The sequence below is a fragment of the Toxorhynchites rutilus genome, chromosome 3, assembly GCF_029784135.1.
Source record: "Toxorhynchites rutilus septentrionalis strain SRP chromosome 3, ASM2978413v1, whole genome shotgun sequence".
NCBI classification, from domain to species: Eukaryota; Metazoa; Arthropoda; class Insecta; order Diptera; family Culicidae; genus Toxorhynchites; species Toxorhynchites rutilus.
The window spans coordinates 47,010,194-47,154,372 of NC_073746.1; the positions used below are offsets into that span (position 1 = coordinate 47,010,194).

Sequence of the window (144,179 nt, forward strand, 5' to 3'; positions counted from 1 at the left end):
ATTTGGGCGCTTACAAAATAAAATTCGTAGCACTTTTGTTATTCAGTATCTAAAATACAGAACGATTACAGATGACTGAGGGTTAACTAATATACGTACTGACGTAGTTGTTATCTTAAATTTTAAGAGCACGGTCAAGATAAATCCATTCTCGCTTAGGGGGTGCGTATTACATACTTCTATAGTGGTTGAGGTGAAAAAAAACAAAATAAAAAATTGCGCAAGTATCATATCCATTGTTGTTTACCATTGACTTGTAGCATGCAGCATGAATAGATGGAATGCCGCCTTTAGTGAGAATCCATTTGACCTTCTAATGTGACTGCCACGAACAGAAACATTTTTTCAATGCTTCTAGCCGTAAGTCTTCAAACATAGACCAGATGAAAAACTATGGTGTGTGGTTACAATCAATATTTCTTCTTTTATTTGTTATTCACAGTAGTCTCATCCATCGGATATGAGTTTTTTGTTCTCCTCAGTAGTGGAAATATAACTGTTGGTTGACAATGGTTACCGGCAGCCGCTGCGGAAATCTATACAAAGACTTTATTTTTATATTTACAATACCCGGCAGCGATTGTTAATTGAGAAGAAGAGCAACAGATTTTTGTTTTTGTCTCGCTGCCTTTTCCAACAATGATGTTCATTGCTTCTCTATTCTTTATGATATCGCATGATTATGCGATTCAATGCACTGTTACACGTGGTAAACAACCAAGAAGTATCGAACGGAAATGCTAGAACATTAAAACATTTAACAAATACTAACTTTGATTCCTTTCTCATTACCTTTGTCGTTAGTAATGCAATATGTTCTTATTTACGATAATTATTAGTCTTTTAGTGTTTTATGTTGTCAACTTATGTTATTTTTTACAGCACTCTTCTTGAAACTGCACGTGTCACCGAGTTGTTCCATCTTGGCGCTCCATTGGCGTCGAAATACGTACGCCTGTGGACGCCCATCACGTAATGGAATTTATCTTCCCATTAAATCTGAGCCCGGTGCCGTTTCCGGTATGCCATTCAACGCGAGTCGCCTGGTCGCGGCCCATCACCGAATGCATTTATCAATTATACGAGGATGTCTGTGTTTTATTTTTCTCTGTTCCAGGGTGGCACGCAAAAACTGAAATTGTATGCACCGGTTCTTACTGTTACTTTGTGGCACCTTCGACGGGGTACGACTGCGGTCTTCTATAACTAGCGGATGTGGGATTGTGGTGGTAGAGGAATACAACCAGTGCTCACCGCGCGTTGCATATTTACATCGAGCATACAATTTTATTTTCAAATTGGCTATTTTCAAACGATTCTGGTGTGGAATACAGTTTTAAATTTCGGATTTTTTGGAGGAATGACGTCAAATAATTAGTGGCCTTCTTCGTAGTAATGATTTTCATATTTAAAAAAAAAACAGTTCAGTTTAAATACTGTCCGCCACTTTACTGGAAATTAAACATACGAAACTGGAACCAGCAGCAGCAACATCAACAACATCGGCACGGAATGCGGTGGTAACGATGGTTTTGTTATTGCCACCGTTGGAGCAGTTGGTGGTGTTGTTGACGGTAGCGGTTACGGCGACGATGGCAGCATTGACGACAGGCTACTCTCAGGAACAGGACGACTTTGGGAAAATGCTGATTGTGCTCAGTTGTAGTAGTCCACCGGTGGCAGTGGTTCGCCTCATCCACCTCCCGATGACACGGGATTCGAGCAGCAGTGGCTGGATTGTGAACGCCATTTGCATAATAACACTTGCCGGTAGAAGCAATAGAATTGGTAGCAGAAGTTGCCTGGTCAGTGCCCACCGTGTGCTGCTGGAGCTGGCGGCTGACGATGACATGTCTGGCGCGTGGGAGAGAGAGATGAGAGAAAAGAAGAATGATTAATGTCGCATCGGACAGCCCAACACATCGGATGTGTCTGCTTGCTGGGCACGACTGGCTTACAGCTGCCATGAGGCCAGAAGAAGCCGAATAACGATGATAGCTTTCGAAATGAGTGAGAATTGTTGGGTACGAATGTATACCGATATGTGTGTGTGTATACTATAGTCCCGATCCAGCTGTATCCCTTAAATATGCACGTTTCGTAAATGGAATCACAGCCAGAAGCGACATTCCTTCAGGTTGTTAGAAGAATGGGATGCTGGATCAATGCTGGATTGTTGATGTAACCCAAAAGCGGCAGGATGGACTAAAAGTAAGGAATAATTTGGGTCAACCAGTACTGGTGGCGGTGTTGTATAAAAAGGTATGTTATTTAGACACCGTTTTTTGCGAGTTGAATTCGAGTTTACTATGCATATTTTGCTAGTGTTTTGACAGAGACGTATTATACATTGGATTTTTCGTATCAACCTTTTCAAATAGTTGTTTAATGTTTAAGTTTGGAATCGAGAATTAGGTCAACACGCTGAGCCCCGATTGTTCTTGCTGCGTTTTCCGTTCAACCCGCATCAAGAGCGTTTGCCCGATATCAGTATCGGTCCCAGCTCTCGAAGATACTTATTGTATAAAATAGTCAGAAATTCGACTAGAAAGTAGCACAATTTTAAAAAACATCCGAAAACAAACCATATATATTTTTATTTTTTATTTTGTGATTGTCAGTCCTAGTCAGTCAGCGTTTTCCTACCAAAAAGCTCAACGTAGGCCCCTAGACACCGCCGCGGGACTCAACATGTTAATCAGAAAAAAATGGAAAATAAATTTCAATATCAATAATTTAAATAGAGATTGAACTATTGAATAGAACTACGAACTTTCATATAACTACATTGAAAGTATGTAGGAGAGGACGGGGTATGACGGCCTAAGCATGGGGTACAATCAAACACAATGTATACAAAATTGAAGCATTTCATTGTGTCAGCATCGATCTTTAGGATGTTTTCCACAGTCACCTTGGTTTTCAGAAGGTTTCATAATGTTATATGATAAATAAAAAAAGGTATTAAAATAGTTATACTGAAATCATGCGGGGTAACGTTGACCATCACTAGGGGTATGAAGGTCACATGATTCTAGCCATATAGAGAATTATTGTTTCCGGCAAAATTGTACTACAGCTCAAAGCCATTGTACTATAGACAGTGTTTTCCGATTGATCCTTTCACTGAACAAATTGCTTTCGTTCGTGCAAATATGATCTTACAGAAATCATTTCCGCCAGTGGCTTTCTTTTGTTCTTACGTGCTACAAATCACGACACAAAAGAAAACGAGACAACTCTGCTTCGGTTCGTATTTCATGATAAACCAGCACGCAAGTAAAACCGTCATGTACGCTTTCGGTGCAGAAAGTTTATTTTCTTCTTCGCCTTTAACATATAGGGGAAATGAGATTAAAATTAACAGGGTTGGTAAAATGAACCGGTGCTCAAATTCCGGTAATTCAACTAAAAACCAATCGATTCTTCTTGATTATTCTAGTCTTAACGGGTGTTAAATAAACAATGAGAATTTTTTCAATCACATATAAAAAAAATATTTTTTTTATCGATTTCAGTATTTTTTATTAATAACATAATGTATTTTCTTCAAAAAAATGTCAGTGAATGTTTCAGTAAGGGCCGTGGTCTGCTGTTCGACGCAACTTTGTCACGATGCTCTCACAAGAACGTTGTACGGCACTTACGTTCATTTCCCGGATACAATTCCGGATTCTTGTAGTCAGTTGCTTCGTGGCCTTGGCCCTCCAATTGTTTTTATACACTAGGGCACTGAGTGAGCCAAAGAAATCCTCTATGGGGCGGCACTGGGGCAAGTTTGTTGGGTTACGATCTTTCGGCACGAACGGTATCTTTTTCTCCTCAAGATACGCCAGCGTCTTCTTGGCATAATGGGAAGACGCCTTGTCCGGCCAGAAGACGTACTTCCCATCCGCGTGATCCTCGTTCAGGAACGGCAACAGGGTTTTATCGAGGCACTCTTCTCGATAGATTTGTTGGTTGATTGCCAGACCGCTCGGCTTAAACCAAGGCTTTGAAATGTCCAGGTCGGAAATGGCGATGTACAACATAACCTTTTTTTCAAACTTGTACTTGAACTTGTATTTCACTTCAGGCGGTGTGGATGACTTGTCGCTGAAGTAGTAATTATCATTTCCTGGAATATGCGTTTTGGACAGCGGAAAATAGCTTTCGTCGTCCAGAACGAAAGACGTCCCGCGGTATTTTTTGGTCATCCACCGACACTGTGATTTAACCGTCTCAATCTGCTCCTCCGTGTACTCCGGCCACCTCGTCTTCTTCCTGCAGACGATTCCTTCCATCTTGAGGGTCCGATGGATCAATACGTGGGAGCAGCCATATTTCCGACCGGCGTCACGCAGGCCGTTAGAACATATGAAGCTATTGAAGACACCCTGTTATGCATGAAACTGTCAAATTAAAAAAAAAAACAGAAATTTCTCTCATGGTAGCTATTCTGATGTAATTTTGCGCGCATCGTATTTAAGGAATTTTCCGAGAAAATTTAAGTTATTCGACTTGATATCTTCGAATTTCGGACACCAAGATGATGCCAGAAAAACATAAATTCACGTAATACAACAAAACCGAATGTTTATTTCAGTAAAATAGACTTATATCTAAAACAAGGAAAGCTTACTTTGATGTTAATTACGTTGTCTGTAAAATCCACGAACTTTCTTGGGAACATCTGCCATTAGGTTCCGTACAGTATCCTCAGATATGCTGGCGGTGGCGCTTTTCCATCTCCTCTTCGAATAGTTTTCGCTTAATCAGAGCCCAGTACTTTTCCACTGGGCGATGTTCTGGATAGTTCAGTGGATTTGCTGTTTTTGGCACATATTTGACCTCATGTGCATTATACAATTCCAGAATGGATTTTGCATAGTGACAAGAGGCCAAATCTGGCCAAAACAACGCTGGGGAATCGTGGCTTCTCATGAATGAAAGCAACCGCTTCTGGAGACATTCCTTCTCGTGGATATCTTTGTTAATAGTGCCGGTAGAGACGAAAGATTTGGATTTTCGGCCACAACTGCATATGGATTGCCAAACCAAGTATTTAGACTGCTTCTTGGTCCGGAAACACTCGACTACGGCATTCCTTCGCATTGCAAGAATAAAAAGCGAGACCCGGAAGCTGTATGAAGTCTTCGAGAACATACGTTTCATCGTCCATTATGGTGCATGAACATTTTTGCAAAAACTGGGTGCTTTTTGCAGTGAAATTTTGCTTATCATCACGATTGGGCACCTTTTTCACTTTGTACGCCTTCAGTCTAAGCCTCAGCTTCACTTTTTGTACGTATGATTTTGATTTCCCAACCTTTCGAGCCACATTTCTAACTGAAAGGTTGGGATGTTTCTCAATAATCAATCTCAATAATGGCTACCACCTTTCGGTTCATCTGTCGGGAGCATACTTTTCGATTTGTTCCGCTTCCAACTTTCCGATCCACAGTTGAGCGCTGGTCGTTTTCGGCAGTTTTAGCTTTTTGGCGAGATCGCGTACCGACAGTGTTGGATTTTGCTGCCGTTCGCGTTAAATGCGTTTGCGTACTTCCACTTGATTCGACGCCATTTTACCAAACCGAAGAAGAATGCAAACATGTTGGACATCGAAATAAAGAGGAAATTTTTAGCTGTCGTGTAAGTGAAATATTTCATAAATTACACTGAAAGAAAAGTGTCCGAAATTCAACGTGGACAGGCTTTACCCCGTTTTTGTACGTATGAGAAAATTCTAATTAGTACTCTAGGTAAATAGGCCCAGGTTATTTCATGGATATACCTACTTTCTCTATAATGATTCAAACAAATTTGGACCTGAAACAACGTATAAATCTAACCCATTCAACGTGATGGGTATATTCCTTAGGGTGTTAATTTTAACCGCATTTCCCCTACATGTCGAACCTCTCCATGCATCATGAAAAAGCAGGATTATACGGGCTACGCAAAGCAAATGATTCATATTCAACTAATGTAGCGGATCCTGTTTCTGAAGTCTCAGAGAGTGCAAACTGTTAAGTTAGCAACTCTATTGCAACCGACCAATACATTGCTAAAGGCAACCTACCTAGTTAGACGTATCGCTTTGATTTTTCCCCCAAAACTCTGTCTCTTTTCACGCTAGTCATCGTTCAATAAAGACGCGTTTATTTATTGCCCAGCGGAGTAACGAAAGAAAAGTCCGAAACCTTTTTTTCTCTCCAAAGTAGTAAACGCGGAAAAGGGTGACGAAAAATTGTGGCTGTTCGATGAAACGAATTTCGGAAACTGGAAATTCCGAATTGAGTTTCTGATGGAGGGCAAAAATTTGCTGGATTGTCTGGAGAAGGCCATCGATGACGAGGAGTACGTGAGGGAGCTTCCGGAGGAGACCGTGGCTGCCAAGGCAGAGAAGAAGAAGAAACTCGACGATCGTATATCCAGGGATAAGAAGTGCGAAAATTTGCTCATCCACCGAATAGCAGAGGATCAATTGGACTACGTAAAGGTAAAACGGACGGCGAAAGAAGCGTGGGACGCTTTGAAGAACGCGTTCGAGCGTGTCGGGATCGCAGGTAAATTATTCCTGAAGAAGCAGGAATTGCGGTTAAAAGAAGGCGAAAATGTTAAGACGTATCCGCTGCAGTCGGAAAAAGTGCTGCGAGAGATGAAGGCTGAGTATGTTGTTTGCCAGCTTTTTCTATCGCTACCGAAGTCATTCGATGTGTTAATCACGGCCATGGAAACCATTCAACCGGATTCCCCCTTAGTGGGGAACGTGGTCATTAGAAGGCGGGAATTTTGAATTTTGCGGGATTTTTTACACATTTACTTCGCTTTGAAGATGACTATTATTAGCAAAAATTGCCACAAAAACTTTTCGGGATGCGCTAAAATTTGTGATCATCGGCAAACATTTCCGAATCTGAAATGTAATTTTCAATTGAACAACTTCACGATGTTTGAAAGACTTTCGTCAGTAAATGATGATGGAATTTTTCTTAACTTTTTACAACAAGTTACGCTTGAAACAAATTTTCATTATATCAAAGAACAAGATTTGGTCATGGTTTGAAATCCCTTCCGACTGGCAGTGACGAAAGTTTCGGATCAAATTCAGAACAAGCTCATCGATCTATAAATGATCGATTCTTATCCTGATTTGCGGAATAAGCTTCACGAGTGTTGTTGTCTCTTGCGTAGTATTTATGTAAATCTGGATTTCCTATAATGCTGCTGATGGAAACAAAACATCATAACAGAGTGGATATCGAAGATGATATGAGGTGTGCTTTTCGACAACGTTCTCAAGAATTACGATTTTGGCGGAAATCGTTCAGACGCAGGTGCCATACTGACTCGAGAGACTTTATATATCTTTTTTTTTTAATCATACACAAGTATAAAATTAAATTTGTTGCGAACATATTTTGAGAACCATTTGTATTCTTTTATTATTTTACTGATATGCTACAGACTTCTTACTGATAGAGGGGAAGCACTCGGATTAATTTTTGTTACGGGGGAAATGGATCAAAAAAGGTTGCAAACCACTGCGATAGAGGCTCAGAGAAGGGTAGTCAGATTATATTTTCCATTTTTAACGCTGCTATCCCTTGACATATATGTATTCAAATAGACCGCATAGTTTTAACTAGCAACACCGCTCCAGTGAAAAACAAAAACTCTTTCGTTTTAGCTTTTTTACCCAAACGCTGCTCTCCCCAGATGGTGACCGATTGAAAACGTAATTGTTCTTGTGTATCATTTCTCGCTCTGCACTTGTCTGTGCAGTGTAGAATGGGACGATGTATGCGTTTCAAACTTGTATGCAGGCTTCAAAAATGGTGTGCGATGTTTGGTACAGTTCGGATGTGCAATCAACAGTCTTCGTTCCTCTCTTTGTTTAATCATTTAGTGTAACACAAGTGATTACTGTCATTCATACAAGAATCTGAATGATCCACTCATGTTTGGGTATATGTTTGTGAGAGGTTACTTGCATGACACATTGTGTATCATTCTAGGTTGATCAATATCCAAACACTGACTATAAATCAAGTGTGACAAGAGTGGGAGGTGTTATTTTTCCTGAATTACTTATAACGTGCTTAATGCGCAACCCTTATCATAACAAAACATTATTAAATGTAGCATCTGAAAACAAATCAAATTTATCATGAATGCGCCTTGAGTTATGCAACCAACAATACAAGAAGTGAGATTTCTTAAAGTAGTATCCTAATCTAGAAATTTGGAAAAAAACCAAAAAAAATTTCCTTCATTTTTCTCTAGCTTAGACATTTAAGAATATACCCTAGAAAGGAGTTATCGAGAATCCTATTATTTACCGAGTTAGAGCCATATTAGTGATGCGGTATCTAACCTGGTACGGCCATAACAATAAACTTCAAACTAGCGTACACGATATCTCAAGTTTTACTGAACCAATTCATATCGTATTCATATGGATACAATCTGCAGCTATCTCTTTATCGCATGAACCTCTAAAAAATTATATTTTTTTAAATTTTACTATTTTTAAAAAAATCGGGAAATGTAAGAAAAAATTTTTAAAACCGCATTTAGTTTTTCAAACGGCCGTCATTTTGTAGAAAAATATGTTTTTGAATTGTCCGAGGTTCATGTGATAGTGGAATCTTTACTGATTCAGAATCTGTTGGATTTTTTTTTCAGATAACTAGAAGGGCTGGAATCGTGTACGCCATGGCACAACTTCTTTTGGAACCCCCACATTTCATCAGCTCTCAACTAGTCTCGTTATGAATATTTTTCTCCGTTCAATTTTAGTTTTATTGTTGAAAGATAGATGAACAAATAATCATATAATGGATAGTAAAAATGTTCTTCGCTTTATTTTTACGGAGCTCGAAAAAACGTCCGAAATTCGTGTCTCTGCACTAGAAAACCCCCTTAATGAATTCGTCAATTTCGTGCGTTCAAATGATAACTTTTATGGCAAATCACATCTCTTACAATAATGGCCGTCTTAACCCAGGTATGAGTCGAGTAAAAGTGCCTCAATAATTCTATGAAATGCTAAAGACATACCGTTATCTCCTGTTTACACTTCCGATTTCAATACGGTTAACGTGCAGTGCGTGTGTTGAAAATATGCTGTTTTTTGGCCGTGTTTCATCTGCCTCATGGATTCCTGCGACAGGTGAGGCTGTAATTTGGTTCGTTCTATTTCGATCAATCTTTCGGTGTTTTGTCGAAAATGACAAAAACGAAGAACTTTCCCGAGTGCTGGAAACTCATTAAATTACATCAAAAACAGGGTATCGCTCGATTTTTATCTTATTTGACAGTCTACCCATGTAGCAACGTGCTACAGTGTCTTTGAATTTATAAAAAAATATATAAAAGGTGCTAGGTCCACCAAACCATTCTGAAGTTCAGACCAATTGATCTACCATTTCATTCACGACTGGCACAATGTTCATAGCAAGCAAACTTTCCCAAAATAGTTCATAGAGCCCGCGTGCTGGCTTTGATTTTGTATAAACATCAGATGATATAGATCCTCCAAATTATTCTCATGTTCAGAAGGTCATAGAGTAAATGAGCCCCATTCAATTGATATTAATAGAAACCCACATAATCATGCTTACGTTTGTATCAATTGGATTTTAGTTTCTCATGGTCACTCAAAGAATTTTTAGTTCTAAATAGCATTAATTTTACGTATAATCTAAACTCTCCTAAAGAGCTAATGTATACTTTGCATAAAATTCATGTGCACCATAGTGTTTATTTTGCAAGTATGCATACTATGCATATTTTTTCAAAATAATTTCTCGAACAGGAGGAAATAACTAAGGATGCCTCATTTTCATCTTGATACCAAAATTTGGTTTGGAAAAGCCTGATATAAGAAGTAAAATACCAATGAATAATACAAAAAAATGAAAGAAATAGAAAATCTCAATACCAAAACTTGATAATTTAAACACCAAAGTAATATTTGAGCATTGTTGTTTTAGCATTGAATGTGCTTATTTGTGTATTGGAATAATATTGTGGGTGGATGGTTCTGGTATTCTAACTCGTAACCAAATGTTAGGTACCTCATATTGATTTATTGACTTCTTTTATTCTATATTCTTCGTGAGTGTGAAAAATATAACAACCAAAATGGTCAAAACAAACACTATTAGAAATGTCAAAATCCGCGTTAAAAGACAGAAGATTGAAGTTAGATACGATGCAGTGATCTATAACCAGAAAATTGTTCCTATGTACCTCAATGATTCACATTATCGAGCAGTTTTGCGACGATCATCTATCACCGATTTTATGGATATGAAGCAATAAATACGAGATTTTGCAAGTTTTACTTAAATAAAACCGTATGGAAAAGTTCCTCATATGCCATTTGACCTGCTCGAATGATATGACTACTGTACGAAACATCAAAGGAAATTCTATGCCTCAATCATTGGAAAAATCATTTTAGACGAATCATAGCCGATCTTATTAAAATAAAACGGTTTTACAGGATCCAAAAGAACTCATGCGTCTCGATTGATTCAATGGCTGCCATTATGGAGACGCATGGATTTTAAAATTTAAAATAAAAAATATAAAAACCACGAGAAACAAACATATTTAAAGCTGTCGGCTGAAAGTACAGTGATGCTTCTGAATCCGGACGCTTTTTAATCCGGACACTTTTTCATTACATTCAATATCATGCCAAAACCATGACATTTTTTGCATGTTGAATTAATGTAATTGATAGTTACTATTGTTTCAATTCAGTTTAGTGTCAAATATAGTACCTGGCTGTTAACAAAAAAAATGTCAAAAATAAAAAATCAATGTGAATTTCACGAACCCGTGTCCGGAATAAAAAGCACATTCAGAAAATGATTTTAAATCCGGACGGTCAAAAGTTGACGATTAAATTTCTCACTGTAGGAGTTGCATAAGGGTATGTTAGAAGCCATAGTATGGAGTGTGGAGCAAAACATTTTCGATCCGGGAAACCGTAAAACTCTTCGATATACAGGACGGGGTCGATTATATGACCCGTTTGTATGTACGTGGGTAACTTTGTAACTTTGTCTGTAGCGCTGTCACACATTAATAGAAATTTAACCCGCTTCCCCCTTGAAATTTGGAACACACCTTTATCTCTGCAGTCAAATAAAACTGCGTATTTCATGATCTTGAAAATCCAAAATGGTGGCCACTACAAAATGGCGTATTTCATATTTTCTCTAAACCCCATCAATATGGGTATCAAACGAAGGGGCTTGACTAGTAGAACACAGTTATTTATTAAAAAAAATATCCAAACCGTATCAATATGGGTATCAAATAAAAGGGCTTGATTAGTAGAATACAATTATTGATGAAAAATACAAATCCAAAATGGCCGCCACCACAAGATTGCGTCATATATATTTTTTTCACAACCCAATATTGGTATCAAATGAAAGTGCTTGACTAGTAGAATACAATTATTAATGAAAAATATAAATCCAAGATGGCGGTCGGTACAAAATGGTGGATTACATATTTTCTCAGAACCCAATCAATACGAGTATCAAATGGAAAGGCTTGATTAGTAGAATACAATTATTGATGGAAAATGTAAATCCAAGATGGCGGCCGCTACAAAATGGTGGAATACATATTTTTCAGAACTCCATCAATATGGGTATCAAACGAAAGGGATTGACTATAAGAACACATTTATTTATGAAAAATGCAAATCCAAAATGGGCCACGTCAGATTTCCATTATCTACAGTTAGTTGTTTCATTACATGCTCCACGATTTTATTTAAGTCTTATCAATGCCCTAGATAAATGAAGAAAGGGGTGGGATAACTACTAACTGCTACTTGCCTAATTATTTTCTAGCTTTTAGTACATCATCTATAATAATAATCATAATGCAACTGTTGAACTTAAAAAGTGTTTTTTACTTATTTTATTTTTTAGTTTTTAGTTTAAAATTTCTTTTTATACAATAAATATCTTGGGGCGGGAACCGACATTGATATTATGCGAAAACACTTAATGCGGGCTGAATGGAAAGCGTAGCAAGAATAATTCGGGGCTCAACGTGTTAAAAAAAAGATGCTCGAAAAACATGTTGAAGATTAGATTTTTCGTTGGCATAAATATACAATATTATAAATCTTTTTTTGTCATTAAATTAAAAAAAAAAATAATTACAAAACTTGCCCAAAAGTTCAATTTTATCTAGCTTTGCAAACAATCATCATCAGCGCTGGAGAGTCGGGGATTTGGCGTATGTATTTCCTAGAAACGTATAATACACGTAATGTATCATTGGTGTTATGACTTGGTGCTTGTGTACGGAGTTTGTGAAAATGATTGTCTGTGATTGTCTCCCAATTAAGTTTGGACGCAAAACCGACCCACCTCCCCCTACCCACAACAACTTACCTAACTGCGTCATGAAAGCGTCGCTGTTTTGATTATCGAAATCACCTCCCCCACCCGCGTCGTGGTGATGATAAGAAGATGCCGGAAGCTGGTCATAAAGTGAGTGTATATAGTTCGCACTTAATCCCACCGGCGATGCAGATGCTGAGGCCAGCATATTCGGTCGTTCGTCTTCCAAATACATCTCGGATCGCTGCTCGTAAACGTTATGAATCCTGGCGACACAAGTGAACTGTTGTTGCGGAGAGAAGGAACATTTTACTGTTCGAAAATGGATGTGTCATTCGTTTGGGGCACTTACTTTTAACTTTCCTCGTCCCGCGTAATGGTGTGTAATTTGGAAGAATATTCCCAGCGTGGACGTTTCCAAACCATTTTCCGGATCTTTGCTTATCGGATAGGGCACTATCTGTTTCGGTGCAACCTGAAAGTGATTGCCTCATGTAGTAGTACTCGTAGCACACAAAAGTTTAATTCCACGAAAAATTAGTTTCGTAAGCTACACAATTCATGGTTTTGATGAACGACGGATGCCGGTATACCCTCATTGAATCTGCTGCATGTAGCTTGGTTTAATTACACCAGAGTAAACTGATTGACAACCCACACTCTGGCTTCGCGCATCTGGATTGTGCAGAATACCAACTAATATTAAATGTGCATCCCTCTGGTCTTACCTCATTACTGTTGACGAACCACGTCAGGTTGGCCGCTGGTTTTGAGTTGTAGGATGTGCAGTTGCCAATCAGAAGGTCCCCTATCTGATAGTACGGTTTCAGTCCCGTGATGTGGGGTCTGCTCATTGGAATGTCTGCAAGAATAATAATCATCACTATGCGCGTTGCGTTGGTTGGAATGCCTGCTGTATGACGTTGAGCATGATTTCCGCGTCGTTAGTTGCGGCATCATCTGCTCGGAACGTGAAGCAACCCAACTCCGGGAAGCTCCTCGGGCAGCTATTATTTTCGCTATTTGGTGGTTCTATTAGTACAAACAAAAATGAATGCCTGCGGTGGTCGATGACCGAGTTTGTGCCATTCTACGATTCGTGAGATTTTTCCAAGCAAGACTGAATAAGTAGCTGGTTGAATATGTCATGTGTAGCGAACATACACCCGCTTTTTGGCAGTAATGATTTAATTTCAGATTTCGTAGGGAAATTTCCCAACCATATCATACATGTGATGAAGCAGATTAGAACCACATCAGCGACTTGTTCCTGACTTCGAAAGCAACATTTGCTAAATAGCAAAACTGCTCACGAAGCCATCGTTAGCTTCCACTATTTACCGTCCACTGCTTCACTAAACACGTATTCCGTTTAACGGTCGATGTTCTGAACTTCAACTACCCGAAGAGTGCAAATATAAACAATCATTGCTTCCGGCAGGCATATGAGTACACATACATACACACATACTTGCTTACCTACAACCTCCATCTCGCTAGACACGATCATCGTATGAAATGAGGGCGCATCTGCGGACACTTCGCAGCTGTATTTGCCGGACATCGTTGGTTCGACCGCAGTCAGCGTCAAGTGGCTTCCGTTCGAGTGAGAGCGCTGTGGGAGGGAAGGATGGTAAGAATCGTATAAAATGGGGGGAGAAAGTCATATGTGTATTTTTATTGGATTTATGCATCGTTGGATACATGGTTAGGGATGGTCGCTTATGACCCATTCCATGAAGTTATGCACCAGGGAACCAATGTTTTTTTTTCTTTCTACGTAATAGATATTTTCAACGATATTGGTTTGAAGACATACTTTGAATGAAAGAATATATGGAAAACTAGTCTATCATTGCAAAGCATTCACAAAGCATTGTTTTCAAACTCTTTTCGAGTTCTTTTTCCATAATTTTGATATCCGTCCAAAGAAAATCTGGATCACTTTCTGCTTTTTGCACACTCCTTGGAACCAATTAGATGTTTTATATGAAGATTATGCTTCTGATTGATGCTGCTGATTAGTTTCTGTTTAAATAATTAAATCAAACCTCATGTCCCGTATATCAAATTACACGGGAATGGGAGGGATAAGAGGATTAAACTTCAGAATCCCATATGGGAGTAGCTCAGATTATACGGATCGTGAGGTGGACAAATTCGGGTTTGTTCTGAGATATAGAAGATATTATTATTCATCAAAATTGTAGAAATGGTTCTTACAAAATGATTCTAGCCTTGACCTATACTAAATACTTCTCACTATTCAAACGAGTAAGACAGAACTAAGAACAACAGTATGCGAGATGTCGATATCTCTAGAGTAATTTATGGAATGAGAACAACTACATTATTCACGAGCAACCAAGTATTCCTCCTCATCTTTAGACCAGTATTTGATTCAGAAAACTGACGCACCAAGCAAATGAATCTTGTCATACTAGAACATACGCTTAATCAAATGGAATATTATATCAAACACTGTATTAATTTAACCTACATAACGTTCAAACGCCCGAAATTATGCAACCGACATGTGTGTTATAAATGGGAATGAACTCTTTCAGTTCACGGAGTTTATTTTTACACGCAACTGTCCGTGACAATGGCCCTGATTCTCGAATACACTTCACGGTGGAAACGAAATGAACGGCACGCCATTGAAATACGTTTTACGAGTTAGTGAAGTGTCGAAGATAATGATGAGTTTTCAGGCAGAATGAGCACTTTTCAAATAAAAAATCATTAATGAGAATTAACTTCGTATCAAACTGGTATTCAATGTGAGTGGAAAACTTTGTTTCCTTCATGTGGTATAATAATCTCATACAAAAATTTCATCTGAAGATAATTTGATATTATAATGATAAGTTTAGTGGGAAACTAATCTCGTATCCAGATGTCGACACCGTACCGTTGGCATCGCGAATACGTTTCATTCCGTTTCCACCGTGAAGTGTATTCGATAATCAGGCCCAATGATGCTAGACACAAAAAGTGAAGGGAATTAAGTGAAGTTTAAGTGACGTGAACGCGTATTTGGCAGCGATGTTCGTGATCAGGCCCAATACACATTTTGTTGTCACGTCACGAAAATGATCTTTTTTGACGTAGGACTACGTCTTTCATTTCTATACTGGTATGTAAGTTCAAAGTTTCGAATACGAAAACGTTACGCCGGAGAATGATATTTTGAGCGTTTACAGATTACAGAAAGATAAAATATCTACGCGTTATATGCTTGTTACTTTTTGACCCAAAACTTGTTTCAATAGCCCTAAAATTGCTTTCAAACCAGGCTATTGAAATCACACCTATCGGTATATAAGCGAGTGCCGCTCGGAAATCCACTCAGTTACAATTGCGCAACGATTGAGGTACGATCGCTGGAATGGATGGATGTTTCTTTAACACAGACTTCAAAACCATGGAGCCAGAGGAAATTGGCATAGCAAATTAGATTCAAGCAGCGGGTACTTTTGTACTTGTTGCGTTTTTGCAAATTGGAATGTTTCCCTAACACAGATTTTAAAAACATAGAGCCTGGGGAAATTTGGATTGCAAAATAAATGCAAACTACGGGTACTTTTGTACTCGCTTGCATTTTTGCAAACCGGAATGTGTTTTCCCAATACAGATTCCGAAACCAAGAAGTTGGGAAAATCGGCATTGCAGATACATTCAAGTCGGCAATACTTTCATACCGCCATGCATTTCGTTTTGCTAACATGGTGTACAAAAGCGGGTACAAATACAACACTTTGGCTCAATTATTCAATACTGCATTGGACGATATCTCTTCATGTCGCCAGCTCACTGAACTTCTACGCATACCGTTTGATGATAAGGCAAAATGTTGATAACTATTTGCTGCGATAACTGCTACCATAATGCATGAATTGACCTAAATTGGGATTTGTTTGCAATTGAATTCGTAAATGGTTTCATTCATTCACTAGTTTAATCAATATACACAAAAGATAGCTATGCACAGCGGCGATGTCGGACCCAATGAGGAACATCCGATGTGGGATTATTGCTAATTGAAGAAATACACTGGATTACTAAGCCAACGGCAGTCCTACGTCAACCTTGCGATTATATCATAGGTATGACCCATCCATAGTTTTTTAGTTTGTCAGATGAACTTGAGTTTGAAAAATTTTATGCTTGGGTTTCTCTTAGCAACGATGTGTGTCAACAAACCACAAAATTTTGTTGAGATCGGTCCTCGAATAGAGAAGTATAAACTGTCTTATGAAGCTGTTTTCACGTCACAACAAGTATACGATCCGTTCCAGCGTGACGTGACAACATTATGACTCACTACAAACTTTTGACATAGGATTATGTCTTTGATTTCTATATAGAAATATATAACGATTCATTGAGAGTTTTCAATCGCATATTACTCAAAATATGTTGTGTTATATACCATTAGACAGAAACATGAACAGAGAATATAGTAAAAAAACGTTAACAATTTGACGATTAAAGTGGGTATATTTTCTGTCAATTCCACCTCTCCGACGCAACGAGCAATCTATTTTCCTAAATTCGGGCGTTAGCTCACAATGTGAGTTGATGCGTATAATGAATTATTCTCCATTTACCGATATCACAGACATTTATCAGTTATTGTATTGTATTTTGCCCAATCAATTCGTGGGCAATTCACGTTTTTATCGTGTATGTCTTGCTACTAAAAATTTATGTAACTGTGGTCCAGGGTGTCATAATATCGAGCATGTAGTTTGGTTATGTAAAAAATGCAATTACACCCAGGTTTTTTTTATGCGGCGGATACGCACCTCAAGAAAAACCGCGTAAAAAATCCGCGTTATTTGGAAAATCCACGTAAAAAAAACCTCGTAAAAAACGCGTAGAAAACCAGGGTGTTATGAATTTAATTGGCTGCTGATTTAGAAGATCGAAAGGGTATACTCACACATCAAACACAAAAATTACAGACCCTGGGCTCTGACCCATCCACTTTTTTTCCGCGTTTCCTATCAGAATCATCAGTTGTAGAACATATTGGGCCTGATCATGAACATCACTGTCACATACGGTTTCACGTCACTTACACTTCACTCAATCTTTTTGTGTCTATCATTATTGTCACGGACTGCTGCGCGTAAAAATAAACTCCGTAAAGTGAAAGAGTTCATTCCCGTTTATAAGAGACATGTCGGTTGTATAATTTCGGGCGTTTGAACGTTATATCGGTTGCATAATTTCGGACGTTTGAACGTTATGTAGGTAAAATTAACACGTTGAGTACCATGTCAGTCATCGGTGACTGACACCGAGCTTTCCGTTCCGGTCGTGTCAGTCACCGGTGTGTAATAAAGCTCGGTGTTAGTCACCGATGATGGACATGGCACTCAAGTCACCGATGACTGACATGGCACTCAACGTGTTAATACAGTGTATGAGATAATATTCCATTTAATTAGATGTTGTTGTTGAACATATGGGAATGTAATATTATTTTCTCTGTAATTATTTTCTTCTGTAATATTTCTTAGTTTTGGCAGGAGTACCCCCGCTTACTCTTCGGTTCACAGAATTATCCTACAGATTTCTCATCCGTTGCAAGATCATGAATTCATTGGTGATTGATAACTTCGAAAATCTATTCCAACTGACTCCTCAGTCAAGTTTTATGTCTATATACCATGAGTACCTTACCCACGACGTGCACCCTTCACCAGGCATCTCCAACCAAGTTTGCTTCCCATACTTCTGCAATTCCTCTGTCATTTTTGATCTGTCCATGCGACAAAAAATCCATGGAATCCCAGATCACCTACGCTCCGATTCTATTCCGCCGATATTTTCGGCAGAATATGGGAAAGTTAGATCTGATAAAATGTTCTTTACTGACGGTTCATTCATAAACGGGTCCACTGGCTTCGGCATCTTCAATGAAAATTCCAGTGCCTCTTTCAAACTCAAAGATCCTTGTTCCGTGTATGTCGCTGAACTGGGTGCGATATATTACGCATTAGGGATCATTGAAACATTGCCCATCGACCACTATTTTATTTTTTCAGACAGTCTCAGCTCAATAGAGGCAATCCGCTCAATGAAAGTTAATAAACGCTCATCTTATTTCCTAACAAGAATAAGACAACTATTGAGTGTTTTGGTCGACAAATTATTCAAAATTACCTTAGCATGGGTTCCCTCTCATTGCTCGATTCCGGGGAATGAGAAAGCGGACTCGCTAGCTAAGATAGGCGCTTTAGAAGGCACACTTTTTGAAAGGCAAATTGCTTATAATGAATTTTTCCACATTCCTCGTCAGTATACGCTCGTAAGTTGGCAGCGCATGTGGAGTGGTGATGAGTTCGGTCGTTGGTTACACACGATTATCCCTAAGGTCTCGACGAGTGCATGGTTCAAGGGATTGAATGTAGGTCGTGATTTCATTCGCGTGATATCTCGGCTTATGTCCAATCACTACAACCTAAACGCGCATCTCTATCGCATTGGGCTCGCAGCAAACAATCTTTGTGATTGTGGCGATGGCAACCACGACATCGAGCATGTTGTCTGGTCGTGTATCCGGTTCCATGCTGCTCGCTCTCAGCTCTCTAGAGCACTGAGAGCACAAGGCAGACAATCGGATATCCCCGTCCGGGATATCTTAGGTAGCCGGGATCCTGATCTTCTGCTTCATCTATACCTGTTCCTCAGAAACGCCGATGTCAACGTTTAATGATGTTTCCTTCGTTGTGTCCCCGTTTCATATCCCTCCTATCCGATCGATAAACTTTTACTTAGTCGCGGCAATACATACACACACTCTTTACAGATGCACGGGCCGAAGGTTGCGCAGTCCACTGATTATTCAACAAGAGTCAAAGGTTGTACCGCTCATGACAACTCTACACGAGCTGATGATTGCGCCGGCTAGTGACCATTCTATCCTGGATTCCTCGAGTCGAGAAAGACGCACCACGCTAGATATGGGGTACAGACAAGGGGGGCGTTGCTGATTAATGGTCAGCTGCATACCAATAGGAAGTATCCCGTGTCGGGCACACGTACAGAGCATCGAAGACTGCGACATACCAATTATGAGAACACTTGTAATACTAACCTCGAGTCAACCGCGAGTAATCGGTTACATATTACTAACATAGTCTAAGCAAACATTGTCAAAATATTGAACTCCCGGCCCCGTTAGGCTGACGCCATATGAGCCTTAATAAAATATATATTTTGGATAAAAAAAAAAAAATTATTTTCTCTTTCTATAAATTACTGTAGAGGTAAAACATAACTATTGTGTATAATAATGAACATCTCGCATATTCTTTTTCTTAGATCTGTCTTACTCGTTTGAATAGTGAGAAGCATATAGTATAGGTCAAGGCTAGAATCATTTTGCAAGAAACATTTCTACAATTTTGTTGAATAATAATACCTTCTTTAACTCATGGAAAACCCGAATTTATCCAGCCACGATCAGTATAATCTGAGCTACTTCCATATGGAACTCTGAATTTCAATCCTTTTATTCTTCTTATTCTCGTGTAATTTGATATACAGGACACGAGATGTGATTTAATTATTTAAACAGAAACTGGTGAACAGCATCGGTCAGAAACATAATCTGTATATAAAACATCTGATGGATTTCAAGGAATTTTCTAAAAGGAGAAGGAGACACAGATTGTCTATAGACAGATATCAAAATTATGAAAAAAAGAATTTCAAAACAGTATCTTGTGAATGCTTTGCAATGATAGACTCATTGTTTCCTTGTTTGAAACTTATCAGTTCTGTTCAGTTATTTGTTTTTAAGAAAACTTTGGAACGGCCGAATATTAAAAAAGTGATAATAGATTTCTATTATCACTTTTTTAATATTCGGCCGTTCCATGCCAAACCTATATATGGTTCTCAGATTTTCGTGAAAATTGGTAGTTTTGTTCTTCATCGCAAAACATTTGACCCGTATTTTTTTCATTTTTTCATTAGGGTGACCCCGTTCAACCATTTTAGGGTTGTCCGTGACAACCATTTTAGGGTTGTCCGAAAAGGAAAAAGCATTTTCCTCAACAAATTGCCAAATATTCCAAAGTAATCCTCATTATTATGCGTTATCAGCAACATCGCCTTATTTTGCATTGAGTGAAGGATTTAAACTCATGAAAAGCAAGCTATACTCTGCAACATAGGTTTGAAGAGCTTTGACTGTGTCGATCTCTGGGCTTGAAGAGTATTGTTTGATTGTTGGATACTTGGACTTCTTCGATAGTCCTTAAAAACTACCAAGTACCCACATCGTACGAAATCGGTTGAACCGGCAGTTTGCTATGGACGGAGGATGATGTTTTGTGTTTGTTGGGATCAGAAGGCTTTGACCTGGTGATATCGTTTATACTGAACGCTACCGACAACAAATGACCAATTTGAATCGAGCTTTGGATAAAAAAACGTCCAGGATACCGAAAAAACAACACAATGCACTACATTGTCATCATTTTTTTAACTGTTTCAAAAGTTTTTTTTTTATCAAAGATAATGTGTTCTTCCTCATGTGAGGATTATGTTCCTTGAGTTATGAGTTTGGGTCGATTCCTTGTCTAGTTTCCACAGCCTTATACAACGTTAAGCCAGGGTTGCTAGGTGTATTGAACAAAAATCTGGATGTTGGAAAAGCAAAAGTATGGATTTGTCTGGAATTTTTTCGACGAGTAATGACAATGAAGTGTCTTTCTCAAGGCGGGTGAAGAAGGAGTTTGGATTGTGTTTGTTCACAAGGGCCCTTCTCAGGACTAGAACTGCAAAAGTTTTAAGTCTCTAAAGTTCAACACAATCAACATATTTACGTCTGATGTGTAAATCATGGTTTAACAGATATTTCTTCTTATCACATATCTACGCATATTTAAACTTGATTGTTGCAGACATGTGCACCAAATCACATTCTTCGGTGTTCAGTAAATTTTTGGAATAAATTTTCTTTATTATGGAAATGCCATTTCACCACCACGGTTAGTTGTGGCTCGAACTTTACCTAAAAACATGATTATATTGGTTCGTTAATCCGGAGAATAGTCTGAAAAATCAACATTGCGAAGCTCTCTGAATTCCTTATTAATTGGCTTAATAATTTCTTTGGGAATCAGATTAGGAAAATCTTCAGTAAGCGGTAAAATGGTTCTTGTGTTTTCTTCTGATGCCATTGAACGGTTCTGCATGGTCAGATTTATCATAACCGAGATGTTGAAGTTGAAGTTGAACAGCAAAATTGCCATCTTTTACGTACTTCCTAATGAGTAGTTCAGCTGTTGTCCTAACCTAGACACTTCCCAAGCTCTCGTAATTTTGTTGACAAACGCAACATTATTCAGATCTTTTGCGTTTGCATGAAATCATTTGTGAAACATTTCAAAACCGTGAGGAAAAGTCGTGATTAATATGTTTCACAAATTTAAAGTAGATTCGAAGTGGTTCATATCTGTCAAGCACTCTTTGCACCACTGCTACCAGTGAAAGTCATCTAGTCGCGCATGGATGCAGCAATTTCAACGGTTTCAATTCAAGAATTTCCTGCATCTCATCACACTTACTAGTCCGCAAGGGACTACAAGGGCTATTGGTTTGCTTAATTCCATCTGGAATATGCTTACACGCCTAATGCAGAACAATAGCAAATACACTTCATAATGAAAAGTGGTGAACAATCTCTTTCTAGCAAAGCGCCAAATTAGTTGCTTGGCGAAGTCATGGTCCTTACTCCATCAGCCCCATAGCCAATCAAATAAATTTGGTATGCAATTTTGTTCCTCTTGAACAACGAAACCATCTCGTCATACAGCATTGTAGAATCCATTTTGGTAACCTGTATACCATTTTTAATAACTGTTACAATAAAACTAGCACAAGCTGGCTTTCCAACCAACTCAATAAAGTCATCGCCTTTAACCTTTTTGACCAGCTTCAAACGTGTTTCAAACCGGTCGCAGATGGCACGAGAATCACGACCTTGAACTGGGCCAAAGCAGACATCTTTTGCTCGTTTACCTACGACAGCATGTGTGACCGTACGAAGTGATTGAAAAGGGCTTAGATCTGGTGAACTAGGAAGCATTCATGTTTGCCCAAAAAGCCGGTTGAAACACCTAATGATCATTCCTGTAAATTATTCCACGCTTGACTTTACGACATTAAAACATTCGTTTTCTAATATAGAGCGGTAAAATTAACGCATCCCTCAATAATAACAAGTGGTAGTTTGCCGCGTCTGCAAATATCTTCCCAAAAATGTCGTTAACCTTATCCTTCCAAAATGCTGTATTAATCTTTTATCTTGGAGGATGTTTGAAGTCTGTCTTGACGTAGGCTCCGTCGCTCAGCACCTCGAAATCGGAATTAATCTGCATTGTCGAGTACAGTTTCCGGGATCGTGTTTTGGTCGTTTCGTTCTGTTCATCGACGCAGCTGGAAAGGCTACCTTCCCATAAGTCGACAGTCTGGCATGTTTTTCAGCCCGATGCACGGTTGTAGGCAACACTCCCAGCTTATTTACGACATCTTGGAAGGAAAGTTTGTGGTTCCACTTGAAGGCGCTGGTCACTTTTTTTTCGTCGCTGTCACTTTCGGCTTTTTTCTCTCTGGCCCAGGCTTCCTGGGTGTCGACGCACGTTCCCCGAACACATTCAGTGCGCTTGCGAGTAAAATTCTGATGCGTTGATGCTTGATGATAACTGAAAAGCAAATGGCAAAATTGAAATAAAGACATCATTCTGCACGAACACCAACATACACAAATGAGGAGTGTTTTGGTTTTCAAATGCACGATTGAAAGAAATGCGTCAAGCTCAACCCCTCACGACTAAGGGTTACTCGAATTTGGATCAAATGTGGTGGAACAGGAGGAACAATTGACATTTGAAACGGCTTCAAGGTCAACATGTTTAATGTTTAGAATTTTACACCATCAGATTCAAACAGTTGTCTAGTTATGTACATATGTTTGTCTGATTCTGTGGTAGATATTACTATGTCACATTTGTCACGTTGTGTTTCATCACAAGATTCACAAATCTGTACTGATATAACGATATAAACTGAAATATTTCAATATTTCTTTCAAGAGATTTCAGTGTAGAGTAAAGTGACCAGATGGTCAGAGGTCTAACGCGGGACACAAAGAACAAAACGTTATGTATATACGTTATGTGAACATAAACCATAGATTAGTACTTACAATATCATCTCTTTGCCACTCCTTAAGCCGGGAGATCGAAGCAACCGGCCAAACGGTGGAGAAGAATCTGGCCAAAATGGACATTTTGATGCGGAAGCGTTAGACGAGACCGGCCGTATCTGAGCAGCAGGAATTCACCCAGAAGGAGTAGCTTGAGGTGCTGGTGAAAAACTTTTTTCCGGCGAAAGAAGTGAAAAACTTCTTTTCGTACTCATAATGAAAGACTAGACGTACTTGATGCTAGAATTCAAAGAATGGCAGGGGACCGGGTACTTTACGTTCCCCAGGTAAGCGATGACGTCAAATATATTATTCACATCAACTTCTGGAAGAAAATCCTTCTCTGACAGACGTGAAGGGAATGTCCATGCCGCTCTTCTTTCGAGTCATATAGTGTACGGGGAAATATATAGTACGAAGTGCTTGCCGGAGTTGAGAAGGTGATATGGTCTTTATGCCGAACCTGGGATCAGCCCATTATGCCAAAAGATCACTGGAGGATGGATCGGCTGGAGATAAACATTGTCGCGAAGACCACCAACCTTCCCAAAATTCCCCAGTTGCGCCTGATAGAAAACTTTTGGGCGAATGGCCAAAATAGAGATACAGACGACCACCAAAGCCACGAAAAGGTAAGGTAACACGCCGATATACATCTTTTCATCGGCCATGGTTCAGGTTCCGGCCAACTTCCGTTAGACCGCCCAGCGCTTTATTTACGATACTTCATCAAACAACTCTGCCTCTTCCTGTCGAGTATACACTAGTTCTTCCGGCTCATTTTAAACGTTAAGCCCTGACCGAGCTAGGGGACTAAAGATGAACTGTTCGTCTGACTCACGTTGGTCCCTGCGGATCAATAGGGAACTTAAATAAAAATCATTTTCCAATTTTGTTGCTGTCGCTTCCAGTTGACACTCTCTTAACAATAAGCCCAATGTCGATGCGATGAAAACAGCTCAACGTATTAATCTTTGGATTAATCTTTTGAACAGTCTGCCAAATAAAAGTTTTTTTTGAGATTCATCCATTTAAGAAAATCAACAAGATCAAATTGTGATATTGAAATATATTGATATCGCGGGACATTTTCGTTTCTTTTGCCAAATGCCGGACGTTTCGCGGGACATTTTCATGAAATGCGGGAATGTAATGCGTAACGCGGGACGTCTGATCAGTTTAGTGTTGAGCCTTTATGTGGGGCAAGAAACACATATCATAAACTGCTTTTTATTTACTTGATTTCAATCATTTCAGGCATCCCCAATCAACTTTTTCTCAACAGCCGCATTAGCAAAGTCTAGGCACAACGATGATGGTGATGATGATGATAATAATAAACAACATCCCGGACGATGGAGGCAGCTGGGCGAAAAGGGTTCCGAATCGATGGTCACTGTCCGACATCCGAGGGATGATGAGAAGCAGGAACATGTGGCATATGACTTTCGCTTGTTTATCTAGTCCAGCGAGGAAATGCTTGCCGCGATGCCACCCACAAAGGCGCCAGCAGCAGCGATACCATCGCAGTACAGCTTCTTACGGTCTCATCGAGCGCAGTCGAGCGTTCGAGGGGCTAGAGATAGGAGGATGCGAGGGGTTAGTAAACTTGCTTCTACATTGCAGCTCTCTGAAATGAGAGGCTGTCGAGTTGGAAAAATATTTGAAAGAAGCGTGTTTCCGAGTGCACTTGCATTCAATCACAATATTCCCAACGATAGATAACAGTTGGAGGGACTATCAAGCCGTAACGGCGGTCAGATTCAGAGATGTTTGAAAAGGGTCGACAAAATTTAATATATTTTCATTCACACTGTGACATGTTGGCCAAAGTAATATGATATTTATTGAAATGGTCGAATTATTAAAAACTTGCTTTCACTCATACCGCAGGATAAATTTAGACGAATAAACGAATAAATGCACAGAAATATCCTGAAATCATGTATATGTCAGAAGTCCAGTGTTTGAAATTGTTGGAATCTTTGCAAATATGCACCGTTACTGTACAGAGCTAGCAAATTCTGCTCCCAGCAGAGTGTTAGGTGCCTGTGAACGACCAATGGAAGTTAAACGGAAAAGTTCTCTAAAAGCCAAGTACGTATGGGAAAACTCGCATACAGAGAAAAAAAAACCTTACAGCTCGTTTTGCATTGGTTTTGCGTTAGGTTTTCAGCCCTGAAACGGTCCGGTGCGGTCAAGTGTTGGGTGTCAGTTTTGAGAACTTCTGCAAAAAGCACAAGCCCATGTTTCTGTATCGGAGCGGCTGCTGCCATAACTTGTTTGGCTGTAAAGGGCTCCCCTTTCGAAAGGATGAACAAAAAAAAAAACGATGCGATATCATATGTTGCAAACGATCTGGCATTCAGTGGTGTCCTCGGCCCGAGAAGAGTGGCGAATTGTTGGGTAGAATCTGGCAATACCTGTTGGTATGGTGGGGCTATAAACGAAATGGAGATACGTTTTTCTGGGTTGACCAAATAGTGGTGCCATTCTGATGAAAGCAGCGGTCGCACTGATTTGATTTCTAGGCGGTTGACGAGCCCAAAATGAAATGTTGATCTAGGATGAAAGAGCTCCATGGCATCTATTAAATTCTTCCCCCAAAAGACTATCGAAATGTTTAAGGGCAATTTGAAACAACGCACGTTATTATTATTGAATGGCGTTAACGTTCCCTATGAAACTTTTGCCGTCTCAACGTATGCATTAACGTCATTTATTAATACATAGTTGAGATTTCTTAAGCCAAATAACACGCTTTGAATGTATTCCGAGGGGCAAGCTCTAAAATACGCGTGACCACAGTGCAAGTCGAAGGAAATTTCTTTGACGAAAAATCCCCCGGGCAGAACCCGAACACCCGGCATGATAATGTGAGACGCTAACCACTCGGCCACGGGTGCATGCAAACGCACGTGGAAGAGGTAATACTTCCCCCGTGAAAATAATTACTCTCACCTCGACTGTGATTCCGGGCAGCGGGAATACCATGAGCTCTGGGTTTCCTTTGGGTGTGTAACGGAAGAACTCCCGTTTGCCTTTGTACCACTTGACAGAGTATAACGCGGCTCCTTCCATGTCGTAATGACAGATCAAATTTGCATTACCACCTCGGCGAATGGCTGCCGGAACGCTCACACGGACGTCCTTCAGGGTGATCACGAAATCTGGAAAACGTAAGGAGTGGAGAAAATGTCAGGTTAGAGGAGGAAATTCTTATTAACATCTTCTGGCGCGAGTCAGTAATTAAAATGTGTGCACGAGATAAATGTTTAATCGTTGAGCGAAAATTTGATCCTTCATGACTCTAACCATCCTTTATGTATTTCTGTTTTCTAATTGTTGTGTTTTCATACATGGTTTTTCCTTCACGACAAATTTACTACAATGGTATCGTGAGGCGACGTGTCCTTGAAGTCAGATTATTCTCCCGTCGCCCTGCGAAGAAACTCTTGAATTTACAGGATGAAAAATCAGGTAAAGGGACTTTCGTTTGCTCAACCGGGTATTACCTGGGATGTGAAAAAATGGCGAACGATCTTATTTAGTGCTGAGCCAAAGTTCTATTTACTTGGAAGCGATGGAATTCTCCGTCTACGTCGACCAATTTCTTATGGAAAACAATCACACTAGCTGACCCGGCAAACTTCGTCCCGCCCAAAATTTGGTTTTTGTTATCAATACCTTCAAACATTTACGTTTTCTTACTATGAGCAAGTTGATGGGCCCAATCGCAAAACTGTTCATTGATTGATCTTCTATTCGACCCCGTTGAATTTACCTTTTACTATAAAATTCCTAATATTTCTAACAAAACTCATCATTATAATATCAGATTATTTTCAGACACAATTCTCGTTCAAGATTTTTCAATAACATGCAAATAACATGTTTCTCCGTTACATGGAATAGATGTTTTATACAGAAAATATGATAGAATAAAGACAGCCCTAAATCGGACGAGTTCCTCGAGTTCTGCTCTTATCAACATATCCGGCGAACCCTTTTTTGGTATAGATAGAAGAAGATATACAAGTGCGTTTCATCACATTAAAATCCATTGCCAGCTTCGAACAAAGATCAATTACGCTAGCACAAACAACAAATGGCAATTGTCACTAACAGCACTTGTCACTATGTAATTGTAGAACATATAGGAATTTAATTTTCCGAATTTTCCCTTTTTCCTTCAGAGTTTTCCGAAAATTTTCAATTGTCATGTTTGGAATGGTTGGATGGAATGGAATGGATGGTTGTATTCACCATAGAAACGTTTCGTTTGTATTCACCATAGAAACGTGTATTCACCATAGAAACGTTTCGTGCCCCGTAAAACCTTCATATGCCAAATTTGGCTCCATTTTCTTGATTAGTTTTCGAGTTATGCAGAAACTTGTGTTTCATTTGTATGACAGCCCACCCTTAGAAAGCAGGAGGAGTGTCTAACCACCAAAGAAACATTTATTGCATCCTAAAACCTCCACATATCAAATTTGGTTTCGTTTACTTGATTAATTCTCGAGTAATGCAGAAATGTGTGTTTCATTTGTATGGCAGCCCCCCTTAGAAAGAGGGGTGAAGAGTCTAATCATCTTAGAAACATTTATTACACCCTAGAACCTCAATATGCCCAATTTAGTTTCATTCGCTTGATTAATTTTCGAGTAATGCAGAAATTTGTGTTTCATTTGTATGGCAGACACCCCCCTCCCCCCATTAGAGACGAGAGTGGAGAGTCTAACCATCATAGAAAAATTTATTGCATCCTAAAACCTCCACATGCCAAATTTGTTTTCATTTTCTTGAGTGATTCTCGAGTAATGCAGAAATTTGTTTTTCTTTTGTATGGTAGCCTACCTAAAGAGAGGGGGTGGAGAGTCTAACCATCATAGAAACACTTATTGCACTCTAAAACCTCCATATACAAAATTTGATTTCATTCACTTGAATAATTGTCGAGTAATGTAGAAATTTTTGTTTCATTTGTATGGCAGCCCCCCCCCCCCTTAGAGAGGGGGGTGTGGGAAATATGATGAATCTGTTTAAATTCTATGATTTTCAATAATTAGGTTCGACAATTTCATTTCAAATTTCTTTCGGTTTTCTGTTGGGATGATTAAAGGTATGGATGAAATAACACTACAAATTTATAAATATAAATGACAGTGTAGAGAAATGCAAAATCTTATGCGATTGACAAACACAAGTTGTCGCGTGTGCTGGCATGCAAGAGAGTGATGCATGCAAAAGAGAGAAAGAATCCGACAGGGGTTGCAAACAAAAGAGAGAGCAAATTTGAATGCGTTCCGCGAAGGATGTTGATCTCTCGCATCATTCAGTATTCTATCTTCGGTGCAGTAACATGTGAAGCAAGGAAAAAATATTGGCAAACGAGGAATACGACAGGGGGGTGGAGAGTATAATCATCATAGAAACATTTATTGCACCCTAAAACCTCCATTTGCCTAATTTGGTTCCATTTGCTTGATTGGTTCTCGAGTTATGCAGAAATTTGTGTTGCATTTCTATGGCAGCCTCCCTCAGAAAGGTGGGAGGAGTGGTGAGCCACCTTAGAAATGTTTTTTGCCCCCTAAACCTCCACATGCCAAATTTGGTTCAATTTGCTTGATTAGTTCTAGAATTAAGCAGAAATGTATGCTTCATTTGTATGGCGGTTCCCTCCACCTCCAGAGAGAGAGGGGAGGAGTGTCTATTGACCATGGAAACGATTCGTGTCCCCTAAAACATTCGCATGACAAATTTGGTTCCATTTGCTTGATTAGTTTTCAAATTATGCAGAAATGTGTCTTTCATTTGTATGACAGCTCCCCCTTAGAGAGAGGGGTGGAGTGTCATTTACTGCACCCTAAAATTTCAATATGCCTAATTTGGTTTCATTTGCTTTATTAATTCGTGTAATGCAGAAATTTGTTTTTCATTTGTAAGGCAGCACCTCCTCCCCCATCCCCTTAGAGAGGGGGGTGGAGAGTCTAATCACCATAGAAACATTTATTGCAACCCCAATATACCTAATTTGGTTTCATTTTCTTGAATAATTCTCGAGTAATGCAGAAATTTGTGTTTCATTTGTATGGCAGTCCCCCCTTAGAGAGGAGGGAGGGGTCTCAAACTATCACGAAAACCGTCCCCGACCCCAAACACCCTTACATACCAATTTTCATGTTGATCGGTTCAGTAGTTTCGGAGTCCATAAGAATCGGAAAGGCAGACAGACAGATATATATATATATATATATATATATATATATATATATATATATATATATATATATATATATATTAGGCTGTCAAAAAAGTCCTGCGGTATTTCCGCGAGGTGTCGTTGTAAGCGCGTAGTTCTAGTTGTATTCATTGTATCGAGTCATACTATAGCTTGTTGGAAAGGTATTATAATATAGTTATAATATAGTCATTGGCAGTGTTTTGTTTGGTTAAGTCGTTCGTCAGTTATAGTGTCGCAAATATGGAGCAAAATAAAGAGAAAATCCGACATATTTTACAGTACTACTATGACAAAGGCAAAAATGCATCTCAAGCTGCCAATAAAATTTGTGCAGTTTATGGACCCGATACAGTTTCCATTTCCACCGCACAACTATGGTTTCAACGTTTTCGTTCTGGTGTAGAGGTCGTCGAAGATGCGCCACGCTCCGGGAGGCCTGTCGTCGAAAATTGCGACAAAATCGCTGAATTAGCCGAGAAAGACCGGCATAGAAGCAGCCGTAGCATCGGCCAAGAGCTGGGGATAAGTCATCAAACCGTTATTAACCAAAAAAAACATCTTTGACCGTATCGACGCATGTGAATCGCTGCTGAATCGCAACAAAATCGACCCGTTTCTGAAGCGGATGGTGACTGGCGATGAAAAGTGGGTCACTTACGACAACGTGAAGCGCAAACAGTCGTGGAAGCCCGCTGAAGCGGCTCAGACGGTGGCCAAGCCCTCATTAACGGCCAGGAAGATTTTGCTGTGTGTTTGGTGGGATTGTCAAGGAATAATCTATTATGAGCTGCTTCCCTATGGCCAAACGCTCAATTCGGACCTGTACTGCCAACAACTGGACCGCTTGAAGGTAGCACTCATGAAGAAGAGGCCATCTTTGATAAACAGAGGCCGCATTGTCTTCCATCAGGACAGAGACGAATGAACTCTCAGAGTTTAAAGTCTCTCTAATTCAATACCTTCCTTCCTTCCTTCCATCAGGACAACGCCAGGCCACACACTTCTTTGGTGACGCGCCAGAAGCTCCGGGAGCTCGGATGGGAGGTTCTTTTGCATCCGCCGTATAGTCCGGACCTTGCACCAAGTAACTACCACCTGTTTTTGTCCATGGCGAACGAGCTAGGTAGTCAGAAGTTAGCCACAAAAGAGGCCTGTGAAAATTGGCTATCCGAGTTTTTTGCCAATAAGGAAGCGAGCTTCTATAACAGGGGTATTATGAAGTTGGCATTTATGAACAAATGAAAATTAAAAAAAAATACCGCAGGGCTTTTTTGACAGCCTAATATATACCGCGAATTTGTGTTTTTAAAGAAACTTCTTTATTTATTATCAAAATATATATTAATACCTCCAAAATAGGCCCATTCTGAAGAAATGTACTTTTTACAACAATTAGCCATTCCATTCCAAACCAGAACCGATGGTTCTCAGTATTTCATGAAAAGTGGTAGCTTTGTTTCTTATCGCAAATATTAGACCCATATTTGAACATTTCGATTTTAGGGTGGTCCGAAAAATCTCTTTTTTCTATTTATTTTCCAAAAATGACGTTTTTCACATATCAAATTAAAGCCAATTAGCTAATCTTATTTGCAAAAAAAATACTACAGTTGCAGGAAATTTGTACTTTGTTTTCGTTATTATTCATTGTATTACTTTTTTATAGTTTTCATGGTCTCGGGACCAAAGGCGCTATATTTTTTATATTTTTTTCCTGAAAACTTTGAAAGTTACATAAGTCATATAAAATATCTCAGAAAAATATAGATGGACAAAACGTTCGCGAACGGTACGAATGAACTAGTTCGCCAAAAAGATTGAACTTTTTGTGATAACATTTACTGGATTGTTTGTGAAAATTGAAAAATGGCGCGAATTACATAGTTTCACATACAATTTGCGACTTTTAAGAAGACACTCCTTTTCTTTCCCCAGTAATTAAGAAATAAATTTCATAAGAATTAGAGATGGTTCTATCGAATCTAAGATATCATTGCCAGGACAAAGCTATATTGAATAAACGAAAGAAACAAGATGACCGATCGAATAGTATTTCTGTAGGGACGTTTTATTAATGAAGATTTTTTTTTATACATTTATGAACATCGATGTAAGAAAACCAGAGAATGTCAAGTTTTTTTGTGTTAATGTTGGAATATCTATTTAGATTTTTTCCTCAATAATTTTTTTATCCTATCTGTTTATTTTATTAGGCTCATATAGCCGAATTAATTCGTGTACATTTTTATCTAACGATAATTGTGTATATTACACAGTAGCCATTTTTGGCGTAAGAGTATTCTTATCTCATCGATATACATTTTTCTCTATTACACAGTAGCCATTACGGCGTAAGAGTATTCCTATTCTATCGATACACATGTCGCCTTTTCTCGGCATGAGAATATTCCTGTTGTTCGAATTTTCGCGGTTTGGACCATACACAGCGGCACTGTTGATATGAGGCTTCCATTGTTGTGTTATTAATAGTATCGTGATGGAGTTTGCTTACTTGAAGCGGGAGTGAGCTTCTCCATATTTAAATCGATGTACCAAGCAGGACTCGGCAAAGTCATATTGAACTGAGGATCGTCAGGGGACTATGAAGTCATCGGGCTTCGCGTTCAATTGGAAATGAGTTTTTGCTTCTTCCAGTAGTTTCTCTGTCAATATAAATCAAAATCATTCGGCCGCTTTCGTTGCTATCAGCTTTACGATGGTTCTTGTTCATTTCATTTTTCAATGTCAAATGAACTTCACGGCATATTGAAAAGGGCGTTAAAATATGTACGCGGGCAACGAGGTACATGCCTGGGTGGAGTAGCAGTGGTGAAGTGGAGTCAGATTGAATGGAGAGACATATTTATATTCATTCGTTACGTTTATAAGAACAGCCATTTGCTTCTACTAGAAATGAATTGACTAGCATCAAGGGCGAGGATAACTGATGATCGGGTCATGTTTGATGGCGAATGCGTTCATTGTGTAGCAAGTAGTAAGAGAGAGGCGAACGTTCAGGAAGTAGTCCTGCTCGAAGCAGAGCGACTGAGAGGAGAGTCGATTTTTATGCTTCGTCTTCGAAAATGTTGAACCCTGGTAACAAGCGATAACACTCTGAGAAACGTCTTAGCACAACTGTTTAATTCAGTTCCACAGTTGGTATTCTCTCGGCCATAGTACTCGTTATCATACAGTGGAGAGTTAAAGTTCAAGACTATTTTTCTATGTGGATAAACCATTAGGATTAAAATAGTAAATGATCCTTTCATTTTCAATTCTGTAAGGGTAGGTAGAAACAGACTCTTTTCAAGAACCGCGCTCCAACATTATCGAACAGGCATGCGGGAAAATTGAACTCGCAAATAGATGTGCAAAGCACGTGCCAAAATTTCGAAGCACGATGTAATTATAGATATTATTCTTGGTCACCATAAGACAGTTTCTGGGGTTGTGTCCCATTCACCCGTATTTCATTCACCCGAAACACGTTTATCCGAAGCACATTTACCCGAATGTAATGCATACGCGAATGACATTCACCCGAATGTAACAAATACCCGAATGTAAAATATATCCGAATGGACATTTACCCGAATGAACATTTACCCGAACGGGATGTTTACCCGAATGAAGAAGGAAAAATTCCGACTAATCAGTTTATGAGTTTTGTCGAATCTGCTGTTAGGAAGTTACGAAGTAAACTGAGAAATTGTAATGAGGAAATTCGAAAAAGATGTTGAAGGCTTCGCTGTGTCATTTTTAGAAATAAGTGTAGGCACAATTGACATGCTGTCTTCTGTTCTTTCAGTATTGGTCTTTAAGACCAAGCGATCATTCAGAAATGAGCATGGGTTATGAAATATTCCAAAAATTAAACAGGTAACTTTAACATAATTTTTTTAAATGAAATTGTGAAAAGAATAGATAAGAAAAAATGGTACTTACATATTTGCCGCCGCAGCGCAATTTTTATCATGAGTTTATTATTTCGTGATGAAATTTTTTTGAGATCAACGTAATGGGGGCGAAGTCCCCATTTAACGAGGAGAAGGAATCGAGACGGCACCAAGCCGCCGAGGTGACGCAATCCGAGTAGGCCGCCGACCCGCCGTCGGAAGCGGCGGCCTCTTGCAAGCAAACCTGTGTTCCACCGATTGCCCGGTTTGTTGAAACATAGGAGACGATCCTTTAGTCAGGTCCGACCGAGCGTTAGCGAGCGTCGGACTGCATACGTTTATCTGGTGCATTACATTTGTCCGGTTAATTATGCATGTCATGCATTTTGATTGCCTGGTTGCAAACGTGATGCACCAGATAAACGTATGGCGTCCGACACTCGTAAACGGGCTGCGTCATCCATAAGAATGGATGGACTTAATAATACGTTATAAAACTGCATTATTTCATTTTTCATTATTTTGAAAATGATTTTATTCAATGCCAGTATTTCTCGAATTGTACTTCCCACGAAAAATACTTCTTGAATGGAAATGAAAGTATGAGAAAAATATGATCTTTATAAAACAATGATCAGAATTAAATATACAAATACAAATACAAATATAGTAAAATTTGTGTATTATTTGAATATATCCTTCTTTTGAGTAAGTGTCGCTTTCGGGTAGATGTTACATTCGGGTAATTGTTACATTAGGGTAACTGTCGCATACGGGTAAATGTTACATTCGGGTAATTGTTGCATTCGGGTAAATGTCGCATTCATGTGAGTGTTACATTCGGGTAGCTGTCGCTTTCGGGTATTTGTTACATTCGGGTGAGTGGAATTCGGGTGAATGTCTTTCGGGTAACTGTCATTCGGGTGAGTGGGTTTCGGGTAAATGTGACACAATCGTATCTGGTGTCTGTATCTTAATCACTGAATCTTGATTTCGATTGAGATTTCTTTGGTTTCTTCATAGTCCACATTTCGTAGTGTACTATGAATAATTTGGGAACCTCAATTTATCTTCTGTTCGAAGAATTATGTATTCTTCTGTGGTGTGGAAAAAACAATATTTGATTATGCAGGAGGTTTTGACATTATGGTGGTTTCATTGATAAATATTAGGCTGTCAAAAAAGTCCTGCGGTATTTTTTTTGTTCATAAAATTAGTTACAATCATCTGTTTTAAGTCAAATATGCGCCGTTTTGTTCGATGACTTGTTCCCAACGAGATGCCAACTTCATAATACCCCTGTTATAGAAGCTCGCTTCCTTATTGGCAAAAAACTCGGATAGCCAATTTTCACAGGCCTCTTTTGTGGCTAACTTCTGACTACCTAGCTCGTTCGCCATGGACAAAAACAGGTGGTAGTTACTTGGTGCAAGGTCCGGACTATACGGCGGATGCAAAAGAACCTCCCATCCGAGCTCCCGGAGCTTCTGGCGCGTCACCAAAGAAGTGTGTGGCCTGGCGTTGTCCTGATGGAAGACAATGCGGCCTCTGTTTATCAAAGATGGCCTCTTCTTCATGAGTGCTACCTCCAAGCGGTCCAGTTGTTGGCAGTACAGGTCCGAATTGAGCGTTTGGCCATAGGGAAACAGCTCATAATAGATTATTCCTTGACAATCCCACCAAACACACAGCAAAACCTTCCTGGCCGTTAATGAGGGCTTGGCCACCGTTTGAGCCGCTTCAGCGGGCTTCGACCACGACTGTTTGCGCTTCACGTTGTCGTAAGTAACCCACTTTTCATCGCCAGTCACCATCCGCTTCAGAAACGGGTCGATTTTGTTGCGATTCAGCAGCGATTAACATGCGTCGATACGGTCAAAGATGTTTTTTTGCGTCAACGTGTGTGGCACCCATACATCGAGCTTCTTTGTGAATCCAAGCTTCTTCAAATGGTTAATAACGGTTTGATGACTTATCCCCAGCTCTTGGCCGATGCTACGGCTGCTACCAATTTACAAGAAAGAGCTCAAAAATCTAGCAGAAAATTACAGACCAATTTCAATTCTCCCTGCCTTCTCGAAGCTTTTTGAAAAGGTTATACACAACAGATTAGCAAGCTTCTTTACAACTAATAATCTTATAAATAAGAATCAATTTGGTTTTCAACCTCGATCAAATACTTCTAGTGCGGTGGTTAGCCTAATGAACAATGTCCAATCAAGTATTGATCAAAGAAGATCATATTAGTTGAGATGTTCAAGGAATTTGACTGTGTTCAACACGATATTCTGCTATTGAAACTCAACAGATACGGAGTACGAGGGAATGCGCAAAATCTAATACAGTCATATCTGTGTAATAGAAAGCAAATTGTTGAAATCAACGGTCACAAAAATGAATGAGTCCACAGGATTTGGAGTGTTCAACAAATTTTTTAGCACCTCACACAGTCTTCAGTATCCTTGCTCAGTGTATATTGCTGAATTGGCAGCAATACACTGGGCGCTGGACAGCGTCGCCTCACGACCTGTTGAACACTATTACATTGTAACGGATAGTCTGAGCTCTGTCGAAGCTATCCGTTCAGTGAGGCCGGAAAAGCACTCGCCGTACTTCCTTGAGAGAATACGAGAAATTTTGAGTGCTTTATCCAGACGCTGTTATGTCATTACCTTTGTCTGGGTACCTTCACATTGCTCAATTCCGGGTAATGAGAGGGCTGACTCATTAGCAAAGGTAGGTGCAATTGAAGGCGATATTTATCAGCGTCAAATCGCCTTCAATGAATTTTATTCTTTAGTTCGTAGAAATACCATCGTTAACTGGCATCGCAAATGGAACGAAGATGAATTGGGCCGGAGGCTCCACTCGATTATCCCTAAGGTTAGTCTCAATCCGTGGTTCAAAAGTCTGGACTTGAGTCGGGACTTTATTCGCACCTTCTCCCGACTCATGTCCAATCACTATTCGTTAGACGCGCTGCTTTTTCGTTTTAATCTTGCCGACAGTAATCTCTGCGGTTGTGGCCAAGGTTACCACGACATCGAACACGTTGTTTGGTCGTGCGAGTTGTATCTTGTCGCCAGATCGAATTTAGAAAACTCCCTTCGGGCTGGAGGAAAGCAGTCCAATGTGCCAGTGAGAGATGTGTTGGCTCGGTTAGACTTTGATTACATGTCCCAAATATATGTTTTCCTTAAAGCTATCGATCTTCGAGTGTGATTGTTCATACATCCTTTTCCCCTCCTTTTCGTCCTTCGCGAGCTATCGGTTCCCTTCCTACTAACATTAGAATAAGTTAAATTGTAAATACATATTAGATGTAAGGATAGTTTTAAGAATTGAGTGTGAAGTGTCAGTGTGAATGAGAATGTGAATGTGAATGTGAGTGCGAGTGTAAACACACATCTCCTTACATCCCATCCTTTTCCTAATGAAAATGTGACACCCTTCTAAACTCGAGTCGACCGCGAGTAATCGGTTTCCTATTTCATTAACCATAGAATTAAGGAAACAACATGTTGATATATGCTAGTTGAAATATAGTTAAGAGTTTGGCTCCATTAAACTTATGTAACTGAGCCTGTAAAAATAAACGGATTAATAAAAAAAAACCGTCACAAAAGTCTAGAAAGTAGTGTTCAATATGGTGTGCCTCAGGGCTCCGTATTAGGACCTCTATTGTTTAATGTTTCCATAAATGATATCTTTGATTTACCATTGCGAGGAATACTACAATTATATGCGGATGATGCAGTTCTTGTTTACAGAACTGATGATACAGACCAAATTTTTAGAGATATGCAATACGAGTTGAACCTAATCAATAGTTGGTTCTTCCATAACGGATTAACCGTTAATGCCTCTATAACTAAATTCATGATTCTTTCAAGTACTGATCGTTCCAGCAACAAAGATGTGAATTGAAATTAGGAAATGATCATATAGAGAGAGTAAATTCTATCACTTATTTGGGTTTAACAATACAGCAGAATCTAAAATGGAATATTCACGTTAAAAAGATCCACGGGAAAATAACTAAATTTCTTGGAATGCTTAGAAGATGTAGTTTTATGCTGCCATTTAGGCAAAGGAAGTATCTTTACTATGCTCATGTTCATTCGCAGATCACGTATCTGAATATCATTTGGCAGAATGCACCTGCTTATGTCATTAACAAAATAGCTATAACAATCAATAAATTCATGCGAATTATTTTTTGGGAACAATACAGTAACCTAGATTCAAGCACTATAGATTTGTACATATTGAATTTTAATCCGATAAAATATTTTGAAACAGCTCTTTTTGTCTATAAGTCAAAAAATAATATACTTATAAGCAGTGTAAGTTTGCAAAGCAGAAGCAAAATTCACAGATATGAAACACGATCAATTGACCATCTTAGAGTGTCAGTCCCGAGAACAAATTATCTCAGACTGGGCTGTATCTACATTGCAATAACAAATTACAATAATCTGCCAGTAAATATAAAAAACATCCATCCACTTCCAAGATTTAAAAAAGCTTTGAAGTTGTTCGCTTTTCATAACATTCCATGACATTTGTGATTCATAATATTGCAAATATTTGTTTTCCACAATTATGTAATAACATATTATTCTAAATTCTAATTCGATTGGATTCTTGAGTGCAAAAATGAAAATAAAAGAAGGACCTCAGTATCAGTCATTTTGACTGCCGAAGGTCTATTATTTTGAAAGCTTATATTGCATATATAAGGGAACTGAAGATATACAAGCATGTTGTAAAAATAGTTTAAGAAGAATATTATACCGATTATATGCAGGGTTTTTATGCCTAAGATTTAATATTCTTCTTCTTCTTGAATGGCGTTAACGTTCCCTGTGGAACTTTTGCCGTCTCAACGTATGTATTAACTAGCGTCATTTATTAATACTTAGTTGAGATTTCTTAAGCCAAATAACACGCCTTGAATGTATTCCGAGGGGCAAGCTCTAGGATACGCGTGACCACAGTGCAAGTCGGAGGAAATTTCTCTGACGAAAAATCCCCCGGCCAGAACGGGAATCGAACCCGAACACCCGGCATGATAATGTGAGACGCTAACCACTCGGCCACGTATGCACTTAACATTTAATATGGATAATATATTTCCTCTGTGGCTTTTCCCCTTTTGAAAAGATGCAATTAAATAAATAGTCAAATAAAAAAAAATTACGTAGTTATAATATTTTCAAATTGTTTAAAAATGTACTGCTTGATGTTGGCACTTTATCCACTTGTGCCTAATTAAATAAATAAAGGAAAATAAGATAGAAACATCGAGACACATTTATCAAATGTTGCTTCGAAGGCAAATTAAGATTGTTTAGCCCCATGTACCATAAATATAAATGTATAAATGAATATATGAATATATAAATTTTCTCTGAGATAATGATATTCTCCTTTTATACTCCGAGAATGATGAACACGATTTCTCTTGGTAGACGGCGCCAGTGGTTGTATGGTTAGCGTAACAGCCTCACAATCCGATCGGCCTGGGTTCAATCCCAGCTGGCGTCGTTGGGATTTTCTGAGGCGAAAAATCTCTGGTTACGTCTTCCTTCGGAGCGGAAGTAAAAGAAGTTGGCCCGGCTCATGAGTTGTTGAGTCTGATAGGTAGGAACAGGTGGAGTCGCCTCCCTGATGTCGGTGATTGGCACTAAAGTGGCGGAAATAGGCCGACGAAAAATAAGCGAAGATAAAAAAAAAAAAAAAAATTTCTCTTGGTTTAAAAAAAATGGATTGCCAGATCCAATCTTGGAACATAGTTAGACAATTAACGAAGGGAATTTTAAAAATCTTCAAAACGCCCTGTAGAAAGTTAAAATTCAGAGATGCTCTGTCTGTTATTATGTTTACGAAGTTTTGCAAAGTAGTATGTTATAAATTTTATGGTAAGCAATAACAAATCTACATGACAATTATTATGGAAATGCAAATATGTATACAATCAATTTCCTATAGTATACGCATTTGAAAATTATGTCGATAGTAAGAATTTATCGAGATGAATCCTGTTCTGGTAGCTTTTGCCAGCGCTAGAAAGCTGGAAATTAATTCAGACGGTTCCCTTGGCAATATGACGGTGACCTGCATTCGTATTTCGCACTCGGGTCGTACGAGCCATACTGAAGCCCAGTCATTAGAGCGATGCACCAAAGCCATAATGCAACTAATAAAAAAGAGAACCAGTAACTGTACAATGTAGGGCTCATTTGAAAGGGCGTAACGTGCAATAACCTGCTTACGGCCGCGATGACACTTGGCGCGCAATTTATGGGGGTTTTCAATGGGAAACGTATGACTTGCTGACTTCCAACAGAAAAGCGGCAGAACAGCGGCAGTGCAATTAAAAGCCCAACCGACACTGTCAAATAGACGCTGCAAATAGTTTTCCGCAGTGGGAGAAAGAGCATACAATGTACCATAATAATTGATTGTTGCAACGAAATAAATTAAGCTTGTTTGGAAAAATCCAATATTGTACCTGGAACGTATTGCTCTCAAACAAATCCCAGATCTGGAGATAAGCTCTCTGGTTTGTCAACAGATGCTGTATAAATAACTCGGTTGTTTAGGACCACTGCAAAAAGCTTAGCCATATTGGTGCGTTCAGCAATGTTTGCAGTCATTCGAACAGACGTCCATGTGAGGTAGAAAATTGTTTTCCACGAATCGATATCGGTACGATCGCAACCATCCGTTCGGTGAAGCTGCTCCAAGCTTCATCGTATCGTCGATAGTGTAGGAGTTTGGCGTGGTGAAAAACACCATCCACGTACCAACCAACCATCGGGGAGTTTATCGACGGTAGTACTTTAGTAGTGAACTAGCTGTCAGCTTGAAAAACTGTATCCATTCTATGTATGAACTGAACGACGGCAGTGGGAAGAGCAAAACTGTGAAAAACTTCGCCACATCACTGAGCAATCATTTATGCAACATCAAACGAGCATCGACTTGGGCTATGTTTTTGCTACTGTATATGGGGGTGTGTGTGTGTGTGTGAGTGGTATTGGTATGTGTATGTATGCCTGCAAGCAAGAATAAGAGGAAAGTGGTTCAGAAACTTCAGCTGTTTGATCGACTAACAGCTTTGATAGGATAGAAATTTGTTGTGGGTGATTTTGCTTTTGTAATATTCGCTTTGATGCAAATAAATTGCGCCAAATCGTTCTCGTCAATATTATCCTGTTAGGGGCGGGTTGAAACGAACCAATTTCTGACAAACAATATCACTGCTGTCAAACTGCAGTCCACGTGCACAGAAACATTGGAAGGCAGTGCAGGTGAATACAGATTAAGTGGAAGGTTATTGCTAGAAACATACATACATTTCGAGGGATTTGCAAGAGCTGAAGCTGATGTAGAGTGTCATCATTTCCTTCCATGAATGATTACGTGCCATTTCGCTGAAGCTTAAACAGACCACTATCGTATGTTCTAACCATGGCTATCATTGTATTCACAAGAATTGTTCCAATTCTTGTTTTGATTTTGAGAAAAGTGCATTTGATGAACATCGATTGCTATACGTGAAATGTGAAGAACATGTTTCAACACCAGCGAAAAAGAACGCGAAGGATTAGTGATTAGCCGTTTGAATACGGGGGAGCGCGATAGCGCTCCTCTTGTTGTATGCGAAAAGTGACTTAGCACCTCTTAACGTAGGATTTCGTCTTTCGGGGACATTTTTTGAAGAGGACTTCACGCGCTTTTTGCAGCGAACCATAATTTTGAATGAAATTGTTTAAATATTATTTTTTATTATTTAAAAAAAAATATTTATGTATAGATAAGGAAGTTTATGTTAGTAAATTTTATAAACCTTACTTTTTATGTGTTTTTTTCCTATTAATACAACTTTTGTGACCTAATCAGATATCTAAGCTCTTTAGTATTTTTTTAAAATATACCCAAACTCATCCGCATTTTTTGCATATACTAACAAAATTTGCTCCGCACTCAAACGGTTAAGCTATGAGAGTAATATAACTATGCTTTTCACTAACCTCATGAGGAGCTTACTGAAATCTTGGACCTCGTCAAGCGATTTCTATGAAGGGTATGGCAAAAACAAATAGGTATGGGTTCAGGATAAAAACTCAAGTCAAGAGACGACAAATGCCGTTTTTCACGTATAAACATTATTATAAACCGAGTGCAGAAAATGCTCGTATCAGCCTGGTCACCCGTCAACTTCATCGGCTAAATAGAATATCCTACATTTAGGGGGTTCAGCTCAAAGTGATCTATTATGAGCATAACGGAATCATCATTGGAGAAAGTTTTTACCAATAGTGGCCCAATTGAGCCGAGCGTTGATACTCAAATGCCAATTTGCTAAAAGACATGGCAAAATTATATCTCTGCACAACGCTCGGCCACATGCTGTAAAAATAATTCAAATACATTTTAGATTGCTTCAAGGGCTAGGAATTATTACGAGGAATCCGTATGCTGCTGAAAAGATGGGAAGTCATAGCTAGCGATGGATAATACTGCATTGCATTGTATCAATCTTCACTCTCTATCTATATCTGCTTTTGACTCTCCTACCAACATTAAATTTGTAAATAAATCTAGTTTTTACTTGTCATATCTTCAAACAAGAAGCTGTCATTTAAATCTATAAATTTTAATATATTGACTACTGAAATTTTTATAATTTTCTATTTTGCAATAGATTGTTAGGATGTGTCGAAATCGATTGATGCCAACATTTTGTAATTCCATCATGAAATGACAGAGCAATAAGCACCCAAAATTGATTGGGCTAAAAAAATATTGGGTATACTGTAGCCAAATATGTAAATGATCGTAATGTCGAATGACGACAGTGACGAAATTTGCTTTTTCATACATTTCACATAAGTTGTCATTCAAAGCTCGAACGAACTCGATTTTCTACAGACTCGAAAAAAAGTTCAATAACTCTATCATTTTTGAAATTCGGTCATATTTTTAGAAGGATTTTTGTTCTCAAATATGATTTTCTATTACCTCTTGAAGGATTCCGGATATACCGTATGCGTCATAATGTTTGCCCCATTGAACAATGTCAAAACACAAACTTCCAGAACGCAGATCCTAATAATGAAGCCAGGATCCCTTTCTCTCCAGGCATAGGTCAGATTTTGCCTGAGGCTTGACATACTCGGATGGCGTTTACAACAGGCCTTAGCCTTCTTGACGCGCCATATTGAGTAATTCAGCGGATTAGAATCGAGGCTGGATGGCGGTTAGAAATATTCACCCAGAACGGTGGATGTTCCTCAGGTACGCGTTTCTATGCCCATTGGCCACGTCTTATACTGGAAGAGAACTAGTAAAGCAATCGGTAAACATGCTCTTTTCGCTGAACAGGATTACCCGATTTTTTCGCTTGAGGAAGCTCAAAATTTTCTTACATCGCTCGACTCGTAGCTACCGGATGCCGTTGGTAATCATGTGAGTTTTTTTTCCGTGCCTTCGACTTCGTCCCGCAATCTTCCTTGCCGTAAAGTCACTGTTCACGTGTTCACGTATTGCTTCGCCATTTTCCTCATAGAACGCACTGGATTCGCCTGAATCTTCCTTTTGATGGCAGCGATAACCCTCGGAATCCAAACTGACTTCAAAAGACCTGTGGATACTTTCGTGGATAGTTTTCCTTTCTTTTCTCGGACTAAGACCCTTTTCACGGTCCATCGGGACACTCCTACGGCGATTGTAATGTCTTTCTGCGATATTTGCGCGTGTGTCAAATCACTTCGTCATGGTGCAACTGTCAAACTAAGGGAATCGGCTTCTTTTACTCGCAGCCTATTATGATATGAATTATAGCTATAGTGCATGCAAAGAAAACCAAAGCATTGAATGCACAGGTGAAGTGGGAACTTTTTTTTTTCTTTCTTTCTTTATCAAAGAGATTTTCAGCCAAAGGCTGGTTCATCTCTAATTAAGTGGGAACTTTATTTGTACGATGGTGCAAACATTCGGTTTTATTCCCGTTTCCACTTCACTGTGAAAACGGAATGAAGTGTATCCGCGATGACAACGGTCGTCGACATCTGGATACAAGATTAGTTTTCCACTAAAACATATCATTACAATATAAAATTATCTTCAGATACAATTTTCGTAAGAGATTATTTTATCACTTGAAGAAAATAAAGTTTTCCATTCATATTTTCATTCATAACTTCTATTTTGAACGTTTTCATTCTGCCTGAAAACCCATTATTATATGTGACGCTTCACTAACTCGTAAAATGTAGTTCAATGAAGTGCTGTTCATTTCCTTTTCGCCGTGAAGTGGAAACGGAAATAAAGCCGATTATCACGCATACGATATGTGATTGTTTATGTGAGAAATGTGTTTTTTTACTTTGAAGAGATGCATCAAAAATAGAACTCTTCTTTTATTTTCAAAAAAAAAACAAAAAAAGTATTTGCATATAAAACAATTTGTTTGCGCCGAAAGAGGATTTTGAGCATCCCGAGCAAACGTAATCCACGCTGCAGTGTGATAGCTTACAGAGAGAAGAGTTTATGAATTTAACATTGGAGACTGTATACAATAGAGTGCGTCTTGTGATAATAAGAGCGGTTGACTGAAGATAATCACGCATTAAAAAATTGGTTATTTTTTTAATGTTTACGATATTTCAGTACGCAACAGTGAAGGATCCTCATGGGCAACCTATGAAGATAATCGACTGCAGTAAAATGTCGACGCACTTTTTTGAAGGTTTTCCACGCTCTTAGTTTTTCGCAGAAAAATCAACATTTTTAATTTTTTTTAACCACAGCGAATTTCCAAGAGCATGTACACCGTTCGACAAACATTCAATGCGATCCGGCAACAGTTTTGTTCAAACGGTAGCGTAAAGTCATTCACAACGGACTAGTCTTGTTAAAATACAACATTTAGCTTTGGGCCGTACTGCTTGATCCACGGAAGAACATATTCGCTTAAAATCACGATGTAGATCTCCGTGTTTACTTTGTCGTTTTCTGGGATGAATACCGGGTTAATTTTTTTGCCATCGGAAGCTGCTAATCCAAACATCACAAGCTAGCAGGATGCTTGGTCAGATACGACGTTATTTGACATATAGGGTACATGATGTTGGATTGTCCGATTTAGGGTGTATTCACGAAGCTAGTAAAAGCAAATCGATTTTTCTTCATTAAAATCACATATAATCAAGATGAGTTTGGGTTTGTTGAAAAGCCTCAAGGCTCTAGTTGTTAATAATACCATAAGTCGTTCAAAATATCTAATTTTTAATGTTTTTTAACGATTTTCTCCAAAGAGAATGGTTTGTTCGGTTTTAGAAATCACTATTCTTGAATGAATAAATTCAAGTTTTCAAGTAGATGTTGCATTTATCATTGCTTGAGTTTACTGTCATCGTATTGATCCATTCATAATTTAGGCTTTCTTCAGAATATTGCTTTTCGTTTCGACATTCTGATGCAAACGTATGCGTTATCGTTTTGTGTAACAATAAATAAATACCACTGTTTATTATTATTATATGAAGTGCGCTCATACTGTCATGAAAATTTATTTACTAAGAAAGTTTTTTAGGGAATTAACATATCTAAAAGAAGATACTTTTTGACGCAGGATTACGTTTTCAGGTACATATGGGGAATACGCATAAAAAAAGGATATCGGTCGCGTCACGAAAATTGTCCAGACATATTCCATGATAGATTTATGATGTTTTAGCATCAATCGATTTGGACACTCCCTGACAATATATTGCAATCTATATATATGAAAATCTCGTGTCACGGTGTTTGTTAGCGAACTCCTCCAAAACGGCTCGACCGATTTGAGAATAGGATGGAGAATAGGATGTAAACTATATACGATACCGCTAGGATACCGATTACTATATTGTTAATGCCGATCAGAGTGATCATATGCAGAAAAAAAAAATTTGAATATTTTTTTTTCTTAAATTTGGCTTTAAACAATTCATATAACCACAAATTTAAACCCCCATACGCTATTTTTAATCGTGATTTTAGTATTTTTGTATAAACAAAATTCAAATAATTTAACCGCCATTCGTTTTTCAAACAGAACGAATTTATTTATGTTTTTAAATGACAAATGGCGCTACGCCCGCTACATCGAACTTTCATTCACACATTCGCAAGTAACCTTACATCATCTAAAGTCAGGCGTATTGCCTGCGAGCTGGAAGTATTTTTGAATGAGCACAACGAATTATTGAAATGATTCAAATCACACTTGCTTTATAATCACGCTGTTGTCAGCAATAAAACATCAAATACATTTGCAAGTCCGTGAATTCGTTCTGTTTTGTTGATCACATTCGATTAATTTCATAGATCGTTGAAACGTTCAAACACGCTTACAATACATTACATATGTTTCATTTAACACCCAAAAAATTCACTAGAAAGAATTCATATGGCAGAACAGCGTTTACCAGGTCAGCTAGTACAATTATAAAATTTACTATATATTTGTGTAAACCGCTAGGCGTTTCCCTAATACGGAATAGAAAATCGGTCTAGTTCGTATTAGAAAAAAACATTGCGATCTAGACAATCATAGTCATTGTTCAAAATTCGACACGATTTTTCGGGTTATGCTGAAATGGTCTAACAAGTTCGAATGAAATTTTTCAACTAACTTTTTTATTGGCGCGCCAGTTCAATTTATAGCTATACTTAATCTACAAAGACATTCAAATCTATTGTTTCGATACACCGCGGTTAACAATTTCCAATGGATTCGATACAGCAACAAAGACGACGATGATGACACCTAACAATGTAGCGATGATGATGATGATGCCTGGTTGTGTTCTATTCGGTACTATTGTTTCGTCACTGTTGTTTCGTCGCTGTTGTTTCGACATTGTTGCTTTGATACTGTTGTTTCGGCACTGCTGTTTCGACACTATTGTTTCGAGACTAATCTGCGTACGCTGATCGACACAAGGTAGAGTAGCTCGTTACTGCCATCAACGATGGAAATTAATTTTCTCGAACATCCTCCGTCCGTTGAAAGGTACAGCTTTCTAAACTTTGATCAGGATCGATTGGGAGGAAACACAATTTCGAAACTGCTCGCTTCATGATTCCATTTTGAGTTTTGATGTTAACGACAATTTTTACAGCAACTTTCTTGTGCCACTTGAATCTTTCCTGTAGCGAAGATATATACTCTAGTTGAAACCGTGACCAAAAATGCTGAAGGATGGCGGTGATGTGATCGAAACGTGACCTTGGATGGTTTTGACCTTTGATTTCGGGCCGAGCGACAGCAGTTAACGGTCTGAAAATCAAAAAATGACCCGGCGTTAGAGGTTCCAGATCTTCGGGATCATCGGACAGTTGTGTTATAGGACGTGAATTGAGAACAGCTTCTATACGGGCCAGGACAGTCGACATCTCTTCGAAACTGAGTGCTGCTCCTCCGGTCTGCTTTACGAGAAGCGCCTTAGTCTGCCGAATATTAGCCTCCCATATACCGCCAAAGTGTGGTGCCTCTGGTGGATTGAATCGCCATTCTATGCTGTTACCTTGGGAGTGCTGAATCTCGTTTTGATTTTCTTGACGATTAAAAAATTTCTCCCATTCTCGAAACAGATTTGCGGTGCCGACAAAATTTGTGCCGTTGTCTGTCCACACGGTTGTTGGCTTGCCTCGTCGACTGACAAACCGATCGAAAGCGGTCAAAAAGGCTGCTGTGGACATCTCGCTAACAAGCTCGAGATGAATCGCTTTTGTGGCTAGACAAATAAATAATGCGATCCAAGCCTTGTGCTCCACAGTCGATCGTTTATTTCACTGTTTCACGAAAACTGGCCCACAGAAGTCGATGCCAATTTGAAGAAACGGGTACTCTCCTTCTAAGCGGCAAGCTGGCAGGTCACCTATGTATTGGCTAATCAGTTTAGGTGCACTACGAAAACAGGTGATACAATCTCGAATTTCTTTTTTGACGGTGCTTCTCCCACGGATAAGCCAGAATTCGAACGGCACACAGAGTCGTGTGTACACCAGCGTGTAAATTGATCTTATGCCCAGCGCGAATAACGGCAGTAGTAAGCGGGTGTCTCGCGGGCAGGATCATCTGGTGCTTTGTGTCGAATGAGCAACATGATTTTGATAGATGACCTCCAACCCTGATGACGCCTCTGTTGTCTACAAATGGGGGAAAGCGTCCGCAGTGATTGATTCCTTGTCGTTACTTGATTCTTCAATTCTTTGAAATCCTCCGGAAAACATTCTCGTTGGGCGAGACGCACGAGTACCAGCTTGGCTTGAGGAATTTCTTCAGCCGAAAATATTCCATTTCGTCGAAATTCTGCATTATAATTCTGGAACATACGCTTAATGCGTGCGACAACTCGGACCATGATGTAGTACTCGCTGCAGTCGTCGAACAGCCGGAATCTTTCCACCACCCGTTGTGAAACGATCCTCGTCAGAAGCAATTTTCAAGAGTGGCTGTATCAGTTTTTGGAACCGTGTAAATTAATTTAATTATTTTTAAAATCAATCAACGAATAGGTTAGGCAATAATGTACTCAAACCATTCATAAATCGGAAGTAGTAATTTTTAAAAGATTTGTATCTTACGCTACTGGACAATAAACAAACAAACAAACAGGCATGGCGGTAATGGCCATCAACTCTGGGACAAACTCCTCGGGAACTAATTTTACGCCTTCTGACTAGGTGTCTTCCGGTTTTTTTGAGGAATGATGGTCCACGCCACCATAAATCGACTCCTTCCAGCTCATATGGCATGACCCCACGCGACACCATGTCAGCAGGGTTATCTTGGGTGCTAACATGTGACCAACAGGCAGCATCGGTGGCATTACGAATTTTGGAAACACGATTCGAAACAAAAATCTCAAGTTTACTGGGACACGTATTGATCCAGCTCAAAACAATAGTGGAATCCGACCACAGCCTAATTTGATCGAATTGGATTGATAACGATGATTTAACTTGTTCCACTAGTTAGGCGAGCATAAGTGCGCCACATAATTCCAAGCGCGGTATAGTGGTTCTATTTTTTTTGGAAGGTGCAACACGTGATTTCGAACACAGCAATTGTATAAAGATTTCACCTTCCTCGTTTCTTGACCTAACATATAGACAGGCCCCATAGCCTTTCTGTGACGCATCAGAGAATCCTATCAACTGGATCCAGTTTGTTTTAGCCAACGGAAGTACGCAGCGATCGATACGAATACAATTCATTTGTTCAAGCTGATGTCGATACTCGTTCCACGAATCTACCAATTCAGGCTCCAGCTCATCGTCCCACTTGTGTTCCATTTTCCAAAGGGTCTGCATGAATAATTTTCCCGTCATTACAACTGGACCAGCGAGGCCAAGGGGGTCAAAAAGCCTTGAGAGGTCGGATAAAACCTTTCGCTTGGTCGGAACTCCATCACTAAAGGCTTTCGGCGATACTGCAAAGGAGAAAACGTCTTGGTCGGGAAGCCATGTTATCCATGTTATAAGGGTTTTGGTTCGACCTTCTTCGCTGAATAGAACCTTTTGTTCTAATTTGACTGTGGGAAGACCAGCCAACACATTCACTCGATTCGAGCACCATTTATGTAAATCAAAACCAGCCTTTCCAAGCATTCCAATTAGTTGTTCTCTCAGTTCAAGCACCTCTTGTTCTGTTTCGGCTCCAAGCAATGCGTCATCAACATAGAACCAACCTTTCCCGAATTTAGCAGCTAGAGGGAAATTCTCGCTTTCCTCCTCACAAATTTGGAAAAGTGTACATGTAGCCAAAAATGGAGCGCAAGCAGTTCCATAAGTTACAGTAGTAAGCTGGTAAATACCAATTTCCTCGTCAATGGCACTCCTCCAGAGAATTTGTTGGTATTGACGATCATCTTCACGAACAATAATTTGACGGAACATTTTCGAAACATCACACGTAACTGCCACTTTGTAGGTTCGAAACGAGAGCAGAGTGTCAATCAAACGCGGTTGTAGAGTTGGGCCTACTTATGGGCCATTCAGCGACTGTCCATTACTCGTTTTCGCAGAGGCATCGAAAACTATCCTTACTTTCGTTGTACTGCTTTCCGGCCGAACGACAGCATGATGGGGCATAAAATAGCAAGCTTCTGGTACTGGATCTGCTGGATTGTAGGTGCCAACACGTTTCATATGGCCCATGTTCATGTACTCCTGCATAAATTCTTTATAATCGTTGTACAATTGTTGTTCTTTGACGAGACGAGCTTCGAGCCTTAGAAATCTACGATGTGCGATATGACTGGAATCTCCCAATTCTACGTCTGGATTTTTAAACGGCAATGACACGATGTAACGACCATGATTGTCGCGGCGATGAGTGGACACGAAATGATCTTCAGCGGCTAACTCTTCAGACGACCAAACTTGTTCAGAACTGTAATTTTCAAGATGCCAAAATATCGAAAGCTGTTCGTCAAGTTGTTCATTCGTCACTGGTAATGCCTGCAACACTGGGTAGCTGCCGCGTTGAGATACTTGGCCGCCGGCACCCATCCAAAGACAGTTTGTCTCAAAGTAGGCAGCCCATCTCCAACCTTGTATGTTTTGCTTAGAACCATTTTGTCCCACTCAAGTATGCCAAAGAGAATGTCTATTTTAGCAGGTTGATTGAACTGTGGGTCAGCAAAATCTATCCACTCCGGAATGTTCCAATTTGCGATGTCGAACATCTGTAGTGGTAGCTTACTGGTTATGTTGGGGATCACTAAAAATTCAGCAAAGGAATTGAAGTATGATGACTTCGATTTGACTTGAGCTACAGTAGCTTCCAGAATTTTTTTTCCTGTTCCACCAAATCCAATAATTGATACGTTTGACGAGAATGTTTTGAGTCGCAATCTACGTGCACAAGCAGTTGTCATGAAGTTTGACATAGCACAGGAATCTAGAACCGCACGACATTTCTGAAGTTCACCGTTGGATCCACGAATGTACACAACTGCAGTATGTAACAAGGCTTGATTAGTAACAGACATCAGTTTTACTCGTTTTGATTTTTGGGTAGTAAAACTTTCGTTCGGCAGCTGAAGCCGCTCTGGCCCGTTCGCTTCCATCGAGACTGAAACTTGAGAGATATTCGATACTACTGGTTTTGTTATCGCACACAATTCGACACGGCTTCGACCTGGCATTGATTCGTTACATTGTTTTGGAACAACCACTCGAGCACTAGAGCTTGTTGACGGACCACTGCTTGGTTTGGGGTCGAAATGTAGCAACGTATTGTGTCGTTGGTTGCACTGTTTACACGAACCACTAGTGTAATTCACAACCAGGTGACGATTACTGAAGCAATTCACGCACAGTTTGAGCTCCTTCACTCGATTGAACCGCTGAGCTGATATATAGTGTTTTCCATTTCCATTTTCCAGGATTCGACAACGGTTCTGCAGGAATTCAACCATTTCCTGCCACTTCACGAGACTCGTTCCGACCAAATGAGATTCGAAAGCCTTGTGTGTTTCTTTGTCCAAGCGAGAAGCAACCACGTGGATCATCATTGCTTCGGAGAGAGGTTCGAGTGTCAGTTTCAACGACGCCAGAGCACGAAGATTTCTTTGAACCTCGATTGAAGCGCTGAGCTGATGACTTGGCTAAGAAATCCCGACACTCATTGATATAGTGATTTCCCGAACAGTGGAAGCAGCTAAAACGTTTTTTGTTCTCAGCTTCACGACTAGAGCTGACAAGTACCCTTTGTGTTGCTTTACTCGGTACTACTTTATGACCACCACGAGAAAATGATTTGTGATCTTGTTCCAAATTTTCCAAGAATTCGACAACGGTTCTGCAGGAATTCAACCATTTCCTGCCACTTCACGAGACTGGTTCCGACCAAATGAGATTCGAAAGCCTTGTGTGTTTCTTTGTCCAAGCGAGAAGCAACCACGTGGATCATCATTGCATCGGAGAGAGGTTCGAGTGTCAGTTTCAACGACGCCAGAGCACGAAGATTTCTTTGCACGATATTCACAACCTCCTGAAGGGCATGCGATGATTCATTAACAATAGGTTTTAGCTGAAATATTTCCGCAAGATGTCGATCCACCAACCAGCGACGATTTTCATATCGTGATTCCAGCGCCCTCCACAAGGATGAAAAGGATTCTTCCGGGGTTTCTATAAATGCAGCTTCACCAAATAAACAAGATCGAAGATAGTGCAGCCATTGTTGCTCATTTAAGGATTCATTGCGACGAATTAGGTTGTTAAATTGACCTCTGAAATACAACCATTCTTCATACTGGCCAGAAAAACGTGGCAACTGAATATCGGGAAGCTTAATTTGAGAACCATGACACGGAGTGATTTGAGCGTTGCTTGTATCGAGTGTGGATTTTGGCTCCGATTGAATCGACAAGGAATTAATTTTTCGTTTAATCTCGAACATAATTTCCTCCAAGAGGTCTTGGAACTCTTCTCCTGCCGTTTCAACAGCGGCAACTTCATCCTCTTTCACGAGACCAAAAAGCTTGCCTTGCATTTCGAAATACGATTCTCGCAGCTAATTTAGACCTTCTTTACGAATTTCAAGAAGTAGAACATCATCCTCTTCGTCTCCTTTAACGGTGTTCACAAAGGACAAAATCTTTGTAAGTGTCTTGAGCGTTCGATAGAGAGATACAGTAGAGGTTTTTATTTTGGGAACCATTGTGGGTTGATGTACCATGAACTTTTGAGTTCTCGAACGGCGGCGACACAATAGAGAATAACCCTTGGTAAACGATGCAATGGCTCTCACGAATTCACTTTCTGTTCTTAACAGTTTTTGTTATCACAACATAAACTAGAGAGATTTAACTACAAACGAAACCAAAAAATTGAACAAAGTTTGAACCATTTGAACGAATTGATGACCAAACCTATTTTACTGTTTATTGAACTACGCTTTGCTATTGATTGTTAAATTAAACAAAGCAAACTGCAACACCCGAATTTACTCATATTAGTTCGGAAACCAGAACATTTTATTCTATTCTCTGGAGCAATACAGGGTAACTTCGATATAACGTATATTTTGCTTTAAAAACTGTACGTTATATCGAAGCATAATAAAGAACTCAGAAACGTAGCTTATATTACTTTATTGTATTGTTATTTGAGTAAGGTTAATGAAAAAAATCAACTAGAAGACGAAGCCAACCTTTCTCTTGATGTTTTCTTTCGTACTGTTGATTGAAGTTTGATTCATTCAGAACCCGGAATCACAAAACAGTTTTACTTCGGAACTGGTTAAAGGTACGAAACAAGCTTTAGTATCAAAATACAGATAAATTGTTGTTCTTGCAGAAAAGAAATATACAAGAAATCATTCCTTTGGACTATGAAAAAGTGTACGTTATATCGAGTGACGTTATATCGAGGGCACGTTATATCGAAGTTCCCCTGTATATGCCAAAAATAATACAGATATCTAAAAATCTATGTCTGTAGAAATTGAAACTACTGAACAGGGCAAGAAGAAGACAATAGCTTCGAGGACCATCTGTTGAATCATCAAATGATTGAACGACGAAAAATTGAATAAAAATTGAAATTTAAATAACATACCCAAGCAATTTATTTAGAATTAAAATTCCTGTCCTGTTTGTATCCTAAGCATTAGCTTTATACTAAACTTATGTTTCCTTTTCAAGCGTTGACAGTTTTCTATTTTTTTAATTATTGCATTATTTTGCAATAATAACAATAAATTTTTTTTTTAATTTTCATTACAACCATTTCATTTTTTCGGGTACCTGAACTATATTATAATGGAGGTATTTATGTTGTGCGATGTAAACAACAATAATAACTATGTTAATCAATGCACTATGGTCCAGGAGGTGCATTTAAGTTGAAATTAGCATCTAGAGCTCGACAGTGATTCTCTAGACAAAAACTGTCTTCGACAAAGTTGTTACATATAATAGAGCGCTCATTTTTATGTTATCAAAAATAGGGTGACCAAAATTTTCGATGGAATAAAAAATCTAACTTTCTTATCTTTATAGATAGAGGTAAACATAGTTCGACAATATTGTAGCTCTGGTTATGTTAAGTAACTTTGTGGAACAATATTTCTTTCTATCTCTTCAAATAACCGATATAGCGCTTTTTCTATAGGTTGAGTTAGGGTTACCATGAAAAAAAGGGTTTTTATGCTCTAACTTTTATATGTAAAATTCTACATCAAAACTGTCTTTGAATGATCTTTAGAGCTTTCCAATCCACGCATTTTACGGTGCATAACTTGTATGTATCTTAATGCTACTCAAAGTTATTGATGTTTTTTCCCCGAAAACACGACCTTTTCATTTGCTTGTCATTCTTTTTGGGGCAAACATAATAAAAAATTATTGATAGCATTTTAAAGAGGACATTTGACTGTACATAAGGTGTAACTTTCAAAAGAGTGTTATTTTTTGTATTTGAGTAAATTAAATTTGAATTTATGAGTTTTTGCATATAAATGAACAAGTTGCAATTTTTAAATGCATATAGTAAGCGTAGACTTTAAAGCAGCATCACTTCAGTTCAGTCTTATAGCCACTCAACATGGAGGTTCAAAGAAGACACATTGTTGATTTCCTTTTTCGGAGGACGAAATATTGAAGATGTTATACAATTATTACGAGAAAAATTTCTGACTATTTTCTTTTTCTACAATAACATATATTTATTGTATAAAAAGAAAAGCGGGGACCGACAAATTATCAAATGCTTCCTGAATAGAAACCGTATGAAGAACAACTCGGGGCTCGACGTGTTATTTTTTAGTAATATATTGACATATTTTACTGGCGATGAGTTGATTGATCACATTATTTTACCAAACTTTTGTTGTTCCTATTGTTTTATTCAAATATATTTTTATAATCTTCCGTATGTACATATTAACCTGTTTTAGTTGTTATAATGGAAATTAAATTCATAGTAATAAATAAAAATCATACAAATAAAAAACTACAAAATCAAATGCTTAGCATTTTCCGGAATCAGAAGATCGGAATACTCTGGTGTTTGCCTATTACTAAGAGATAATACTGGATCCGAAGCTATTGTGAAGCCCAGTTCTTCAGCAGAAAATTTTTCTGTAATCTCCCGAACACGGTTACGCTTCATCCTTTGACTCAGCATTTGGCTTTTCAGGCACTTTCTGGCACTCAAAACACATATATCTTGGCATTTTTCTCGTAATAATTGTATAACGTCTTCTATATTTCGTCCACCGAAAACAAAAACAAATATGTGTCTTCTTTGAACCTCCATGTTGAGTGGCTATAAGACTGAACGGAAGTGATGCTGCTTTAAAGTTTACGCTTACTATATGCATTTAAAAATTGCAACTTGTTCATTTATATGCAAAAACTAATAATTTTAAATTTAATTTACTCAAATACAAAAAATAACACTCTTTTGGAAATTGCACCTTATGTAGAATCAAATGTGCTCTTTAAAATGCCATCAATAATTTTTTATTATGTTTGCCCCAAAAAGAACGACTAGCAAATGAAAAGGTCGTGTTTTCGGGGAAAAACATCAATAACTTTGAGTAGAATTAAGATACATACAAGTTATGCACCGTAAAATGCGTGGATTGAAAAGCTCTAAAGATCATTCAAAGACAGTTTTGATGTAGAATTTTACATATAAAAATTAGAGCAAAAAAACCTTTTTTTTCATGGTAACCCTAACTCAACCTAGAGAAAAAGCGCTATATCGGTTATTTGAAGAGATAGAAAGAAATATTGTTCCACAAAGTTACTTAAAATAACCAGGGCTACAATATTGTCGAGCTATGTTTACCTCTATCTATAAAGATAAGAAAGTTAGATTTTTCATTTCATCGAAAATTTTGGTCACCCTATTTTTGATAACATAAAAATGAGCGCTCTATTATATGTAACAACTTTGTCGAAGACAGTTTTTGACTAGAGAATCACTGTCGAGCTCTAGATGCTAATTTCCACTTAAATGCACCTCCTGGACCATAGTGCAATGATACCAAAGCTAGAATTATGCTTCAAAATTTAATACAGATTTTTAGAAAAAAAACAAAGATAAATAGTTGTTAGCCAATCCACTTTTCAAACATAGCGATAACAAAGGTTGACTATTATTATTTAACTCTTTCGGTAGCCCATACTATAGTTCAGGGTGTGGCAGGTATTTCACTGGCTATGGACATGGTAATGATATTACTTTTTTTTTCAAATGAACCCTATCGGTTGATGGGTAGAAATTGTGAACATTGAACATTCATCGTTATTCAGATAATAGATAAGTCAGAAGAAGGAGCACACCACCCACAAGATTGAACCATCAAAACGTGACTAATAAAGATTTCACAAAACTTCGCAAACGAAAACAGTATCTAGCAGATTCAGAAACTCAGCCCTTTGAAATGAGTTTTATAAGTAGCCTCCAATCTCACTGATTAAACGGAAAGTTCGGCTGCGATACCAAGACTGATAAATTTAACCGAGTTTTTACTACTTTGAACATGATATCGCCTTATTACCCAGTATTATAACCTGCCGCTCCAGAATTCCATTCGGAAAAGTTATGCACGGCGCGTTATCGACCTCCCGCTTCTAAATGTCACAATGTTGTTCTCACCTACCTATCGCTGTGAGCAGCGTCAGCACCAGAACAGCTCGTAAATCCAACATGTTCGACAGCACCATTCTATTTTCCACTTATTTATTGCTCCTTTACTCCCACGCCAACGGTCTGTGACGAGCGGTAGACGTTTGATTTTCTGTTTTTTGTTTTGCACTGTTTGGATTCTGCCTCTGCACATAAACGTAAATGAAAAACCGCCCGCACAACATAAGAACAACTTTTCCCAGGATCACTTTTCATTGATTTTGCTTGCTCGATTCAAATGCTCTGACGGAAAAAAAAACTATGTTTCACGGCGGGCCAAGGGTTTATTTGTTTCCTATTTCTTCCATTTCGAAAACAATCGCCCTCAGGGATCACAACTTTGCCTACAAACACATCAATTCACATGATTTTCATTTGTTGTTCCGTACCAAAGTCCTTCCCCATCAATACTCCAGATCTGAACGGAATGGTTCACTTTTATTACACTGCAGACAATAGTGCCGGCGACTATCGGAGAAAACTGCTCCCAACTTTCCTTCCTGGCAGCATTTTCGTTGGATTTTATGGCACACCGATCCGATATGAAAAGGGATCTAGCCCGATTATGGTATGGTTGGGGCCCGAGGATTTTTATTTATCGCAAAGTTTTTATGACCGCTTCATTGAGTCCAAATCAATTTCGGAATGTGTCGGTTCCTATTTCTGTAGAAATTTATCACCTGTGCTCAGAGGCTCACAAACTAGACCCCCAACTTGTTGGGGGAGAATATTGCATATCCCGTCGCATACGGCGATGGAGGGCAGAGAAGAAAAAATCATACGCTTCGTCGGAACGATACGACAACTCTCCGGGGAGTAGATAAGCACTTTGTATCACACATTATCCTTCCTCGCTTTCACATCCGCTCAAACCTTTTTCTACACATTCACCTAGCAGATGGTGTGCCAGAGGTAGCATTCAGGTCAGTGGGCGAATAGCTTTGATTGGGTTTCGATAGCCACATTCGACTACACTTCATCACCCTCCGGAAATATGGTTTAGCCAAGCGATAACACTTTATTTACAAACGCAACATCCTTGATACAACTTGTTATGATGGGAGAAGAAAAAAAAATCCACAACTGATAACCACAATCCCTCCAAGTCTCTACGTTTTGGGCAATTGCAACGTGACTTCCAACGGGCACTGAATTCAAATTGATTCGCGATGCTCTCGGTTTGACGAATGATTATCAACTAAACGGTTGCACTGCTAGAACCGAACTGATTCGACTTGGATGGATCTCCGGGGGCACATTTTACTGGCTCGGAGTTCACTTCGGCCAGAAGCTGTGTCACGTGCATTCCGAAGGACGATGAACTCCCGGATGGTTCAACACGTGGCCGTTCGGGTTTCCTGTTTACATCGGCAACAGGTGTCTGCGAGAATACAGAACGTGGACACTCACAGGCATGAACGATGATGTTTGGGTTCATGCGCAATCTCGTTGACACCACTCGCCGTGAGTGCCGCCGGATCAGTTGGTCCACAATTTAATGTTTCCTCTCAGCAATTGTTTGGATTGCATTTTCTTTTTGAGTAACATTTCTGGTATTCGGTATTTTCAAGCATCGGAGAAAAAGTAATGAATCAAGTTCGCTTCCACGAAATTTCATCCTTCGATAAGCTTGAAATTCACTTTCCAAACGCTGAGAACAACTGATAACTGTGATGGACTGCTGAACTCTTTAAATTAATTGAACCGAACCTATCGAAAACCGAATTATAGACAATTCAATCAGAGGAGAAGCTTATGTTTTCATTTTGAAAGGATTTCATCGTTATTAGCCTTCATCAGCTCTGGATTCTGCGAAGCGGCAGATGCCAGAGGGATAGGAGGCTTTTACTAAGCGGTGTGCTGCATCCCATCGTAAGATAAATTGCTCGTTTCTGTGTGATTGGTTGTAGCGCTTGTAGCTTAGTTTGTAGTTTGGAATTAGCGCGGTGATATTTATAGGTTGGAGGTATTTGTCATCTTCCACAGAGATACTTGTTAGGGACATCTGAAGCTTGTTATCGTTCACAAGCTTAGGATGTATCTAATTCGAAAGGTAAAAGTTTGTACAAAGTACACTGCGTTTAATTTGTTTCGGTTTTTCCAGGACCGCTCGTAGGAATTCTTTACTGGAAAACGTCTAACGGACTTCCACACAGTAGTACTCTAATATTAAAATATTGTTACCTGTTTTATGAGTCTCTATTATGGAATCTCTTTCTTTAACTTCCAGTTTTGTTTTGAATTTGGATAAGCACGCATAGGAAGCATATCATGATAAGGTATCCGAAAGGTGAACAATCCGATTCGGATCGAGCTTATTTTGACCATTGTTTCGCGACAAGGCGAACGAATTTAAGAGTGTGAAAGTCGATTTCGATCGAATTGTAAAATCCGATCACTCATATGCATATATGAATATTGAGTTCTACAAATCGGTGAAGAGTAATAAAAACATCCATGAATAAAGGAAGCAATATGGCTGTGTTTCAAACTTAGATTACCGATGTGAATACTCCTCGATTGAATGACAACGATAAAATAACGCGATTCCAAACAGGCGGATTAATCAGCTCTATTGAAGTTAGCTGGCGTATCGCTGTTTTCCAATTTATGAATGAGACCAAGCTGTTATAAACTAAGCCATGTTGAAAATCACATGCACGTATTTTCTAACAAGGAGACAGCAATAAATATTGATTTTCTATATTTAATTTTTTCTACTTTACGACAAACTTATATTACTTTTTTCAGTTGACGTTTAACTTTTAAGAGATCAAACATGTCAGTTACGTTAATGAAATACACCAAGAAACATCATATAACCTTTCGTTCAAATCATTTAATTCGTTTTTTTATCGGTCACATTCGATTTTTTTTAAAGATCGTTAAAATATTCAAACACACTTACAATACATTAGTGTGTTTTATTCAACACCCAAAATATTCACTAGAAATAATTTATTTGGCAGAACAACGTTTGCCTGGTCAGCTAGTAATATATAATATAATAATAATATATAATAATATAGGGCCCTATTCCAGAAGACGAGCGCTCGTTTCGTTTGTTTTCATATTCCAGAAGCCGAGAAACAGAGGAGTAGCTCGTCTGGCCTGACGACCGTTTGGTCGCGCTCGCCGATGAATCAGTCGAGTCGCCTAGTTTGTTTGATGTGTTTGTTCACCTTGTTAGTTTAAAGCATCGTTATTTTACTGTTACTCCTTTATCTCCAAAAATTGTTTCATGGTTAAACTAGTATTGCATAAGCAATGTATGTCAACTGCAATCATAAAATCAATTCAGTAATTGCAAAATTTTGCAGATTTCCAAATGAACCTTTTCCAAACAACACAACCAAATGTGAACATTAAACTCATATCCAGGGATGCCGGATAACAGTGTTGAATATATTAACACGGCACGGAAAGTCTCTTCACATCATATTAAACGAAAATGAATGATTCAAAATTCAATTTTGTGCATTTTCGATAAGCCAATGCTTTTTCTACTAATTAACATGTTACATTAATGCGTACCTTCATCGTACCTAAATGTTTCGAAGTTTATCGCTATTAATGTAAAAAAAACTAGATTACTTCACTGTATAACTGTTAATGGGAACACATGCATAAAGATTTAAAACTTTTTTTGATGGCCCCATAAGTCCATAATAACAAAACATCTGAGTGATGAAGCCATATGCTACAAGAAAAAAATTAATAAAACCAAAAGATATACGAAACTTATTCCTTTTTGTTATGATTTTGGTATTTTGGCACTAAAAAAAAGTATCGATTGATCAATTTTAAAAATGTTTGTAGTTTCTCGAAATAAAAACATGTCCTCACATCTGACATCACTGATCATACCGAGAAAATGTGACAGAAGTCTCTCCAGTCTACCAAATAAAACAATTCAATGAAACTGGAATAGGATATTTTACTCGTCTCGACAGTGACTAAAACCGAGACGAGACGAGACGAATTGCTCGCCTCGTTTTCTGGAACTACAGCATCGAGAAAAAAAGGTGCAAAATGCGCTTGAAAAATAAATTTTATTGACTTCGCATGACCCAGGTTTTAACTACAGATTTAATAAATTTCTTCGAACAATGCAAATAAATGATCATAAATGGTTTGAGGCACTGGATTGGATAATTTTTTTTCAAACTTTTGTCTTTTTCTTTTTTTGTTTGAGCAGTGGTTTTAATGATTTCTCCGACACTGTATATCTGAATATTTTAATTCAACAATGTTATATTTTGCAATTCAAGTTGATGTACTAAATAAGTGGAGGACTTCAAGTAGGCCCTCAGAATAATTGAAAAAAAAATGCTTGACTAAGATCATCTAAAGGGTACAGGTACAAGTTTTGAATACCACTAGGCCAGCCTTCTGAGTTGGTTTATTGAAAGAATGCTGAAACTGAAAACTGTCGAAAGTGGCCCCAGCTCTGGTGAAAAATTGAAATTTTTAGGGTGCCGTATGAGTGTTGTGCTTGGAATGTTGAAACTCAAAGCAGGTGTGTTAACGGGGTCCCTCCCTCAAAAGCTTTTACAGCCTCTTCTATCCGATGGTTCGTTCATAAGTTCCGGTAGCTCTTGCAAACGCAATTGCTGGGAATCTGTAAAAATAAAGATAAAGGAGCAGATAATCAATTTGTTTTCAAAACAAAATGTTGTTTCAAAGGTATTGATATACTGTATTGCAAGTTCATACATCATTAAAATCTATATATATATATAAAAATGGATTTCTGTCTGTCTGTCTATCTGTCTGATTCTTATGGACTCGGAAACTACTGAACTGATCGACATGAAATTGGTATGTAGGAGTTTTTGGGGCCGGGGAAGGTTTTTGTGATAGTTTCAGACACCTCCCCCCCTCTAAGGGGGGCTGCCATACAAATGAAACACAAATTTCTACATTAAGCGAGAATTAATCAAGCAAATGAAACAAAATTAGGCATATGGAGGTTTTAAGGTGCAATAAACGTTTCTATGGGGGTTAGATACTCCTCCCCCTTCTCTTAAGGGGGGCTGCCATACAAATGAGAAACAAATTTCTGCATAACTCGAAAACTATTCAAGCAAATGGAGCCAAATTTGGAATGTGAAGATTTTAGGGGGCACGAAACGTTTCTATGGTGAATGGACACTCCTCCCCCTCTCTAAGGGGAGAAGAGGGGAGGGTTCTGTCTTTATTCTATCATATTTTCTGTGTCAAACATTTATTCCATGTAACGGAGAAACATGTTATTTGCAAGTGGTTCAAAAATCTTGAACGAGAATTGTGTCTGAAAATAATCTGATATTATACTGATGAGTTTTGGTAGAAGTACTAGGAATTTTTTAGTAAAAGGTAAATTCAACGGGGTCGATTAGAAGGTCAATCAATGAACAGTTCTGCGATTGGACTCATGAACTTGCGCTTAGTAAGAAAGCGTGAATGTTTTAAGGTATTGATAACGAAAAACAAATTTTGGGCGAGACGAAGTTTGCCGGGTCAGCTAGTGACAGATAAAATGACAAAAAAAAACACTCTTAAATTGTCATGTGGTATCATTCAAAATGCACTTAACACTTTAGTTTCATCAAAAACAGTTTTTCAAAAACGGGTATTTTTGCGTATTAAATTTCATACGCTGGGAACTAATGCGTTAAGCGAAATCAAATAATGTTTTTCGGTTGTACATTCTTTCATGAAATTGCTTTAGAGCTTTAGAGCAAAATAAGAACTCGAACTAATGACCCACTGATGGGCCCTATTATAGAAATCGAGGCGATAAGAATTTTGCTCGTTAGCTCTATTTTACTATTATAGAAATCGAGCAATTCGATAGCACCGAGCGAGTGATAACTATCGATGCATGTGTCAGAACTTTTCGAGTTGTTTGGTTCACTTGTTGCATATCTTCAGAGAATTATTTTGTTTTGGCTAGCATCCCTTTGGGAAACATTTCAGAAACGCTTCAATATATGCAATTTGCAACACATGTTCGTTTGTTTTGATCAGCATTTGTTTTGCGGTGCTGCCAGAATAGTCTATACAAGGTAAGTGTTCAATCCAGCATTATTTACATTAATCATGTTATAACTTACAATGCAGAATTTATTTCCAGCGCATATTTCAGTGGCCACCAGTTTGAACGGCTCCTTGAAACAATGGAAGCGAACGTAGACATTGCTCGAGATCTTTGTGGAGGCAGTTCTAATATAATCCCGGTGTAGGAAAAGTTGGAGGAATCCAGAGAAAAACTTAATGCACTGAGACCACCAATGCATCTAGGTTCAGAATGGCAGAAAGTAAGTATTTCTTTTACGATGCACATAACTTTCATAAGTAAATTTTATCATACTCTTTGAATTTCTTTCAACCGAATTTCCTACCTAAAAATAGCTTACTTCTACTAGCATACATTAGTACGTTATTTTTTGGCAGCAATTTTCTTTTTTATTGCTATACTATGCCAAACTATACCACTTTCACTACAATAAATCAAACTAATGGTCGGAGTGGTATAATGCTCTATACCATATGCTAAAGCTATCCTATAAAACAATAATGATTTTATTCAAATTACAGATTTGGATTGATATGAGGGGAAAGGTAAAGAAAACACTAGCACACAACAAGCGAGAATTTAGAGCAACAGGTGGTGGCCCCAATACAATAAAGCTATCGACTCCGCTACAACAAGAAATCGACGCTAAAAGAGAATTACATGTTGCATTACATGAATAACAAAAATTGTTTTGCTAAAAGAAAAGTGAAATTCATGCATGACTCTTCACGGAATTCCATAGATTTTCTAATAATTATATTTTCTGTACAGCAAATTGTTCCACGCTGTCGTTTTTATTACACATGCAAGCGTGCCTTACGCCTATTAGGCTTTATTCTTTGAGGGAATATCAATTTACTCCAAAACATAACCATATTAACACTTTTGGAAATACATTTTCATAGCAGATGCCTCAAAAAAAAAAAAAAGATTTGGCATCCTTTTTATAGTGCTTCATGAAACATTTCAAACTTGTTTCAAAATATTTCATCACAACCGCTGATATTCGAGCTTGCTAACGAATCGAGCAGTTTTCCTCGATTTCTATAATTCCCAGCCTGAGGGCATCCGTATACTAGCACATAGGATTTGACAGCGTCAAACATGTCCGGGTCGCAAATGCAATTTGCGACCACTGTCACTCGCGAGAACTGCCAAACTCTCAAGCTGGTGTAAAACAAGGCACTTAACATACTACCAGGTGGGTCAAAACGTGAAGTGGTTTTCTGCAGCCATTTAAAAAATACACAAAAGTAAATTAAGACGATTGAGCACAATTTGTGGAATATACTGATACTTTATGAAATACTCATTGCTATATTCATTATATTCATTACGTTTTACGCTGCAAGCGTTTCATTTATTGTCTTTGCGTTGAAGGCACCATAATGATTTGCGCCATTTGGAAAACGAAATTAACACACTTCTAGAACAAAAAATAATGAATGAAAATTTACTTTTCTGTATTCAATATGTATTCTATGTAATAGAGTAATACGTTTCCTCGAAAATTGTGAAATAATATGAAACTGAAATTGTGTTTGATGCTGATTTTATATTATAATGGTGAGTTTTTGTGATTATTGTGTTGTAAAATATTTGGAAATATACAACCAAATGGCTAAGTAAGCGTCAGGACTACGTGTTTTAAGTAATCGAATAACTTAAAAATCTACATACTATTTATAAGATTTCAAAACTACCTTCTTTAAATTTTCACGAATTCAACGATTGTTTCGAGTTAAATATGACGTTTACGTTTACGTGCGTTTTAAGCCAGATGTAAAGAAGGTATTTTAGTGCGGTGATAGCTGTGTTCTTCGGCTGAAAAGTAAAGCTAAAAATTTGTTTCGTTTCGAGTGATGTCGTCACACAACTGATCCGGTTCGAATTTTCGATTGTCATTCTGTGAATGGTGCTGCATAGTATAAATTGTGGATTAGATTTTTACGGAAATGACGTTTGATGATGAGCGTTGGAGATGTTATTTTGCAAAGATATACTAAAAAAACTAATCAAATATTCAATAATTCGTTTAATATGAGAAAATTAGTTTCAAAAAATTATTTCTTTTTATTTTTGATTTGCGTATATTATATTATCATTCAGACCCTTGTGATCATCATGATCATTACATTTCACATAAATTTTTTTTTCAAAAAACAATTCTTTTTTTAGTTAGCGAATGGGCGCACCTTGTTCCATAGATTTGCCTTGAGTTCGCCGAGTAATTTGATAGGTTTGGCAATGACAGCTAAATTTGTAGCACATCTTGACTCGCGGATCATATCCCCTTGCCCGGGGCTTGATAATTCCAGATTTTACTCGGTGTGTTAGTGATAGTGATTGTATCGAATCCTCGATTCGATTTCTATAATAGGGCCCGATATCTCTCGGATGAATAGAGCAGTTCATGATTCTAAAATAAAAAAAATCCTCATCCAAAGAGCTTTATATGCTGTCAATAAAACTGATATCATTACTGATAATGATAAAAGTATTAACAATATTTCTACATACTAGAATATGTTAGTATAATCCATTATATGCTGTAATTACAATTGATAATATGCATACAAATAATTTTTTGTTAAATTTATTCATCGGCACCTTCTTCCTCCTCGTCAAACTCTCCTTCCTCATCGGCGGTTGCCTCCTGGTACTGCTGGTACTCCGACACCAAATCGTTCATGTTGCTCTCTGCCTCTGTAAACTCCATTTCATCCATACCCTCGCCGGTATACCAGTGCAGGAAAGCCTTGCGCCGAAACATCGCAGTAAATTGCTCGGCAATACGCTTGAAGATTTCCTGAATGGCAGTTGAATTACCAATGAAAGTTGCCGACATTTTAAGACCACGTGGTGGAATATCACAAACGGCGGTTTTCACATTGTTCGGAATCCATTCCACAAAGTAACTGCTGTTCTTGCTCTGCACGTTCAGCATCTGCTCGTCAACTTCCTTCATTGACATGCGGCCACGGAAGATCGCCGCAACGGTGAGATATCGCCCATGACGTGGATCACAGGCGGCCATCATGTTCTTCGCGTCGAACATTTGCTGCGTTAACTCGGGGACGGTGAGAGCGCGATACTGTTGCGAGCCTCTCGATGTCAAAGGGGCAAAACCGGTCATGAAAAAGTGCAGCCGAGGAAATGGGACCATGTTGACGGCTAATTTGCGAAGGTCCGCATTCAATTGCCCCGGGAAACGCAAGCAGGTGGTAACACCAGACATCGTCGCTGAAACTAGATGGTTCAGGTCACCATAGGTGGGCGTGGTGAGTTTCAGTGTTCGAAAGCATATGTCGTACAGGGCTTCATTGTCGATGCAGAAAGACTCATCGGTGTTCTCAACAAGCTGGTGAACACTGAGTGTAGCATTGTACGGTTCAACTACGGTGTCCGAAACCTTCGGCGAGGGAACAACTGAGAACGTGGTCATGATGCGGTCAGGATACTCCTCTCGAATCTTCGAAATGAGAAGCGTTCCCATACCTTTCGTTTGTAAAATACTATAGTAAGTATTCGATAAATATGTTTTATTAGATAAGATTACCTGATCCGGTTCCACCACCCAGCGAGTGGGTTAGTTGAAATCCCTGTAGGCAGTCGCACCCTTCGGACTCTTTGCGAACCACGTCCAGCACGGAGTCAACCAGCTCGGCTCCTTCGGTATAGTGTCCCTTTGCCCAGTTGTTTCCGGCCCCAGATTGTCCGAAAACATAATTATCCGGTCGGAACAACTGTCCAAATGGTCCAGCCCGAACGGAATCCATCGTGCCCGGTTCCAAATCCACAAGAACAGCTCTCGGCACATACTTCCCACCCGTGGCCTCGTTATAATAAACGTTGATGCGTTCGAGCTGCAAATCGCTGTCGCCACAGTACGCACCCGTGGCGTCGATTCCATGTTCGTCGGAAATTACCTCCCAGAATTTAGCTCCTATTTGATTTCCACACTGGCCAGCTTGAATGTGAACTATTTCACGCATTTTGTCTTATTATGCTTCCGCTTTCAATTTTCAGAATTGATTTCTGCTTGAACGATGAGAGCACTGTTGATGAAAACTACAATCAGATCCGCGTTCGTCGGTGGTGAAAATCGTTGTGAAAATTTTCTGCATTTTTCGCTGTAGTCAAGGAAATGCTTGCTTCTCATGACACACTGCGATTGATTCGCAAGAATGTATAGCCTCTTTTTTTATTACCGGCATACGTAATATGGCTGCAAAAACATGAAAACGAAAGACATTTCACGACGAAACCTTGGACTTTGAACATTGGGAGCAAACCGGCAGCTTCAGGCAAAAATTGTCCGGTTTAAAAGAATAACATTACTCGAGTAATGGTTCGCTATTTATAATAAGCAGTAAATAAATAAAAAATGGTAATCCTGTGGCAATTATTATGGTCTGAACAGCGGATCCAGTCACGAAATAATTACTACCATAAGCAGCAAATTATCATATTTCTCAATTTTAACGTCGTGCCCCTCATTGGTTTAGATTTGAAGTTGTGTAAGGTTTAGATGCAGAACACTGTGAGCAACGCTCGTTCCATTTTTCCGCTAAACAGCTGGCCATTAGCTTCCAAGACAGTGATTTGATTACATAAATTTTCCGTGTAACACCGTTCGAGTTTTCAAATATGGATTTAAAGCGGCCCATAGAGGTTCAATATTATGGCGCAATATTGTGGTTTGTGCAATATAATTGATGAATATTCAATATTATTGATCAATAATATTGAATTCTATGGGCCGCTTAAGAATTAATCAACCAATTTATATGAAATATTTCTATGAAAATTTAATTAAATTTAAATAGAAAAAAAATCATAGCTGTTCAGCACATTCCAAATGAAGCGTAGGAGTTCTACGTTCATGAAACTCTATTGAAAAAAAACCCTGAAAAAAAAAACTCATTTGTTATCGACGATGAAACTCGTTTAGGAAGAACATTTTGGAGATATTATTCCGATGTGCATTTTGTACCAACACTTGTCTTCTTCTTCAACAGCAATTTGTTTCATAATGGAACTCCGTCTTCTCAACCTAGTATTGTGTGTGTCCTTTCTGTGTTTCATCAATCTTCGAATGAAACCTCATAAGGGATCTTTAAGGGGGGAACCACGATCAAATAAAAAAAATCGGATTTTTGTTTTGGCGTTTTTGGGAAGCTTATGCCCTCAGAAATGTTGTCCTAAAAGCATCTTTCGATATTTGATTTCGTTGGAAGATTACAGCCAATTATGTAGTCACCTCAAGGGGTATAGTATTGCTGTACGAATTATTAAACGCGTTTTCGTCGAAACAATGTTTTTTCAACTGGTGGTATCGATCTCAGAATCTACCCGACCGATTCGACTGAAATTTGTTATCAGCATGATAAAATGAATTATCTAAAGCGTTACATAGCCGTTTTTTGATATCTCATTTATTCGATTTTTAATGAGCTTCTAAACGGTGATTTTTCATGAAAAATAACTCATTTTTAACACTCAACTGTTTTGGCAATTTTTCGAATTTTCAAAAAACCCTATTTGACGCTTTAAGTATTGTTCTAAAGTTTCAAAATATTTATTGGGATTCGTTCTGTGACACCCCGTTGCTTCAGAACCGATACCACCAGCTAGGTACCGATTTTCAGACATTATTTACGCACCTATCTGTCAACAGCGTAATAATCATTATTCGTGCACTCAAAAAATGGAGAATACATCTTCAAATATACCTGAAATAATAACCAAAATACCCATACACTTCACTTTATTCCTAACATCGGAAAAAAAATCACGAAAGTTCATTATTCTTCCACCTTCTAGACAGGGGTCTCCCCTTAATACATGTTGAATAACGAGTTTACCAAAATGTTTTGTTTCAATGTGTGTTGTAAGAGTAACCATTTAACGGGTACTGGCATATTGCCGCCAACGATTTTATTTATTTTTTCTCTTCTTCAGCAATAAATTATCACTTCTTACATTATGTGGTAACTTGTTCTGATATCCAGCTGACTTTTTTGAGCGCGGAAAATCAGAAACTATTCATTTTGGAGCCATTTTTGTGTTAACAACTCCCAATTTAGAGCAGCAAGAGCAAATTTCTTGTAAAGTCATTGAAAAACAGTCATGCTGCTGAGTTTGATCATGATTTTTTATTAGTTGTTTTTGTTGAAACTAACATCAAAAATTCAAATACAAAAAAATATTTTTTCCCAACAAGTGTTTTTCGCTAGACGGGCAGATGGCAACTATATTGCCACCAACATTTTACGCTAGCCCTTTTACGGGCAGGTGGCAGCTATATTACCACCAACATTTTACGCTAGCCGGGCAGTGGCTACTATATTGCCACCTATTTTTTTCAATGTTTTTGATTGTTTTACGTACTTAAAAAAATTGTTTTGAGTATTTTAACATGCAAACATGTCGTTGTATTGGATTTGATTACATGCCTAGTTCTCACGGCCCGTTAAAGGGTTAAAGAAAACTTGTCCACAGAGAGGGACAATTGTGTCCAAAAATCTCTCCGAGATATGTGTGATTCGCACTGCCATTGCTCAATACTGAGCCTCTGAAGCCAGTCCAACAATTGTAACCCGCAAAAAAAAACAGCGTTGAATCGATGACGAAAGATAGTCAACATTCGACTGAACAAATATAGAATATTGGCGAAGTGACGAGGAGAACATGATTTAGTGCTATTTTTCCTAGCATACCAACGACCACCAATAGATAAAGGTGAATAAGCAAAAATCCATTGCACTTAGAATATACATTCCACTCCCACTCTCTTGTTACCAACCACAATCAACACTAGGCTTGTTGGTTCAATCTGTCTCCGAAACAACGTTTATTCGCTTGTTGCACGCGATATAGCTGTGGATAAACGTTATGTTATAAGCAAACAAAAAAAAAAGTCAAAAGAAGCATACACATATACTAATTGGGAAAAATATAATTTACTATAAATTTTGAGCACCACTGATTAAACAGTTTGAGAAACTAACTGCAAGCGTATCACATGAAGCGATGTCAATTTGGAATCCGTACGCATTCAATCGTATATATGTCAGAATTTGTCTGATTTAGAATGAAATTTTCTGTATTTATTATATTTAAATGTTACAATATGGGCCACTAAATCATTTGCGCCATTGTTGAAGAATCCGACTTTGTCCCAGTCCCAGGGAAATGGCAAACACCTTGGAATACAACAATCGACGATGTCCCGGGAGATTTTTCAAGAAGATAGCGGACCTCTGGCGACCAGGAAAATGTCAGTATCAGTTCAAGCGCCGGCCGAATCTTTCGGTTGCGGCGAAGAAGGCGGATGTCTCCACCTATTTTTTTCCAGAAACCAATGAAACCTATCGACCTTCTCGTATAAAAGGTCTGGGAGGCACTGAACCACAACGAGAAACAAAACACGGCCGCTAAAATGGTCTTTCCAAATTTTGAAAACCGACCATATACATTTTGTTTATTGATCCAAAATTTCAGCTCAATCGGACATGATTTAGGGGTGCCTCAAAACGCTAAAAGTTCTGATTTTTTTACCTTCGAAAATCTCCCAAGGGAAAGGCACATGAAATTTAAAAAATCGAGCAAAAAAAATCTGGTGTTATCTCGAAAACAAAATTTTGGCCGAAAATCGACCTTTTGCGTCGTAATGGATGACAAGACTTACATCAACGATATTGTGGTGGATCAATTCGTTGAAAAGTTCTTGGTTTGACTGGTCATATGTGGGTACAGCAAGATGAGCCAACCGGACATCACGACAGGTACCATCAACGGGTAAATCTACCGGGACGAGCGCATCCAGAAGTATTCGATTTCAAATGCTTTAGAATTACTGCAACGCGCGACGTAATAAATTTTCTCAATGCAAACTAACACTGACCATATAAAAGCTACCACCCAGATGTGTCAATTCCTCCCGTTGAACCACTCAATGCTATCAGCGGAAACTGTTAGACGAAAAACATATTTTGAATATCTTTAAGGAGCCGATTCCAAAGTGATTTCACCTTACAAAAAATTTTGCTTAAAGGACGTGTTGTACAATAGTTTTGATTCCGTACACGATTACTTCTAAAAGGAACACATTTTTCGTATAAATATGTTGATGTCGATGAACTAATTAACAGTTCGGCTCAAACATTTATAAGTTAACACAGTAAAACTTTTTTTTTTTTTTGCAAAATTCAATTTTATTATTCAACAATTTGCCATTTTTATGGTACTCTTTCTGTTTTTCCTTAAAATAGGCCTCAGTTTCGGTAATCACATCATCATCGGTCTTAAATTTCTTGCCAGCGAGCATTCTCTTCAGGTCTGCGAACAGAAAATAGTCGTTGGAGGCTAGATCTGGAGAATACGGTGGATGCAGAAGCAGTTCAAAGCCCAATTCATGCAATTTTGCCATGATTTATTTCACAATAACAAAAGTTGCTTCACTCTCAATGCTGTAACTCACGAACCAATCGACCGATTGCTGTCAAATTTTGGCTCGTTTCTATTGATAGATGGTGCTTTGTGATAGTCAAGTAGATTTTTGCAAGAGGCGCCATCTAGACGTTAACCTTATGAACTTTTCAGCCGAACTGTTATTTAGTGTTATAAAACACATGTTGCACATATTCAATAACATCTTGTCCAATAACTAGAATGTAGTCTACTCTAGATCTTGAAAGAAACTTCGGATTGATTTTACTAACATTAATCGGAAGAAAATTTGTATGAGTTCGTTGTTATAACCTTTCTAAATCATCATTGTTCAGTCGAGCAATGATGTTAATAACTAATTCAGATGTACTAAAATAAAGTTGTATATCCCCGGCAAACATATGAATTTTTCAAGATTGCAAAATTACTGGTAAGTTATATATAAATATCGTAAATAATAAGGGACGGAGCACATATCCTCGTGGTAATCTTGTAATCTGATCGGGGACACCCTATCGAAGGCCTTTGAAAAATCAATGAGCAACAAAAAAGCAACCCCCTTTTTACCCCGATTACCCTACCATGAACTTTAAAAATGCAACCTTTTGTTCTATGGCCTATGACCTATGAAATCCACTCAGAAAATTGTTGGAGTTCAATAAACTTTGAATTTGGTTTTGCAAATTTTTTTAAAATGCTTTTCACAGAGCACTGAGAATTGTTAAAATTTTTACTCTGTCCAACTTCTATAAGACCACCCTGATTCTATTTCGTTGCAACACAAACAGTTAGAATTTCAACTAGATACGTTCATACATTGTTTAATGCTTAGACTAAAGTATATTGAACATCAATTTCGTTCAAAAGAGTTGTTCGTTTATTTATTGTGCTTAAATGCGATAATTTTAGCTATCCAGTTTCTATAACACCATTTCAAAATTCATAAGGATTATCAATGAAAAAATTAAAACGATCGGCTGATTTACATATCAATAATTGGCAACCTTGCCATTTCGGCTAATAACCTGGAAAATTCGTGTTGGAATACTATTTACCAAATGCTGTTGAACGAATCTCTCGGTATTTTTCCATGTTTCCGAAATTGCGACCTTGAATTCTTCAATCGTGGTGTACTGCTTTGCCTCAGTGTAAATTCTGCGTACAAGGAGCCCCCTAAGATTTTCAACAGGATTCAAATCTGGAGAGTGAGCCGACCAGTCCAAAAAATTGTTTTTTGTCCTTTTGTTTTGCTGGAATGTGAATTTTTTGTGACGATATCTACGCAAAAACGGTAGGAGAAAGGATTCCAGAACATGTATGTAATCCTTGAATGATATGAAAACTGTTTTGAGCTTTCCGGGTGTAAGAATCCCACCCAAACCATGGACGAGCCTCCACCAAAATTCCTGGTTGAAAAATACTGTTCCTTCTTCCGTAAATCACGCCAGTACCCGTTGAAACCATCAAGACCCTCCTAATTGAACTTTTTTTCGTCAATGAAGATAACCTATACATTGAAAAACTTTTCGTTATTGTATAAAGCAAAATTTATTCTTTTGGAAAAATTCTTTCTCACAACATTCCATGTCTCACTGTCGGTTCATGTGAGCTTTGGCAAAACTCAGACGTCTTCCAATGTGAGGTTGTGTAAGATGAGGAAATTTAACCTTTTAAACACTCTTTATGTGATCTTTATCTTTTTTACCAAAACATGACGAATTTTCACCCAAGTAACATTTAAATTGAAATATTGGTTTATTTGCATAGGCGATTTTGAGGTATTCGAACCTGTTATAGCTATTTCCCGTTTATCCCGGTCAGAGAGCTTCGACTTACGTGGACTCTCTCCTTCTTACCGTATCCTTGAGGATTCGTCAAATAATTGAGCACTACTTGATGGGATCGTCCAACCCGAAGTGAAATTTCTCTGATACCAACAATTTCTTGATGAAATGCATCGATTTGTCTTTCTTTTTCTCCGTGAGCACTTTCCCTTCGGTATTTTCCAGATTTATTGATGAAAACAACTAAAACAACGGAAAAATGTAATTGGTCTTATAGAAACTTGAAACAAAGAAAATGCAAAACCTCTGGTTCACGATCAGCGCTTGCACACAAACATATGAAAATCATTCAATGTATGGTAGTCTCCAATACAAACACACTAGATTATAAGTTGAAGCATTGTTTATTTATAATGGCCTGGTCTTATAGAAGTTGAACAAAGTATAGATTTCTTAGTTGTAATTATTTCAAACGATTTCCATGTTGCGGAATACTTTGGGAAAGCAATAATTAAATCAAATGTATCATCATTGGGGAAATTTGAACAAAATATTAATTTATCTTTATCTATTGCAGAATTTGCAAATTGAATAATTTGATCGAAATTAGTCACTGAGTTTGAGTTTGATCTACACTGCCCATGTTTGCATAGGAAACGTAATCACCAACACCATTAGTGTTGGGAAAACGCAATTTTGTTGTTTTTCTGCCTACAAACGTAACCATGCAAATTTCCAATGAAATAGTCTTATCAGCAAAAGGAGGGCCTAGGTGATTTTGCGGATCAAAACATATTTTTTCCATTTGGAAAACGCTTGCGTCTATTTATGCGGATAATCAATCGTTGCAATGAACATTTGTTCACATAGCTAGACGTAATTACCAGGTTGCTCTGTCTGTAGCGTTAGTATTTACATTTCCGATAATAGTCAAAACGTCTCCGTCGGTAGTTTCAGTTTTTATCGGATAAAATCAAAAAGGTTTGGAAGAAATTTAGTGAAATGTCCGGAAAAGATGCTCTGGATTTGTTGTACTTTTTCTTTACTTTTCCTGAATACTCTGTGATATGATAAGAACAGCAGGTTCGTATTTTTTCAATTAATTGAGTTTGTAAAGACAATCTACAGTGTTGGTATTTTGAGCAGCATGATTCACCGATATCACGATCAATCGCATAAAGATGGTGGAGTGACTTACACCAACGGTATGAGTAAATGCCGAGTATGTGGAATAATTCGATGTCGAATCCAAGAAGTTATAATGCTAAGGACCAATATTATTTTAATTTTACTACTGATCTGATTGTTTCATTCAAGTAGAAGATTCAAATACAGAAATTTAGGTAATCATAACATTAAAAAACACAATTGCTTCTCTTTGTTCATCGCAGTGCTGTGTACAGAAAATAGTATTTATATGAGCAGTGTTTCAATGGTTTTTTATATTCATCTATTGGGAAACACTAAGTAATAAAACACTATCGTGACAGGCACGTTTGAACTTTACAATGAATGTGATTCAAATGTAGATTTAGCTTACAGCACATAATACTGATAATTGTTGATTTTCGAACGATGTATGACAACTGTATGGAACTACGTCTGTTATGCGGATAAACAGTGATTTTTCGGAAAAGTTTTTTCAAAATTGCTCGAATGTTTTCGAACAAAAAATGTTTGTTCGCATGTTACGCAAACGTATTACATTGCGTAGAATCCATAACGGCGAAAAAGTCGATTTTGTTCATTTTGTCACTTACGTCTCCTATACAAACATGGGCAGTACAAGTCTCTAATAGAAAAGGATGTTTTTTTTTTATACCAATATAGTGATTACTGTTGGCTTGGTAACTGGACGCGTGGGTTCTCTCTCAAAAAAAAAAGTTCTTCGCCGGTGATATGAATTCTCAGAGTCTAGTGGACCGATCTGGCTGAAATGTTTTCAGCATGTAAAAATGAATTATCTGAATTGTTACGTAACGGTTTTTAAAAATTCGAAAAAAGCCGACTAAACTATCGGTCGACAAAAAATCTGCAGTCTGCGGGGGCTTTTCCTAGAAGAGTTATAGAAAATACCAAGCGAAAGCTTGTTCTGTCTATAGAAAACGTCTCTGTCAAATCGGTCCCCCATGACCCCTAATTCAGATCGGGAAATTATATTACAAGTATTGTTGTTCCTGAAGTCTATTGTTTCAAATGAGTCTTCAATTGCGATTACATTTCATTTATGCTATCAAAAAAGCCACGTTTCGATTAGGTATAGTATGTAGATTTTATTGGCAATTATGCAGAGTTTTAACTCATTAAATTTAAGCATTTGGCGTGTACATCAGCTTTGGATATCAATGTCACAATATGAAGTTTATCTGAAGATAATGTACACTTCATTACAACACATGGGATATGTGCAAAACATAGATTTGTAGGTGAAGCAGATTCGTTATCCAACATCAGAGGCTAAAAGACGAGACAAGCAACGAGAAGACACCATGAATGGTATTAACATCGTGGATCCAGTAGTAACTAAGAATAGTGAGTAACATAATAACTTAACTCTTCGATAATTTCGTGGTCAAAATGGAGAAGTAACTGTTCGTCAAGGCCACGAAAGAGCTAGAGAACATGTCCACATTAGTCTTTTAATCGGTCATGACTAAAGTACCGCCCAACTATCGTAATGCCGCTCAGCAGGGCGTCGAAGCGTTTTTGTAGATAGCTTCATAAACGTAGGAAGGAAAAATTGTTTCGTCGAATTATCTTTTGTAGTGTTTTTTTTCATCGTCATTAGTCCCTTGTTTTGAATACATACGTTACTTGTATCAGTTTTATGAATCAAACGACGCACTTTTTAGAACTAAACTTGTTTTTTTTTATCTTTTTTAATGTGGATCAACTTTCGGATAGTATTTCAAATCGAACCAAGAACTTTCAGGATATGCGATAGTAGATAACAACCGCTTGAAAATTCGGGACTTCCAAATTCACATTCATTTCAAATCAGGTCAGCCATCTCAGAAGGTCTTGGTCATATTTCTACTGTCTACACGCAAAATGTTCCGAACAGATCCGAATAAAGTGCGCTACACCCGAAAATCCGTAACCATTTCCTTTCACAGAAATGCAACACAAAGCTAAAAATGTCGTCAATGTCCAATTGTGTGGCGTGGTTGTCACATTTGCACAACTCGATTGGATTTGACTCAATCGGATTACAGAACATACTATTGAGCTAATTTTAAATCCGAGATGATTTCCTTCCGTATTCATTTTTCTGCATGCTCCGGTAATATAAAGAAGCAATGTATTTTTGTGAGTCAATCATAGTGTGTCATGAGAAGCGAGCATTTCCTTGACTACAGCGACAGCTGCAGAAAATTTTCACTTGGATTTTCACTACCGACGAAAGCGGACCGGATCATAGTTTGCAGCAACAGTGCCCTCATCGTTCAAGCAAGAATCAATCTTGAAGATCGAAAGCGAAAACGTAAAGCAAAATGCGTGAAATAGTTCACATTCAAGCTGGTCAGTGTGGCAATCAAATAGGAGCCAAATTCTGGGAGGTAATTTCCGACGAGCATGGAATCGACGCCACAGGTGCCTACTGTGGCGACAGCGATTTGCAGCTCGAACGTATCAACGTTTATTATAACGAAGCTACGGGTGGAAAATATGTGCCAAGGGCTGTTCTGGTGGATTTGGAGCCGGGCACTATGGATTCCGTCCGGGCTGGACCATTTGGGCAGTTGTTTCGTCCGGATAATTTCGTTTTCGGACAATCTGGGGCCGGAAACAACTGGGCAAAGGGACACTATACCGAAGGAGCCGAGCTGGTTGACTCCGTGCTGGACGTGGTTCGCAAAGAGTCCGAAGGGTGCGACTGCCTACAGGGATTTCAACTAACCCACTCGCTGGGTGGTGGAACTGGATCAGGTAATCTTATCTAATAAAACATATTTATCGAATACTTACTATAGTATTTTACAAACGAAAGGTATGGGAACGCTTCTAATTTCGAAGATTCGAGAGGAGTATCCTGACCGCATCATGACCACGTTCTCAGTTGTTCCCTCGCCGAAGGTTTCGGACACCGTAGTTGAACCATACAATGCTACACTCAGTGTTCACCAGCTTGTTGAGAACACCGATGAGTCGTTCTGCATTGATAATGAAGCTCTGTACGACATCTGCTTCCGAACACTGAAACTCACCACGCCCACCTACGGTGACCTCAATCATCTGGTTTCAGCGACGATGTCTGGTGTTACTACCTGCTTGCGCTTCCCGGGGCAGTTGAATGCAGATCTTCGCAAATTGGCCGTCAATATGGTCCCATTTCCTCGGCTGCACTTTTTCATGACCGGTTTTGCCCCTTTGACATCGAGAGGCTCGCAACAGTATCGCGCTCTCACCGTCCCCGAGTTAACGCAGCAAATGTTCGACGCGAAGAACATGATGGCCGCCTGTGATCCACGTCATGGGCGATATCTCACCGTTGCGGCGATCTTCCGTGGCCGCATGTCAATGAAGGAAGTTGACGAGCAGATGCTGAACGTGCAGAGCAAGAACAGCAGTTACTTTGTGGAATGGATTCCGAACAATGTGAAAACCGCCGTTTGTGATATTCCACCACGTGGTCTTAAAATGTCGGCAACTTTCATTGGTAATTCAACTGCCATTCAGGAAATCTTCAAGCGAATTGCTGAGCAATTTACTGCGATGTTTCGGCGCAAGGCTTTTCTGCACTGGTACACCGGTGAGGGTATGGATGAAATGGAGTTTACAGAGGCAGAGAGCAACATGAACGATTTGGTGTCGGAGTACCAGCAGTACCAGGAGGCAACCGCCGATGAAGAAGGAGAGTTTGACGAGGAGGAAGAAGGTGCCGATGAATGAATTGTTTAAAAATCTGTCGTATGAATATTACCTATTGTAATTAGAACATATAATGAATTAAACAAATGGATACTTGTATGTATCAGTCTCGTTAACCTTTTTTTTTTGCTGAAACAATATCAATATCATAACCGATCAGCAACCCGCAACACCTCAGTTCTTGGTCTGTTGGTTAAGGTTGGGCTCTCAAGGGGCCTGATTCTCCGCGAATGGAATGTGACAACAATGAACTCCTCAAAGTCACATGACCCAGTTCACCGTATCGCCGAAGGCGATTGCCCTGACGTGAGAGGTTCATTTTGGAGTAAAATACTCAATGAATTACAAATGGTACAGTGTTCATTGAAATATATGTCAAAGCTTGTGTTTTTTGCAAAGGCTCTATTTATTTAATGTGTTTCATGAATATATATTTCTTTTATTTTAAAAATTTTCATTCCTTGTTACAAATATGTACAGGAAATAATTTCGTTCATCTTTATACATGTTTTCCTCTTATTATAATTGATGAAAAATAATATCTCTGGCATAAGAAAACAAATAAAAATATATTTTCAATCTGTTTTTGCATAGTCCCTTTAAGGGGGTCTCCGTAGCCACATTGGTTGCGCGTTCGCTTAGTAAGCGATCGATCGTGAGTTCAAAACTCAGGGCCCTCATTGACCATCTTTGTGTTGTTACAGAATAGCTACGTCCACGCAACAATCAACAGCGATGGAGATCGATCCACGGTCGAAATTAGATCGATTCATCCATACAACTGCTCTGCTATGCAAGACACATCGGGCTGCTGTTCTATAAATAACTCAACAATGATCAATCAACTGTCTCCGCTGTCCGGTGGTCCAACTGGATAATGGAAGAACAGAAAGAATACTCTTACGCCTAAATGGCTACTGTGTAAATGTACCATATGCAATGGTATAGAAGGAATACTGGCGAATGGCAACTGTGTAATGTAATGTGCTATAATTATAGATATGATAACCATGTGACATGTACACGATTAAAATTCGGCTCTGTTACAGCTAAAATGCTAATGAGCCTAAAATAAATAAATGGGATAAAAAAAATAGTCCCTTTGCATTAATATGAGTGTATGTTATTTCAATTGTTTTGATTTCGTATCCGTGTTTTGATTCCGCATTCGTTTTTTGACTTAGTGTCCGGTGCTGATTTTAGCGTAATTATTGCTAAAAGTTTATCGGAAGGTTGACTATTCTTTATAACATTACAGTGAACATTAATTTTATAGTCGCCTCACATAAAAGTCATCAAGGTAAGATATATTTATTATCACATTCAAATAAATTTAGAAGTTAAATTTTGTTCACAGACAATGAGCCGATAAAAATGATAGAGCTGTCAAGAATCTTGTAATTCCACTGTCCGAAACTGCGCTGTTATCGTTTGGATTCTCACTGGATGAGCCCGGTGAGCACGCATCTCGCATCTACCTTATGGTCAAGCTGGGTCTTGAAATGGATAAGCACAGATGATACTCCATCCGCAACTACTGATGAAGATGCTCCTCCACTAGTGGATGACACCGAGGATGCCTCACACATGGAAGAAGTTGATTAAACATATACGGTTTTTAACTACTTAAGTAGCTTTTCGTAATTTTTGAATGTCTGATTTGTGTTTTTGGAGAAAGGAAACGGTATGCTGAATTGAGTTTCTCGTATCAGTTAGGGTCAACTATTGTAAGCTTTCAATTTAATTTTGTACCGCGTTATAGCGGCTGCAGAAGATGTATATTCTTGTCATTAGTAATAGCATACCAAATACTTGAACTGACTACATGTTAATAATAAATATAAATCATTTCAAAATTCACAATTTAACTGGATTGCATTCGAAATTGCCTATTTTTTTCCGAAAATTTTCATAAAGTAGATGATGAATTCATCTTTGAATCTGCAGTAGCTATTGCCCGTTTGGAACGGCGAATTATTAGAGATCGTTCAAATCCTTTGGAAATGCCTAATTCTATTTTTGGCTACCATTGCTGGTACTAGTCGATAACGAATGAGGATACGACTTCAAAAGTCACAAAATGGCATGTTTTTCCACTGCAATCGCCCACGGGAATTGAGTGAGTGTTCATGAGAGTTCACTCAAGGTAAAAATCTCACCACAGCCGCCTTCGGGAATTGAGTGAGGAAATTTTTCCGAGCTGTCACTTCACATTCGCGCATCAGAATCAGCCCCAAGGTCTCGGGCCTGATCACGAACGTCACTTCACGGTGAAAACGAAAAGAATTGTATGCGATTTGTATGCATTTCATTCCGTTTTCACCGTGAAGTGATGTTCGTGATCAGGCCCAACGGGTTCTAGAAACAAAATATCCATCATGAGCCTCTTTTTCATTCAGATCCAGTCCAATTGTAATTTTTTATATATACCTGATGCTATCAGCTTCTGATATTTTTACAATTTTTTATTCAACGCTCAATTGCCGGTCTGGTCAGGAAATTATTCACTCTTTCAGCGATCATTTCATCTGACCTCTGTTGTTCTCACTCTTTTGATTTTCTCTTCTCTCTCTACCTTTCCTCTATATGTTCTTCATTGTTTATCTCTAACCCCATCTCTCTCTCTCTCTACTAACAATTGTGTAAGGTATTTTATAGGATATCTTTTAACACACATAACTCAAAACACTGAAATATCACAGATAAACATTGTCGACAAAATGAACGGTACAGGAGAGTGGAGCGAACTTGCTTTCTCTTCCAAATCAAGAACTCCGGCATTCATCTGAACCATTTTTCTTAGTACAGTCAAACCTATTTTTGTGCGATTTTTTATGCGATTTTATCTTTTTGTGCGATTGTTTTGTGCGGTATATGAAATAGAACATATTTGATGAATTTTCCAGCCATTTACTTTTTTTTCTATTTTTATTAGTAGGGTAAATTATCTTGGTTTGTCCGATTTAAGGCGTTTTTACGCAACTAGTAAATGTAAATCGATTTTTTTCATTAAAATCACATATAATCAATACGAGTTTGAGTTTGTTGAAAAGCCCCAAGTCTCTAGTTGCTAATACTAACATAAGGCGTTGAAATTATTCAATTTTTCATGTTTTTTAACGATTTTCCTCAAGCAGAAATTATGATCCTGGTTTGACCACCTCTGATCATGGTTTGCCCAAAAAATTATCATGGTTTGTCCGATTATAGGAATCACAATTTTTGAATGAAAAAGTTCGAATTTTCAAGTAGATGTTGCATTTATCATTGTTTGAGTTTACTGTCATCATATTGATCCATTCACAATTTAGTCTTTTTTCGGAATATTTGCCACTAAACATAGAGAAACTTTATTTCTGCTAGGGGAAGTGGGGGCATAGTGGTCACCCTAAGGAATGTGCCCATTTCCAGCGTCCATATACCGCTATAATACCGCTATTTGAAGTACAGGGTGACTCAAAAGTCATTAAATTGTTCAAACATAAGGTGACTATCAATACGGTGTCAATAGTCCATAATTATACTATCAAACAAGCAGGTGACCACTTTGCCCCCCATGACCAATTTGCCCCCACTACCCCTATGTGCGAAGGACACAATAAACAAACTGCGGTGCGTCAAGCGTTTGCCATAGATATCATGTGGACAATACAACATTAGAATTGCGTTAATCTTATGGTTTAGCTATGTAAATCTGATACAAATAGTGTGCAAGCATTATGTTTACAATATTTGTAAGTGTTACAATCCAGAAAAGGTCTGAATATGTGCCAAATAATCATCTGGTGATTGATTAACAGTTTGTCAAATGAGGGGCGCATTAACACCAATAGAAGGTTTATTTTATAATCTCTTAAAACATATGAATCCGTAGAAATATACTATAAAACTACTGTAAATCATGAAAAAGACTATTTTATTTATATGTTTTGAAACATTCGAATACCTGATTTGACAAAAGCGTGCTGAATTAGAGCATTCAAAAAAGTGGACGAACCATGATAATATTATCGACTGGACAAACTAAAATCATTTACCTTGTTTCATTGCACTCTGTTGGTACTTTGTCAACCAATTGCTTTGTTTTGTTTATTTTAACTTATTTTTGCTTATTGCTTATTGAAGCTTATTGAAGGGAGCAAAGAGTTGATTTGTTATCAACACAAGATAGACGCCAGCTTAATAAAGTAAAAAAAGAATATATCGTGTGATTTGATTTTTCAATCTAATAATAATTTACGTCTACGTTCCACGCTTTCACGTTCCTGAACCGTTACAATAAGTTTTTTTTTTCAAAGAGTAAATTATAATTTGTTCACAACTGATAGTGTGAAAAAAACAAATTTGTTTACAAATTTTCTACTAGAATCATTTCCATTCTCCTATCCTATGTAATATGGTGTGCATGACATGATTTGTAATAGCAACAATTCCGACATACACAACGACGCGCGATCGGAAGGATAACATGTACCAACGTGCAGAAAGAAAACAAAAGGAAATCGAACGGTAAACTACGAGGATTTTCTTGAGCGAACTTTTTTCATGCGGTCCCAATCCACCACATAAAAAAAGTTTTTTTTTTCAAATTGTGCAGCGAACACTATTTTTAAGCTACTGGTTATATTTTTTGTACGGTCCCTATCCCTCGCACAAAACCAGGTTTGCCTGTATATAAAACATTTTAATTCGTTCCATTCGAAACTGAATTACATTATTCACATGTTTATACATTTCTGGTATAAAGGGGTTTTTTAGAAATTTTTTTTTGTAGCATTTCCCTTCATATGATATGTGGATGACTAATTGATATTTGAATTCATACTTTTTTTTTGGAATTCAAAAGATTTTTTTCCATAAATGTTTCTTATTTTTTGTGATATTAAACTGATAAATGATGTTGTTCAATGAAAATTTGAATGATTTCCTACATTTCATCTTTGGTCAAATTTTTGTTGGTCTTATAGTTTTTGAGTCAGTTTTATTGTTAATTTCGATTTAAAAAAAAAATCAAAAAAAAATTACCTTCAAAATGGTAATACCTACAAAAATTCGATCGAAAAATGAAGTGTAAGAAATTATTCAAGTTTTCTTAAAAAATATCAATAGAATAATCATTCTCTGTTAAAAATACTTTGAAAATAAATTTAATTTTGCTTGATTTTTTTTTATTCTGAAAAAAATATGAATGGCCCATTCAATCACCATGTAGGAAATTATTCAAGTTTTTTTTTAAAAAATATCAATATAATAATCATTCGACTTTTCCATGTTTTCTTTGAAAAAATTTTACTAATGATTTACTCATAACATTTTTATGTGTGAACCATCGTGATTGACACGATCTACAAACTTTTTTTTCTATTTAGAAACACGACAAGAACATATCAAACAAGAGAATTAATTTACTCACAAAAATGTTACGGCTAAAACAATATTTTTATCAGGAATCTCCATAAAATATGCAATATATTCCGGAAACTATAATAAACATAAAATTGACAAAAGCCCATATTTTAATGAAATCTAAAACTCTGTCGAATAGACTATATGCTATATGCTATTTTAAGCAAAATAAGGATTAGTTGTAATTTTACCAAAGAAAGCATGGAAAAGCTGTTGTAAGAGAAAAATTTCCCTGTAATAGAGCCCATCTCCCGAAGTATGGATGACCTGTTGGTAATTGTATGGACTATCCACATAATTTTGTTGAGAATTTCTGAAGAAACCGTTTTTGGGGAAAATAAATTTAAATTTTGATTTTTTTTTTAAATTTGATATTTTTCATGAAAATTTAAACAATTTCTTTATTTCATTCTGAAGCTCCAATGTTCGAAATCCTGAGAGATGGTGTCACACGTTAGATCACCAATGCGTGAAAGGAACGATTCTTTACGCAGGAGAGACATGGTTTCACGGACCAATCATAAAACGCAATTTTCGTTCATAACATAATAACATTATGTTTATAATGTAGAATTTGTGTGCAAAATATATCTGCCAAAGATTACGTGAGCATTTTTTATACAGCAGCAAGACGAATAAAAACATCCCGAATCCAGCAATGCAATATTAATGATGATAAGAGGGGAGCGGTGTGATAAGGTTGTTGACTGACAAAAATAGGCTCGAAAGATCACTTTGAGTTGTTATTAAACAAACTGAATCATGTTTCCTCAGAAAAAAAAATAAGAATGGGTCAATAAGTCATATGTCATATCAAGTTAGTTGCAACGAACTGAATTTACACGAAAATGATCCTAAAAAATATTCGCATGGCGCCGGCAGCCTTAATTCGGATTACTTGGCTCGTCGTCGTCCGTTCCTGACATCATAGGGAAATTATAAATTGCTAAGTTTTATTGTTAGTTTTCATATTACTAATTATTTAAGGGTTAAGTTCTCAACCCTGTTCCCCTACTTTCATGAAATTTCGAAGATATACATACGTAAATATTACAAACCTGTCCATTTCCCCCCCACTATATGTCCATGCGGTTAATCAACGAACAAGCGTTCTACTTTTCGGTCTGTTTTAATTTTGGTAAAAACATTGAAAAACATTCGACCGATTAATTCGAAAAAACAGTAGAGTAGTGCGGGGCAAAGGTGCGCACCTAACTGTTGTCGTCCAATAACTCTTGAAATGAAAGCAAATAGAATTCAGTTTGCTTACCAAATTTTAACTATATATATTATCTTCGAAACGTAGTATAAGAATTTCTCGAGTTTTGTTTGTAGTTGGACAAAAACCTATTGTAATACAAAATAGCTATTGCGACCGAATCGCTCTGGGCAATGAAAGTGTTAAAAGAGGATGTATAGAGCATTTTAATTGAAGCAATTTGTAGTTGTACATTATTTTTGTTTAAGTAGTTTGATTATCTTCTAATATTATTTCACGTGATGCTTGTTCTACTTCAATTTAATCAATGTAACGTTGAAAGACAAAAGTCTTAAGTTATGAAATACATGAAATGAAAATGAAATGAAATTGCATGAAACGTCGAGATCTACTGTCATCTCAAAAAAAATTTCTTGTCATAAATCGTCGTTTTTTTCGGAATACGAGACAAAACGTATGATTTAGAGTGCCAATGAAAATCGACATATCGATTTTTCATACGGGACTCCCTGCGAAATGTTGATTTGCACGATAAAATACCCTATGCAAAATATTAGCTCATTCGGACTTCATTTACTATGGTCGCAGATGTGAAAATTTAAGTTTTCTAAAAACCGAAAAATCACACAAGAGGAGAGTAAATGAAATCGGGGTTTTGAAAAAAAAAATTATGCCAAATGTCTTAGAATTGCATGAAGCGTCGAGATTTACTGTTATCCCTAAAAAAATTTTCGTCAAAAATCGACTTCTCCGACAAAAAACGATCAAGCGCCAGGCAATTTTTGACAACAAAAAAGTTTTTTCGGAATAACAGTAAATCTCGACGTTTCATGCAATTCTAAGACATTTGGCATCAAAAACTTTTTTTGAAAACCCTGATTTCCTTGGCTGATTTTTTGGTTTTCAGAAAACTTAAATTTTCACATCTGCGACAATAGTAAATGAAGTCCGAATGAGCTAATATTTTGCATAGGATATTTTATAGTGCAAATCAACATTTCGCAGGTAGTCCCGTATGAAAATCGACATGACGACTTTCATTTGCACCCTAAACTATAAGTTTTGCCTCGTATTCCGAAAAAAACGACAAAGTCCCAGAGCGTCGATTTTCTGACAAAATTTTTTTTCGAGATGACAGTAGATCTCGACGTTTCATGCAATTTGAAGACATTTGACTTCAAAAAAAAAAAATTCGAAAACCCCGATTTCCTTTACTTGGGTGATTTTTCGGTTTTCAAAAAACTCAAACTTTGACCGCTGTGCGACACTGGTAAATGAAGTCCGATTGAGCTGATACTTTGCATACAGTATTTTTTCGTGGGAATCAACATTCTTAATCAAGTTCGCTTTGAAAATTCGAGATGGCCATTTTCATTTGCGCTCTACTGCGCACCTCTGCTCCACAAGCAATTTTTGAACTAATCGAATTTTTGAAAAAAAAAAACTCTTGAAGTTTTTTACAAACACGAATACGCACTATCATCTAATATAGAATGAAGGTTTCCTTGACAGTGTTGTTTAGATTTTTCCAGTTATTTTAGGTAAGTTTATCGTCATCTCCAAAACTGAAAAAATTAGATCAAAACATCGCAAAACTCTTTTTACCTCATAACTTTTTTCCACTTTCATGAATTGTATCTTGTTTATATGTGTGAGCTGCTGGTGTAATAATGTATCAAACGAATACACTTGTTGTCGAAAAATGGTCAATACGCACTTTTGCTCCGCACTACTCTATATTAAAATGCAAGAACTTGCGCTTAAGTTTTGAGAAACATGAGTTTTGAAAGATATAATTGAAGTTATTCTTAATATGTCCGAATTTCCCCACCTGTTGGCGTGTGTAAGTTATTGTTACCTAAACAAAACCCCAACAGAATGGAAACGATACTAAAATGCTGTCGGCAACCACTGAGTGCTCCCGTGGCCGAGTGGTTAGCGTCACAACTAACATGCCGGGTGTTCGGGTTCGATTCCCGTTCTGGTCGGGGGAATTTTTCGTCAAAGAAATTGCCTCCTACTTGCACTGTGGTCACGCGTATTCTAGAGCTTGCCACTCAGAATGCATTCAAGGCGTGTTATTTGGCATAGAAATCTCAACTAAGTACTAATAAAAATGACGCAAGTAATACTACGTTGAGACGGCGAAGTTCCTCTAGGAACGTTAGTGTCATTGAAGAAGAAGAAGAAGAAGAAGAACCACTGAGATTCTATACGCGCGTAACCACTGTGGTGCGACGAAAAAAAAAAGATTACTTGGGATGCAGCTAAAATGAGGAGACAGTGAAATAAACTGACCTTACAATTCCCGTCTCAGATAGGGTGTGGGTCCACACAAGTATAGTATTAGGCTGCTCGGTAAGCATTGGTCGGGTGCAAACCATTCGAAAGAGGTCCCGGCGACGGCATCTGCTTTGGAGTGGAAATTATCAAGCATTCTTGGAAGGCGAGCGAATACGATGATAGACTAATTAAAATGTCCCCCAATATGACACATACACACACATATACACGTTTCAACAAAACGCACCGAGCACAATACAATTTGTTCGTTGTGTTGTTTATCATAATAGTAATAATTTTAGAAGGAACAAAAACCACTTCCAGGATCCTTCATCCGTTATGTGTTCTCGTACTCTCGAAAAAAAGCAGCTCACAAAGCAGCTTCCCGTTTGGCGTGTGATGCATCAAGGAGAGGGTTGGCCCGCAAAACATAGCACGGAATAGTCAAATTAACATAAATCACACGCTTTTTTGCCCCCCGGAGTTGAACTTACATTGCTTACCGCTGGCACTAATCCAGAAAATGACTGCAATTCATACTTTTTTGAGTCTGCCATTGCTGGTTTTGCATCCCGTATATGGATATACGACGAGATTCTTGTTTGCTGCTGAGAGGGAAGCTGCTGAGAGGGAAGTGAAAGTTTTTACCAAGGATGTAATTGCGATTTAAATTAGACATTGGGGAAGCGGAAGACGGATATTCTGGTGCAGCCGGGCAGCCTCGATGATGGCAATTTGGGGTCGTTAAATGAATCGATGATTTACGCCACTTCTTTCAAACGGACAACGACATTCGTTAAAGTGCCAAATGTTTGCAATATCCTTCGCAAAACCAACTCTCGGTGGGGTGGTTTGTTCGATGTCGTTTTGTACAACTTGTTTGTGTAATAACACCGGGAATCAAATATTCGCATGGTCACAGAGGAAATCTAACCTCTAATATATTAGCAATTCAAATCAGTCGCCCTCCGCCCAACCCCAAACGCGTTTTGGTGCGATGTGCAGTGAGACCTGTGGTGCTCCTCGTGTATAAGCGTATATACGTGTATATTTTGCGTGTAATTTATTACACGTGACAATTGCCAGTCAAAGTTGTTCGCATATCATTATCCTGGCAGGGCCCCCGGGGAGAAATTTGACATAAACCACTTTCCGCTGACTTACCTACGCGAGCGAGAGGAGCACTTGCACGGCTGAAAACAAGTGGATTCTGAGTCATCTCGTAAGACCTTTCGCCATTCAGGATAAAGGGAGCGGTACGCGCTTTCCACGGACGGCTGACAGTGGGAGAAAGTTTTTGGGTGACTAAAGGGTGTGTCACATCAAATTGCATCACGGAAAAAACGCTGTAGAAATTCGCCCAGTAGACCGATCCTTTTGAAAATTTTAGACAGTAAAATAAAAACTATTAAACAACTTTTGGCATTTTCTTTTTATTCATACTTCGAGCCCAAGCCCGTATGCTCGCACCTTCCTCTTTACCCCGTCCATAAGGTTCTGTACAACGTCAGGTTGTAGTTTTTTTTTGAACAGATTTCCATTTTCTCTTGAAGTCCGCTACCGATTTGACAACTTTTGGGTTCTTCTGGAGGGCCTGCTTCATAATCGCCCAATATTTCTCTATTGGGCGAAGCTCCGGCGCGTTGGGCGGGTTCATTTCCTTTGGCACGAAGGTGACCCCGTTGGCTTCGTACCACTCCAACACGTCCTTTGAATAGTGGCACGAAGCGAGATCCGGCCAGAAGATGGTCGGGCCCTCGTGCTGCTTCAATAGTGGTAGTAAGCGCTTCTGTAGGCACTCCTTAAGGTAAACCTGCCCGTTTACCGTGCCGGTCATCACGAAGGGGGCGCTCCGCTTTCCGCAAGAGCAGATCGCTTGCCACACCATGTACTTTTTGGCAAACTTGGATAGTTTCTGCTTGCGAATCTCCTCCGGAACGCTGAATTTGTCCTCTGCGGAGAAGAATAACAGGCCCGGCAGCTGACGAAAGTCCGCTTTGACGTAGGTTTCGTCGTCCATTACCAGGCAATGCGGCTTCGTCAGCATTTCGGTGTACAGCTTCCGGGCTCGCGTCTTCCCCACCATGTTTTGCCTTTCGTCGCGGTTAGGAGCCTTCTGAACCTTGTATGTACGCAGGCCCTCTCGCTGCTTGGTCCGCTGGACGAATGAACTTGACAAATTCAGCTTATTGGCGACATCCCGGACCGAACTTCTCGGATCACGTCTAAACTGCTTAACTACGCGCTTGTGATCTTTTTCACTGACGGAGCATCCATTTTTGCCGTTCTTCACCTTCCGGTCGATGGTTAGGTTCTCGAAGTATCGTTTTAGTACTCTGCTGACCGTGGATTGGACGATTCCCAGCATCTTACCGATGTCCCGATGTGACAACTCCGGATTCTCGAAATGAGTGCACAGGATTAATTCACGACGCTCTTTTTCGTTCGACGACATTTTTCCAAATTTACGAAAAATTGACAGTGAAGCATGGCCAACGTGATCTATACACTCTTATCTGATTATCTGATTATAAGCTGAAGATATAATTCCTAAAAATTAAATTTCTACAGTGTTTTTTCCGTGATGCAATTTGATGTGACACACCCTTTAGAAGAAAAGACAACGACTCCATCCAACACCGCCTCGTATTAAAACATGGAATACGAGGTGAGTGTGCGCTCGAGCTGCAAAACGACCGTATACTATAAACAAGTTAGTGAATCAGTGAGTCTAGCAGATTTCGTGTTTTAGAGAGGCGCTCGGCTGATACGAAATCTGCATAAAATGTTATGCAAATTAACTGTTCGGTAAGAAGTTTTCGCGCTGGAAAAGTTTTTAAAAGTACTTTCGCCTTGCGCTCTGGTTCGTTTGGTGTTCGGTCTTTTCGTTGTTTTTGTTCTTCCTCCTATCTTCACCCAAAGTGCAACGCGAACAGCATTTGGATGTTAAGTACATTGAAATGAACTCGAAAGGAGATCAATTGTGAAAATAGGTTAAGTTTTGCCAGAGTTGCATTTTTCGGTCCATTGCCTGAACAAGGATCGCGATTTCGATACAAAATGAACCATAACGAAACTTGAAAAGTCACACAAACGACATGAAGTTTTTCTTCTGATGACTTTTGGTCACGTAATGGAATATGAAAATAAATGGGACTATATGGGTACTGATGTTTTTTCGAGTGCTGGGTTGGTAGGGGAAATCAGGGTAAAACCAACGCCCTAAGGATTTCCACATATTCCCAATATGCATCATGTGTCTTCGACTACAAATCGTTACAGAACCTCTCTTCAACTGTTTATGAACCATTCTACAGTATCTGTTAAACATTTTTTGAGTAGAACTTGAATTTTGATGCAATACAAAAATTGATGTTTTCAAGTGAAATAAATGCGAGTACGGGTGTGATTGACACCCTGTCGGGTAAAACCGACACCTTTGAAAAAAAGAATGAAAACTTGTTACAATAATTTCAAATTATTAGGAGGTTATCTATATACTGTCTGGACACATTAAGATCCCAACTTATGTGAACATCCACGTAAAATGTGCTGATGATCGTTGAGCGAAGGGATACCATAAGCTCTGCCAGGTTTTTTTTTTGTTGGCATGCCCGATTCAACGTTGGTTTTGGCTGTTTTATCAGTTCAGCTCAGCCGTTTCGTCTTTCGAATATAAACACGAGACATCTATAAAAAGTAAGAACGCATTTTTGCTGTCTGTGAAACACAAACCAGGTGTCGGTTTTGCCCTGTCTGAAGGTGTCGATGTTACCCCGAATGGACTTGAAATTTCAAAACAATGTTTTCGAGCATTGATAAGCAACAACACTACCTACCGTCTCACAAACTACACTGAACAATGAACTACAATAAATTAAGCTGATAAAAGTATCGAATTTCTCAAAAATTTCAGACTTACACACTCCACAATTCCACGAGCGAAATTTTACATGGACTGTCTCCTGGATGCTAACCGGTTCTGTTTTGTTGTTTGTTTTGACAGCAAAGCGACTTCCGCAGCTTTGGGGTGACTTTTGGGCGAAACGTAAGAAATGACAAGTGTGTATAGAGGACATCAAAATATTTTAAAAAAATTGCTTCTAACTGAAAAAATTAGGGGCTGTCGACTTTTCCCTGATTTCCCCTACTTGATATTTCTTGATTGCTGCAGCCGGTGTTGCAGGCAAGCTAATGGGGAGGGACTTATCCTTGAAATTTGGTCCCATTTCCTCCATGAGAATTATGAAAAAAAAACCAGAGAGACATAGGATTACACCAAGGGCTGTCAATCTATATAACTTATCGAATATCCGAGTAGTTTTTCGGTACCTATTAGTAAAATTACATCTCCAACGACGCCACTTCTAACCATTGTTTCCAGCTCAAGTTCGTGGAAATTTTCGGTAGATTAATCGGAATCGAATCACCAACCACCAATAAGTCCAAAAACACTTCCAAATTCACAAGCAAACGATTTTTTTATTATTTCGGATATCACTTCAGAATGCATACTATTTCAATTGTAGGGGAAATGGGGGTAAGACGAACATGTTAAAAGAACATCAATTGTATCTTTGCAAACCCCTTTTTTTATCCAAAATATATATTTTTATTAAGGCTCATATGGCGTCAGCCTAACGGGGCCGGGAGTTCAATATTTTGACAATGTTTGCTTTCAACTATGATAGTAATATGTAACCGATTACTCGCGGTTGGCTCGAGGTTAGTATTACAAGTGTTCTCATAATTGGGATGTTGCAGTCTTCAATGCTCTGTACGTGTGCTCTACACGGGATACTTCCTATTGGGATGCAGCTGACTGTTAATTTAAGTAACCCATGTTTTCCAAAACTTAAAAGCAGTTCTTACAGTTCAATATACTGGTTTTCGAAACAATTGGGCGAATGTTTTATAAAAATTTGTTTTTCCATGTTTTTTTTTACTGAAATTAAAACAAGCCGAGAAGTAGAATATTTTTATCAATGTGGGTATAATGGAAATGTAGTGGGGGGAATATGGACAGGTTGATAATATGAAGCGTAGAACTTTATCGCTCGCAAGAGGAATAATTTCGCTCTCTCTAAGTGTTTGTATATCCAGTAACTGAACTACAGGGTTTTCCATTTCGGGCTTCCGAAAGTATACAGCCCTGCGCTGACAACCGTTTGACATAGCTGTCAACCAAAGCGTCATATCGTTAGTTGAATGTCTGCCATTTTACAATATGGATCGTTTTAGCATCGCACAACGTGTTAATTTTGTTAAATTATACTATAAAAATGATGAAAAACCGGCAAATGTTTTTCGAGCATTACGGACGGATTTTGGTCGTCATGGACGGCCTACAGAGCACACAATCGCTAATGTAGTGCGTAAATTCGAACAAAATGGATCTGTAGCGGATATTGTGAAACCTGTGCATCATCGTAATGTGCGTTCGGCCGAAAATATTGCTGCTGTTGCTGCCAGTGTGGAGGATGACCCGAATGTTTCGATTCCACGGCGTGCTCAGCTATTGGGCTTGTCAAACACATCATTGTGGCGAATTTTGCATTTGGACTTGCACCTACATCCATATAAAGTCCAACTGGTACAAAAATTAGAGCGTGGTGACCATGGAATGCGTCGGGCATACGTCGATTCAGTGAACGAACAACAGCAGCAAAATGCTGAATTTTCGCATCAAATTTTCTTCAGCGATGAGACACATTTCGAGCTCGGTGGCTATGTGAACACCCAAAATTTCCGTATATGGGGCTCAGAAAATCCACACGTGATTGTTGAAAGGCCATTGCATCCGCCAAAAGTTACTGTTTGGTGCTCATTATGGTCTGGTGGAGTCATCGGGCCGTATTTCTTTGAAAATGAGGTCGGCGAGACGGTAACTGAGAATGGTGAGCGCTATGGCCGCATGTTAACCGATTTTGTTTTTGCCACAAATTGAAGATATGGATATGGATGACATGTGGTTTCAGCAGGACGGCGCCACGTGCCACACAACACGACCGAACATGGCCATATTGCGAACGAAATTTGTGGGACGCATAATTTCGCGTTTTGGTGATGCCAATTGGCCGTCCAGATTATGCGATTTGAAACCGCTAGACTTTTTTTTGTGGGGTTATACGAAAGACCGTGTCTATGCCAACTCTCCGCAAACTCTTGAACATTTGAAAGATATGCCCCATATGTGCCGAAAAGTTATCGAAAATTACCTGTTCCGGATCAAGGTGTGCGAGGAAGCCCTAGGTGGACATTTGAATGATGTTGTATTTAACACATAATGGCATAAACCAAACTTTAATTTGGAATAAAAGTTTCATCGAAATTCGAATTCTAAGTGTGTTTTATTTCAATTTACTTTCGGAATTTAAAGTTGGAAAACCCTGTAGAACAAAAAGAGAAAGCAATATAAAAAAGAGGATTTCCTTCCCATATCCTAGATATGGGGTACATACTAGGGGGCGTTGCTGATTAATGGTCAGCTGCATCCCAATAGGAAGTATCCCGTGTCGGGCACACGTACAGAGCATTGGAGACAGCAACATCCCAATTACGAGAACACTTGTAATACTAACCTCGAGCCGACCGCGAGTAATCGGTTAAATATTACTAACATTGATAATAAGAAAAATTGTCAAAATATTGAATTCCGGCCCCGTCAGGCTAACGCCATATGAGTCTTGATAAAAATATATATTTTGGAAAAAAAAAATCCTTCCCTTCACTTTCCATCATGCATTGGATGTGATTATGGATGTCCATTTCAACCAGCAATTATTTCAATAATTTCAATTTACCGCTTATGATTGAATTTACTTTTCCGTACATACCTAATATCGCTTCTCTGACAACAAACAAACCGAAATATAAACATCAGCGAATTCAATTTTGCAATTAAACCACTCAAAATGCTTTATATCGAAGCCGGAAAAATTACATCCACACGCGGAATCATGTTTGATTTTTGTTCATTGTCATAGGATAGTTTGAATATTATAGAATAGCATGTAGATGGGGTTCTCATCAACAGAAATTTGAAATTCATAATGCAACTATACAAATCAACCACATGTCCATTAAATCCCCACTTTCCGTCTTACCCGCGGTTTCCCCAAAAACTCTTTTGTGAGAGATTTGGTGGCCCTGAAAAGCGCCAATGGATTCACGAGAACAAATTGCCTTATGTCAAAATTTGTGTCCTTATTTTGCCAATGTACTCTTCTACACAAGCTGAATGCAGACACAGGCAGTTTTGCATCAATATCATCAATGTGTATTGGATCGATTACACGAACGTTATGGATAACGGTTGTCCGTTATCTGGTAACAAAACTAAAACTCGTTGGCCGCTGCTGATGATATTGGTGGTGGTGACCGGAATAAATCGCCACAGTAAACAACTGCAACAGAAACAACCGCTTAGAAAAAGTGTAGTAGGCTAGAAATATTTGGCGCGGGAAAAACATCATGTGCCTCACATTTCTATTATAAATTTATTCTCTTGTTCTCGTTTTTCGAAATTTATTCTGAGGACAATGTAATGGGGACGAAGTCCCCATTTGGCGAGGATAAGGAATCGAGGCGGCCCATGCCGCCAAGATGACGCAATCCGAGTCCACCGCCGACCCGCCGTCGGAAGCGGCGGTGTCTCGCACGCAAACCTGGGATCCACTGATTGCCCGGTTAGTTTGAAACATAGGATACGATCCTTTAGCAATGTCCGACCGAGCTCTAGCGAGCGTCGGACGGTATACGTCTGCCCGGGGCGTTACGTTTGCCTGGGGCGATACGTTTGCCCGGTTAATTCTTGTTTTGAAATACAATACCGCGCCACAATATTTATAGCCTACTACACATTTTATAAGCGGTGGTTTCTGTTGCAGTCGTTTTCTGTGGCGATTTATTCCGGGAACCATTGGTGGTTATGCTTGAACGGTGGTGGCTTTGAAGCCTCCACAGACTGGATTTTTTTTTTCATCGTCCAATAGTTTGATCGATGCATACGCCAACATGGCATTGCTTCAGTTGGGTCGGCGTTTGCACCAGCCCAAACCTTTCAAAACTATCAGCCGATGAAAAGTCTGCAGTCTGCGGAGGCTCCTTGTGTATGAGCGCCATGTGCTGGATCGATTACACGAAAGCGATGGATGACGGTTGTCCGTTGGATGGCAACAAATTTAAAACTCGTTAACCGCTGCTGAAAGTGATATTCGTGGTTATTCTGGAATGCTGGTCTTATCGTATGAGTTCTGCTTCGCGGTTAGAAAATGGATGATGTTTTCGGAAAGCAACAGACAAATTTAGTTGATTTGACTGGCAACAGAATCACAAGGGGAAGAGCTTACGATTCTACGTTTTACCTGTTTCTCTTTTTTTCTGCCATACAAATGAAACACAAATTTCTACATTACTCGAGAATTAATCAATTAATCAATTAATCAACCAAATTAGGCATATAGAGGTTTTAGAGTGCAATAAATATTTCTATGGTGGTTAGACACTCCACCCCCCCTCTCTAAGGGGGGTCTGCCATACAAATGAAACACAATTTTCTGCATAACTCGAGAATTAATCAAGCAAATGAAACCAAATTTGGCATACGGAGGTTTTAGGGAGTTAATCTTAAACACTAAACTTTACTTAAAAAAAACAATTTCTTCTTTTCGAGCACACGATGTGCATCTATTCACTATTCAAATTTAACTCTATCCTACATTCATTGTCCCTGCTTATATATATCAATGATTTGTGTTTACAACATCTTGAATGTGGGAATGTTTATTCATGGCATCAGCGCGATGCTGATATCGATTCTTGTGAACGGTTGATTGTTTATTCTTGGTCTCCGGGTGGTCCGATAAGTTGTGATTGTTGATGATGATGCAGCTGGATGGTGATTCGGATGTTTATATTCCGCTTATCGGCTATGCGGTCTCGATTTGTGCTAACTGTGCTAACTCCTCCCCTCTTGATTGCTTTGTCCTCAAAGTTTACTTTTGGATGGTGCGTAATGGTGTTGGTGCATCAAAGAATGCTTGAAGTTGTTTTTTTCTTTCGTCTGATAATTCCTCTGTGTTGTTGGTGTCAGGTTTAATTTCCGTTGTTTTTGGTGGCTCATTTATTAGGATGGTCTCAGCGTTTTTGTCGAAGTGGACTGTTATGTTGGCCTTTTGTTTACGTCTGGAAAGGAATCGAAGAATTGCAAATGTGCTTGCGATTAGAATTATTGTTGATAGTCCAAATGATCCAAAGATATTGAGTTTCCAACTCAAGGAATGATTTTGCAGGTTTAATAGTTCCAATTTTTCGCGATGTTCAAGGGTTAAATTCTGAAGGTATTCCACAGGTGGTGCGTCTATGATATGAATTTCGTTAACACGAAGTCCAGTGGTAGGATCATATGTTTTTGCAGGAATAGTTGTTTCATAATTGGAATATTGTTCGCCGTTGATATGAAGATTGCATTGGCTGAATTGTATTAAAAACGATCCATATAGGGGTTGACTGGAATTGGTACAATTTGATGAGACTTCTGCACCAGCGTCATTGATCAAAATTGTTGCATCGTTGATTCGTTTTACGAGTCCCTTTGAATATACCTTTTCAAAGGTGCAATTTGAATGTTTCCCTGTAGTAAGTTTATATATGCATTCATTTGCATGTTCTATTTGAGAATTATCGCATAAGAAATAGTCATCGTGGTTTTGTAGAAAGGTTGCAATTTTTGTAAAATCTTTTATCGATAGTAGTTTGCTACTAGGGATTCCGTGTTTGGCCATTAGAATTGCTTCTTCTAATGTTTCTACCTGATTTTGTAATGAGTCTATGTTGGAGAGAATTATCAATTGATTAATTTCGAGGGAATGGTTTTTTGTTCTTTCATTCTCGATCTTTAGTACTTGATTGGTTATGTCTGTTATTTCTTGGATTCGTTTGTCGATAGCTTCGTTGATGAATAACTGCTTGTTGTTCATGGTTATCAGGGCGTTCATGGAGTGATTGATGATTCGGAGATCTTCTGCATCTGGGCTGCCGGCGATCCATTTCCAAACTGTTCCGATTGTATCCCACCTTTTTCTTCTGTTTACAAATGGTTTGATTTTCATAAATGTTTCATATAACTTATAATTTTTGATTTGGATTAATTCATACAATGGATTATTTGAAGGATTATTCTGTATGTCACTATTAACATTGAAAATTGTATTGCCAATTTGAATTAAATCAATAGGATGTACAATGCGTATGTGTCCTATTTTTATTTTTGCTTTTCCTAGTGGTACAATTGCGAGTGGGTTATTTGTAAGGTCGTGTATTTGAATTCTTGCCAGTACTTGAGACGCGCAGAGGGCGAGTCTGTAAAGAAACGAAAAATGTTTTTATTCGCTTGTATTCTTTCGTAAATTACATTTATGGATTTTTCGATTATTGGAATCTATAATGTATGTATTGTGATCTTCTTTTATTTTTATAATGTTGTATCGACTCTTACGTTTATTGTGAGTATTTGTTTTTTCATATGCATAGCTATTGGGTTCGTATGTTTGATAAGCTTTTGGAATAATTTTTTCTTCTTTGTTTTTGTATAATTTTAATATTTTTTCATTATTTTTGTCTCGACTTCTTGCTATTTCTTCATAGGACGCATTATCTCTACTTTCTCCTATATAAATATTTTTTGGTGTTTTGTTAATAAATGAATGTATTGTGTTATTGTATTTATGAGTTGCTTCTTGAATGAGAGTAGTAATTGGCATATCTGGATTTAATGCTTTAACACATCTAGCTATTTCTCGTATTGTAGAGTGACATCTTTCTACTTGGCCATTGGTTTCAGAATGATTAACAGGAGTTTTGAAGATTTTGACACCTAAATTTATAATGTTTTGTTCTACGACATTTGATATAAAAGAACTTTCATTATCTATTACAATTAATGCGGGCAAGTCCCAATCATATAATAATTCCAAAAGAACATTCTTTACATCAGAAATGGCCTTTGACTTAATTGGTTTCATTTTGAGATATTTTGAAAATTTGTCAAGTGAGGATATAAAAAGGAAATTGGCATTGTAACAAAATATATCGAGATGTATGATCTCGCCAGGATAATTAGGGATTGGAGTTCTTACGGGGATAAATTTCTGAGGTTGTCGTTCATATTTTTCCATTTTGCAAATTTCACAAGTTCTTATATATTTCTGGAAAAGTTTATGTATTCCTGGGAAAAAGTATTTCTTTATGAGTTGAAGTGAGTTTTCCTTTGCATTCCGATGAGCGAAATTATGCACATCCTTGATTGTTTCTAACTGTTGTTCTTCATCTTGAATATCTTCTACTTTTGTTTGCGAAAATCTCACTTTCAAAATTTTTGAATTATAGTTTGTTTTATAAATTTCTTGTATAATTCCCATGGTTCGTTCATCTGTCATAATTCCGTTCAATATTCCTGGGTTGAGAAATTGTTGTAGTTTGTCCTTTAGAAAGTTTATATCAAAATTTGGTTCAACAAAAGTGTGTCTGTTGTATTTTTCAAAAAGAACATTAAATTCATAGGATGAATTAGGCCCAATCTGAAAAATTAATTGGTTCCGAAAAACGTTAATGGGAGCCTCAGTTGAGGGTATATAGGAACTGTCATCTTCTTCTGCCGAATGTTGAGTAGGGGTTAATGAATTTATTTGGATGCGTGAAAGTGCGTCAGCTACTACGTTGGATTTCCCTGGTTTATAGAACATTTCATAATCATGTTCCTCAAGGAAAGCTTTCCATCGTTTTAGCTTTGCATTATTGTTTTTGGGTGATAATGTGAATGTGAGTGGGAGATGATCTGTGTAAATTTTTAGTTTTGCTCCGTAGATAAAATTCCTTAAGTTGTGAAGAGCCCATACGACTCCAAGCATCTCTTTTTCGTTTGTTGCGTAGTTTTCTTCGGTCCTGGAAAGAGTTCGAGAAATAAATGTTATTGGTCGTTCGCCGTCCTGGAATTGCTGTGATAACACTGCTCCTATTGCTTTATCTGATGCGTCTGTGGTGAGAATGAAGGTTTTTTCAAAATCTGGAAATGTTAAAACGTCTTTAGAAGATAAAATTTCTTTAAGAGTATTAAATGAATTTCGTGCATCATCATCTAGATTGATGATTGTGTTTTTTGACTGATTTTTCAGAATTTGGCGATGGCCATCCTCCCCTCTTAAAAGTTTTGTAAGGGGTTTTGCGATTTTAGCATAATCTCTTACAAAACGTCTATAATATCCAGACAGTCCTAGAAATGCGCGTAAATCTTTCAGAGTTTTTGGTTCAGGGTATTTACGAATACATTCAACCTTCTTATCGTTTGGTTTTAGACCTTCTTTTGAAACAATAAAGCCAAGAAATTCGACTTCGGTCCTTAAAAATTCTGATTTGTCAGGTTGAATTTTGAAATTAGCTTCTCTTAATGTTTCCAAAATTGTTCTTAAATTTTTCAAATGTTCATCAAGTGTTTTACCGAATATTATGATGTCATCTATATAGACATGACATATTTTTCCTAAGTGTTCTCTTAAAACGTCATCCATTACTCTTTGGAAGATTGCTGGTGCATTCTTTAAGCCAAAGGGTAAACGAATGAATTCATATTTTCCATTATTAACTGAAAAAGCTGTTTTTTCTATATCTTTTTCAGACATTGGGATTTGATGAAATCCTGATGCCAAATCCAATGTGGTAAAAAATTTGTTTTCTCCTAAGTTAGATAGGACTGTGGATGTATCCGGAATTGGATATCTGTCACTAATTGTTTTTGAATTTAATTTTCGGTAATCTATAACCATTCTGTATTTCTTTTCTTTAGAAGCATCCTGTTTCTTTGGTACTATCCAAACTGGTGAGTTGTAAGGGGATCGTGATGGTCTAATAATTCCATCATGTAAAAGTTTTTCTAATTGTTTATTAACTTCAGATTTTAAAGCTTGAGGATAAGGATAAGTTTTGCTATAGACTGCATTTTCGTCAGTAGTTCTGATATCGGCTTTGACCTTTGTAGTAAATGGTAATTTTTCATCCGGAGGTTGAAATAAATCTTGAAAATCTTTTAAAACTTTTCCGAGTCTGTCTTTTTGTTGCTTGTCTAGGTGATCATCTCGAATATTTATTTTGTTGATTTCCTGTAGTTTGTATTGGAGTAGAGGAATAATGAATTTGTTTTCTAAAATTAATTTTTCATTTGAAGTATCTATTACTGCTTTCAATTCTTTTAATGTGTCGTGTCCTATGATTGCATCAAAAGATTTTAATTCATTTAAATGAAAGAATTTAATCAAAACATTAGAATATGGTTTGAATAATTTTCCGCTGGAATATTTATTAATTTTTATATCTCCGCCTACTGAAGATACATAAAAAGGTTTTTTTATTTTGTGGCTGATACTTGCGTATCGAGGGTGAATGAAATTTTTGTTTGATCCTGTGTCAATTAGAATTTTTAGTGGTTCTTTTGCCTTACCAAAATAAAGAAAGTATGGTAGGGCAGATTTTAATCTAAAAAATTTAGTTCTGCTTTTTCTATGTCTTCTTCTTCAGGTGTTTCCCGTTCTTGTGTGTCAATTGTTTTCATATATCGTTCATATTGAGATGATTCTTCGGTTTGTTCCTCTTCATTATATTCGTTATCTATGCATGGATAATCGTGATCATTGGGATTAATTTCAACGAAATTTTGGGGATCTTCATATTGGCCGGTTTTAATGTTGAAGAGTCTTGGTCTCTTCATTGGGTTTACCTGAGTTGTATTTTGAGGTCTATTGCCGTAATTTATTTGTCTAGTCCTAATGGATGGATCTACTTCCATAGGTTCTGGTGGAGGTTGTCGGAAAGGATTTCTGGGAGGTAATTGTGGTTTTGGTTGAAAGGAATGTTGCGGAAATTGTTGGAAATTTGGTTTTGGAGCATTCCATTGAAATGGGGGCCTAAAATTATTGTTGTTATTAATAAAGGGCTGGGGTTTGAAATTGTGATTTCTGAAATTTTGAATGGGATTTGGTTTTAACATACGTGGTGGTAATTTTAGAGGATTAATTGGAATTAAATTTCTGGGTGCTGCTGTATGTTCAAAATGTTTTGGTTTAGTTAGCATTTTTCTGCATTCTACGTTTTGGAATGCGATACAATAACTGTATGCACTTGCTAAAGAAGTTGGTTCATAATTTCGGATGAATTTATAAATGTCTCCATCAAGCCCTCTTATGAATGCATCTATTGCCTTTTTATTGTAAGATTCTATTAAAGCTTTTGAAGCTTCTGGGTGACTAAATCTGTGATCTGTTTTGATTTGATTTGCTATTAGTGATAGCAATCTGTTTACTTCGTCGTAATAAATTTCTAAAGAGTTTCCTCTTTGTTGTACGGTCATTAATTGATAATCGAGTGTTTCAAGATCACGCTTTTCACCATAATAAGTGACAAGTGTTTTCTTGATCATCGTCCAGTTGATACCAATGTTAGAAGCGACTAAAGCGTCATTTGCTTCTCCTCTAATTTTCCGTCTGATAGTTTTGCATACCATGTGGAATTTATTTTGCAATTCAACACTATGGTTTGCAGTAGTATTATATAATTGGATTAGACTGTCAACATCACTGATCCAGTTATTTAATTCACTTGGATCGCCTGTGAATATTGGCAAGTCTTTGACTAAATCGGGAATTTTCTCAAAAGTATCTGGGTTTACGGGAGAACCGTCTTGTTTTGTGAAAAATAGGGGTGGATCACTGTAATCAGGAATATTTTGTGGAGCGGAAGCGGTTTCCAGAGCGGCAATCCTGCTCAGTAGTTGGTTAACGTCGAATTGTTCCATATTATTTATTCTTAATTGATTAAATGCTTCTAGCAGGTTATCCAGTTTAAAAAAATTATTGAATGTTAAAAAATGTTGATAAAATAAATGTTTATTTTAACCTGAAAAATTGTTTAATATAAAAATAAATGTTTGTTTTTTTTTTTTAAAAATATTTGTTTCACAAAAAGTTTTATCCTAAAAATATTGTTGGAAAATTATCAAAAAATTTTAACCTTACCTGAAAAAGAATTAGTATATATATATATATTTTTTTTAAATAATATGATTATTTTCAATGAATATTTTGGAAATTACCTTTATTTTTTTTCTGAAATTAATTGTTTTGTTATTTTATTTAATTAATTAATTGTCACACTATATTTTGGAATTATACAATTATTTGCACTACTTGTATTTGAATCTTTGTTAAATTATTCACTTTATTTCACTTTGTGATATTTCTGTTTTTGTTTTTAGTACTTACATGTAAATCCTGAACATCTTGTGGGAACACCACAAGACTGCGGAACAACGTACTTTCGGATGTCAATCCTCTTTCAGTGACGTCTCGAAAAGCTTCGGTGCGCGTGTCCAGTACTTTTGTCTCGATGTCCTATTATCACCTTTTGATTTATCCAACCGCTGGCGGGTTCAGCGAGACTGGTTGGTCGGGATCCTTGAAGTGTCTTCCTTCCTTCCCAGTGTGGCGGCAAATTCCTGTTCGGTCCACAAGCGAGCTCCTAACTGTTGTGGCTACTGAGGGGCTCTTCCACACGGCTGCAGAGGTCCTGCGGTCCAGAGAGGCTTCGTGCGTTCGGATATTTTTTTCGGATAGTGTGGGTGGTAACTCTATCGTTCACCCTATCACTTCACTTGTCTCACTTCCTTGGCACTACTTTCACTTGGCAAGGTCCCTATTCGGGCGCCAGTTAATCTTAAACACTAAACTTTACTTAAAAAAAACAATTTCTTCTTTTCGAGCACACGATGTGCATCTATTCACTATTCAAATTTAACTCTATCCTACATTCATTGTCCCTGCTTATATATATCAATGATTTGTGTTTACAACATCTTGAATGTGGGAATGTTTATTCATGGCATCAGCGCGATGCTGATATCGATTCTTGTGAACGGTTGATTGTTTATTCTTGGTCTCCGGGTGGTCCGATAAGTTGTGATTGTTGATGATGATGCAGCTGGATGGTGATTCGGATGTTTATATTCCGCTTATCGGCTATGCGGTCTCGATTTGTGCTAACTGTGCTAACTAGGGTGCAATAAATTTTTTATGGTGGTTAGACACTCCTCCTCTCCTCTCTAAAGGGGAGCTGCCGTACAAATGAAAGACAAATTTCTGCGTAATTCGAAAAGTAATCAACCAAATGGAGCCAAATTTGTCATTTGAATGTTTTAGGGGACACGAAACGTTTCCATGGTGAATAGATACTCCTCCCCTCTCTCTGAAGGAAGGAGGGGAGGGGTGTTAGTGCCATATAAATGAAGCATACATTTATGCATAATTCAAATGGAATGGAACCAATGTTAGACATATGGAGGTTTTAGGGTTAAATAAATGTTTCTGTGGTGTTTACACACTCCACCACTCTCTCTAAGGGGCGCTGCCATACAAATGAAACACAAACACATAACTCGAGAACTAATCAAGCACAATTTGGGATGTGAGGGTTTGTGGGTATGAGAAATGTTTCTATGATGGTATAACACCCCTCCCTCCTCTGGAATGGTTCCATAAAAATATTACACATATTTCAACCAAAAATATTCTAACCAAACATGACAATTGAAAATTTTCGTAAAACTCTGAAGGAAAAAGGGAAAAATCAGAAAATTAAATTCCCATATGTTCTACAACTACATAGTGACAAGTGATGTTTGTCCATTTGATGTTTGCGCTAGCGAAATTGATCTTTGTTCGAAACTGGAAATGGATTTTAATACGATGAAACACACTCCTATGTCTTCTTCTATCTATACCAATAAAAAAGTATCGCCGAATGTGTTGATAAGATCAGAACTCGAGGAAGAAATTGTCCGATTTAGGGCTGTCTTTATTCTATCATATTTTCTGTATAGAATATTTATTCCATGTAACGGAGAAATATGTTATTTGCAAGTGGTTGAAAAATCTTGAACGAGAATTGTGTCTGAAAATAATCTGATATTATAATGATGAGTTTTGTTAGAAATACTAGAAATTTTATAGTAAAAGTTAAATTCAACGGGGATTAGAAGATCCATCAATGAACAGTTCTGCGGTTGGACCCATGAACTTATAGTAAGAAAACGTCAATGTTTGAAGGTATTGATAACAAAAAACACGACGACGAAGGGACGACACGGGACGAAGTTTGCCGGGTCAGCTAGATAAAATCCGGGTTGATAAAATCTAAAATATTATGAAAAATAAAACCTTCAATCGACTTTGACATTGTGCACAGATTATGTTTGCATTACGTTGCTAATGAAACGAGTGCTAATTATTATTAATACGATGTAAGATTGTCATGCAACGCATAATATTAGCACATGTAGTTTCTAGACTTGTAACTAATATTATTAAACAAATTATGCAACAGAACCTTGGTGTCAGGAACTCCGCCTGCGAAGGACAGATCTTCATAGTAGCATGTCCGAAAAAGAAACTGAAACTGTAGAGAAGTAGAAAGCAGTGGGTCCAGAGCCCCTAAGGAAGATGGTTGTAATAGCTGTTATCCATAGCTATTACGTAAAAAAGAAATAGCAAAACCTCAAAACCTTATATCGCCGGGACGATTGTTTCTAGAGGAGTTCTCTCGGTTACCTTCTCAGGTTTCCCAAAGATAACTCTACGCTGTCGCAATTAAATTTCTATAAAGCGTACGCACGATGCATAACGAAAGATATCGTCGGGACGATTGGTTCCAGAGAAGTACTCTCGGTTGTCTTCTCAGGATTTCCACAGTCAACTAACCGCCGTCGCGATTTGGTATCGAAAAAAAAGTACGCGCGATAAATAACAGAATACATAGTCCCAATAATTTTATAGGTTTTCGTTCTCAGGTTACCTAAAGATAATCTCTGTCGCGTACGAGATGCTTGAAACATCGTTTCGTCGAGTGCTCGATGGTTCGCGTTTACGTAATTACATCACTTACTATAGTGAATACTGATTCTTACCTATACCCATTAACAACTATTCCTTGCACATTGAGAATGATTTGCTACTCCCAAGTGTCATTCAGTTTGTTTTTTGTGCAGTTTCGCTGGTGCAGGTAAATCACGGAGTGCAACTACGAAGTGTACAGTCTACTCCAGTTCAAAGCATATGTCACATTTTTATGAAATAATTTCATCGTTAATAAATATTTTGGAAGAATGTCGGGAGTGAGAATTGAACTCGTGACCTTTAGCGTGAGAGGCATGGATGTTACCACTACGCCAGATCGCCTCCACAGCAATATTTTAATTTAAATGTTACTCGGGTAACAATTCGTCATGTTTTGGTAAAAAAATCCTCACATAAAGAGGGCTTAAAAGGTTAAAACTCCTCATCTTGCACCATCTCACATCGGAAGATGTCTGAATTTCGCCAACGCTCACATGAACCGACAGTGGGACATGGTATGTTGTGACAAAAAATGTTTCCAAAAGAATACATTTTACTGTATACCATAACGAAAAGTTATTCAATGTAAAGGTTATCCTCACTGACGAAAAAAGTTCAATTTGGATAGTCCTGATGGTTTTAACTGGCGTGATTTACAGAAAAAGATGCATAACTTATGAATTTTGAAATTGTCTTATAGAAACTGGACAGCTGAAATTATCATATTTAAGCACAATAAATAAACAAACAACTCTTTTGAACGAAATTGACGTTAAATATACTTTATTCTAAGCATTCAACAATGTATGAATGTATCTTGTAGAAATTTCAACTATTTGTGTTGCAACGAAATAGAATCAGGGTGGTCTTATAGAAGCTGAACAGAGTGTATTGTTACCAAACTCCTACCAGAAAAACTATTACAATCGATTGTCCCGAAATAAAGTTCCTCCGATGTCGAATTCGTTTCAGATATTTCACCCTCCTCCAGTAGGAATTAATCCCCGAAGCAATCTAATTGTCTGCTTGCCGAGAAGCAACAGTTGATATTGATTTCCCGGGTGAACGGAGCGATCAGGAGAAATGACAAGGCGCTTCGAATGATAATATCTGCCTGGCAAAACCATAACCCCCTGCAAACGGTGAAAGTGTGTAACAACATTTCTGGCGCCACATTACTTTGTTCTTGCTTCTTCGGTAACCGACTCGACGAAGAAAGTATCTAAGCTCCTTTCTCACTTCGCTTTTGGCATTCAGAATCCCGCCCCGATTGGGAGGAAAGATGCTGTCGTAGCCCAAACGAACGGTGGATAGTGAGCGATTCAGGGCGGAAGCCCCAAGATATATCGGTGTCGGCGCTTGGTCTGGTAACTCAATTTGTGCTAATTTATTTACGGGAAATCAGATAAGTGTCCGACGAGCGACAGAACTGGTGAAAGTGTTTCTGCTCAAGCCTAGACTCGCTGCAGAAAAATACGGAAAATAATGACCCCAAATTCTGGGTCGGGGTGATGAATGATATGTATGTTTGGTAATTTGTGTATAATATATGAATATTTTAACCTAGCAGTTAATAGTGTTTTGATACAATGATTGAAGAACACAGTCATTAAATTATCCATAGGATGACTCTATTTTCAAAAATCTTTAGATTTTATGTCGAGTTTTCGAAGCCCACAGAGAAACCAGACAATCGTACAAACTGTTTGCAGCTACACGGTTGTATTAACCACACCGCCTTCAAGAAATTGCACCGAGCGATGAATTTATTCTATCCTATTCTCTGTCCCCAAAGGAATTGGCGCGCCAGGAAGGAAGCAATCTTTATTGTACATCCGACAAGCATCGTGTTCCTTCCCTCCCCGTGTGTCAACTGGCGACTTGTAGATCGGTTTCTTACAAGTTCAGTATATCCGCCCAGAAATCCTTTTCCCCTTCCCACTTCCTATAACTTTCTTCCTGCTTGATTTCAGACCGGAAAAGTATGCAGCGGCAAACGCACACAAGTGCTGCCCGGGTTGAATCAATTTTATAGAGCATGTAAAATTGATTGCCTTCTTGCCAGCGCTGGTTCTTACGTTTGCACAGTCGACTCCACCGATGTTAGAAGGTGGACTCACTTGTGCGAAGGTAAGCAGTTTTATACACTCTATTATCGCACACCTACTACTGGTAATTATGTGTGTATTACTGCAAGATAAGGCACTGAGGGAGAAATCGTTCCGGGTTGAATTTATAGCTTTGCGCAACAGTGCCATTCTCTCGGAACGGTTGCTGTCGGAGATTCAGTGTGAAATTAGTTGTAATAATAAGTGAACAATTGTCTATTTCTTCAAATCGTGTTTTCATTTCTTCGTCTAGAAGGATGATCAATGAACCATCTTAAATATACAGTTCTCGCATCGGGATCGTAAATCGTGGTGAAATGAGATAGTAAAAATATGCGTTTGTGTATGAATTCAGAGATTAGTGCATAATACATAAATTACAATCCAATAAAAAAAATTCTTTCAGATATTTCAAAAAAATAAAATAACCACACAAAAATCTATTCAGGAGTATGCTATATACATTCTCTGATGTTTATCAACAAGACTTTTATCCAAATTTTGCGATAAGATGTCAATCGTGGTTAATCAAGAAACTAATATTCATTTTATTCGCAAGTAAGTCATCACAGTGCAAAAATCTGAAAAAAGATGTTTGATCTGAGTGGGTTTGTATTTATTGGTGTGTATTCACGTCACTCCGTTTGCATACGACGAGTTAGGTCTTAGCTGGATACATTATATTGAAGATTATTATATATTGGGGTTTTCTTTATGGCATCAAAAAGAACCACTAGGCAATATAGTTAAAAGCAAAACGGACTGGTTGTGTCACAGACAAAGTTTTTTTTAACAAAGGAACAAATTGAGACATTTCCTAAGTGCATGTATTCCAGGTCATGCCACAAAAATTTTCAACCCGACAAAAAACCATGATCGTTTGGTAATTGAACCAAATACCTACATCTATAGAGGAGATGTGTCTAAAACGCGCCTGCCGGACAATTTGACCCGGCTGATTTTCTCGTAAACCAGCAAGAATAGAAATGCAATGGATATAGGCAATCGCGCTAGTCAATGATAGAATCCTACCATGCAAGTTTTACATTTGTAACATGCTTTAAAAAAATAAGAAAAATAATTTTCTTCGGAAGCAATTTTCGATGTAATTTTCTACATAATTTCTATAAGGTTTTTTGTTGCTCGAATCCTATTCAGAGGCGATAACTGTGAGTCATATTTATTGAGTCCCCAGTGGATATCTCAGATGAAGGAAACGGTAAGAAAGAATTCATTTCCTTCTCAATTTGATATATTCCGCATCAGCTAACCATCGGGCAGTACGGCATACCCTCGATCGGGGCTATTTGCTCGCTTTCGGCCATAAACATTCTCACGAGAGAAATAGCTTGTATGTGAGGGATGCCAGATGATTTTTTCAAATATCTCTGCATGGCACGAATAAATGTCTTCAAATGTAATCATAATGAACAAAAATGAGCAAACCATCACGATATTTCTAAATCATGTTCGATAAATCACACAAACAATCGTTTTCACATACTTTGAAATGACCTCAGTATGTTTTCACAAAATTAAATGTCTTCTAAACGAAAACATGTCTTTACATCTGGCATCTATAATATGTGCTCAGAGAATGCAGGAAAACAAGAGCGCGGACTGAAGAATTAATGCACGAATACTGGGAGAACACGCTCACCGAAGGAACGGTTTCTTCTCTTCGCTGGTGGGCATGAAGGGAATAGATTGATGGAATCTCTCATTCATACAAGTTGTTTCTCTGCCATTTATAGTCTCTGAGAGAAACAACTCATGGGCATATTATACTTCTGCTGGGCTATTTAACACCGTATGATTGGAAATTTAGAATTTAGGCGCCTTACAAAATAAAATTCGTAGCACTTTTGTTATTTAGTATCTAAAATACAGAACGATTACAGATGACTAAGGGTTAACTAATCTACGTGCTGACGTAGTTGTTACCTTAAATTTTAGGAGCACGGTCAAGATAAATCCATTCTCGCTTAGGGGGTGCGTATTACACACTTCTCCTATACTAACCGTGAATATACGAGGGAATTGTCGTTTAACGCGATTCCCGATAGCAGTCTGCTTATAAAATCGTTCTTGAGTCCAGATAGCTTAATTCTTTCTTACCTTATTTGTGGGTTTTTTTTTAACCCTTTTTGTTTATCGTTTGACTTAGAATACTGTGGAGGAAACGCAACAAACAACATGCTCACATAAATTCGAACGTCAGCCTCTAGGATCTGATTTCTTCTTATATGTTTTTTTCGCAGCGGACATAGTAAGCCCCAATTCCTCAAATTTACTTGTCCATTTCTCATTCCGCCTCGTTATAAGTAAACTGCACCCGTTAGAATCAGTTGACCACAGGAGCCACACAAACTTCCCGAGGGAGCACTCACGGTCATACGATATCTATTCTGCATAATATAATTATGACGGCGATATAATTATTACAACCCAATGTTTCAATGCAATGTTTCAGACACGATATGTTTAAGAATTCCCAAAAAAAAATGAATCCTATTCGATCAAATTCAATAAATTTCTGTAGGGACGGTTTGATTAATAAAGATTTTTAGGTACATTTAAGAACATTTATATGGTTCTAGATTCTTTCTACCACTAGAGCTCTTACAATCCTTTTGAAGTTCAGTTCATTTTATATAACAACTGGTTTTTAGGGCCAAAAGGTTACAAATACTCAATTCAAAAACAATTGTACCCAATATTCAAAGTCCTACGTCAAGCTTCCAAAAATTCCTTTAAGCATAAGCCTTTCTACTTTTTTCAGATAATGCACCTGGCACTGGCTCGTGGATTGTTTTGATCCTGCCCACACAGAATGGAATAGACTTTAGAACATACCCGTAATACCTGTAATGTTGCCACAAGTACAGATTTTTTTCGAATTTTCGAGCACAGATTTTGTACGGTACAAATAACAAATTTTAAAGTTCAGATAGGTATAGTTTTTTTTAAAGTTAAATTTTCTAGCATGTGGTGTTAGTCAAGCAGTTGAGAAAGATATTCGATTACAATGATTCAGATCATCAGTGCTACTACAATGTTAAATCAGTGACTTTTCTAATCTAACGATAGTAGTGGAAACCTTTTTGGGTTTAGAAATTGCTCTTCTTCCGCTCGGGACTTACGGTAAGCAAGGAGATTAAAGCAAGGAGCACAAAGTGCCGCCGGAAGTTGCGTTCTGTATTACAAAATATCATCCGGACGAGGATGTGGTATTCTGGCAGAACCTGGCCTCCACCCGTTACGCGAAGAAGTCCAAGAAGACCGCTTGAAAATAGATGTTAGCTTCGTCCCACCGACAATTTCTGGCCAAACCCGAAGCGAAAGGTCTACTCCAACAATTTCGTGGCGATAACGGACGTGGAACTAATGAATAAAGTTAAGTAAGATCTGAAAAACATGTCTACAAGTACGTTTTCGAAGCTCAGGGCGACGAAATATTTCTGTAACATAGTAGAGAAAATTATGCTTTATGGGAAATTTGTCCCATCGAATTATCTGTTGTAGTTTTTTTATCGCCATTCCAAAATTTTCCATTTTTAAAATTCAAGCGTTACATTAATCATTCGGTCAGTTTTTGGTGTAGGACTACGTGTATATATGAGTGGCAAAATTAAATTCTAAAAAGTCAACATGTAAGAAATGATGCAATATTTCGACCGCTAAAAATTTGACCATTTCTCAATAGAACGCAAAGACGTTTGCACCTCAGTCACGCACTAGCACTAGCAAGCACACAACAGTCTTTCATAATGCTGATGTCACATACACCGATTTTGCTCGATACAATGAAAGCCTGAAGTCTGAAAACCTGAAAACATCGCCCTAGTGAACAGCACTCAACACAGAGAAACTGTATTTCTGCTCCGCGCGAAGGACAACAAAACTAAACAAACTATCTGTAGCGTGCCAAGCGGATGCCATAGTGATCATGTGGACGAACCAACATCATAATCATCTGGTGATTGATTAAAAGTTAGCTCTAACGAGGCGCGCATTGTTACCAATAGAAGGTGGATTTTATAAACCTAAAACATGTAATTTCATTTATATGTTTTGAAACATTTGAACACCTGATTAGACACAGGTGCACTGAACTAGAGCATTCAAAAAGTGGACAAACCAAGATCCTATTTTTGCAGAACAAACCAACATCATTCACCTTAGTGCAACTTTGTTTGGTTGAGGCACCACATCGATGTATATGCCATCTGGAAAAAAGTGCTTGTGTATTGTTCTCGCAAGAACAAGAATGAATCATGAATCAACCATCTTCAGTTGCCCTCGAAGCATATTTCGAATAATAAAAGACAATTTATTTCATAATATTTTTGCCGGGAGAGTGCTAGTATGAATTTTATAGTGCGTACGGACTTATTGATGATGTTTTCCTGATCGATAATTAATTTCCGCGAATTAATGCATTCTCTCCGGGTTAGAAGAATCATCAAAGTAAAGTAGTGTCAGGCAAGGGTGCGCACTTAACTGTTGTCGTCTATAACTTTTGAGAATCAAGAGAAGCAAATAGGGTTCAGTTTGCTTACCAATTAGTAATATATATATATATATATATATATATATATATATATATATATATATATATATATATATATATATATATATATATTATCTTCACTGATCGGAATAAACAGCCCCAGAAAACAACATAAAGCAACAGAAACAACCGATCAGAAAAAGTGTAATAGGCTTGAAATATTATGGCGCGGGAAGAACATCATGGGTATAAATGCCTCACAGGAAGAAGTGTAGTTTCGATTACATTTTTTTTTGTTTTCGGGCGAAATCCCCATTTAATGAGGATAAGGAATTATGGTGGCCCAAGCCACCAAAATGGCGCGATCTTTGTCGACCGCCGACCCGCCGGAAGCGGCGGTCTCTCGCACCCAATCCTGTGTTTAGGAGTTGACAGACGACCTAGGATTTATGGAAGCTGGTCAGCAGCTACGATGCCTTCCGCAAAAATTTATATACTCGCAGATTTTAATCATAATTCATTCAATCGTTCTTATTTATACTAATCAATGCCTTGATGGATTGAAGTAGGCAAAATTAGTAAGGCTTACCCACTAAATGTTGCATAAGAACTCGATAATATTTTCGCTGTATTTAAGTTTGTCTTAGATTTAGTGATTGACAATGTTCGGGCCCATATAGTCAATAGGTCAATTCAGAAAGTATTCTGAATTATGAAACATTGAAAACATTCCACCATACCACTCTGGTAGCAATAGACTACCAGAAAATTCAGTGGCATCTACAGATGCTTAGTTAAGTAAACTAACCCTCTATCGTATCACTAATAAGTATATTTCTTCGATTAATATTTATATGAAGTGTGTTGAACGCATGCTCTCTAGCATGTCAAATCAACAGTTGTGAGGTATAGTCATGGTCAGCGTCCTTATTGATCGTTCTATAAAGTATTGAGACTTCTCTTCGGTATCGTCGTATAGCTTATACAAAGTGCATTCCGTCTGTTCATATCGATGTGGAAGTGCAACTACGACGGGTGGTCAATCACGCTCGCATCCACAAAAAAAAACCATACTCTCAGCTTCAGTGAACGAGGAACTCAATAATAATACGGATAAACGCTACATCCAGGCGTGAGAGAAAGTCTCACGATAAATTCATACTGAAAGCACACGAAACACCGATTTTTCATATTTACCAACAAATTAAAAGCTTTCGCCTTATAGAACGACGAAATTAGTACGAAATCACGTACTCAAACACCAAAAGCAATATATGACACATACGCACAGAAAAATACGTGAATCGGATTCTTTGCGTCAGACTGTGGGTGGGCATCGGTTGTGTGTTTGCGAGATTCCTCTTCAAACAAACGTTGCCCAGAATCAATGTTGAACATATTTTTCGTTTAAGCTACTATAGCTTGATTTCTCGGTCATTTTCATATCAATCCATCAATAAAAGTTCGTATTTCGCGCCTGTGACAGTTCAACCAAATTACTTCCTTTACCAGGAAAATCTGCACAATTCTGCCGAAACTGACAAAGTGCGTGATTCCCAGAATCCCTCCATGGTGGGGAAAGCGGTCCAGCTCTGTGTCAGCAGTAAGCGAAATTTATTCCGAATACACAACAGACCGAAAGCAACCACAGATGGTCAATGAAAAATCCATTTCCAGACGATTTACCCGATACAGCCATTCCTCGAAGTGCTCGAACTTTCTGGCTTCCTGCACTTCCAACGATCGGTCACCAGCAAATGGGATGAACAGATAAAACATTTATCTTCACCACTCCAGGTCAAGTCCCAACACGGGGCTCGAACTCGCTATTTTCTCGTGAAGTCTAGCAGGTTTTCAAAGCTGCCCTCTCAAGGTTTGATGTTGATGCTGATCTGCTGTGTTTATGATACGCACCCTATGGCAATTTATTTAGGGGATTCTAATCCGAAGAAAGTTATGATATCGCTTTTTTCAGTCCGCCCTCTCACATCGCAACAGATCTACATATATACGGTGATACATTTTCAAATTGAATGATGAAGAGAATTTTTAGATATTATCTGGATATTTTATTGTTTTTGTCTTTCAATGTCATTAAATTTGTTTTATTTTCATTCACTAGTTCTATTATCCGTATCAGATTTCAGTTTCACATACGCTATTTCAGAAGCGCTTCCACTCGTTTTCCCTCATTTAATCCGCTCAGCATGTTGTTATGATTTTCGCAAACAGACTCCCGCCGCGATCATAATCTATATGTTGTTTACTCACGTTGCATCGATAGCCTGAAGCGGCATGGTGACTATCAGCTTTTGATGTCAAAAATTAAAATTAAAAACCCGATTGAGCTTAATCGCCATAATTTACTCTCAAAGTGAAACAAAACAAAAAATAAATCTCCTTCTCCTTTTTCGGTTTTCATCCGGACAGCGGAAGCGGAACTCGAGGTGCGAACGATGGAATTCCCAAAAGTTAAGAGTCACAAAAAAGGCACTTGTTTGCCCATCGGAGGAAAAGAAATGAATTTCTCCGTTTTACTCCGCTTTGTGCAGAGCTACTTCCACTTTTCACTTCGTTTGCCCATCCTCTTCCACTTGCCACGAGCATAATTTCGAAACTTTTCATCACGCGTCAAACGCCCGTTGGCATTGGTGGAAAATTGCCACTTGTCGTCCAACGCTTATCTGTGATTCAACCCTAATCAAATTGTTTTTCATTCTAATTGAATATAAGTTATTTTTTCCGCGAAGGATCGCTTTGCTCGAGAGATCTGGAAGATGATTCCATGTTATTTTTCTTCTTTTGATTTACATGGTAATGAATATAACGAAAACACAGCGAAGTATTTTTTCATCCGAAAACAATTAATGAACTTAGTGACAGAACGGAATGGTGCACGGCTTACAGAGACAAGGCTAGTTCTTTAGCGAGTAAACATTTTTTTTGATGACGTCATCCGAGTCGTCAGTGTAAACAGTCGCCAGTTGTATTTTGTTTTCCGACTTACGCGTAAATGTTCCTGAAATGAAAAATCGAAAATGGTTCAATGCGCTGTGAGCTGCTGTATAAATTATGAAAATGACATTATCGGGCCAAGAAAGAGATTCTTTCGCTTTCCGAAAAACCGAGAATTATGTTTTTTGTGGATAAATGTTTTATCAAATTATTCATGGTGTTAAATATAATCAACTATATTATCAACGCACAAACTTACAAAGCACGAAAAATAAAAAATAAGAACACATTGTTTACTTCAACGACTCAGATGTCGTCACTAAAAAATGACTGATCCGGAGTAGCTAGCCTTGTCTCTGTAAGCCATGGGAATGGTGTTCGTTTTTGACAAGATCAAAAGTAAGAAAAAAAGCTTTTTACAGTTTGCTAGACGCATAAGGTATGTGAGACGAAGGATTTTCTTCCGCTTCCAAGAGCGGCCCAAAGGGTCGAATAAAGTATTCGTTGACCCTTTTTTAACTCGTAGCGCAGCATAAAAAATACACTAATCCACTGCTGATTTTCGTTATTTCACTAGAAGCGATGAAATTTTTACTCAAAGGGGAATTTTTTTATACAATGGATTGTGGAAAATTTTGGATCTGATCTCGTTCTCTTTAAGAATTCAACTTTGACTGTGGTAAGATGAAGGAGTTCTTTGACGTAGGACTACGTCTTTGATTTTAATATTCAACCATTCCATGCGAATCCCTAATAGTGGTTCTAAGTAACTGTCCGATCAAGGCACGAAAAGATAGCTAATGTCGGGGACATAACCGGAGAGACGTAGGACTACGCCAAAGATTGTCAAGAATAAAATGTTGCTTCATTTTCATTTGTTCGAATTTTGGTCAAGTTATTCCACTCCAGAAAAACAAGCTGTAAATACGTAGTTCATTGTTTGGCTTCTTATTCATATTTATATACAGTGCAGATGTAATGTAGACAAACTGAATATTATCAAAGCAGAAGCAATCATTATCATTATCAAAGCAAAGAAGCAATCAAACTTCCAAATTAACTCTCAGTCTCAACATTATCATGTTGATTGTTTGGCGTCTAGAGCGACCCAGAAACACGAAACTTATTGAATATTAAATTAGTTTTTCAGTATGATTACAGCAAAATTACATCTTAAATGCCCTCAAAAACATCATTCCCAAATAAATACTCCACAAATGGTGGCACATACACCTTTCGTTGAACGGAAACAGAAGTACGAACCGAACCGGTTATATTTTGGTGGCGTAGTGACAGCCAGTGTTGCCACATTTTCATCTGTACAAGAAGGGAAAAAATATTTCTCATCTCTACTGTTCCTTCAAAAAATCTCTACCAAAAATCTAGATTTACTTACTACAAATACGAAAATCGAGTTCAATGTTCATTAACATTTGCTAGCCTCATATCACTTGTGATTGATGATGCTTATACATAGTCTTTCTAAGTTTAGATTGCATACTATCATTAAATAAAATTTACGATAGAAATTTCACACGCGGAAAAACTGTACCAATGTGTACTTTTTGACGAAAATCTGTAATCTGTACCGGAAATAACCAAAAAATCTGTACCTTTTCAGATAAATCTGTACGTGTGGCAACACTGGTGACAGCAACCACAGCGGAACGAATTCTCATCTTTATTTTCAGTAAAAAACAACAGCTCTTGTCACTGGAAAATTACTTTTTCGCGTCCAGCATTACTTTTAACTCGGAAATAATCTACGAATTCGTGAAAATTGAATGAACGATCGGAAAAAGTCACAAATGAGCACAAAACACCCATAAATTCACACGAGATCTTCACCGACAAACAAATCATAAAAATCATTTTGCTTATTATTTCGGATATTGCTATGAAATGTATAAAAATAATGCAACTGTATCGAAATTTTCAGAAGTAAAAAAACTTGTTTGCAGTGAACCGAATATGCTGTAATCCATGATGTGGGCTGACCTGGTATATTTTTTATTATTTCCTACATGATTGGTGTTCATATTCTCATTTTACCCTCCATATATTCTTGTTAGACGTAGCCCTACGTCAATAATAAAATTGCGGATAAAAACGAACAAATGATTTTTTTTCTGAAAAGCTGAGGATTTTTCACATAACTTATGTCGAAACCAAAGAGGTGTCTTTTTTAGTTTTTGAGTTATGATTTTTCAAAGTTAACCGATGGTTCAAAAAATATTTTTTTCCTCTTTTTTCCAACACGAAAATTCATAACTTTTGATTTACTGGACCGATTCAGATGATCGATACATAAAATTAAAGCCAATTAGCTAGTCTTTTTTGAAAAATATTAGACTTGCGAAAAAAAATAGATTTTGATTTCGTAATTATTTATTGTATTGGTTTTTATAGTTTACATGGTTTCGGGACCAAGGATGCTGTATTTTTTAATTATTTTTTCTTGAAAGCTGAAGTTTTTTTACATAACATATCCAAAAATGAAAGATGTGTTATTTTTCGTTTCTAAGTTATTATTTTTCAAATTTAAAATGTTTTCAGTCTTCGTTCAATATTTCTATGCGACTAGATTGGATGTATGCGACTAGAAATCAATCAGTTGGAAAATCTGTCATTTTTTAAAAAAAGACTAACTAATTGGCTTTAATTTGATATATCGATCATCTCAATCGGTCGAGTTGTTCAAAAGTAATAAATTTTTGAACAATGTCATTTTTGGAAAAAAAAAAAAGGTGAAAAATTATGTTTTGGACCATCGGTTAACTTCGAAAAAACATAACTTAAAAACGAAAAAAAAGCCTCTTTGGTTTCGACATATGTTATGTAAAAAATCCACAGCTTTTCAGAAAAAAAATATTAAAAAATATAGCGCCCTTGGTCCCGAGACTATGAAAACAATAAAAATCGAATACAATCAATAATAACTAGAACAAAATTCGAATTTTCTGCAGATTTCAGCTAAGACAAGGCGATTTGCTTAATTTGATACGTCGATCATCTCAATCGGTCTAGTAGGTCAAAAGTTATGAATTTTAAAAAAAAGTCATTTTTGAAAAAAGAGGAAAAAAATGATTTTTCGGACAACCCTGAAATGGAAATGGTCACCCTACTGAACAAATAAAAAATACGGGTCTAATGTTTTGCGAAAAAGAACAAAACTACCATTTTTCACGAAAATCTGAGAACCACTATATCGGTTTTGCATACAGCATTGTCGGGTGAGAAACATATTTTTACCTACAATTAACGATTTTTTGAAAAGAAACACCTATCTATCTCTATCTATATAAATAAAACTGGATCGTCAAACTACTAAGCTCAAAACTCATGGAAGGAATCATCCGATCATTCGATTGCAATTTCGATTCAACCGTATTTATTTTATTGTATTTTTCGCTGCTCATAGATCAATGCGAATTTAATCCTCATAAAAAATTAAAATTAATGGAATAGCACGTGTTTTAACATGTTTTACGCATTGATTTGTTTTTTATATTGCAAAGGCTGTAAACTACAAAGTTCATTTGACTTTGCATTAGAAATACCAATTTGAAGAACAATAAACGATTAATTCGGAGATTGAACTCATGAACGTTTGCTTAGAAAAAAAAATTGGAAATGAAATGATGAAAAAATGAAAAATTCCGACAAATCAGGTTGTGAGTTTTGTCGAAGCACCTAATAAAAAAAAATTATAAATACAACATGCAACAAAATTAAAAAAAATGTAGTAAAATGAAAATTTTTAATGAAAATAATGCGGGAGACTTCGTTGATTCATTTCTAAAAATTGGTGTAGGCACAATTAACATGTCGTCTTCCTTCTATTACGTATTGCTCTTTAGGGCTAAGAGATCATTTAGAAATGAACACTGACTTTAGAATATTTTTTCGAAAATTTAGTAGGTAATTTTAACATGAAAAATATAAAGCATAAATGTCTTAGAAATGTGAAAAATATTGGTAAGAAAAAAAAAGTACTTCCGTATTAACGCCATCGCAGTGCAATTTTTGTTATGAATGTTTTGCCGATCTCATTATAGTCTGGTGCATCGGTAATCGACACTATCAATAACACAACAATGGAAGCCTCATATCAACAGTCCAACTGTGAACATCCGAACAATAAGATTATTCTTACACCGAAAAAGGCGACATGTGTATCGATAGAATAGGAATACTCTTACGCCTAAATAATAGATAAAATAAATGTGAACCGAGGCGAGGTCTCAAGTTGCTGAGGTGATGTGATCCGAGTCGACCGCCGATCCACCGATCCGCCGTCGGGAGCTGCAGTCTCTCGCAAGCAAATCTGTGGTGCACCGATCGCCTGGTTAGCTTGAAACATAGGAGACGATCCTTCGGACGATATAAATTTATCGGTGTATTACATTCGCCCGGTTAATCTTTGCTTTGAAATACACAGGGTGCGTGACGAATTTTTGCAGAAAACGACATGTTTTAGAAAATTTACACTAGTCAGTGATATATGCTGAATGTTTTGTGGTTTATTTTCTTTCGTAACTTATGAGAATTGTAAATTATTTCATTTTAAAAAAGTCGCCTCCCTTTTCGAAAACTGTTGATAGACGCTTCCAGAAACTGCCGAATGCACGTTTCACCATGTTTCGATCCATAGATGTCATCACCTCTATTTTCATAGCTTTCAGCGACCTCAGTACGGTGTGAGGTATCCCGCTCGACGACGCTACACACAAAATAATCCAAAGGATTGATAACGGGACTGCTAGGGGGGCAAATTTCCTTCTTCCAAAACTCCGGAACATATTCAGCAAGCCATTTCTGGGTTTTCTTGGCATTATGAGCAGGTGCTCCGTCTTGTTGAAAGATGAAATGACGGCCAGCAGCAACCTTCTTCATCCACGGGACAACAACATCCTGCAGAACCTTCAAGTCTACATCGGCTGTTTCCTTTATTCCTGGATCAAAGAAATACGGGGGCATTACATCCCCCTCGCCTAGAACCATCACATGGATCGGAAACATGGTTGACATGACGATAGGAACCAGACTACGATCTGGTACAAGCCACCTGTCATGCTTTCGATTCACGTTTTGACCCTGATTGAAGTTCTTTTCATCAAAAACAATATTGAAGGTTGAGTATGATGAGGACGCTTCAACCGACTCAGGAGTTTTTTAGCTTTTTCCAATCGTGGTGGTTTGGTTGCAGCGTTCATGAATTGATGCGTAGCGCATACGACTTATAGCCAAGGTTTTTGGTCATTAATCGCCGGTTTGAGAAGTCCGAACGCCCTCATGGGCCTCATAGGTCTCATTGATCTGGCTGGATTCTTCATGTCATGGGCCTCATTGATCTGGCTGGATTCTTTTTAATCATTTTGTCGTTCAGCGGTATTGAAACGGCGCCCTTACGAAAAAAACTAATTCATAATGAAAATTGCACTCCAGAGGCGCTCATATGTAAATGCCGAAAATCTCAAATACGCATTTTCGTAGCACTAAAAAATAATAAAACACTGCAAAGAAACAAACCAACAACAATAATACAAAAGATAAATGAGTGTCGATGCGAACAATAGAATTGCTATCTATTGAATTTTAGCTCTGGTGACGCTAAAGGCCGTTTTATATTATCCAGCACGTAGCGTAAACGGCACGTACCGACACGGGCAGACAAATACATGATGCATTTATATTATCAGACACAGCGGCTCCTCTGTACGGATCGACAGCGCAGACGGAGCGGAGAAATTTGTTTTCGGAGCGGGAGAGTAAATTCGCATCAACGAAATTGAGCTTCGTATCACGATTTTGGGAAGCGACAATTACCTTTTGGTTGCAGGTGGGGAAAAATCTTCTACGAAATTGTGTGTGAAGAAAATTTCATATCATAAATATGTGTTCACGGCTCATTGATGCTTCACGTTGCTGAGCCAATTGAAAATTAATTGATTTAAAAAAAATAAATAAATATGTGTTTTAATTGAAACATCATTTTCTAATATATAAAAAAATGGTCGAGTAAAGATTACTATATGTGTTATATGTTTTGAATAATCAATTAACATGAAGTTAATATTTTCATTCAAATTTTAATAGTTTAAAACTGCCTTCGGGCCTTCTAATTCGATAGAGATTAATCAGCCTCCCTAAATGAATATTGCCACCAGATGTCGACACTGTAGCCAAACGTAGCTACTGGTGATTGAACCGATGCCGTACCGAAGAGCGACGAACGCACCCATACCTCTAACTTGGACGTTTAATTTGTATGTATGGTAATACTCACCCGTGTAGTTCGTGACCGGCACCGGCAAAATATTCTTTTCGAGAATTCTTTCATGCATTTCTCTGAGACGTGCTGTGTATGTCCGGAGCCATTCCGCTATATATACGCATCCACATTTGAAACACACGCAATTATATTGGTCTTGCATGAAACGTACCGTGCCGGTTACGCTACGTGCCTGATAGTATAATATTACCTTAATACGTAAGTACCCGCTTTTCGAACACAGTCTTTGTGTGGAGTACGCAGCGAGCCAGCTTGAATGGATCTGGAAATTTAAAAGTACAAATAAAATATATATAACGGGTGTTAAATAAAAAATGAGAATTTTTTCAATACCTTTCAGTAACTCAAATAAAGAGCGTAAAATTTTCTTTCTCCAGGAAAATTGCTCTTTGGGCTCCCTAGAAACAGTAGGCGTGTTTGGTTTTGCTAGTTTGAATTTAGTCAAAGCAAAGATGGCGTCGAAGCAGCACATGCTCCGCGAACGCATTGTACGGTTCTACGAAACGCATTTCCAGCAAGGAAAAAAGTCACAGGAGGGTTGTGTCCTAGACACAACCGCATAATTGACGTAGGATTCCGTTAGGTTATCTGTTGATTTGGGATATTTACATCGTTAAACTCTTTGATAATGATTAGGTGGACCTGAAAAGGACCGTTTTGTTTGGTTGTTGGGTATTGTTTGTTCATTCCACCAGTGTTTAACGGGTGATGATGACAGAAGGATGATAAACAGTCGTTGGATGGTGCGTATCAGATAAAGGATACCGAAGTGGAACGAGATATGATGAGAACCGCCCTCTATGATCCTAGACGAGATGCCTCTTGTGATATGTATTGATGAAATAAAGAAAAAAAAAATCACCAATGTAATATAAGATAATTATCAATACCGAACACAATTATCAATTTTTTTATCAGTAAAAACATGTTTCTTTAATATAGGGAAAATATATTTGAAATAAGAAAGGTAATTTTCTTTTATAATTTTTACTTTCTGATTGTTTATTCAACCCAATGCGAATTTTAATTGGACTAACAATAACTAATACTATATGTACTATATGTAGTGAGACTCTATGTTGTACGGGAAAGGGTTAACACAACGGCTATCGTATACAATTTTACACCTACCCTTGTGCTGAATTTTTCACAATACACGATCGGACATTGATATGGAGTTTCACGAAGCAACCAACATTAAAGTTCCAAATTTAAATTTTATACGAATTGAATTATTCGTATCACTCTTCTTACTTCCAATATAAAAATGACCCCGACTTTCATGTATTTGCAATGCCGATTTCCATCAGGCAGCTTGGTTTTGATGTCTCTGTTTGGGAACACATCTCGGCGGGAGCAAAAGCTGCCCCTACTTTCATGTATTTGCAATGCGGATTTCCCCTAGGCAGCTTGGTTTTGATGTTTCTGTTAGGGACCCGCCGCATGTGTCGTCAATTTCGACCAATCAGAAGTGGTATTTCCGTTAGGATAGGGGTTGAGATTATTCAACTGTTTGATAGTTAGTTTAATGATATATATATTATTTTATTCAATATAAAAAATTGTTATGGAGTGCCGAAATCGATTGACGCAAAAATTTCATCAATCCATCATGAAATGACTGAGCAATAAGCGTTTGAAATTGGACAATTTTCGCGATGTGCTCGATTCTCGATTTTCAATTTGTACCCCAATATGTTCCCGAAAGACGTAATCCTACGTCAAAAGTTCACGGTGGCACATTTTAAGGAAGAAAATGTACCTGTCAGTACGGTATATCGTATCCTGGGTTCCCTGAACGTAGAGCGGAAGGTCGGAAGTGGTCGTTCGGTGACAATAATGACGAAGCAGAGGAAGACATCGTTAAAGAAGCTGTTTGACAACAAGGACGCAACCAGGCTGCGTGACGCCGGTCGGAAATATGGCTGTTCCCACGTATTGATCCATCGGACCCTCAAGATGGAAGGAATCGTCTGCAGGAAGAAGACGAGGTCGCCGGAGTACACCGAGGAGCAGATTGAGACGGTTAAATCACAGTGTCGGTGGATGACCAAAAAATACCTCGGGATGTCTTTCGTTCTGGACGACGAAAGCTGTTTTCCGCTGTCCGAAACGCATATTCCAGGAAATGATAATTACTACTCCAGCGGCAAGTCATCCACACCGCCTGAAGTGAAATACAAGATCAAGCACAAGTTTGAAAAAAAGGTTATGTTGTACATCGCCATTTCCGACCGGGGCATTTCAAAGCCTTGGTTTAAGCCGAGCGGTCTGGCAATCAACCAACAAATCTATCGAGAAGAGTGCCTCGATAAAATCCTGCTGCCGTTCCTGAACGAGCATCACGCGGATGGGAAGTTACGTCTTCTGGCCGGACAAGGCGTCTTCCCATTACGCCAAGAAGACGCTGGCGTATCTTGAGGAGAAAAAGATACCGTTCGTGCCGAAAGATCGCAACCCAACAAACTTGCCCCAGTGCCGCCCAATAGAGGATTTCTTTGGCTCACTCAGTGCCCTAGTGTATAAAAACAATTGGAGGGTCAAGGACACGAAGCAACTGATTACAAGAATCCGGAATTGTATCCGAAAATGAACGTAAATGCCGTACAACGTTCTTGTGAGAGCATCGCGACAAAGTTGCGTCGAACAGCAGACCACGGCCCTTACTCAAACATTCACTGACATTTTTTTTGAAGAAAATACATTATGTTATTAATAAAAAATACTGAAATCGATGAAAAAAAATAATTTTTTTTATATGTGATTGAAAAAATTCTCATTTTTTATTTAACACCCATTATATAGGTTAGTCTAAGCCTATATATAGGCCAAAGTCAAGAGCTCTCATTCTCATTTTCGATAATATCCTGCTAGTTTACTCATAATTCAAAACAACATGTTCAAACAAAAACATGTCATCACGTTCTTCGACATTAACTAATCAGACTGATTCGCTGGAAGTGGTTTTTTTTACCACCCCGAAACGTTCCTATCACTTTATCTTACAAGACAATAAACAAATTCACCAGACTATTCAACACATTTCCTGTACTTACATTCTCTCTATACATTTTTTTTCAAATTCCCCAACCAAATGAAGCCGTAACAACACCATTGCATTTTCTTAATTACGTTTACCGATCGTAGATATTTCTCACCATTGCAACCATTGCTGCAGTTTGCTACCATCAAGTCCCGTACATATCTGCATAATAAAATTGAGCTTAAAGAACAGAACAATAATTGAAATAAAACTTTCCGTCCGAAAAGTCCGTTATCTCGTCGTTCAGTTCGCTTTCGGAGGCGCAGTGAGTGTTATTGCGAAGTTTCGCCACCCCGAAATACCCACACTTTTCGTTTCCAGCGGTGCTTGAAAGTGGAAGATTGGTACGTCTCCGAGATTAAGCCGAAAACTTATTTCACAGAGTGAGAGAGATTTTCGGATAGCAGTATTACCTTGGCCCTTCGCTTATGGTACGGAGGCAAAGGCGAAACGAAAGTTTATCCTCGTTTCTAGTGCAGACCATCTTAAAATTGCATACAATCACAGTAATTAATGCAGATGGAAGAAGTTTTGCGCCAACAAACCGGTTCCGTTGGCTCCTGGCTTGGACGGTAATTAAACGAAGTTGTTGAGGAGGTATTCAACCGGAGACAGAAACATTCAATTAATACCATTTGCTCCGCTGGCTAACCCTCTAGCTGCACTTATCTGTCAACACGAATCAAACGCGCTTTGTTTTCGATTGCAATTATTTAATCCTTTGTCCTAGGCGAGATTCCAACGTCGCCGTCGTATTTGTTTTCCTTTCTTCTATTCAGCATTTTCCTCTGTTTGTACGAGCCTTATATTGCAGCAGTAAATCCTGCTACATAAATAACGCCCTCCTTGTCGTCGTCCCGTCGTCGGATTGGAATCCATTAATATCATTGACTAAAACACGTGCCAACCGAAAATACGAGCTTTTCCCATCGCTCTTTCTCTCAGCTTTTGCCCACACGAAGAACATCTTTTTTGCGTACGATGGCAGCAATTTTTCTACTTCCACTCTTTGCAACGTGTTCCAATGCCGGACGGAAACATGCACAGTTACAACATGTTGTGAAGCTGAGAATTACGACCCAAAACAACGGCTCCATACGGAATTAGGATTTTTTAGGGGTTTGCCCGTGCCGGAAGCTGCAACACGTACCGTCTGGCGGACGAAAGGGTGCCATATTAAACTATTAAATTCAAACAAAAGACCAGCTAAAGCTGGAAAATAGTTCAATTTTTCGCTCATTTCTGTCTGTGCTTTTGTGGTGCCAACTAAACGATCCACAATTTATGGGCAACGACCCGAGATTTATCTCGATGCAAATGAAACTGTGATCTATCAGATGGGAACAACGATTCCTGCCATCAGGTGGGAGGACGTATATCACCATCTGCTGAACGTGGGATCCGAAAAAAGCAACTTTGCTCATTTATGAACTATGTGACAGAATAGCATTCCAGGAGTCCGAAGCAACACCGCTGTCGATCGCCCGTTTGCTAATGAAATTCTTTCCGCCACCATCATCGCAAGCTCATGTCAGAATTCTTGCGATGTTGAATTTTTCTCCGCCTCATCTTCTATGTCGCTAGCTCTTGTAGAATTTGACAATGGAAAACTATTTTAATTAGGGTTTTTTTTTCTTCATCGACGCCTTTTCAGAGTCCTGCACAGCTGTGTGATGAAAGCGATGGTCAATCTATAGTTTTTACGTCTTCTATTTCAAGACCGATAATCACTCCGTAGAACCCATTTGGAACACGTAGCTACACCCAAACTAGCGTTGACAGAAAACATTTCATCTTTGGCAGAAATAATGCTTTTTCGGTTGGAAAGTAAGGTTGTTTTACACGAGCACATAGCTACTGGTGCTTTTGCTTATATGTGTGATAATATTACACCTAATTAGAAAATGAAGTTGGAAAGTGTTTTCTAAGAGGAAAAGGAATAGCATAAACGAGAAATTATATCTTTCTCTGTCTGGGCCATGTATTTGGCAAACTATACGAAAAGCTTTAATACGTGCTATCGTGAAATAACATATATAAATACAAAACATATACAAATCATATACAAGTACTGGTGAGTAGCGTTTTTATGTCATTTTCAGGTTCATTTAATGCAATATATCGGGATGCCAAAACATGTGCTAAAAATTAATTTTGGGTGTAATTATGACTATATTCCGAAGTGAACATAATCTTTCTTGGTATAGTAACGTCTCGATTTTATCATGTTCAAAAATAATTAGCGTGATATATTTCAAGCATTTATGAATCAGATACCATTTTTGTGCAACATTTAAACGATATGGAAAAAAATTAATTTAATAAAATTAAAATTATTGAATTAATTATCGCATCACACATAGCACATCATTATAAAATAATCACCCTTATTCCGGATTTCAATAGAATTTGAAATTTATATGTATAGCAAACAAATACGCACCAAAAAGAGCAATTCCAATTGAAATCGACAAATGACAAAACATGAGTATTTTTGATTCGAATGAAAGTTTGTGTTCCGTTTCGGTTGGAGGAAATATGAGCTTTCACAGCAATTGGGAATTTTTTGACTCAAGTGTCATTTTTGAATAGGGCGGATCGATTTTAGTAAGAAAATTTGCAATATTTAAAATACGTATTTCTTTTTTGTTATTTTTTTGACATAAAAAAAAGTCATGTAGAAAATTCAAAAAAAACGAGTCTAAGATGGTAAAACTATTTTTGACAAACATCGGAACATCGATTTTTTATGGATTTTCGAAACATATAATTTTTGTATGTTAACTATCAATTTTAGCCACAAATAATAAATCCTGGTGTGATCTAAAACAAAAAAGCTCATTGTCAATCTCCTTATAAATGCAGCTTCATAGCTTGGCACGAGTTTTTCTATTCCGAGCGCGAAGTGCGTAGCGTCCAACTTTTTGAAGTACGATATAACTGGGTCACGAATTTCTTCATTGTTATCGAATCGTTGACCGCCGAACGCCTGCTTCATCACCGGGAATAAGTGATAGTCGCTAGGGGCGAGGCCTGGGGAGTAAGGAGGATGCTCGAACACAATCCATTTGATTTTTTTCAATTGCTCTTGAGTTACGCGAGCGGAATGGGGCCGCGTATTATCGTGGATGAGGAACACTCCTTTCGTCAATAAACCTGGCCTATTGTTCATAATCGCGGTTCTTAATCGGTCCAAAACTCCACAATAGTACGGTGATGAAACAGGCGTTCGGCGGTCAACGATTCGATAACACTGAAGAAAATCGTGACGCAATTACATCGCGAGATGGAAAATGAAAGGTGGGAAGATTTTTTAAATCTGTGACGTCATAGATTTTGTTTATGTATGTTACCTTTCTTATAATAGTCCACTACATAGGAAAAGTGTTGTTATTAAAAGTAAAAATAAACAAATGAAATGAACTACTTTTTTCCTAAATCAATGCTAGCGTTAAAAATCACAAGGGCCCGACATTTTAAACAGAAACTGAAATTTCAGTGTTTTTGAAGTGTTCTAAACATAATTTCAATTCAATTTTACTTCTCGTTACGTCGACCAAAAACGTAAACGAACAAAGTCAGAGTCATACAATCTTTTGTTCCTTTGACGGATACTTTAAAAATAATTTTAATTGACTTCGTATGACTTAGATTGAGACGAAAAACTTTCCGCTTGCGTCTTAGTTTTAGACGACTGAAATTTTTAGCCCCTTAATTGTGAAAAAGTAATTACAATTGCTGACAAATGTCAAACTTCCATAAAGTTGCTCTAGAATCCAAACATAGTAGACATTGGAATACTATATCTGAAATCAAAGAAATAATTAAACATTTTAGTTCGTGATATGTTTCGTTTTTTTTCATGATGCGAAAAATATGATTTGGAAATCTGTAATTAGCTTCTGTATATCCTCTTTCAACGTTATTCGTTGACACATTCAATTTTGTACCATTTGAGTAACTGGTATGTGAACTTCCTATCTTCCTGGCTACTAACACAATCAAAGTTCAACACAACCAAAACCCGTGAATCTTCCCACCTTCTGTTCTTCATCTCGGTTACATCGTACTTTTTGCACAACTCGAACCCCGAATCCAAAGCCTTCTACAAACAGACTTCAATGTCCTTATTTGTTGATTTGGAGCAACCATGACGAAAACAATCAATCAACTATGCTACGAAGTTGCCGCCTTCATCAAGTAGTTTCATGCGCAAGATGATGTGGTTTTACGGACGAACCTGGACTCGGCCAATTACGTCAAAAGATCACTGGAGAAGATGGGCCGGCAGAAGATGAACGTTGCACCGAAGAACGCCAACCCTACCCACATCACCCAAATTTTTGAGCAAATTGGAGGATCTACTCCAATAATTTCGTGGCCAAAACAGAGAAGCAGCTAATCACCAAGGCCACACATAAGCTGAAGAACATGCTGACATACATCTTTCCATCGGCCATGGCTATCTTTCAGACCAACTGCCGTAAGGTTGCCCGGAAGAGCGACGAAGCATTTTTATAGAGAGTTTCATTAAAAACGAATTAAATAAAAAATTGTTCCAATAAATTATGTTTACTAGCTTTTTTTCTTAGCCATTCGAAATTAGTTTATTTTTTTGATGCATGCGTTGTCAATTCAACACGATTCGCAATTATAGAATCTCAAACACAACGTCAACCTAACATTTTTTTTTTTCGTTCGGCTCACCTTTTTTTATTTGTTCGGATGCATTTGTTTCCTCACTTAAAGCACATCATAGTTTTACATTATTCCATTTTACAGCAAAACTTTGCTTGCGAAAAACAACTACCATTAAAAGAGCATAGCTGAAATGTGTAAACTAGTCCTGCTGGTTCCGGCCAGTAAGCGGAAACTTTACTCTGGAATTTTTTTTTCGCTCTTGCTTTCTTCCTTTACAAAAGTTTTCCCTATGTGCAGTGTTAAACGTCTTGCGGATTTTATTATGTTCCACTTCAGTAGTTGTTTGCTGAAAAGTTAAACGATGTCAGTTACTTTTTTGTTAGTTTTAAATGGAAACTGTTTATCTGCTGAGTTGATGCTGGAAATTCGACAGAAAGTCAAACTAAAGGAAGTGTTAAGTGCATCAGCGGAGTAAAGTTTGAATTTAGTTCCAATCGGTCCACTCTTCTCCGGGGCCCTTTGCTTGTTATTGTACTGGAGTTAATGTAGTGCAAGTGTGAGAAGTATAATTAATTATTATTCCAACATGGATATTGCACAGTCGTGCTGACGGAACCATCGTCGTGCGGTAACTTTGTTGCTGTCGCCTCTGAAAGGAGTTTGCGTACACGTTTCGGCTCCGTCGGTGGTGTTTAGAAACGTTGTATCAACTCGGTTTGCAGATTTGGTTACCTCTCACTGGGTCGGAACAAATACGTTGACCGGATGTTGTTTCTATACGTGAAGAAGTGATTATGGTGGGATAATCGATTAAGCTGTAGCTCAGAGAGTGAGTAGATGTTTTGATTACGATGAAGTTTTTCCACAAACATTCCATATTCATACACAGTGTTATGAACCTTTTGAGCAACGTGTGCGGGATGTTTTCTGGTAGAATAACACCGATTATTACAAACACTCCAGGCGGACATAAACAGAAGCACTACCTTCGTCCTACCTGCCACACTGCTGGAGCTGTGTTCAGCAGAGCCCGCACAGGATGATGGGTTGTGAAAGAGCGCCTCATTTAGGAGAAACAGTGTGTCCCCAGAGCGTAAGATGACATGATGAAGTACAGCTCGGGACCTCATTCAAATAATTTTGCTTAACCTACATCGCACTACCAGCCGTCATAATACCGGGAGAATGCTTTTGTGTGGCTTTTCTATTAGCGAGTGAGTGCGAAGAGACCGAGACACAGAGAGAGAGAGAGAACGGTGGTCGCCGGAAGTCTTGCGGAAATTTATGCTATTTAAGCATTTTGAATGCAGCCAAAGTGACAGCGATGGATGTCCTCCGAGGGCCATGTTCCCCATATCTCGCGTGCATTGAATCCATCCAGGTAAGTTGAAATTAGAAAACTTGCACATAATAGCCGAGCCGGGTGTCCCAGCTCAGCTGGATCTCTGCCGCCATCCAATGCTGAATGCGCAAATGCTGTCCGCCAGTTGTTCGTCATGTTTGTGGCAATTAACTTTCCTGTTTCAGCTTTTTGCTCCGCTGCCTTCCAGTTGGATGCAAAAGTTAAAACAAGTCAAATTTAATTTATCTCCGACGCTCTGCGTTTACACTTCCGAATTTGCATATTCTCACACATGCAAATGAACGTTATTTCTACACATCTCAACAAATAAACTTTGACTTCCGTAGGGTTGTTTGCCGGGGCGCTGCAAACACACATCGCGTTCGGAGTGAAACCCTTCGAGCTCCGGAGCGTGTTGCTGTTGGATGTGAAAGTTTTGATTTGTTTCTGAGTTAGGATGGAGGGGACATTTGAATTCAATTTGGAAGTGATCTATGTGGTCTGTTTCATGCATTCCAACATACGTTGATTTTGAATTATAACGAACGTTGAAGGATATTGGAATGAAACTCGCGTTGAGTGTATGATTTTTTGATTGAATTTATTTGTAAGTGTAATTCAATAGCTCTTGTAAAATTAATTTTTTAGTAACTTCATTAGTTTCAGTAAACTTCATCATTTATAATTTTTGACGTATTACAAGAATACAAGTATATCAGCGTCAAATCGCCTTCAATGAACTTTATTCTTTAGTCCGCAAAATACCATTGCTAACTGGCAACGCAAATGGAACGAAGATGCATTGGGCCGGTGGTTTCAATTCCCTTCGGGCCCGAGGAAGACAACCCAGAGAGATGTATTGGCTCGGTTAGACCTCGATTACATGCCCCAAATATATTTTTTTTAGGCTATCGATCTTCGTGTGTGATTGTCCTTATGTCCTTATCCCCTCCATTTTCCTTCGCGAGCAATCGGTTCTCTTCTTACTAATAATAGAATAAATTGAAATGTAAATACATAATAGATATAAGATAAGTTTAAGAACTGAGTGTGATCAACAACTTTGTTACAATCTCCTTATATACCATCCTTTGGTATATAAGAATTTTTGGGGAATTTTAGACTGGGGAATTTAGACTGCTTCTTGGCCTGGAAACACTCGGCTACGGCACTCCTTCGCATTGCAGTATAAAAAGCGAGACCCGGAAGCTGCTTGAAGTCTTCGAGAACATAAGTTTCATCGTCCATTATGGTGCATGAACATTCTTGCAAAATCTGGGTGCTTTTTGCAGTGAAATTTTACTTATAATCACGAGTGGGCACCTTTTTCACTTTGTACGCCTTCAGTCTATGCCTCTGCTTCACTTTTTGTACGTATGATTTTGATTTTCCATCCTTTCGAGTCACATTTCTAACTGAAGGTTTGGGATGTTTCTCAATAATGGCAACCACCTTTCGGTCCATCTGTCGGGAGCATACTTTCCGATTTGTTCCGCTTCCAACCTTCCGATCCACAATTAAGTTCTGGTCAAACGAATTGCACACACTAAACACGGTACTCTTCGGCAGTTTTAGCTTTTTGGCGAGATCGCGTACCGACAGTTTTGGATTTTACTGCCGTTCGCGCAAAATGCGTTTGCGTACTTCCACTTGATTCGACGCCATTTTACCAAACTGAAGAAGAATGTAAACATGTTGGACATCGAAATAAAGAGGAGGGTTTCAACTGTCATGTTAGTGAAATATTTCATTGATTAGTAAAATATTTCATAAACTAAACTTAAAGAAAAGTGTCTGAAATTTTACGGGTTTTTTTCTCATACATACATTTATTGAATCTTCCATAATGTGGAAATAACAATAATTGGTTATACATTTAGTTCTAACATAATAAAATATTACGTTTGTTGTCAATTCTTACAGTTAAAATTTCACATGTGTGCTGGAGCACAACACTAACGTTTGATCACGTTCAAATAATTGAGGTTTTTTTCTTCAGACGTGTTACCATCGGTTGACCGAGTCGCCTTGCTAGTGGATTTGGATGATTCTTCACCTTTTCCGCATATTTCCTCCTCGTTTTATGAAGTTCTTCTTTAACCGTCGCCATCCCTAAGTCTCGATGTATGACACTATTGCGGATGTACCAAGGGGCGCCAGTAATTTGTCTTAGCAGTTTATTTTGTACTCTTTCGATGATTTCGATATTACTTGCTGAAGCTGTTTGCCATAGTTGACAGCCGTAATGCCAAATAGGTTTCAGCATGGATTTGTATATAAGTAGTTTGAACTCTAGTTTTAATTTCGACTTCCTCCCGATTAGCCAATGTATTTGTTTTGCTCGCATCTTCAATTCTGTTTTCTTCGCATCTATGTGTTTCTTCCAGGTTAGACGACGATCTAGATGTACACCAAGATATTTAATTTCATTCGATTGAGGTACTGCAGATCTATTGAACATAATTTGTGGGCATGTGTTCTTATTAAGCGTGAACGTAACGTGGACACATTTTGTTTCATTTACTTTAATTCTCCATTTTTGAAGCCACTTTTCCACGACCGTTATGTGTTCCTGGAGATCCCGTGAAGCAATAGTTCTGTTTTTGTGACAGCTGAGAATAGCTGTGTCATCTGCGAATGTTGTAGTCATTAAGTTACGCGCGGTCGGGAGATCAGCTGTGTAGATGAGATAGAGAACTGGTCCAAGAACACTGCCCTGAGGAACGCCAGCATAAATTTCTTGCTCTGGTGATAGAGTTTGGTTATACCGAACATGAAACTTTCTTCCCAGTAGATAAGAACGCATAATTTCATATACTTGTGGTAGCATATTTTTAATTTTATAGAGCAGTCCTTCGTGCCAGACTTTATCGAAAGCTTGAGCTACATCAAGAAAAAGCGCTGAGCAGTATCCGCGGCCTTCATATACTTTACGAATTTCTTCTATCAATCGGTGGACTTGTTCAATAGTGCCATGTTTTAGTCGGAATCCGAATTGATGATTCGGGATTAATCTTTCAATCTCGGGCGCTGATTTTATCAGGATAATTTTTTCGAACACTTTTGAGAAGATTGGAAGGATGCTGATAGGTCTATAAGATTCCACTTTCTGTGCGTCTTTCCCTGGCTTAGGAATCATAATGATGGTCGAAATTTTCCATGCTTGGGGGAAATATCCTTTATGGGTCATTGCGTTGAAAATTCTCGTGAGATGTTTAATTGCTAGGTCAGGTAGTTCCTTGATCATATATCCGTTGATGTGGTCGATACCGGGTGACTTTTTCACATTGATATGATTATTGATAACATGTCTCACCAGCCGATGTTTGATTTTCATTTTGTTTTGGTTTATAGCATCAGAAAATTCGAGCATTTCTTGATTAGGTCCGGATTGATTCGGAGTGAAAACTTTTTGAAGATGGTTTGCAAAAGTTGCTACTTTTTCATCGTCACTTCTGTCCCAATTACCAGAGGGCATTCTAAACGGCGGGACCTGTAACTGAGGTCGTTTTAGATTCTTAGTTGCCTTCCATAGTGAGTAATTATTATTTTGATTTGGCGATAATTCAGTTAAGTAGTTATGGAATTTTTCATCTTTCTCGTCTTGTAATAGCTTTCTTAATTTACGTTGTGCCACATTGAATTGGTTTTTAGATTCTGGCGATCGTTTGTTTTGCCAGATACGTCTTAGTCGTCGCTTTTCTGCAACTGCAGCTTTTATGTGGGAGGCAGTAATATTTTTTTTGTATTTCTGAGGCTTCATAGGTGGGGTAGCTATCTTCGCAGCGTTCTTCATGAGTACACTGAGCTGGTTAACTGCTTCCTCGATATGATGTTCGTTATCCAGAGGTAAATCGAGAGTGTTAGAGGAGATATATGTCTTAAATTTTTTCCAATTCGTTGAAAAGTTAGTGAGATTAGATGACGTCTGCTTCACTTCCTTTTCTATGAAGTATTCCAGGAGTATTGGTGAGTGATCAGATGATAAGTCCAGAAGAAGCTTCGATCGAATTCGTTTACTATTAATATTTTTTGTGACAGCGAAATCTAGCAGGTCCGGAAGTCGTGCGAGGTCCTCTGGCCAGTGTGTCGGTTCACCGCATGATGCAATGTCATAGCCAGAGTCAGTGATAACGTTGTATAATACGCGACCACGAGTGGTAATCAGCCTTGATCCCCAAAAGGTGTGTTTTGCGTTAAAGTCACCAGCGACGATAAATCGGTGCCCTTGGAGTGAGAAGAAGTCTTTCAGTTCCTCTTCCGAAGGGTGGTGGTTCGGTGAAGAGTAGAGTGCTGTTAGTACTATTTTCTCAGATTTATTCTCGATGCACACAGCCGCTGCTTGGATATTTAGAGTACTGTGACGGTGCCATAAATATTGTGGAATACCTCGTTTGATGAGGACCGCAGCCCCACCTCTTGCTGACCCATGCGGGTGATTTGTACCATAGAAAATTTAACGTGGACAGGCTTTAAACTCGAGTAATCGGTTTTCTACCTTATTAACAATAGAATTAAGGAAATTTGTAGAGAAATATATAAAAATAAATTATATTTTTATAATTTATATATATTAGTTAAGATTTCGGCTCCTTCAAACTTATGTAACTGAGCCTGTAAAAACAAACGAATTTTTATAAAAAAATGTATACAAGATTACGAATGCTTATAACCTGAGCCTTTTTTAATAGATCGCAAAGATGTTGGCATCAATTAATAAGAAATATTTCTACGCGTCTATCTCAATGAATAACATTTTATTTCATTCGTGAGATAAACAATTGAATAATTGTGAAATGTCACACATTATCCAAACGCCTCAAGAGCCACGCTTTGATTGGTCCAATCTGTACTCCTTGAATGGTACCGACCAAAAGGAGCAACCAGAGAAACCGCGGAATACGGTTACCCCAACACTTACGATATTTGTTAATTATTACGATTTCACAAAATATTGTAATTTCATAAATTTTCAAGAATTCATATCTCCATTTTATTTTCCCTAAATGGTTCATTAATTTTTCAGCAACTTTGTCAAACATCATGCCCTCTGCATTTTTCAGACGTCCGGTGGCGACATTCATGTTCGGAACCATAATTTGAGTCCCAAACTCGAAAGTCTAATCTCTATAAGATTAGAAGTCACGAAGACTGTTTCAAAATGTTATAAATTTGAATGAAATTTACACATTATGTTATCTAATTACCTAAAATAGGTATTTCTCACTCTTATTTGAGGAGCAATGCAAGAGGTGTAAGTGACTTGATCGATTTCTCTTCTCTTTTTATTTAGTTAACAACTCAACTGCCAAAACGTTCCAATTTAAGTTTGCTATACAATCCGATAGATGAGGTTCTGACCTATCTTCCACATTTTCAAATACAGCTGGGAACCCACAATCCAATCGACCTAACAACGACCGTAACGCTGTTACCTATTCACGATGACGACGATTAGGTATCGACATCTGGATACGGCATTAGTTTGTATGAGGCAAACTATTCTCTATCATATTAGTCGGCCCGAATCAGTTTATATTTGCTAAAATTTGTATGAAATTTTTGTTTCTTGGCATAATTTTTTCTACTTAAAGTACGTTGTCATGACCCTAATTTGAATTATTTTCTATAGACGTTCAGATATTCTCAAAAAAACTTGTCATTATAATATAAAATTATCTCAAAACATAAAATATGTCGTTTTTTCACCACTTGCAGGCAATGGTGATTTTCACTTACATAGAGTACTAATTTGATTAAGGAAAAATCATGTTCATTCATAATTTTCATTTTAAAAGTGTATTCATTCCTTCTGCAAATCCATACTGTCATGCCTATTCCCCAATATCGCCAACGCGGATAGTTCGTTAGTCGAAAATACTGAATAATTAAACAAACCAAATGGCATCACTGGTGGTTCTTTTTTCCACTCCGCTAAACTGTCATCTCAAACAAAAACAAATGGATCATACAACTGGTGAGTATGAAATATATTTCGGCTTTTTAATTATTAATTATTTTATCTTGTCTTATCAGCTATGAATACATTCGACTCGTTTGCTTCCATCAATCGGTAAGTGAGAAAGATGATTTCTCCCATCACCACAGTGCGGATTTCCACTTCTATCACAGCAGCCAACAACATCCGTTTTCCTGCAGCAGTAACCTCCAACCCCTGTTGGCAATGCCGGGGGACAGCATCAACAGCAGCAGCAGCAGAATTTGACCATGGTATGGTATTGGGAAGAACTTTCCCCATTAGAGGTTCCGTGCTTCGCGCACATTCAAAAATCCTCTTCAGACACGAAAACTCAACGACAAGGAGGTATTTATCAACTTGCTCAGCTGAATTACCACCCGGAGGAACCCGAATACACTGATTCCGTTTTATAGTAAAATGAAAATAGGCGAGGTAAGCGAACGTAATCGCATGATATTTTAATGTTCGCATTTTTATCCGGATCATACAACTGGTGAGTAGGGAATTCATTTCTGCTTTTCATTTACTAATCATTTTATTTTGTTTCAGCTATGAATACATCCTCAATCAATCGGCGAGTGAGAAAGGTGATTTCCCTCATCACCACATTGCTTATTTCCACTTCTGTCACACCAGCAAACAGCATCAGCTTTCCCGCAGCAGTATCCTTTAAGTCCAGGCTGCTATTCCGGGGAACAGCATCAACAGCAACAGCAGCAGGACCTGGCCATCGATAGTATTTCGAGCAATTTTCCCCCTCGGAGATCTCGTGCTTCACGCACATTGAAGAATCCTCCTCAGCCACATATCTGTGTCATCAAGGGCAAGGAGGCATTCATCAATGTACTCAGTCGGATTTGAATCGTCAATCCAGACAACCCGGATGGACCGATTTCATTATATACCTTATTTTTAATTATACATGGATTTTTATTATTTTTTTTCAATAAATTGATTAAAATCGATCAATGTATTTCCTTTTCATTTTCAATAACAAACCAATACAAACAAGCAGCAAGCAGTGCTGGAAGCAGCGCTGCAAGCAGGTCGACGCCTTGCACATGTTGGCGAAAAAGTGGCGTCAAGTTGTTCGATGAATGCATATGAAAGGTCGATAACTCGATTGCAAGGTGGCAGCATTTGAGGTCGATTGTTGACACTTCATCGACCCGATCTTGGCAGGCAAAACGGAATGTGGGTAATTGCAGCTTACACTTTTGTCAAACATTTTACAATGCATGATCGGTCATTGATATGAAATTTCGCGAGGGAACCAACACTAGAGTTCCAAATTTATGTTTTTTATGCTAGATTTAATCGTTTCACACACCTTACTTGAAATACAAAAATTCCCCTGATTTGCATGTATTTAAAATGCCAATTTCCGCGTGATTTCCATCGAGATAATATTTGAAATTCTTATATATTGTTTGTTAGTTAGTTTCATAAAATTTATAAAATATTATTTTTTTCACTGTAACGAGTTGTTATGGAGTGCCAAATCGATTGATGCAAAACTCTCGTAAATCTATCAGGAAACGACTGAGCAATAATTGTGAGTACAAGAGGAAACTTTTATTTTATATTTATGCGTTGCTTTACGGATTATTGAGGATTGTTAATTCATCATGAAATGACTGGGCAATAAGCATTTGAAATTGGACATTTTTCACGATGCGATTGATTTTCGTTTATCAATTTGTAGCCCCAATATGTTCCGAAAGACGTAATTCTAGGTCAAAAAACCCTAACCATTTTCAGCTTACTAATTAGAGAACGAACCGTCTATGCCACAAACATGAATATGCATATCGAAATGAATGTGTTTTCCTAACACGAACTTCAAAATCAATGTGTTTGGGGAAATCGGCATTGTGAATGCATTGCAAAATGCATCCATTTTTGTACTTCTGAATGTGATAATTAATTCAATACAAACAAATGATAATTAAATCAACGGTAGTCCTACGGCAATCTTGCTATTATATCATAGATATAACCCGCCCATTTTTTTGGCTTAAAATTGAATGAACGCGTCCATTACGACAGTAACACTTCAAATCTGTCACCTTCTACATTCGATTGATAAGAGTAAATTTCTGTATAGAAATAATGATCATATCTCCACACTAAGGAATCGAAGAAATTACTTTTCCGCCAACCCCCTCCTAAGAACGACGATAGCGAATTCCCAACGTTATCCATCATCATAGTAATGACGTGATTTTATGCACTGTTGATTTTTTTTAATTTCTGCACGCTATCGCTATACATTTTGCGTTTGCTCGGAAGACTAGTGCCATTATCATCGAGGTAGAATAACCCGCTCCTGGATTTAGATTGTGTCACTCGTAACAGTACCGGAAGACGGATGTTAACTTAAAGTTTTGCGGACAAGCAATAAGACGAATAAAATACTGATGGATAGAAGTGAATTGTATGCAGAGAGAAACTGTTACACATTAATCTTTCGAAAGATTACTCTATGTTGTTGGCATTCTAAAACGGATGATAAATAGTTGAAAAATAAACAGTTTAGGCAGCAGAGATGGAAAATACCCATACCTGAAACAAATATAGGATGTCGTCCTCATCATGTGATAAATATTTATTCTCTATTGACAGCAGCTTCTCGGTTATAATCAAACAGCTCTTTGCAAAAAGGACGAAGAAATGTCGTTAGAAAAATTGTTTAGCCAAACAGCGAATTACATATGCGCGAATTTGAACGGTTCACTGATTCTGCTTCTTGAGGCACCAACTGATATTCCTTGTTGAAATAGCTAGAAACATAGACACAGACGGGAATTTTGATTGGCTGTTAGTGAACAAATATGCCGATACAGTATTTATTCACTAACAGACAATCAAAGTTCAGTAAGGCACCTGCCATTCATGGGACTATACAATGAAAAGAAGTTATAGATAACTATACTACTCTGATAATACCAATTTAAAGGTGAGTGTGATGTCCGACCTTTCAATTCCGACTCACTGAGTGCCTAGAAACACCGATTATTAAATTTTACCAATTCGTTATCCTCCCGAGGTGAAGCTTGTTAATTCCTTCGAAAGCAAAACGAAAGCAAGATTTCTTTGGCGCAAAACCGAACGGAATGCCATCGATCACGCTTTGCCACTCGTGCCAATAATTCTAGTGAAATTCCATTTAGATTTCTGCTCGGTTAGGTCTCCGCTGGTGAACATAAATTTTCTCACCAACAGTCAGCCAATATACCGGGACCGAGCGAGCGAACGACCGACCGAGAAAGGACGGTAAGAAAGATTGGCTGGATAAAGATGATATCCCTCTTTGAACTGAGGAATCCCAACGCTACGCTTTGTTGGAGCTTTCTGGAGCATACATACACGCATATGTATCTTCACACAGAAGGGAGGGAAACGTACGTATGTGCATCTATCCGAGCAGTACATTAGAGGAAAAGTTGGGAAAATAGATCACCACCCGAAACGTAATCCCTGGAAGATGAACATACGCTTCTGGCAGCTAGCAGCGGAGAGAAAAAAATGCACAGCTGGATGCACCAAGTTTCGAAGCTGACGGCGAAGATTTTTGGTGAATTAGAATTAGAAATAAATTATAACAAACAAATATATACCGTGCATGAATCTGAATCAAACTGTCCGCAATTGCTTTCCGTTATGAATTCAAAATGCTGTTTGTGATTTAGACTAATTTATGCATTTTAAAGATGTTCGAGACAAAACTGAAGATGGTCCATGTTGCTTTAGCAACGAGAGAAACAAATTTGCGAATTTTGTACTCGTGTGCTTATGTAATCGGGCGGTAACCGCACCGTTAAAATTTTCTGTAATTAATTTACAAATCATTGTAATTGAATATTTATAGAACATATCAATTGCTTACGTTTCGTGGTTTCTCGTATTTTTTACCCAGATCGGGAATGTAATAATTCTATTCTCAATTGTACCGAGCCTGCGTGTAATTCAATTTTAGAATTGAGCAAGTCTGTAGAAATACAGATTACTCTGAAGATATGATAATACTGAACATTAGTGCCATTCAAGAAGAAGAAGGCGAGTCGAAATTTACAATGGTTCTTGCGCAGTTTTCAAAGATTACTTTGAGTTTATCTTGTAGCAAGTGGTTGCCCCGATGAAATTGAATCATTATCGGAGGAAACTGCTTTGACCGACAAGCACGTAAGTAGCACGATTCAACGCATGACCAAACAGTGACCTTGGTTCACCTAAAATGGCCTGAAAAAGCCTTACCCAGTGTTTGTAAACGGCCATACATACACTGAATCAAACTCGAGTTCGTACCGCACTATGTAGACCACTTTTCACTGCTTTTGAAAGTCGAAAACAAGCTTGTGGAAAATTTTATTTAGATAATGGTATATACATAATTTGAAAGCCTCAACCTCCAGCTTCTGGAATATTTTACGAACATATGTTTATCCTGTTTATATCATTATCCATATGTGTGTAGATGTAGTGAACATAAATATCGAGAAGAAATAAAAAATCGATCTATTCAGTTTAATCAAAGATTTTGTGGACATTTTTTGCTTTTGCTTTTGGAAATTTTTCATCCAAATAAAAATACACCTGTGCTGGAAGATCCTACAGAAACGTTAAAGGGATCAAATGGTCGGGGTTCAGCGAAAACGAACCAAGCGCCAAAAACATTATTTTGAAGATATTTCAATTTGAAGTTTGGGCTCCAACTAATTGACTGTGTCGGATCAAATCTATCATTTTATCGCTCACGTGTTACTAACAGTCATGTCAAACATAATACTCCCTTTCATGCTGTGAGCACACATCCTCGTCAATTTCTGATTCAGAACCTTCAGAAATATGAATAAAACAAAATTATGTTTCTGCTAGACACGCAAAACTTCGTTTTCTTTGCAGCCACAGCGAACCAAGTCCATGCTAGCTATTAACATACTATCATTACATAACACATTAACATTTTGTGACGGCTCTTGATTAATTTAATGAATGGTATATACAGGGTTTTCCAACTTTAAATTCCGAAAGTAAATTGGAATAAAACACACTCAGAATTCGAATTTCGATGAAACTTTTATTTCAAATTAATGTTTGGTTTATGCCATTATGTGTGAAATATAACATCATTCAAATGTCCACCTAGGGCTTCCTCGCACACCTTGATCCGGAACAGGTAATTTTCGATGACTTTTCGGCACATATGGGGCGGTATCTCGGTCATAACTTCACGAATGTTGTCTTTCAAATGTTCAAGAGTTTGCGGAGAGTTGGCATAGACACGGTCTTTCGCATAACCCCACAAAAAAAAGTCTAGCGGGTTTTTTTTTTTCCCCAAAATATATATTTTTATAAAGGCTCATATGGCGTTAGCCTCACGGGGCCGGGAGTTCAATACAATTTTTCTTATTATCTATGTTAGTAATATGTAACCGATTACTCGCGGTTGGCTCGAGGTTAGTATTACAAGTGTTTTCGTAATTGGGATATTGCTGTCTCCAATGCTCTGTACGTGTGCCCGACACGGGATACTTCCTATTGGGATGCAGCTGACCATTAATCAGCAACGCCCCCCTAGTCTGTACCTCATATCTAGCGTGGTGCGTCTTTCTCGACTCGAGGAATCCAGGATAGAATGGTCACTAGCCGGCGCAATCATCAGTTCGTGTAGAGTTGTCATGATCGGTACAACCTTTGGCTCTTGTTGAATGATCAGTGGACTGCACAACCTTTGGCCCGTGTGTCTGTAAAGAGTGTGTGTATGTATTGCCGCGACTAAGTAAAAGTTTATCGATCGGATAGGAGGGATATGAAACGGGGACACAACGAAAGAGACATCATTAAACGTTGACATCGGCGTTTCTGAGGAACAGGTATAGATGAAGCAGAAGATCAGGATCACGGCTACCTAAGATATCCCGGACGGGGATATCCGATTGTCTGCCTTGTGCTCTTAGTGCTCTAGAGAGCTGAGAGCGAGCAGCATGGAACCGGATACACGACCAGACAACATGCTCGATGTCGTGGTAGCCATCGCCACAATTACAAAGATTGTTTGCTGCGAGCCCAATGCGATAGAGATGGGCGTTTAGGTTGTAGTGATTGGACATAAGCCGAGATATCACGCGAATGAAATCACGACCTACATTCAATCCCTTGAACCATGCCCTCGTCGAGACCTTAGGGATAATCGTGTGTAACCAACGACCGAACTCATCTCCACTCCACATGCGCTGCCAACTTACGAGCGTATACTGACGAGGAATGTGGAAAAATTCATTATAAGCAATTTGCCTTTCAAAAAGAGTGCCTTCTAAAGCGCCCACCTTAGCTAGCGAGTCCGCTTTCTCATTCCCCGGAATCGAGCAATGAGAGGGAACCCATGCTAAGGTAATCTTGAAAAATTTTTCAACCAAAACACTCAATAGTTGTCTTATTCTTGTTAGGAAATAAGATGAGCGTTTATCAACCTTCATTGAGCGGATTGCCTCTAATGAGCTGAGACTGTCTGAAAAAATAAAATAGTGGTCGATGGGCAATGTTTCAATGATCCCCAGTGCGTAGTATATCGCACCCAGTTCAGCAACATACACGGAACAAGGATCTTTGAGTTTGAAAGAGGCACTGGAATTTTCATTGAAGATGCCAAAGCCAGTGGACCCGTTTATGTATGAACCATCAGTAAAGAACATTTTATCAGATCTAACTATGCCCCCATATTCTGCCGAAAATATCGGCGGAATAGAATCTGAGCGTAGATGATCTGGGATTCCATGGATTTTTTGTCGCATGGACAGATCAAAAATGACAGAGGAATTGCAAAAGTATGGGAAGCAAACTTGGTTGGAGATGCCTGGTGAAGGGTGCACGTCGTGGGTAAGGTACTCATGGTATAAAGACATAAAACTTGACTGAGGAATCAGTTGGAGTAGATTTTCGAAGTTATCAATCACCAATGGATTCATGATCTTGCAACGGATGAGAAATCTGTAGGATAATTCTGTGAACCGAAGAGTAAGCGGGGGTACTCCTGCCAAAACTTCGAAACTCATCGTATGTGTCGAATGCAAACACCCCATGGCTATACGCAAGCAACGATATTGTATCCTCTCCAGCTTGAGAATATGAATCCTGGCAGCTGATCGGAAGCAAAAACTGCCATATTCTAACACTGATAATATCGTTGTTTTGTATAACTGAATGAGGTCTCCTGGATGGACACCCCACCATGTTCCGGTTATTGTTTGGAGAAAATTGATTCTTTGCTGGCATTTCTGTTTCAAATACGCAATGTGTATTCCCCAGGTACATTTAGAGTCAAAATATACACCAAGGTATTTGAAAAACATCGAGTGCTTGATCGTTTTGCCGGATAGGTGAAGCTGGAATTGGGCGGGTTCGTGCTTCCTAGAAAGAACGACCATTTCGGTTTTCTCCGTAGAGAATTCGATACCCAGCTTGAGAGCCCACGTGAACAGATTGTTCAGGGTATCTTGCAAGGATTTTTGCAGAACGGCGGGATTAGTACCCGTGATGGAAATAACTCCATCGTCTGCAAGTTGTCTCAGCGTGCAGTCTCTAGTTAGACAATCATCTATATCATTGACGTAAAAACTGTACAAGAGGGGGCTTAGGCAGGAGCCTTGTGGTAGGTCCATAAAACTGTATCGAGAAGATTTCAAGCTGCCTTGATTGAAAAACATGTGCTTTTCTGACAGTAAATTGTACAGGAAATTATTCAGAATTGGTGAAAGTCCACGATTATGAAGTTTATCTGAGAGAATTTCCATGGAAACTGAATCAAATGCCCCTTTGATATCGAGAAAAACGGAAGCCATTTGTTCTTTGCGAGCAAATGCGATTTGGATTTCAGAAGATAGCAGCGCGAGACAATCATTTGTCCCTCTACCTCGGCGGAAGCCAAACTGCGTATTTGACAGCAAATTGTTCGTTTCGACCCACTTGTCCAAACGAAGTAGAATCATTTTCTCTAACAATTTACGAATACAGGATAACATTGCAATCGGCCTATACGAGTTGTGATCGCTAGCCGGCTTGTTGGGTTTCCGTATGGCTATCACTCTCACTTGTCTCCAGTCATGCGGGACAATATTCAGCTCCAGAAACTTGTTGAACAAGTTCAGCAAACGCTGTTTTGCCAAGTCGGGAAGATTCTTCAACAAGTTGAATTTAATCTTGTCCGACCCCGGATGAATTGTTACATGAGAGGAGGGCAATTGAGAATTCCACCATCGAAAAATTCTCATAGTCGCATTGGAGTGGAATGTCACGTACGACGCTTTGTGCAGGAACGGAAACGGGACAAACCTTTCTTGCAAATTTGAAAATCCAACGGTCAGAGTATTCCTCACTTTCATTTGTATGGTTCCAGCCACGCATTCTCCTAGCCGTATTCCAAAGAGTGCTCATAGCGGTCTCCCTTGACAACCATTGACGAACTTCCGCCAATATCCACGCTTTTTTGCTTTAATCAAACCTTTTAGTTTGGCTTCTAGAGCTTGGTACTTTAGAAACCATTCCACTAATCCAGTTTTCCTGAATTTTTTGAAAGCGGATGATTTTTCAAGGTAGACCTTTGAACACTCCTTGTCCCACCAAAGTGATGGAGGACGACGTCGTAAAGTGGTAGCAGGAACACGTTTCTTTTGAGTTTGAAGTGCGCTTTCGTAAATCAAACTCGATATAAAATTATACTCTTCGAGTGGAGGAAGTTCATGCATTGAAACAAGTGCTTCAGATATTATTTCTGCAAATTTTCTCCAGTCAATATTTTTCGTGAGGTCATACGCAATATCAACTGACTCAC

At 38.2% G+C, this 144,179-nt stretch overlaps 3 protein-coding genes and 1 long non-coding RNA gene across 6 annotated transcripts; 2 read left to right on the plus strand and 2 right to left on the minus strand.

Moving 5' to 3' along the window:
* Nucleotides 1-409: 409 nt before the first annotated feature.
* LOC129779003 (uncharacterized) lies at nt 410-57,669 on the minus strand. 3 transcript variants are annotated; one of them, XM_055786232.1, is made up of 7 exons: nt 56,435-57,669; nt 26,563-26,771; nt 13,848-13,983; nt 13,097-13,230; nt 12,721-12,843; nt 12,420-12,651; nt 410-1,854 (listed from the first exon to the last, which is right to left on the minus strand). In XM_055786232.1, exons 1-7 carry the CDS (start codon nt 56,496-56,498, stop codon nt 1,619-1,621), a joined length of 1,134 nt encoding a protein of 377 aa, XP_055642207.1. In that variant the 5' UTR covers nt 56,499-57,669; the 3' UTR covers nt 410-1,618. The 3 variants fall into 3 exon arrangements, with proteins under 3 accessions (XP_055642207.1, XP_055642208.1, XP_055642209.1); XM_055786233.1 differs by having other exon boundaries at nt 56,431-57,669; XM_055786234.1 differs by having other exon boundaries at nt 56,346-56,474.
* A 7,366-nt stretch (nt 57,670-65,035) lies between these two features.
* LOC129776481 (tubulin beta chain-like) lies at nt 65,036-66,657 on the minus strand. Its single transcript, XM_055782150.1, has 3 exons — nt 66,081-66,657; nt 65,132-66,019; nt 65,036-65,070 (listed from the first exon to the last, which is right to left on the minus strand). The coding sequence occupies exons 1-3, from the start codon at nt 66,514-66,516 to the stop codon at nt 65,051-65,053; spliced, it is 1,344 nt and encodes a 447-aa protein (XP_055638125.1). The 5' UTR covers nt 66,517-66,657; the 3' UTR covers nt 65,036-65,050.
* Nucleotides 66,658-76,124: 9,467 nt separating this feature from the next.
* LOC129776469 (tubulin beta chain-like) lies at nt 76,125-77,747 on the plus strand. The gene is made up of 2 exons (XM_055782129.1): nt 76,125-76,689; nt 76,751-77,747. The coding sequence occupies exons 1-2, from the start codon at nt 76,254-76,256 to the stop codon at nt 77,650-77,652; spliced, it is 1,338 nt and encodes a 445-aa protein (XP_055638104.1). The 5' UTR covers nt 76,125-76,253; the 3' UTR covers nt 77,653-77,747.
* Nucleotides 77,748-135,123: 57,376 nt separating this feature from the next.
* LOC129779868 (uncharacterized) lies at nt 135,124-136,259 on the plus strand. The gene is made up of 3 exons (XR_008743790.1): nt 135,124-135,346; nt 135,406-135,842; nt 135,899-136,259. It is a non-coding gene; the product is annotated as an uncharacterized LOC129779868 (long non-coding RNA).
* The last annotated feature ends 7,920 nt before the right edge of the window (nt 136,260-144,179 follow it).

What these genes read in the sequence shown, in the direction of transcription:
- LOC129776469 (XM_055782129.1), top strand. Translation starts at nt 76,254, where the DNA reads ATGCGTGAAATAGTTCACATTCAAGCTGGTCAGTGTGGCAATCAAATA. An exon ending in GGGTGGTGGAACTGGATCAG is followed by an intron (nt 76,690 to 76,750) that starts GTAATCTTATCT and finishes TACAAACGAAAG; the next exon opens with GTATGGGAACGCTTCTAATT.
- LOC129776481 (XM_055782150.1), bottom strand. Translation starts at nt 66,516, where the DNA reads ATGCGTGAAATAGTTCACATTCAAGCTGGCCAGTGTGGAAATCAAATA. An exon ending in GGGTGGTGGAACCGGATCAG is followed by an intron (nt 66,020 to 66,080) that starts GTAATCTTATCT and finishes TACAAACGAAAG; the next exon opens with GTATGGGAACGCTTCTCATT. An exon ending in GTTTGACGAGGAGGAAGAAG is followed by an intron (nt 65,071 to 65,131) that starts GTGCCGATGAAT and finishes TTGTAATTACAG; the next exon opens with CATATAATGGATTATACTAA.
- LOC129779003 (XM_055786232.1), bottom strand. Translation starts at nt 56,498, where the DNA reads ATGGTGCTGTCGAACATGTTGGATTTACGAGCTGTTCTGGTGCTGACG. An exon ending in TAGCGAGATGGAGGTTGTAG is followed by an intron (nt 13,231 to 13,847) that starts GTAAGCAAGTAT and finishes TTATTCTTGCAG; the next exon opens with ACATTCCAATGAGCAGACCC. An exon ending in GGTTCGTCAACAGTAATGAG is followed by an intron (nt 12,844 to 13,096) that starts GTAAGACCAGAG and finishes AATCACTTTCAG; the next exon opens with GTTGCACCGAAACAGATAGT.